Source organism: Oryx dammah, unplaced genomic scaffold, assembly GCF_014754425.2.
Source record: "Oryx dammah isolate SB20612 unplaced genomic scaffold, SCBI_Odam_1.1 HiC_scaffold_11209, whole genome shotgun sequence".
NCBI lineage: Eukaryota > Metazoa > Chordata > Mammalia > Artiodactyla > Bovidae > Oryx > Oryx dammah.
In genome coordinates this window covers 4,638,133-4,780,974 of record NW_024080602.1, presented here as the reverse complement: position 1 = coordinate 4,780,974, position 142,842 = coordinate 4,638,133, and the positions used below count along the sequence as shown (strand labels likewise).

Genomic DNA, 142,842 nt, shown 5'->3' with positions numbered 1-142,842 from the left:
ACACTACAAATAAGATGAATAATCAGAGTAAAAATCATAATCACTATAGAATCCTTTGGTTTAATATGCCTTATATGGAGTAGCGTGGGCTCTCCAGAATAAGAGTGCCTGGCGTTGAGAAAAGGCTTTAGAGTGTCCTGCAACCACTGGTTCTCCAACGCCTCCGTGTGCGTGCGTGCGTGTGTGTGTGAGTGAGAGAGAGAGAGAGAGACATCAGGAGCATGCTGTGGCTGGGAGGAGGGTGTGCTGTCAGCTCTTATCCTTGGAGCAGTAGTTTTTTCACCTTTCTCAGCCTCCATTCCCCATCCCCACCCTGCCCCAGTTTCTTACTAGTAAAATGGGCCCTGATAACTAGCTCAGACTGGGGCCATTGGAGGGTTAAGCATGATAAAGTGTGCAGCAAGAGCCTGGCCTGCTAAGAGTTGGGGCTCTGCTATTGTTCTAGCCTCCTTAGGCTTCCCTGCCCAATTTCAGGAAGTCTTTTTTGGCTGGAAACTTCTTAGGATGAAAGAATGTTGGAGGGAGAAGGCATTAGAGATAAGGCAGAGCCAGCCTCTCACGTGGGAGGGTGACTTTAGGAACTCAGAAGGCTTCGCGTCTCCAGCTCAGATTCCAGTCCTCACTCTGCTTAAACTCCGCCCTTCCAGCTTCACCCTCCAGCCTCAGGATTTGATTAGGTTACAATGCACAGCCCTCCTTCCCCTCCCCATCAGGGTGCTGGAAGCAGAGGCCAGGTCACACTTATCTCTGTTTCTTTCTTTCATGTTTTAAAAACAGCTCTGTTGAGATGTGGCTGACGTACACGAAATTGCACCTACTTACAGTGTACAACGTGATAAGTTTTGACATATGTTTACAGTCATGAAACCATCATCATAATCAAGAAAATGAACATGTCTGTCACTGCCAAAAGTTTCCTCCTGCCACTTTGTAATCCTTCCCTCTCTCACTACCCCCCACCTCAGTCCCCAGGCAACCACTGACCTGCTTCAGGTCACTATACATCAGTTTGCATTTTCAATAATTTTATATAAATGGAGTCAGACAGTATGTATTCTTGTGTGTAAGGCTTCTTTCACTCAGCGCAATTATTTTGAGACTCATCTGTATTGTGGAGGAGGAAATGGCAACCCACTCCAGTATTCTTTCCTGGAGAATCCCATGGACCAAGGAGTCTGGTTGGTGAACTACAGTCTATAGGGTCGCAAAGAGTCGGACATAACTGAGTGACTGAGCACGTCTATATTGTGCATGTATCAATTATTCAATCCTTTTATCGTTGAGTGTCCGTTGAATGGACATCCCACAATTTGTTAATCTATCTGCTGATGAGCATTTGGAATGTTTCTAGGTGTTCAATCTTATAAATAAAACTGCTATGAACATTTGTGTTCAAGTCTTTGTATGAACATAAGCTTTCATTACTCTTGGGTAAATACCCAAGGAATGGAAGGCTAAGTCATATAGTAGATATATGTTTAACTTTTTAAAGTAACTGCTAAACTGTTTTCTACTGAGGCTGTACTATTTTCACTGCAGCCAGCAGTGTAGGAGAATCCATATCCTTGCCAACACTTGGTATGATCGGGTTTTTTTGTTTTAGACCTCATGCGAAGAGTTGACTCATTGGAAAAGACTCTGACGCTGGGAGGGATTGGGGGCAGGAGGAGAAGGGGACGACCGAGGATGAGATGGCTGAATGGTATCACTGACTCGATGGACGTGAGTCTGAGTGAACTCTGGGAGTTAGTGATGGACAGGGAGGCCTGGTGTGCTGAGGTTCATGGGGTCGCAAAGAGTCAGACACAACTGAGTGACTGAACTGAACTGAACTGAATAGCTGTGTAGTGATATCTCACTGTGGTTATAATTTATATTTCTCTAGTGACTAATATATTGAGCATCTTTTCATTTGCTTATTTGCTATCTGTAGGTCTTCTTTGGTGAAGTGTCAGTTCAAATCATTTGTCTAGTTTTATTTATTTTTCCGTTTAAAAAATTTATCTTTGGGTGCACTGGCTCTGCATTGCCGTGCGTGGGCTTCTCATTGCTGTGGCTTCTCTGGTTTTGGAGCATAAGCCGTAGGGCATGAGGGCTTCAGCACCTGCAGCACACAGGCTCAGTAGTCATGGCTCGAGAGCTCTTTAGTTGCTCCTCAGTGTGCAGAATCTTCCCAGACCAGGGGCTGAAACCATGTCCCCTGCACTGGCAGGCGGATTCTAAACTATTGTACCACCAGGGAAGTCTACATTTGCCTGGTTTTAAATTGGGTTGTTTATGTTCTCATTATTGACTTTTGAGAGTTCTATATATGTTCTGGGTATAAGTCCTTTATCAAATATCTGATTTGCAAGTATTTTCTCCCAGGCTGTGGCTTATCTTTTCACTCTCTTACCAGTGCCTTTTCCAGAAGTTCAAAGAGCAGGAGTTCTTATGTTGATGAAGTTCAACTTACCATTTATTCTTGTATCAATTGTGTTTTTGACAAGTATTAAGAAATCTTTGCCTAATCTCAGGTGACAAAGATTTTCTCCTGTGTTTTCTTCTTAAGTTTTATAGTATTAAGTTTTTCATTTAGGTCCATCTTGAGTTTGTTTTTATGTATGATGCAAGGTATGGATTAAAGTTCTGGGTTTTTTTTTTTTTGCAGATAGATAACCAATTATTCAGGTTTAACTGGTGGCTCAGTGGTAAAGAATACATCTGAAGTTCAGGAGACACAGGTTCAGCCCCTGGGTCAGGAAGATCCCCTGGAGAAGGAAATGGCAACCCACTCCAGTATTCTTGCCTGAGAAATCCCATGGACAGAGAAGCCTGCCGGGGGTACAGCTATGGGTGGCAAGAGTCAGACACAACTTAGTGACCACCATCTAATTATTCAAGTAACACTTGTTGAAAAGACTTGTTTCCCCATTGAATTGTCTTGAAACAATTGTCAAAAACCAATTGTTTATGTGTAGGTATATTTCTGGACTCTATTTAATTTCCTCTTAGCAATGTTTGTACTTTTCACTGTACAGATCTTGCACAGCTTTTGTCAGTTATCTATTTTTCATGTTTTAAAATGCGATTTCATATTTAATTAAAATTTTTTATTGAAATAATTGATTGATAATATTGTGCCAATCTCTGTTCTATAGCATGTTGACTCAGTTATACACATATAGACATAATTTTTAAAATATTATTTTCCATTATGGCTTATCATAGGATATTAAATGTAGTTCCCTATGCTATACAGTAGGACCTTGTTTATCCATCCTATTTATAAGAGTTTACATCTGCTAATCCCAAACTCCCAGTCCTCCCCTCCCCGAGCCCCCTGCCCCTTGGCAACTGCCGGTCCGTTCTCCGTGTCAGTTTCTGCTTTGTAGATAGGTTCATTTGTGCCATATTTTAGATTCCACATTCAAGTGATATCATGTGGTATTTGTCTTTGTCTTTCTGACTTCACTTAGCATGATAATCTCCAGTTGTGTCCATGTTGCGGCAAATGGCATCGTTTTGTTCTTTTCTATGGCTGAGTAGTATTCCACTGTATACAGGCACCTCATCTGCTTTATCCATTCATCTGCTGATGGACATTTAGGTTGCTTCCATGTTTTGGCTATTGTGTAGTGCTGCTATGAACTGGGTTATGAGTACCCATGTGGTGCTAGTGGTAGAGAACTCACCTGCCAATGCAGGAGACTTAAGAGACCCGGGTTCAATCCCTGGGTTGGGAAGATCTCCTGGAGAAGGAACTGGCAACACACCCCAGTATTCTTGCCTGGAGAATCCTATGGACGGAGGAATCTGGTGGGCTAAAGTCCATGGGGTTGCAAAGGGATGCACATGACTGAAGTGACTTAGCATGAACATAGGGCTGCATGTATCTTTTTGAATTATGGTTTTGTCTGGATATATGCCAAGGAGTAGAATTGCTGGATTATATGGTAATTCTGTTTTTAATTTTCTGAGGCACCTCCATACTGTTTTCCAAAGTGCCTGCACCAGCTTGTTGTTCAGTTGCTAAGTTGTGTCTGACTCTTTGCGACCCTGTGAACTGCAGCACGCCAGGCTTCCCTGTCCATCACCATCTGCCAGGGCTTGCTCAAACTCATGTCCATTGAGTCAGTGATGCCATCCAACCATCTCATCCTCTGTCATCCCCTTCTCTACCTGCCTTCAGTCTTTCCCAGCAATCAGGGTTTTCCAGTAAGTAGGCTCTTTGCATCACGTGGCCAAAAGATTGGAGCTTCAGCTTTAGCATCAGGCCTTCCAGTGTATATTCAGGGTTGATTTCCTTTAGGATTGACTGGTTAGATATTCTTGCAGTCCAAGGGACTCTCAAGAGCCTTCTCTAGCACCACAGTTCGAAAGCATCAATTCTTCAGTGCTCAGCCTTCTTTATGGTCCAACTCTCACATCTGTACATGGTTACTGGAAAAACCAATAATTTTAACTATACAGATGTTTGTCAGCATAGTAATATCTCTGGTTTTTAGTGCTCTGTCTAGGTTTGTCATAGCTTGCTGCTGCTGCTAAGTCGCTTCAGTCATGTCCAACTCCGTGCAACCCCATAGACGGCAGCCCACCAGGCTCCCCCATCCCTGGGATTCTCCAGGCAAGAACACTGGAGTGGGTTGCCATGTCCTTCTCCAATGTGCGAGAATGAAAAGTGAAAGTGAAGTCGCTCAGTTGCGTCCAACTCTTCACGACCCCATGGACTTGCAGCCTACCAGGCTCCTCCATCCATGGGATTTTCCAGGCAAGAGTACTGGAGTGGGGTGCCATTGCCTTCTCCATGTCATAGCTTACATTCCCACAAACAGTGTAGGAGGATTCCCTTTTCTCCACATCTTCTCCAGCATTTGTTATTTGTAGACTTTTTAATGATGGCCATTCTGCCTAGTATGAGGTGATACCTCATAGTTTTGGTTTGCATTTCTCTAATAATTAGTGATGTTGAGCATCTTTTCATGTGCCTATTGCCATCTGTAGGTCTCCTTTGGAGAAACGTCTATTAATGTCTTGTGCCCATTTTTCAGTTGAGCTGTTTGGTTTTCTGTTGTTAAGTTGTATGACCTGTTTGTATATTTTGGAGATTAAGTGCTTTTCTGTTGCATCATTTGCAAATATTTTCTCCCATTCTGTAGGTTGTCTTTTCATTTTGTTTATGGTTTTCTTTGCTGTGCAAAAGCTTGTAAGTTTGATTAGGTCTCATTTATTTTTGTTTTTATTTCTATTGCTGTGGGACACAAACCTAAGAAAACATTGGTATGATTTATGTCAGGGAATGTTTAAACCCATTTTATTAATTTATTGGCTGCTCTATGCAGCCTGTGGGATTTTAGTTCCCCAACCAAGGATTGAACCTGGGCCCTCAGCACTGAGAGTGCTGAGTCCTAACCACTGGATTGCCAGGGAATTCCGTTAAATGCTATTTTAAATAGTAATATTTTTGTCCTCAACTTCTAATTCCAATTATTGACACTTTCACTTGAAAAAAAAATCCAGGAGCTTAATTTACCCTGCCATCTAAAACAACCAAAGAACCAGACAAAATATCAAAAACAGTGATTCTCAAGATGTTGGCTATAAGGCAGTAGAGGACAGTGATGGAGACCAAATGAGATGAGCTCTAATGGCCTCAGCTTACTTCCGGAGAGCAGTTCCATCCATGGCAAAGGGAGAGTGATTTATGCAGAGCCCAGCAGTCTTCTTGAGAAGATGCAACTGAGAGTCCAGAGAAGCCAAGGTAGCTAGAATTTGCAGGGAAAAATATTAGAGAGGAGAGAGCTTCATAGGGAGAGACAGTCACAGTTTCCTCTAGTATTCAGTGTGAGAAAGCTACCCAAGGCCATCAAAGAACACCCAAGGGTTAGAGAGAAGTACCTGGAGCTCCACAGGGCTCAGGGTAGTGCTTGCTTCCAAAACCCAGAGTGTAAAAGATCATAAAGAAAGGAAAGGAAAGTGAAGTCGCTCAGTTGTGTTCGACTCTCTGCGACCCCATGGACCGTAACCTACCAGGCTCTTCTGTCCATGGGATTCTCCAGGCAAGAGTACTGGAGTGGGTTGCCATTACCTTCTCCAGGGGATCTTCCCGACCCAGCGATTGAACCGGGGTCTCCTGAATTGCAGGCAGACACTTTACCGTCTGAGCCACCGGGGAAGCCAAAAGATCATAAGGGGTCCATAACTGGGCATCCGCTAGAGTGCTATCAAAGTTCTTCTCTCAGTAGTGGGGACAGTTAGCCCTGGACTAAACGCTCCTTTTGTCCTGCCTAATGAAGCTTATAATCAAGACCTAGAAGGATCAAACTCTTTCCAAGTAACAACCATGTTTCAGAACTCACTTCAAGAATAATATTAGGAATACAAAAGGATTTTACCCCAATAGGTAAAAGTCACAATCCTTAACATTTCATCAAAATTACCAGGCATACAAAGAAGGAAAATAAAAAACTCAATGAAGAGAAGGTCATTAATGCATAATTGAGAAAAGGTATCAAAACAGGTATTATACCCATATACCGTAAGTTCAAGAAGCTAAGGATTGAACGTGTTAATTAGAGATATATAAGACATAAAAATCAACTTTCTCAAGATGAAAATCACAAAGTGTGAAATGAGAAAAGTACTCGGTAAGATTAAGGAGAGACTGGAGGTTGCAGAAGAAAAGAATAGTGAGTTTGAAGACATAGTTAAGGAAACTATCCAAACTGAAACACAGCAAGAAAAAGAATTAAGAACAATAAATGGAACATCCATGAACTGTGGGGGCAATTTCAAGAAGCCAAATATATGTGCAACTGAAATTTCTGAAGGAAAAGAGAAAATTAGACTGATAAAAGATTTTTTAAAAATAATGCCTGAAGAATTTCCAAATATGATGAAAACCATAAACCCACAGATCCAAGAAGTTCCAGAAAGTCCAGCAATCGAAACAAAGAAAACTAAACCAAAGCACATCAGAACCAACCTGCTTAAAACTAGTGATTAAGGGAAAAATTTATAAGCAGCCAGAGGAGAAAAAGACATATTACATACAGAGAAACAAAGCTAAGGATAACAGCAAATATTTAATTATAAACAATGAAGATAGAAACCAGTAGAACATCTTCAAAATATCAACAGAATAAAACCTCTACCTAGCAAAAACATCTTTCAGAAACAGTGGTAGAAAGACTTTTCACAAAAGTCTTTATGAGTACTTTTAAAGATATATAAAAATAAAAAGAATTCATCACCAGTATATCTGTCCCACAAGAATTTTTAAAGGAAGTCTTTCAAGAGAAGGAAAATGATGCCTGATGGAAACCTAGATCTTCGTGAAGGATGCATAACACTGGAAATGGTAACTACAATTATTACTACTTAATATATTTAAAACATACTTGAATATTAAGAGGAAAAATAATTATAGTGTATTGTTGAATTTGTAGCAAATTTAAATAAAAAATATCTGGCAATAATAGCACAAAGGCTTAGAGGAGACAGATGTAATTATACTGTTACAAGATTTGTATACTCTAAAGTGGTACAGTATTATCTGAAGGTAGACTGTGATAAATTAAAGAGTTACACACCAAAGAAACCACTAAAACATCACACAAAGAGTTATAGATAATAAGCTAGCAAAGGCAATAAGATGGAATCATAAAAAGCTATTTAATAACAAAAAAACAGAAAAGGGGGAGAAGGGGGAACAAATAAGGGTCAGAACAATTAGAAAGCAAGTACCAAATGATAGATTTAAACCCAACCCTATCAAGAGTCACATTAAATGTGATTAAATGTGAATAAATGTGAACACCCCAAATAAACCCAGAATGTCAGATTGGATAAAAGAGAAAGAACCCCCCAACGTATGTTTGTTATCTAAGTTACTCTTATTATTTAACTTAAACATAAAATATCACTGTTTAAAAAAAAAAAAAAAAAAACAGAAGAAAGACCCAACCATCTGCTGCCTATAAGAAACCCATTTTAAATATGAAGAAAAAAATAGCTTTAAAGTAAAAGGATAGAAAAATATATACTGGGACTTCCCTGGTGGTCCAGTGGTTAATACTCTGAGCTCCCACTGCAGGCGACATGGATTTGATCCCTGGTCAGGGAACTTTCATTTTTCACTTTCCTCCATTGGAGAAGGACATGGCAACCCACTCCAGTGTTCTTGCCTGGAGAATCCCGGGGATGGGGGAGCCTGATGGGCTGCCATCTATGGGATCGCACAGTCAGACACGACTGAAGCGACTTAGCAGCAGGGAACTAAGATCCTACATGTCATGGGTCCCCTGCAAAATAAGAAAGGACATATATATGTATACCCCATATTAATATTAATCAAAAGAATATTGAAGTGGCTATGTTAATATCAAATAAAGTAGAAATCAGAGCAAAACAAATACCAGGGATAAAGAAGTTCAGTTCATAATGATAAAGAGGACAATTCACAGTAATGTAACAGTCTTAACTGTTTATCCATCTAATAACCACATTTCAAAATACACAAAGCAAAGAGCAGAACTGCAAGAAGATAGAGACAATCCACAATTATAGGCAGATGTCAACACTCCTCTTTCAATAATTCGTAGAACAAGTTGACAGAAAATCAGTGATATAGAATGATATAGAAGTTTTTAACAGCCCTACCAACTAACTTGAATGGGCTTCCTAGGTGGCTCCGTGGTAAAGAACCCGCCTGCCAGGGCAGGAGATGCGGGAGACACAGGTTCAATCCCCGGGTTGGGAAGATCCCCTGAAGGAAATGGCAGCCCACTCCAGTGTTTCTGCCAGGAAATCCCATCGATAGAGGAGCTTGGCGGCCACGGCCCATGTGGGCGAAAAGATTCCGACATGACTTAGCCACTGAGCACACATACCAACTAACTTGCCCTAATTGAAATTTCTAAAACAATATATCCAGCAGCTGCAGAATATACATTCCTTTGAAGTACATACAGGACATTTATCCAGACATACTACTCATTTAAACAAGTCTCAATGAATTTAAAATGACTCATCATACCAAGTATGTTCTCTGATTACAGTGGAAGTACAGTTGACCCTTGAAAGACGGGTTTAAATTGTGCGAGTCCACTTATAAGTGGATTTTTTTCAATGGTCAGTGCTAAAGTACTACACAGTCTGTGGTTGGTTGAATCTGCGGATACAGAATTGTGGATATAGAGGGCTGACTATAAAGTAATATGTATATTTTTTATTATGTAGAGGATTGTCACTCCCTAACCCTTGCATTGTTCAAGGGTTAACTGTAATTAGAAATCAACAAAGAAAGATCTCTGGAAAATCCCCAAGTATTGGAAGCTAAGTAACATACTTCTTTGACCCAAGTGAACCATGTGTCAAAGAAGAAAGCAAAGGTAAATTTAAAAGTATTTTGAACTGAATGTAAATGAAAACACAGTGTATCCAGATTTGTGGGATGTATCTAAAACAGTATGTAGAGGAAATTTTATAGCACTAAAATGCCTCTATTAGGAAGAAAATGTCCTCAATCTATTATTTCAGTGTTCGCCTTAAAGAATCAGAAGAGAAGAGCAAATGAAATTCAAAGTAAGTAGAAGGAAAATAATGATTAGAACAAAAACCAATGAAATAAAAACAGAAAAGCAATAGATTAAAAATGACCAATATTAAAAATAAGTATCACAAATTCTACAGATATTACAGGGATAATAGGGAATGTTATTAATGTGTACAATATGTCACAATACACTTGACAACTTAGATGGACAATTTTTTTGAAAGACACAAACTCCAAAACTCACTCAAGAAGAAGTAGACAAACTTAATAACCCAGGATCTATTAAAGACACAATTTATAGTGAAAAACCTTCTTACAAAGAAAATTCTAGGCCCACATGGTTTCACTAAAGAATTCTACCAGACATCTCAGGAAGAAAGCATTTAATTATACACAAATTCTAGAAAACTGAAGAGGAGGGCTTACTTCCTATCCCATTCTATTGCTGCTAAGTCGCTTCAGTCGTGTCCGACTCTGTGTGACCCCATAGATGGCAGCCCACCAGGCTCCCCCATCCCTGGGATCCTCCAGGCAAGAATACTGGAGTGGGTTGCCATTTCCTTCTCCAATGCATGAAAGTGAAAAGTGAAAGTGAAGTCGCTCAGTTGTGTCCAACTCCTAGCGACCCATGGACGGCAGCCCACCAGGCTCCCCCATCCCTGGGATTCTCCAGGCAAGAGGACTGGAGTGGGTGCCACTGCCTTCTCCTATCCCATTCTATTAGGCTAGTATTATTACCCTCTTAAAAAAACCAGTCAAAGACATTACAAGAAAATTACAGACAAATATTCCCCATGAACATAGATGTAAAAATTAATAGCGAAATTTTAGCAATTGAATGTAGCAGTATATGAAAAGGATAATACATTATGTCGTTGGGGGGGGGGCAGGGGATATCCCAGGAATGCAAGGTTAGTGTACTCTTAAGAAATCAATGTAATTCGTCACATTAACAGACTAAAAGTGAAGAATCACATGGTCATTTTAGTAAGTGCAGAAAAATAATTTAACTAAATCTGACATCCATTCCTGATAAAAACTCTAAATAAATTAGGAATAGATGGCAACTTCTTGTCCTGATAAAGGGCATCTATGAAAAATATAGCTAACATCTTAATAGTGAAAGATGGGATGCTTTCTCACTAAGATCCCTAAAACAGGATGAGTTTGTCTGCTCTTACCATTTCTATTTACAATCGTCCTAGAGGTTCTAGCTAGTGTTGTCAGGCAAGAAAAAGAAAGAAAAAGCATCCATATTGGGAAGGAAGAATCCAGCTGACTGCAGGATGACAGGCTTTTCCTGGTCTCTGGGGAGGTGGCAATGTACGCGTGAGTGTGCATATGCATGCGCGTATATGTGCAAACAGTGTTGCCTTGGCACATCTAGCACCTTGCTTCTCTGAAATACCCCTTGAGATAGGGGAGCAGAAAAGATTTCACAGACATGACCCGTGCAAACCCCACAGTTTCTCTTACGTCTGTCTTTAAAAAAAAAAAAAATTCAAACAGTTTTTCCCTTAATTTTATTTATGATTTTACCTAATAATATTTGTGCTATTTTAATAAAGAAGGCATGTGCTAGGTAATTTACGCTCAACAAAGCATCACAATGGGGGAGAAAGGTCTTATTTATGTGAATGCCAGCACCCTGGCCACCAGGATGAGACCGACACCCAACTGTGAGCAGCAAGGTTCCTGGAGAATGAGTGCAGATTCAGAGCGTGAGCTGGGAGGTGTCTGTGAGATGCTGGGCTGGCTGCCTCACTTTCCCCACTTTACAGTGGGGATGTGAGTCACCTCGTGGCCTCCCACTGGGGATTAGCAAGCTGTCGATAACAGGTGGAAATGCTCTGAGGGGCTGCTCTCTCCTTGTCAAGCAGTCGACTGCAAGTCCTCAGCCGACCCCCATGTGTTCTCCTCTTTGTGGGCTGTGAGGGACTTCTCTAGGGTGGGGGGAAGGCTGTTCCACTGCGCAGGCTTTGAGGGCTGCTCCAATAATTTTAGGGATACTTAGGGATGAGGAGTTTTGAGGGACAATCTGAGAAACACCTGTGAGGTAGGCGGACTAATCCCCCACCCCTACAATGTCCACGTTGTGACCCTCAGAACCCGTGAATGTGTTAGGTTACAAGGAAATTGGGAATTAAGGTTGCAGATGGAATTATGGTTACTAGCAGCTGACTCTAGCATGGGAAGATTATTCTCAATTATTTGGATGGGCCCAGTGTAGCCACAGTGGCACCCCACTCCAGCACTCTTGCCTGGAAAATCCCATGGATGGAGGAGCCTGGTAGGCTGCAGTCCATGGGGTCGCTAAGAGTCAGACATGACTGAGCGACTTCCCTTTCACTTTTCACTTTCATGCACTGGAGAAGGAAATGGCAACCCACTCCAGTGTCCTTGCCTGGAGAATCCCAGGGATGGTGGAGCCTGGTGGGCTGCCGTCTATGGGGTCACACAGAGTCGGACCCGACTGAAGCGACTTAGCAGCAGCATCAGGGTAGCCACAAGAGTCCTTATAAGGGGAGGAGGGAAGCAGAAGAGAGTCAGAGGAAGAGAAACAAGGAAGGAAGCAGAGTCAGAGAGGAGCAACACCAGAAGGTCAGGATCTCTGTGGCTGTCTTTGAAGATGAAGAGGCCACCAGCCAAGGAATATAGGAGGCCTCTCGGAACCAGGAAAGGTGAGGAAGTGGATTCTGCCCCAGCATGCTCAGGAGGAACACAGCCTTGATGACACCTTGATTTTACAGACCCATGTCAGACTTCCAACCTGCAGAACTGTAACATAATAACTTGCGTCACTTAAAGCCACTAAGTTTGCAGCAATTTGTGATGGCAGCAACAGGAAACTGCTGCCCTGCCAGCTCTCTCCCCTGTACTGGAAACCCCAGCAGATTCAGAGGTACAGGCTCCATATGCCAGGCTTCACGACCACCAGTGCTCTCTGTGCCAACTCTGAGGCCCTGCAGGCCTGTGGGTAATTGGGAAGAGACCAGTCAGCCCACGGGGAGGCCAGAGTTCTACCCCGGGCCCCAGGGGGGAACAGGCCTGCCAGCTGCTGCATGTGGAAAAGAGCACTTGCTTTGGAGTCTGAAGGGCCTGAATCCAAATCCTGAATTTATACAAAGTGCATAACTGTGGACAAGACACTTAACCTTTTGTTGCCTTAGTTTCCTTCTGTGTAAAACAGGGAGGGTGGTACATGCCTTAGAAGATTGTTGGATTAAATAAGTTCACACAGGTAAAGTGCTTAGAACAGTGCCTGCTGCTACTGCTGCTGCTGCTGCTAAGTCGCTTCAGTCGTGTCCGACTCTGTGCGACCCCATAGACGGCAGCCCACCAGGCTCCCCCATCCCTGGGATTCTCCAGGCAACAACACTGGAGTGGGTTACCATTTCCTTCTCCAATGAGTGAAAGTGAAGTCTCTCAGTTGTGTCCGACTCTTTGTGACCCCATGGACTGCAGCCCACCAGGCTCCTCCACCCATGGGATTTTCCAGGCAAGAGTACTGGAGTGGGGTGCCATTGCCTTCTCCAGAACAGTGCCTGACACCTAATAAATGCTCCAAAAATCGTGAGTTAGTATTATTTTTGTTACAATGACCATGTCATAGTTGATGTCTTTCGGTAGTGAACAATCCAGTGGGAAGGCACACTTGGGATAAGAATAGTATTTATTGGGGCTTCCCTGGTGGTCCAGTGGTTAAGAATCCGCCTTCCAATGCAGGGGGCTCTGGTTCAATCCCTGGAGGGGGAACTAAGATCCCACATGCTATGGGGCAACTAAACCACAACTACTGAGCCAGTGTGCCACAACTAGAGAAGCTGGACCCCTGGGAGGAGGACCCAGAGCAGCAGAAAAAAAAAAGTATCTATTAATATCTGTAGGGTTGTGGAGAGGATTGAATGAGTTAATACATGTCAAGTGCTTAGACAGTGCCTGTAAGGATTTGCTGCTTCTCCTCCTACTTTTCCAGAAAAGGACACGAGGGTAAAAGCTGTGAGGTGGGAAAGGGCATGAAATGTTCCAAGATGAGCAAGTAGGTCAGGAGTAAACACGGGAAGTGTGGCAGCGGACGGTTAAGAAGGCGGGGGTACGGGTCGGCGGAGGCAGCTTCCCGCTGCATGTGCTTCGTCCAGGTTCAGGTCTGCTGACCCCTTTACTGCTCAGAAGCCTACCATGGCTCCCGACTTGGGCCTCCGTTGCCAGGGCACCCGGCGCTCTGCACAGAAAGGTTTCTTGGGTACCTCCTCTTGGTCCACCCGGCCTAGAACTTTGCACAGCCATTTTGGGTTTGAAAACTGGCCCCCCACAAAAGGGGGATCTTTCCGAGGGAGCGAGGGAGGGACCGCGAGGCCCTGCAGAAAGAGCGGGAGGGCAGGCTTGCCCGGTGTTCCGCCTGGCGTCGGCCCTGCCCTAGCCCCGCCCCACCCAGGTCCTGCTCCATCTAGCCTACCCCCCTTGCCGGCCTTGCATCCCTCTCTGCACCCCGCTCTGGCGAGTGTGGCCGCCAGTCTCCGGTGGCCTGGGTTAGGCTCAGGCTACTGTAGGCATAGTAACCCAGGACGGCTGGGCCTGGAGGCAGAATGAGCAGGAGAGGGAGGAAGGTGTGCGGCCAGGTCGCAGCCGGTCCACCGGGCTCCCCACGGGGGCATACTTTTAAAGGGCTAGGCCGTGTTGCCTATGGGAACTTGCTGAGCCTCTCTGGGGTTCATTCATTCAGTGAAAGATTACTATAGAGCTGGTCTGTGCTGGGGACGTGGTAGTGAGCAGGAGCCATGTGGCAGTACAAGCCTTGGTGAAATGTGATCCCTGAAGCCCTGTTTTCTATCCTGCTGACCAGAGGACTTTGCACAAGAGACTCAGCTTCTCTATACTTCTTATCCTGATGTGTAATTTGGGAGTGAAACACTCATAGGGTTGTGACGATTATATGACTGCGTAGTTATAAAGTTCTAGGAATAGTGCCTATTAAGCTTTCTGATTAAGTGCATAACAAGCTTCATTATTAGCTATTGTTATCTGCACCTTCTTGGAGCTTATATTCACTGATTTCGTCTTATTTTTTTAGAATTCAGGACATTTTAAAAAACTAATTAATATTTTATTTTTGGCTGTGCCAAGTCTTGATTGCTGTGCCGGGGCCTTCTTTAGTTGTGGTGAGCAGAGGCTACTCTTGGTTTTGATGCTCAGGCCTCCCATTCCAGTGGCTTCTTTTGTTCCAAAGCACAGGCTCAAGAGCATGCAGGCTTTCAGTAGTTGTGGCATGTGAGCTCAGTAGTGTGGCTCCCAGGCTCTAGAGCACAGCCTAGCAGTTGTGGCACAGGAGCTTAGTTGCTCCATGTCATGTGGAATCTTCCCAGACCAGTTATCAAACCTGTGTCCCTTGCATTGGGAGGCGGGTTATTAAGCACTGGACCACAAGAGACGTCTACGACTTTATCTTTTTTATTTAAAATTTCCTTTTCATTAGGAATTATTTGAGACATATTAAAAAAAAGTAGAAACAGTGTCCCCTTCACCCTATTTAAGAAATAAAGCATCATAAACACATTCTCTCTGCTCAACTAAAGTCAGAACTTCATATCCCATGCCCTGGAGGCCTCCACTCCCTTCTTGATGCTGCTCATGGTCTGTGAGAGATCCAGATAATACACAATCAGATCCTGCCACAACCCTCTTGAAAACCTCCACTTAGTAAGATAAAATCAAACACATCCCCTTGACATCCAGGCCCTTTGCTTCTGACCCCCACTGACCCTTCCTGTTTGATCTCTGCCGCCCAAAGTCAAAATTCCCCTTGGCATTTCTTTTCTTTTTTAAGAAAAAGATTTATTTCTTTTATTTTTTGGCTGTGCTGGGACTTCATTCGTACATGGGCTTTCTCTAGTTGCGACAAACAGGGGCTCCTCTTCGATGCAGTCTGCAGGCTTCTCATTGGGATGGCTTCTCTTGTTGCAGAGCACAGACACCAGGCCCATGAGCTTCAGCGGCCGAGGGGCATGGGCTCAGGAGTATGAGCTTCAATGGCCGAGGGGCACGGGCTCAGTAGTTATAGCTTACAGGCTTAGTTGCTCCGAGGCATGTGGGATCTTCCCAGACGGGATCCAGCTGGTGTCCCTTGCATTGCAAGGCAGATTCTTAATCACTGGACCACCAGGAAAGCCCCCCTTAGCATTACTTGAGTGTCCCTGCTCCTTGCATATGTCGGCTCCTCTGCTGGGGGTTTCTGGGTAATCCTTCTTCTCTTTCCTTCCCTGCCTCCAGGAGAAGCAGCATCCTTTGATCCTTCAAGACACCCCGAGCACTGTCCAACTGGGGTGCATGTGTGTGTCTCCCCTCGGCTGTCGGGTCTTTGCGGCAGGTCCATGACTGACTCATTTTCTTCTGCTCTTGGTAAAGGAGAACCATACACTGGACTCCACAGTTGTAGTTGAGTGTGTTTGGGGCAGCATGCTAAGGTGCAGTATGGATGGTCATCCAGTGACTGCAGCCCCATGCTTTTCACTGGGAGCTCACAGTCCATCAGCTTTGAAAGGTCTGGGGAAGAATCCACAGGTCCTTAAATGGGGGCCTCATTTTAAAGAAACTCCAGCACGGTGTGATTTCCTGCAGTGCCTAGTTTCCCCTACTCCTTCTGTCTTCTTCTTGGTTCCCCATTTCCTCTCTTCAAGCTCCTCATGATGAGTGGATCATCCCTAAGACTGAAGATGTGAGACATTGCGTGACCATGTCATGGATCCAAGAGACTTGTAGGTTTAAGGAAACCAAGTGGATGCCAAGTCTGGCTCCAGACAACCTAGGAGCAAAGGGGTTGCTTCCAGAGCGGGGGCTCCTGGCCTGTTTTCGTAACACCAGGGGTACCTGCAATGCACATTCTCTTCACAGAGAGAGGAGAGCCTGAGTGTCCATTGAAAGTAAGCTGAGAAGTGCACTCTGCCTCTAGGGAGGAAGCTGAGTGCCTCGCGGGAGGGTGGGGAGGGTGGGGAGAAGAGGGACCCTTGCTTCTGTGGACATTTTGTTCTACGTTCACGTCTGATCTATTTTTTTTTTTAATGAAAACATATTGGATGGTAATCAGAAGAGCTGGGTTCCAGTATTGCAAATACCAGTGACCAGCCTGTTCACCTTGGTCTCTCTGAGCCTCACTTTAATAACCACCCAGTTCTGAAGCTCAAAGAGCAGACCTTACAAGGGAGACCTTTGTAAGCTAGACGGGGCTGGGTGCACTTAATTATTATTTACTCTGCACTCAGTTCATCTCAATAGACAATCACTGAGGCCTCTCTATTGACCATAGTGTGTGGATCTCTATATACAAGTTTGGGTGTGTATGTCTGGGCATGAGGGTGTGGGTCTGGGTGTGTGTGTGCCTGGACATGTCAGGGTGGGGTCTGAGGTGACTATGACCTTGACCATTACAGGGTTTCTGCCCCAGGGAGCTCCTGGTGCAGCAGGACAGGTGACCAAGTGAGCAACTCCCTCTGACACTCCTGAACTCTGTTGCTGTGGTTTAGTCTCTGAGTCGTGTCCAGCTCTTTGCGACCCCAAGGACTGCAGTCTGCCAGGCTCCTCTGCCCATGGGATTTTTTTCAGGCAAGAATACTAGAGTGGGTTGCCATTTCCTGCTGCAAGGGATCTTTCTGACCCAGGGATCGAACCCGCATCTCCTGTATTGACAGGTGGAATCTATACCACGGAGCCACCAGGGAAGCCCCTCCTGAATTCTGCTCAGGGCCAAATAAAGAGATGAAAATGCGGGTGCACAGAAAAGGCAACATGGAATCACACAGGGGCCTTTGTCCTGGCTGTTCCTTCTGCTTGGACTGTTCTTCCTCAGAACCCTTAAGTTCCGCCGCCTTGCCTCCTTTGACTCTTTGAGCAAATGTCACCTTCTCAAGGAGGTCTATATGATCATCCCACTAAACAGCAACTCTGCCCTACACTCCCAAAATCCATCCTGGCATTTTTCTTTTTTTCTTTTAAACTTAGGCCCTTACTTTCAATGATAGTAAATTTATCTATAACAAAACTTACTTAAAATAGTCTTATACTTTACTCATTTTTGTTTAATTGTCTGTTTCCATCCTTTGCTTCATTAGAATGAAAGCTCCTGCTGTGTCCCTGCCCAGGGCCTGGAATGGTATGCCTGATGCAGAGAAGACACTCAGTGAGCATTCATGAGTAAAGGTGGTAACAGGGCAGGTGTTCAGGGGTGGGTGGCAGAGAGGCCATAGCCTCTGTGGACTAAAGGGGTGCCTCATGATGTGGGATCTGGGGCCCCTGCGGATGCTGGGGGTAGGACACTCCAGTGGGCACAGGGAGAAGACATGGCCTGGAGAAAACTTAAGACATTTTGGGAGCCATTCTGTATGTCCCAAATTCCAGCTCAGTGTCCATCTTTTCCCTCTGCCACCCTGAGAATCACAGTCTATGTTATGGGGGAGGGGAGATTCAAGGGCCCAGCTGGTGTGTGGGGGAGGTGATGATGGACCCATTCATGAGAATCAAAGGCAAACTGGAGGTCCCTTGGCTACAAGAAGGTACCTATGGGGACATGGGGGGAGGTGCGTTTAGAAGAGAGAAGGCAACAGAAGTCCCTGAGATGGTGATGGTGGTGGTTGCATTGTAGACTCCGTGAAAGTGGAGATGTTTTTGTGAGTGTTGGTAACAGAGAGCAAGGTCCAGGCAGAGGGCACTCCTGGGACCATAAGCTAGACAAGAGCTTGAGCGGGGACTGAGGAGAGGTTGGGAAGGGCCTCAAAGCCAGGCAAAGGAGTCAGGATAGAATCCTGGGAGCCCCAGGGAACACACAAGGATCTGGGGCTGAGAGTAGGAGATGGCAAAAGCAGGAAACAATTTTCAAGAAGATTTGCCTTTCAGGGGTCTTTACCACTGTGAGCTGCCCAAAGAGGAGAAGACATGCTCTCTGAGCCTCATAGACAGAGAAGGGGGACAGAGTGTCCATTTCACTCTGGTAGTCCATTCATTGACTCACTCACTTTATCAAGCACTTAATGTGTGCTGGACTCCATACTAGGATTTGGGGATCCCACAAGAAATCAGTCCCAAACTTTGACCCCATGCGAGGGAGAGAATACCCCAGGGAAGAAGTGACAGCTCCAAGGAGGCTATGGTTGTGCCCAACTGGGAGATCAGAGAGAGGGATTCTAGGAACAGGAGGCATCTGAACTGGGCAGTAAAGGATGGTCAGGGGTTTGAAATTCATCTGATCAGGAAGAGAAAGCATTTTAATCAGAAGCTCCAAACCAGAGGTTTTAGTGCATATTGTTTCATTTAGTTCACCCAGCAACTCTTGGAGGAGGTAGCCAGGGCAGAGGAGGTGATATATTATAGATAAGGAAGTAAAGATCTGGGGACCAAGCCCAGAGAGGGGAGGTACCCAGCCCCACCCAGGTCAGCGCCCTGAAAACCGCAGAGTTGGGACTGGAACCCAGGGTGTTGGGCTCCCATCCAGGCGCCCATCCTGTGGGTCCACAGCCACACTGGTTGTTTTGGAGTTGAATTCACGGCTGCTCGCTAGCACTGTGAGTGCTGTAGAGAAGCTGTCAGTCCGTCCCCACCCCCAGGATCTTGATCTGCCTCTGCCTGACCCCAGAAAGGATCCAGGACAGGGACCCAAGACCCATTGCAGGCTCCTCTGTGGTTGGCTGTGGGCCCTGGTGGCTCAGAAGGTCAAGAATCCGCCTGCAATGCAGCAGACTCAGATTCAGGTAGATTCCTCGGTCAGGAAGATGCCCTGGAGGAGGGCATGGCAACCCACTCCAGTATTCTTGCCTGGAGAATCCCCCATGAAAAAAAAAAAAAAAGAATCCCCCATGAACAGAGGAGCCTGATGGGCTACAGAGTCGGGGAGGCCCACGGCGCCCCACAGAGTCGAATACGACTGAGCAACTGAGAACAGCAGAACAGCCCAGGCAATGGATAGGATGGAAAGGGATTTGTCGGACTTTGAGTCTGAGGGCTGGGTCCCAGCTGCGCCACGTGCTGGCTGTGCAGCTTAGGCAAATCACCTCACCTCTCTGGGCGCTTCAGTTCCTGCCTCAGTCAAATGAGAATGCTGTTCACTCTAGTATTCCCCACGTCCAGTCAGTGGAGGAACCGAGGACATGATAGGTATGACCAGATAAAAGCTAGCTGTTATTATCTTAAGGGACTGGGGGTTGTCTGCACCACGAGAATGATGACAGGAACACTACTACATTATGCCAGGGTGAGTTTTGAGTCCTTACCAAGCCCAGTGCTGAGCACTTGCTGTGTGTTAATTCACTGAATGGAGTGTGGATGGGAAAATATTGTGGGTGAAACGATCATCAATATGTATGGTCTGTAAATATGATGATGATGAGGGAGAAGGAGGATAAAGATATCTTTTAAAGCGATGTAATTATCAGGTTCAGAAATCTTGGCCAGCTCCTGGGGGATTTGCAGACTCTGTGGCCTGGCCCCTTGACAACTCTGGGCCTTTGCTTCTTTCATCTGAGTGGCTAACATCCTCAGAGCTCAGGCATCTAGCCTCCCAGGCCCTAGATGAGGTGTTTAGGCCCCAAGCCAGGCCAGCCCCAAGATTCCTATTCTGGGGCAGCCCAGCTACAGCCCCAGGAGGGCCGCCAACAAGGGGCCCAGCAGCTTATCGCTGCACGGGGACTCTCCAGCGGGCAGACTGTCTCCACTGCTGCTGAGCCAAGCTGATAAAGAGGACAGACCCTTGTGTTTACAGTGGCTGGGAGAGTGGGCCTCCTGGGGGCGGCCCCATCTCCTGTGGGAACAGACTGTCTGTTTGCTGAGATACCATCGCATTCCTGCAGCCCCAGGATGGATGGGGGCGGGCTGGGGTGCGGAGATGGGAGGGGAGGAGGAAATATGACAGCTGCCTGCTCTCTCTCTGTTCCCTGGGGCCCCACGTTGAGAGGGCCGACACTGGCTCTTCTGGTGGGTCTATGGTTTCCCAGCCTGATTGTTAAGCACTTTATTAAGGTCAGTGATACCCAACACGGGCACTTCTCTCTACAATTTATAAAATATTTTCTCAACATGTATCTTTTTTTGGTCTTCCAGAGAACCTTCTATTTAGTTAGTTTGAGGTAATAACGTTTCACAGAAAAAGATGCCTTTCTTTCTAACCAGACTGGAGCAGAGGGCCAGTGACATGACCGGACATTGGGGCAGGGGTCCTGCATGACGCTCCGCTGACTAGGCCACCCCACAATTAAAGCTACACTTACATACTGCTTGCTATGGGACAATGACTGTCAAAAGTACTTGAGATGCATTAAGTCATTTAATCTTCACAACAGCCCTTGTGAGATAGGTGCTATCATTATACATTTTACGGTAGAGGAAATCAAGGCGTAAGTCACACAGGAAGAAAGTGAGCGGGCTGGGATTTGAACCCCAGCAGCACGACTCCAGCATCCCCAATGTAACCATGGGACTACACTGCCAGCTTAAACTCAGTTCATGATAGTTATTGGGTTGGTCGACAAGTTCATTCAGGTTTTTCCGTAAGATGTTGTATCTCTCCCATGCTTACAAAGGCAGCAAGTGTTTACAACCACAGAAGCAGGAACTGGCCTTGGAGTTAGGCTTGTGTTCAACTTCCAGCACTGACACGAATGACCTTGGAGGCTGACCCTCGCCTGTCTGAGTCTCAGTTTCCTTCTCTGGAAAGTGGAAACAAGACCAGCCTTAGCAGCCTTAACTCTAACCAGGGTGTCAGAGTTGTTGTATGCAAAGGGTCTGGGACAGGATAGATTTTCATTAAATAACCACTCATTACTTTGACAGCTGATGTAGGGAGGTGGCCTGCCCAAAATTGAGATTTCAGAAGAGTATCATTTAAACTAGAGAAACCCGCCACTCAGCTAGGGAAGCACAGAGGAGAGGTGACATCTAGTTGAACAGATCTGGTGGCTTCTCAGGATGCAGCATGTGGGTGGGACCCTGGCTTCAGTTGGACAGCCTTGAGTTCAAATTCCAACATCCAGCCCTTACTCTCTGGGTAGACTTGGGGAATTGCTTGACTTCTTTGTAAAATGAGAACACTAGGAGAACTATTGGAGAAGGCAATAGCATCCCACTCCAGTACTCTTGCCTGGAAAATCCCATGGATGGAGGAGCCTGGTGGGCTGCAGTCCATGGGGTCGCTGAGGGTCGGACACGACTGAGCGACTTCACTTTCACTTTTCACTTTCATGCATTGGTGAAGGAAATGGCAACCCACTCCAGTGGGAATCCCAGGGATGGGGGAGCCTGGTGGGCTGCCGTCTATGGGGTCGCAGAGTCGGACATGACTGACGCGACTTAGCAGCAGCAGCAGCAGAACTATCCTCCTAGGGTTGTGAAGAACGGATGAGATTGTTCAGGAAAAGAAGCACTAGGCACACTGGCAGGTGCGTGGTAAGTGCTCAATAAATACTGCTGATACTATTGCTCCTGGGGCGGGAGAGGGGGTGGTAAACAGAATAATGCTCCCCCCTCCAAAGATGTCTGTGTCCTAATCTCTGGAACCCTCAACTGTGTATCCTAGTCACTGGAACCTGTGACTGTGTTAGGTCACGTGGCAGAGGGGAATTCAGATTGTTGGTAGAATTAAGGTTGCTAATCAGATGACCTGGAGATGGGGAATTATCCTGGGTTATCACAGGGCAAATGAGTTAGGATAAACTAGATAATGCTGTGGTAACAAATATCCCCCCAATCCCAGTGGCTTTACTATAACCATGTTTAGGTACTACCTGATGAGTTATCAGGCTGCTCTGTTCTTCAAAGTCACTCAACCGTCCAGCTGTAGGAAGTTCCACATTGATATATTTCCATAATGACAGCGGCAGGGAAAAGAGAACATGGCAAGCCACACACTGGCTCTTAAATCACCTGCCTAGAAGTATTGCACAACACTTCTTCTCATATTTTATTGGCCAAAGCAAGTCACATGGACACATTTGAGTTCAACTGGGTGGAGAAGCACAATCCTACTATCTTCCCAGAAGAGAGAAATGACTATTTATCAAGTCTTAATACCTATCATCGATGGTATAGTCCAGAGTGGGTCTTGGGTTGAATGCAGTTCAGACATAATTTGTTTGGCATGTTCAGTATTTTAAATAATTATATAAAGTTTCCAACATGTATGACATCAAACTATGTCATATACAAGTTCATATAATCTGGCTAAATTTGAAAAGTTGAACTATTGTGATAGTGAGCCCAGCTGTATTAATTAGAATTAGATTGGGCAGATTATAACAGAAAATGTCAAAATAACAGTAGTTTAAATAAGATACATGTTTCTTTCTCATATAAAAGGAGCCAGGAGATAAACTGGCAGCTCAGGCCTGGGTAGGTAGATTCAAAAAGCCATCAGGGGCTTAGGCTTCCCTGTTCTGTTGTCTTCAGTGTACAGCTCCCATTTGCAAAGGCTGCTTCACAGTCTGTGATGGCTTCCAGGGTTCCAGCCATCACATTCACATTCTAGGCCAGAGAAGAAAAGCTGAAGTCAAATAGGGGGACTCCAGATGAGCCAACTCTGTTTATGCAGCCTTCCCAGAATTTCTGCACAACGCGTCTCCTTACAGCTTATTGTCTCGATAGTTGCATGGCTATACCAAGGGCAAGGGAGGATACAGATGGTCATCTGACTGTGCTCAAGCCAAAGTAGTCCTTTTCTCCCAGGATAAAATTTTCCCAGCTGAAAATAAATCATCTTTCTGCTATTAAAAAGAAAGAAAAAGAATTGGGGTTGCCATTGGCACTTAGCAGTCTCTGCTAGGAGCCTGCAGTCCTGATTGTCTGGAGTGAAATAGTAGATTCTCATTCACACTGGGCCTGAGTGCATCAGTTTCCCACAGACCCCACCACTCCCTGATGCCTCTCCAGCACTCTGTCCGTTACTATTTATCACTGGGCTTATGTTGGCTGTTTCAGTCTTTTTTCTTAGCAGAATTAAGAGGAGAAAGAAATATTTCTTTTATTTTGTTAAAAGTCAAGAAAGAGCAAAAAATATACCAAGAGAATCATGGAGTAGAAGTATATTTCTCTGGGGAAGAGAAAAATATTCTTTTTTAAAAAAATTTAAAAATATATTAAAAACATTTTTTATTGGCCACAGTATGCAGTATTGTAGTTTCCTGACCAGGGATTGAATCTGTCCCCCTTGCATTGGGACTGTGGACTCTTAACCACTGGGCCACCAGGGAAGTCCTGCGAAAAATATTCTTAGCTGTGTATCATGCAAACAAAGTGTATTAAAAAGAATGCAGCTTAATACACTGCTCTGAAACAGCTGACTTGCTTTGGTTGCCGCTCTGGCCAGGCGTCTGACTGGTTATGTAGCTCCCTGGGAAGACAGTGGGCCTGCGATCCTCCTGCTTTTGCACAGCTCACCTTCTTTTTGGGAGGAGAACAGCCCCATTTTGTCCAACATCTTTTACCCCTTATTTGGGATGACCCTGCCCTTTTTTGTATTCGGGACTTATTTTGAGCAAGTTCAAAACTGTCTTGTAAAGTTCAAGATCATTATGGCAGGCAAAAATGCAGTGAAATAGCACACCACTGTCAGTTAATTACTAAAAATCCTTTAATAGCTGACATTATTATAAATTATATACCCATTATGACAGGGACAATTGAGCTCTCTGTTTTTTTTGCCCTGCGTTGGAACCCCAAACAATGCTGTCTTGTTGGAGAATGACCTGGATGCTCTTGGAAGCAAGTTGGGAGTTTACATGGGCTACCTATGCTGACCACAGCAGCCTGTGGGCCTCTGAGGACACCCTGTTGCTGGGTGAGGATGAGGCAGTTACCTGAAAAGGCCTCAAAAACAACCATTTTCCTGTTCCTACCTGCCTCCCCCACTGCTATGGCCGCAAGAGTCTCTTCCCCAGTGAACCTCCCAGCTCCCTCTGCTCTGTCCCCTGTTCTTTCCCTGTCCTAGACCTAGCTCAAAGAGCCCCTCTTCCAGACAGCCTCCCTGATTCTCCTTCCTAAAGCTCCAGACACATAGTTAGTTGGTTCTCTTTTGTTTTTGCTTTTAGGTTGAGCACATAAAGTACACATATTAAATGTAAACCTTGAAGGTTTTTTTTTTTTTTTTTTTTTTTTACCTGTGTGTACACTATGTAGCCTCCTCCTGAATCAAGACATGGACTATGGGTCCTCTCTTGATTCAGAAATGTACCTGTGCATGAGAATTCCCTCTGGAGAGTGACAGATGCGGCCTCTGGCCTAATCCAGAAATGCCAATTCAGTAGATCTTGAGTGGCTCAGGAGTGCAGATGAATAGCACTCAGGTCCTCAAGTAGAGGGGACGTCCCTGGTGGCTCAGTGGCAAAGAATCTGCCTGCAATGCAGGAGACCCGGGTTCAATCCCTGGGTTGAGAAGATCCCCTGGAGGAGGGCATGGCTAACCCATCCACTATTCTTGCCTGGAGAATCCCATGGACAGAGGAGCCTTGTGGGCTGCAGTCCATGGGGTTGCACAGAATCGGACACAACTGAACTCAGCAGCAGCAGCCTCAAGTGGAATAGGTCTGCAGCCCACCCTGGAGAAACCTACTTAGTGCTTGCGGGGGTAGGTCCCCGTCTTCTTTATTACCCGCCCTGCCAGATGGGGGCATGTTCTGGTCCCTTGTCTCAGGACCCAGCAAGGTTCTGGGCGAAAGAGGCATCCACAGGGGTGGTTCTAGGCTGGGTGCTGTCTGAATCTATGCAATTTGGGAGGCTGGCCCAGAGAAAAAGAATACTCTGATGGGTGCAGGGCCTTGGAAGGGCCTCCTACAAGTTACTTTCACCCCACTTTCAGTCTACCTCTGGCAGCCACTTAAGAGTTCATGGTCTTAGATGTTGTAGGGGTGAGTTGTCTGCTGGTTAAGACAGCTTACTCCTTCCATCCACAGGAATGGCCACCGGGATGCTCAGCCTTGCTTCAAATTAGAATCACCTGGGGGAGCTTAAAAAGAACCCCACATACTCAGCCCCCCATTAGATATTCTGATTTGATTGGTCTGGGGTAGGGGTAGAGCTTTAGTAATTTTTAAGCTCCTAGGTGATTTCAATGCACAGTGAAGGCCGAGAACCCCTGAGCAGAGGCTGGCTCTGAATTTTAATCTTTATCTGCTCCAGATATATACTGAGTATATAGCTTCATAGATACTGTATATAAGTATATAATGTATATATACTTAGTATATATATTTATATTCTTATATATTTATACTCAGTATATACACCTATATATAATCTTTTATATGTCTAAAAGTCTATGAATATACTTATATAAAAGATTATATCCATATATAAGGGTTTATATACTAAGAGTATAATTAAAACCAGGTAAATGCATGTCCTCCCACCACCTCCCTTCTGCCTCTCCTGAAGGGGCCAGGACTTCTGACTGTGGTTGGTGTCATCCAAGCCAACCACGTCCCTGGGCTACCTTCGGGCACCCACTCCCTCCTGAAGACAAATCAACTAATAATATTGGACATTTATTAAGCATCTTCTGTTATATTTCTAATCCTCATGGCAACATTGTATTTCAGCAGGAAGGAAGCTGAACTCAGGAAACCTTAGTGATTGCCTTCAGAGCCTCAGTAGGTAGGGACTGGAGCTGGGATCACACCCAGGCCTTTAGGGTTCCAAAGGCCATCTGCATTTCCCTGGCCAGGCTGCTCCTGGAAGCAGTGCCTGATTACTGAACACCGGCCATGCCCAGGGCACAGGCCCACTTACCCATTAGGCATGGCAGACATGGTGCCTAGGGCCCATGGTAATTTTAAGGGGCCTAGAAAATGTTTTAGTTTTCATTTTGTTTGAAATCAGAAGAAAAGAAGTAATAACGATAAACATACAATGATGAATCCAGCCTGGATTACATTTGTCAAATGTAATGTCAATTACATAATGCCAAAACACTTGTAAAATAAATAATTTTTTTTATGGAAGAAGGTACCCATGAAGACAAAAGTGTCTAGGGACCGTGGAAGTCACAAGGCAGCCCTGTGCAGGGTCCTGGGTCTTGGAAGTTGCTGACCATTGTGTCCCCCAGCCCTTCCTAGAGCACAGTGAGTGCTAGTGGGGACTGAGGCAAGAAATGTTTATTACACACCCTCTGTACACCAAGCTCTGGGAAGTAAACAAAAGCAACGAGTGTGTCCTGGTCTAGCTGAGAAGAGACGATATGCGGACAGGAAGCCAGACAGGGTGCCCTCTCCCACTGTGGTCAGTTCTTCTATCTCTTCTTATTTTTTTTAAATGTTATTTATTTGGGTCTTTGTTGCTGCGGGGGCTCTTCTCTAGTTACGGCAAGCAGAGGCTACTCTCTAGTTGGATTGCTTCCATGTCTTGGCTATTGTAAATAGTACTGCTAAGAACACTGGGGTGCATGAATTTTTCAAATTAGAGTTTTCATCTTTTCCAAATATATGCCCAGGAATGGGATTGCTGGATTATACAGCAGTTCCACTTTTAGTTTTTTAAGGAACCTCCATACTGTTCTCTGTAGTGTCAGTACCCATTTACATTCCCACCAACAGTGTAGGACAGACTTCCTTTTCTCCACACTCTCTCCAACATTTATTATTCATAGATTTTTTGATGAAAACCATTTGATTGATATTGGTTTTTTGATACAGACTGTGTGGTTTTGATTTGCATTTCTCTAATAACTTAACAACGTTGAGCATTTTTTCCTGTGACGGTTGGCCATCTGGATGATTTCTTCAGTGAAATGTATATTTAGGTCTTCTGACCATTTTTTCATTGAGTTGTTTGTTTTCAGTTACTTAATATCTTGATCTTTTTATACTGAGGGCTGCCTCATTCTTTTTCAATAGCTGGATGATATACAGTAATTGACTTAACTAGATCCTTTATTGATAACCTTGTTTCCAATCTCTTTGTTATAAAGTCACCTTATGGAGCATAACTCCCACTCTTCCAATTGTGCATTAAATAACTGTATGTATACATTATTTCACTATGTGCAAGCACATGTGTATGTCTGCATATAAAATGGAATCACAGCATCAAGAGGTGCGGGCACTGTGAGGGAGGGGTTGTTGTTTAGTTGCTAAGTCATTCTCAACTCATTGCAACCCCATGGACTGTAGCCCGCCAGGCTCCTCTGTCCATGGTGATTTTCCAGGCAAGAATACTGGAGTGGGTTGCCATTTCCTTCTCCAGGGGATTGACCCAAACCAAGGATCAAACCTGTGTCTCCTGCACTGGCAGGCAGATGCTTTACCACTGAGCCACCAAGGAATCCTGTGAGGGAGGGGAAGTTGGGACAGCTTCCATGGCGAGGTGAAAGTGGGCATATTTATCTACATTAAATTCCTTCTCCCCAGTTTTGGGAGCACCTCCTGGGTGCTGTGCTAGGGGTACAGAGGGGAGGAGCATTCACGCTTTGCTCTTGGGGGCCTCTCAGATTGGGACAATCACTTTTGTTCCTGGGAAGGAGGGCTGTACAGATGCCAGGAGAGCGAAAGGGAGGCAGCCACAGGCCTGTCTCTCGGGAGAGAGAGGAAAAAACTGGCGGAAAAGAAGGAAGAGCATTGCAGGCAGGTGAACCAGCCTGTGCAAAGGCTGGGTGTCAGTTGACAGGAAACAGGGGACCTTTAGGGTGTTCTGGGGCGCGGGCCTTCTCTTGTTCAGGGTCCACGTGATGGGAGCGGAGATGAGAGGGGACCTACACCTAATTGGGCTGGGAAGTGACTGTTTGCCCTTCCGGGTCATGGGGCTTGAATGGTTCTCAGTCTGGGAGCCTCATGATGAGAGAGAAATGCTTGAAACCTTTTTCTGGCTGGGGTGTGGAGGAATGATTGAATAACAAGGACTATCCAGTAATCTCCCAGTCCCTGAGGGGCAGGCTCCTTGCACTAAAGGCCTTTGACCCATAGCAAGGGCCCTATAGAAACAAGTCCCTGAATTATAGTCAAGAACTCAAATGAGCCCTGTTCCCAGGCGTTGTCTCTGAGACGAGGGCTCCTGTATTTGGCTGAAGGCTAAGGGGAGTGAGCTTCCTCCACCAGGAGGCCTGGGCTCAGGCTGGGGGTCAGGTCTGGGGTCATAGTCCAGTGCTGCTCACAGTGATTGTGACATTCTTTAGGAATCTCTCATCTCTGTTCGAAGAAAAAAAAAAACCCCTCTATTTTGCATACTATTCCCTGATACATCTAGGTTAGCTTCTTTAATAGTAAAATGGGATACATTGCAAATATAATATAAAAGTAAATTTCTCCAACCTCTTTGAGTCAAATTAGCCCTTCAGAAAAATCCTTTGACTTCGAGGGATTCAACTAGTTTGAGAAGGATGGATGAAAGCAATCCAGTTTCACTGCAGCGAAGCTACAGTCCTCACCCAGGTCTCTGTGTAACTACCTCTGGCCCTCTTAACAACCAGGGGACTGTTGCTGATGAAGGCTTCACTTATACACGCCTCTGTTCATTCATTCACCTGGTATTTCTGAAGCCTGATAATGTTCAGGGCAAAGGGCTTCCCCGGTGGCTCAGAGGTTAAAGCGTCTGCCTGAAATGCGGGAGACCTGGGTTCCATCCCTGGGTAGGGAAGATCCCCTGGAGAAGGAAATGGCAACCCACTCCAGTATTCTTGCCTGGAGAATCCCCTGGACGGAGGAGCTTAGTGGGCTACAGTCCACGGGTCGTAAGGAGTCGGACACGACTGAGCGACCTCACTTTCACATGATACTCACAAGGAGCAAAATAACAGTAGCAGCTCTAAATGCTTTGCGTATATATCAATCAATACAATGATCCTACAGGATAGGTACTATTATTATTAAATCCATATTACAGATGAGGAAACTGAAACTTGGAGAGGATAGGTAAAGTGACCGAGGCCACCCTGTAAGCACCAGAGCCAAGATTAAAACCAGGCAGTCTGACCCCAAGGCTGCCCTTTTATCTCCTGTTCTGTATACACTGCACAGTTAGGGTGAGAAGCCTTAGGCACCGGGATAAGGGGCAAAGAGCCCTGGGAGCTAGAAAACCTCAGGTCAACCTCTGACTCCCTCCAAGCGGCCCTGTGATCTTGGACAAATCACTCTTTTTCTGGTTCTAGAATCTCCTCTGGCTCTCCTCCCTGTCCTGTTCTGAGCTGTTTAGACTATTTAGATAGTGGAGGGTTAAGGGCAGCGCAAGGGGTGTGACCAGCAGCATTGGGAAGGGCAGTTTCTCTAGGTTCCCAGGAGCTGCTGAGTTCCACAGGGTGCCAAGACTTTATTCCTGCCAGTCAAGCAGGCCCATTTTATCGATGAGGAAATTGAGTCTCCCAGAGGTTAAATAAAACAACTAACTCCTTGCTTATTTAGCTAATGTGCATGCTCAGTCGCCGGGTTATGTCTGACTCTTTGAGACCCCATGGACTGCAGCCCACCAGGCTCTGTCCATGGGATTTCCCAGGCAAGAATACTGGAGTGGGATGCTGTTTTCTTCTCCACGGGATACTTCCCACCCAGGGATCAAACCTGCATCTCTTGCACCTTCTGCATTGGCAGGCGATTCTTTACCACTGCGCTACTTGGGAAGACAACATCTCCCAAGTGCTGAGCACCTATTAGGTGCCAGACACTGGACTAAGCCTTTGAATCTTCAAAACAACCTCCCAATATTATTATTACCAGTTAAGTGTCAGGCTCCCCGTGTGTAGTCTCTAATCTGGGAATAATAATAGCACCCAATTGGGGTTTGTTTTAGGAAGTTAAGGAGGTTGCCTATGGTCACACAACTGAGAGGTAACTGAACAGGGTTTGAACCCAGGTCTGTTTGGTTCAACAAAATGATGGTTAAGAACCATTACCCCGTGGTGCCCAAGCATAGGCTGCCTGGAGTGGTAATGGTAAAGTCAGCATTTGATTCATAGAAGCTGTGGTAATAATAGGTTCCATAATTGTAGACAGGACCGGGAAAAGTCCTTCTGAGAGAAAGTAAGATGTGAGCAAACAAAAAAGCCTAAAAGTAGGTGAAATTAGGAATTCATTAAACCAGCGTTCCCAACATTGCATGTATTCAGATGGTTATTAGGATAATTCAGGTGATACACAGATAAACCACCTATTTTTTAATGTGCTATATATATATGTATTTATTTTGTAAGAAATGCTTTATTTTAAAATTTTGTTTGGTCACACCGTGCAGCTTGTGGGATATTAGTTCCCCAACCAGGGAATGAAACTGGGCCCTCAGCAATGAGAGCATGGAGCCCTTACCACTGGACTCCTAGGGATTCCTGATTTTACATATTTGTTTCATTATTATTATTTTTAAAATTTATTTATTTTTGGCTGTGCTCTTTGGGGCTGTGCATGCTTTTCTCTAGTTGTGGTGCGTGGACTTGCAGCGGCTTCTCTTACTGTGAACCACAGGCTCTAGGACACATGGGCTTCAGTGGCTGTGGCATGTGGGCTCAGTAGTTGCACCTCCAGGCTCTGGAGCACAGGCTGAGTAGCTGTAGTACACGGACTTGGCTGCTCTGTGGCGTGTGGAATCTTCCTGGACCAGGAATCGAACCTGTCTCTTGCATTGGCAGGTAGATTCTTTACTACTGAGCCACCAGGGAAGCCCCTATATATATATATATATATATATTTTTTTTTAATTTAAATTTGGCTGACCCAGTTTTTAGCTGTGGCATGTGAACTCTCAGCTGTGGGATGTGGGACTAGTTCCCTGACCAGGGATCAAACCCAGGCCCTCAGCATTGGGAGCGTAGCATCTTAGCCACTGAACCACCAGGGAAGTCCCTTTATGTATTTATCTTAAAGTCATAAATTTAACTGGCACATTTGTGATGCCATGGCTATTACTGCTTGTGACAAGGCTAAATAAAAGTGGTGAACTGATTTTTAAAATTAAATAAGTGTCAGTAAGGTGTCTACACGGTTCAGATGTTCTCTCGCACTCTCAAGTCTGTGTAACAGCAAGTCACACTGGTTCTATCTTCAGATATGTCCAGGATCTGACCTTTCCTCCCCATGCCAGCATGGCCTCTCTTGGGCCTCTGCAACCGTCTCCCACCAGGCCGCAATCTCTGCCCTGCCATCTATTCTCCATGTGGCAACTAGGGGGAGCCAGTCAAACAGCAGGCAGATCATGGCCCTCCTCTCAGAACCTCCAGGGGCTCCCAGCTCACAGGACAAGCCAAAGACCCACCAATGGCCCAGGTACCCTCTGCCCCCTACCCCCCACAGTACTTGTCTCATCTCATGACCTCTTTGATGGTCCTGGGATATGCAAGGCACACTCCCACCTCAGGGCCTTTGCATTTGCTGTTTTCTGAGCAACATTCATCTCCCAGATAGTGTCAGACAGTGTCACCATCAAGACCTTGCTCAAATGCTACCTTCCCAGAGAAGTATCCCCTGACCACTTTCTCTGAACCACATCCACTTTCTCCTGGCATTTGTCTCTTCTTCTTTTTAACATTGGCACATTTATCTTCCAAGATGCTGGATACGATTATTTTGTTTATGGTCTGTCTGTCCTCCCACTGGACTCCTTGAGTTCAGGAATTTTTGTGTTTTGCTTACTGAAGTATCCCCAGCACTGGGAACATGGCCTGGCCCCCAATAGGAACTAGATGAGTATATGTCATGTGGGTGAATACATGCCTGTGTGCATTCTTCAAGACAGAAAGGGTCTGCAGCATTCATGAAAGTCTCCGGAGGGTTATCCATCCCCAAAGGCTACCCAGGCTCTCCCACTTGGGACCACATTGACCAACGAGATTTAACCTTCTAAATGGGCAGATGATACCACTTAGCCAGTTGTTGTTGGGCCTATAGTTGTTTTCCTGAGAATTAATAAGGGAAGCCTTGATTTATCCATTAGTTTTCTGTGCAGTGGGCTGGGATGACTCAGTCTCCCTGCCAGTCCATCTCACCATAGCAAGAGGCAGCCAGACTCTGTCAATGATGCCTCTGTTCATAAGCAGTAGCCCCTAGAGCCTGGCTCTTCCCACCACCAAGTTCTGCCTTGTATTCTTTCTGCTCTTTCATGCCTTGTGAATTCCTAGCTAATGTGGAAACATCCGGGCTTCCCAGGTGGCGCTAGTGGTAAAGAACCCGCTTGCCAATGCACGAGACATAAAAGTTGCAGGTTCGATCCCTGGGTTGGGAAGATCCCCTGGAGGAGGCATGGCAACCCACTCCAGTATTCTTGCCTGGAAAATCCCTTGGACAGAGGAGCCTGGTGGGCTATGGTCTATAGGGTCGCAAAGAGTCACACACAGAGAAGCGACTTAGCATGCAGAGGCATGGAAACATCCCAAAGCCAAAAGACTGTGTTTCCTTTTTTAGGGCCAGATACTAAGAAGGAGAACACTCAACTCAAGCAGCCCTGGGTTCAAGTCCCATCTCTGTCACTTGTTGGTTGTGTGACCAAAGACAAATTACTTAACCTCTTTGTTTGCTTTAAAAATGATTTTGTAAGAACAGGAACAAAATCTGGGGGGATTTGATGAGATAGTGCAAATAAGTGTTTGGTCCAGATGATCATGAGCATGGAGCTTGGTGAAACAAGGGGTTTTAAACGAAGCATGTCACAGATAAATGCCCACTATGTGACAGGTGTTATGCTAAGGACTGGGGAGAAGAAATGGGGTAAGTCTTGTGTGAATTAGCTTCTCTGATGGTACAGACAGAGTGAGAGTGAGAGTGAAGTCATTCAGTTGTGTCTGACTCTTTGGGACCCCATGGACTGCAGCCTACCAGGTTCCTCCATCCATGGAATTTTCCAGGCAAAAGTACTGGAGTGGGTTGCCATTTCCTTCTCCAGGGGATCTTTCCGACCCAGCAATCGAACCCGGGTCTCCCGCATTGCAGGCAGATGCTTTACCGTCTGAGCCACCAGGGAAGCCCGAGGGTAGACAGAGGGGCATCAAATGGCCTGTTTCTGACTCGCTCAGTGGGGCTGTGGGTGGCCTGTGCCTGACAGTTTCCCCATCTCTAACCACATGACACTTACATTCCAGAGACAGAGGAGAACTGTCATCAGGTCATATGGGTTTATTAACTGTGAGAAAACACAGGGTACTTTGGGGGAATATTAGAACAACAGGGAAGGAGCAGATTTGAATCTGAGGGGTCAGAGTTACTTCTTTGTGAGTTACTTTGTGAGTAACCTGACTGTGGAAACCTGGGGAGCAGCAGCTAGGACCCTACATTTCTCCCTTCCCGTACCCCCAGGAAATTTGAGCTTGTTCTCCAGAGGGGTGGTTTAGAAAGGTGTCCTTAGGCTGCTGGAGAAGACTCTTGAGAAAGCAAGATCAAACCAGTCAATCCTAAAGGAAATCAACCCTGAAGATTCATTGGGAGGACTGATGCTGAAGCTCCAGTACTTTGGCCACCTGACGGGAAGAGCCGGCTCATTGAAAAAGACCCTGATGCTGGGAAAGCTTGAAGGCAAAAGGAGAACGGGGTGACAGAGGACGAGATAGTTAGATAGCTTCACCAACTCAATGGACATTAATTTGAGCAAATTCTGGAGACAAGTGGAGGACAGAGGAGCCTGGTGTGCTGCAACAGCCCACGGGGTTGCAGAGTTGGACACAACTTAGCAACTGAACAGCCACCACCTAAGGCTGAAGCTCTGAGGCCCTGCCCTCTGGGCACTGCCACACGCACCCTCTAGTGGTCACAACGCAGGCAGCCACAGGCCAGGCTGGATGGGCTCTGGAAATCCAAGGACAAGGGGGCTGACTGTCACCATCCTTCCCTTCCTGATATTATTGCTATTGAGACGTGGTCTTCCTGGAATGAGGGATGCCTCTGGGACCTCATGTCATTGAACTTTGGTTACCATCTGTTACACGATTCCTGTTCCCACCCCAAGGCTTATAGAGCCGAGGGAGGTTAAGCAGGATCAGTCCTGAACTCAGGCCTACCACACTCTGGTTTCCGTGCTCTTCAGGGGTCATCTAGCTGGCACCTAAAGGCACCCCACCCCCAATGCCTCATCTCTGGGTGAGCAGAAGGCAAACTCTGTCCAAATTACTGCTCAGGAAAGAAGGCAGCCCTCCCCAGGGAGGTTACTGTTTCAGTCTTTCCTTGGTCTGAGGCCCCAGACACAGACCTGACATCCCTCAGGGTGCTCCCCCAGGAACCCTTCAGAAAGGAATGTCCTGGTACCTCAGGGAGGAATTGGGGAATGGAGGGGGAAGGAGACATGGTTTGACTCCAGGGGTAGGTGTTGAGCATTTGTGGAAGCCCTGAGGGGTAATCTGTCTGCTTGCTGTCCTTTCCCTTTAGCTTCCCGTCACATACACCCCTTCCCCCAAACTGGCTGGGTTGAAATCCAGCCTCTGCCACTAAATACGAGCTTGTACAAGTTATTAGGTCTTTGTGCCTCAGTGTCCTTAACTACAAGTTAATGGTTAACAACTATGTCTATCCCAAAAGTGTTAAATGGAGTCTGGGGCCTTACCCCACAATGCTTTGATTCAGCAGGTCCAATGGACCAGTTTGAAAAGCACTGTCCTCAAGGATATGCTCTGGCAACACAGACCCACATCACTTCCTTGCTGTTAGGGTGAGTGCACATACCAGCTGATGCCTCTGTGGTATTAGCATTATTTTAGCACTTTGAAGACTATCTTCATGTCAATGATTAATTCCTCTTCCTCAGTTTACTTACCTGTGAAATGGAGGTAATAGTATCTACCAGGGCTGTTGTGAGAATGACTAAAATCTCTGTAATGCTTGAAAGATGGCCTTGCCCACAGTAAGCGCAAGCTATTATAATCCACAGCCAAACCAGTGGATACCCTGATAAAACACTTTACATTAAATTTCTCCTCCTATTTTTAAGACGCACTAATTTCCCCAGGGGACAGAAGTGACTGAAAAGAGGCCTCAAGGTCCGTTGTCCTCTCCGTATTCCTTACACTGGTGTTTTGTTCACTTGTGAAAATTCACCCTGTTTGCTTGCGATTTGTACACTTTCCATGCACTTATCTCATAGGGGCTTCATGGTCCCGTGAAAACGCAGGACAGGCATCATCATCTCCGTTTTTCAAACGAGAAAATGAGGCCAAGACAGCTATTCTGTCTTGGCTAACGCAGAAGGGGATGCGGGTGAGGAAGCTTCTAAGCCCGACCCTCCATTCGCCAGAGTAACCGCCTCTCCCAGAGGGCGCAGACTTAACAGTACCTGGTCCAGGTAAAGCTCAGCAAAGGGTGAGCCCATCCAGCAAACAATGCCCTTCCCCCAGCGCACACTTAAGTCGGGGCGGCCCCCAGGACTCGCAGTGCGGCTGCCTCACAAGGCCAGCCCCACACGTGGGAACCCACACCAGAACCGCGCCAGCGCCCCCTTCGCCCCCGCGGGGGAATGGCGCCCAGCCTCGGGCCAATGAGAGTAGCGGAATTTATTTCATTCAGTGCTGGGCCGGGCTCTTGCCCGGAAAGGGGCGGGGCGCCACGCCGGGGGCGGTGCCGCCGCGCGCCCGGGAGAGGGCGGCGCCCGCCCCGTGGCCGGGCCAATCGGCGCCGCGCCCGGAGAGGGAGGGGGGACCAAGCCTTTTTTCCCTCCGCGCGGGGCCAATCCCGACTTTACAAGCTTGAACTTTTGCCACCCTCGGACGAGAGAGCGCGCCCGAGGAGGTACCCCGCCGCGCCGGCTCCAGGGGCAAGAGCGGCCTTAACCCTTCCCGCGCCGGGCGGTCCGCTGCTGCCACCGCGCCCCCACCAGCTTGCCCGGGATCAGAAGGGATCTGGCCCCCAACCCACCCCCATTTCCATGGTGAAACGTCGCTGGGGAAATCACGAGCCCTACCCACATCCCTCTTTGTGGTGCAGAGAATAAACTGGAGAAGGAAAGCGGGTGGAGAAGTCACCCAGCCTCGAGGGGGCCCGGACGGCTGGCGGCCCGCCTAGCTCTGAGGGAAAGACTTGGCGACCGAAAGGAGCCCGAGAGAAGACGTTCCCAGCCGCCACCCCACCCTCCGTAACTCCTTACCTCGAGCAAGCCTAGAGTCCCTCTGCGTGAGGTATCCCACGCCACCCGACTGGCCCAGCAGACTACCCCCGACTTTGAGCAGGGGTGTGGAAACCTCGTGCTATCACGTTAGATCCCGCCACCCCAACAAATCAGCCGCCCCCTACTGCCAAAAAACGTAAGCCAGGAAAGCACACACGCACACCCATTTTTATTAGCCTTCCCTGGGATAGGGGTTTGTACCAGTTCTAAAGTGCAACGTGTGGTTAAGTTTGTGCACAAGCCAAGGAGAGGCAAAGCGCCCCGTTTGCGTCCGATTCTCAGTGGGTCCACCAAACTCTCGCGCAGCCAGCCTTCCCGTGGTTTGTGCAACCGTGTGTGTGAGTGTGTGCGCGCGCGCGCGCTCGCATCTGTGCCCGCGGCGCACGCGAGCCAGAGAGCCGGCCGTGGGCGCTGTCAGGCCCTGGGCGGGGGAGGGGGGTGGTGCTGGGGCAAGCGTGGGGCGGGGGCCGGGGCTCGGCCCGCCCCGGGAGCCGGCCCCTTGGAGCCTCGGGCCCTGCAATGGGACGTGTTCTCCTTTAAGAGTTAAGAAACTTGAAACCTTGTTTGCGCAACAATCAGCGCCGCGGAGCCGCCAAAGTGTCTAGACTGGCATATGATGGGAGGCAGCCAATGACTCCGCGGCGCTCCTCCGGGGGCCCTCAGTGTGCGTTTGAGGAGAACAAAAAAGAGAGAGAGAGAGAGCCGAGTGGGGGAGCGAGCGAGGGAGTCGAGCCGAGAGAAAGAGCCGCCGGGCGCTGCCTCGCCAGACCTCGCCGGGACCGCGGGGCCACCGGGAGGCACTTTTTGTGGAGGGGGAGGGGGGCGACCTCTGCAGCCGCAGCGTCCTGGGCGTCCGAATGCGGCGTGGGGCGGGCTATGACCTCTGCCTCGGTGGATTGCATTTTAATTAAGGATTCCCAGCAGCTCTTTGGGATTTTTACAGTTTCCACTCATGTGTTGACACCGCGTTCAGGAGAAATTCGCTCCAAGTGCATCTAGCGCCTGGGACCTGAGACAGAGTTGGCCTTTCGTGCATGCAATTCCAGGGATTTTGGTTTTGTTTGGGGTTCTTTTTCTTTCTTTTCCTTTTTTCCCCCCTTTTCTTTTTGCAGGGAGTAAGAAGGAAGCCGAGGGTATCATCAACAAGCCTGCCTTTCGGATCCTGCAGGAAAAACCCATGTAGTGAAGCGCTTGGGTTTTAAAGGCAGGGCTTTCCAGACACATTTGGGGAGTTCAGCTCGAGTGCTTTGTGCTCATGGACCAGCCGCGCAACTTTTGAAGGCTCGCCGGCCCATGCGGGGTCTTTCTGGCGGCGCGCCGCCTGCAGTCCCTCTAAAGCGCCGGGGCTGGAGTTGCTGAGCCTCCCGGCCGCCGGGGTCCATGTAGCCGCGGGCCGGGCGCGGACTGCGGATCGGCGTGCGCGCGTTCCCCGCCGTCCAGCCCCGGCGAGCTCCCTCATGTTGCAGCCTTGCGGTGCCCCTTCGACGACAGGCTGTGCGCGGTTTGCACGGCGCCCGGCGGCAGAGCTTCATGTGGGGCTGCGGCCCTCGCAGCCGGCGCCTCGCTGAGGAAACGGACCCCCGGTAACCGGAGACCGCCTCCCCCCCCTCCCCCGGCGCCAAAGGATATCGTATGTTCAGGTCTAAACGCTCGGGGCTGGTGCGGCGACTTTGGCGAAGTCGTGTGGTCCCCGACCGGGAGGAAGGCGGCGGCAGCGGCGGCGGCGGTGGCGACGAGGATGGGAGCGTGGGCAGCCAAGCTGAACCGGCCGCGAGGGCACGAGAAGGCGGAGGCTGTGGCCGCCCCGAAGTCCGCCCGGTAGCCCTGCGGCGGCCCCGGGACGCGGTGGGACAGCGAGGCGCCCAAGGCGCTGGGAGACGCCGGCGCTCAGGGGGCCCCCCGAGGCCCATGTCCGAGCCGGGGGCCGGCTCTGGGGGCTCCTCGCTGGACGTGGGGGAGCCGGGAGGCCAGGGCTGGCTGCCCGAAAGCGACTGCGAGACGGTGACCTGCTGTCTCTTCTCGGAGCGGGACGCCGCCGGAGCTCCCCGAGAAGCCGGCGAACCCCTGGTCGGGGCGGCCCAGGAGCCGGAGGGCGGCGGGCGGAGTCGCGAAGCCCGCTCGCGGCTGCTGCTGCTGGAGCAGGAACTCAAGACGGTCACGTACTCGCTGCTGAAGCGGCTCAAGGAGCGCTCGCTGGACACGCTGCTGGAGGCGGTGGAGTCCCGCGGCGGCGTGCCGGGCGGCTGCGTGCTGGTGCCGCGCGCCGACCTCCGCCTGGGCGGCCAGCCCGCGCCGCCGCAGCTGCTGCTCGGACGCCTCTTCCGCTGGCCCGACCTGCAGCACGCCGTGGAGCTCAAGCCCCTGTGCGGCTGCCACAGCTTCGCCGCCGCCGCCGACGGCCCCACCGTATGCTGCAACCCCTACCACTTCAGCCGGCTCTGCGGGCCAGGTGAGCACGACGCGTCCGGCGGGTCCTCGCGGTTCCCCTCCAGCCACCTTCCGTGGCCTTCTGTCTCCCCTTGACTCTCGGGAGGGAGGGCGAAGCTGCGGGTGTTCCCCCGGGTGCCCCGGAGCGTGGGAGTTCCCAGTGGAGGCGCCTCACCCTGGCAGCAAAACCGGGTAGTGGGTATGTGGGCGCACACATCAAACGGCAGCTTCATCTAAGGCTTCAGCAAACTCAGACTGGCGCCCTGCCGTCCATGGGGTCGCGAAGAGTCGGACACGACTTGGCGACTAAACAAACTCAGAAAGGTGCTCATTGCACTTTGCTCTGTGCGGCTTCAGGGACTTAAGGCAGACCCCAACTTTGTAGACAGTAGGAGAGAAGGGCAGGTCCAGGAGAGGCCAAAGACACCCCCCACCCCCCAGTGCATTTACCCCTAGTCCGAGCCGTGGCCTGAGGCATTTGTGTGCATATGCCTATACCTGTGTTATACTTTGTCGGATCCAAGTAGATGCAAGTTGTAAATTCTGGTGTAGACAGTTCATGGCTGGAGTCAAAGGTTTTCGTAAATGTCCCACTTGTTCCTGTCTATACTTTGGAGCAAAGCTTTGGCAGGGTAGCCTTTCTCAGAGTGAAGACCACCGTCTTGTTCTGATTGTTTCCAGAATCCCTTGGGTGTCAAATGCCATGGCCTTCTGTCATCATCATTCTCAATTCTGTGTCCAGCTTTTCTAGAGAATCAAGAGTCCTGGAGGTGTGTAGCTAGGGAAGGAAGCAGGCTATTTTAGTACCTTTGAGAACCGCTCCCCTTCTTTGTTCTGTTCCTGGGATTTTCTGTACACGTGATCTACCCAGTCCTGCTTACCTGAGCAGGCTCTGTACGCTGGAGCAGAGGTGAGGACAGATGGAGACTCCTGCATCCTCACCCCCTTCCCCTTGCACTACAGGGATCACACATTTTAGCCTGTAGCATTGCCTGGGTGTATGCATCGTAGGTGGCATGGCGGGGGGTTCGGGGTAAGGGGGGGAGAGGGGTGTTCTGCAGGGGTGTTGGGTCTGGGCAGGCCCTGAGTTCTTCCAGTCTGGCCCTTCTGGGGAGAGACAACACCCAGCCTGGGGGCATTTAAGAGGGTCAGATCACACAAGTCTCCTGACTCCCAGTGTGGAAGGGAAGGGCGGGGCTAGAAGCATGGATGTGTCCCAGGTGTCTTGTTTATGTCTGGGGTGGTGGCTGGAGGGGAAGGACGATGCTTCAGCAGTGGTTCCTGAAGAGAGAGCACTGAAGGGGGCTGGGGAGAGGCAGCGTTGATCTGACTGCCTGCTCCTCATATGGTCATTCCAGGCCAGATTCTCAGGGGCTTGGTCAGTCCCTTATCTGTGGCCCACTGCGGGCCTTTTGTGTTCCTTGTTCCTCTCTGACAGCTTCCCCTGAAAGTGGATTTTCCCACTTTTCTTCTCTGACTCCTCCCTGCCTCTGAGGAGTGGGACCTAATTGTGGTGGCTCTGTTCCTGGTCCCTTTTTTTTTTTAGTGGGAGAGAATTTGTGGGGTTCCCTCTGCTCTTTCAGAAGGCCCCACTGGGCATTTTCTTTCTCACCACATCAGTCTGCTAGGGGATATTTGTTGAGCACTTGCCCTGTGCCAGGGACCACGCTGGGTGATGTAGTGGGGAGAGTGGAAATATGAGTAGGATCCATGCCCTCAAGAAACAGAATCTTTGGGTAGGGGTCGGAGGGACAGAGATGGGGGAAGTAGGGCCAGGCTGGGCGTCTGGGGTGTGCATGTAACAGGAGCACCTCTAGGAGCCTTGCAGTATGGGTGGTAAAGGGAGATGAGTGTTGAAGGGGAGGAGGAGGGGCCCTGCTGAGAGTTAAGGTGCCAGGCAAGTTCAGGTGCGTGGGTGGGAGGAGATCGGATGAAGAGATTGGAAACAGGCAGGACCCACCCTGCCCATACTTTTTGGGTAAGTCTTGGTTTGAATTTGGTGAACTTGAGCAGTTTTAAGTTAAAGGGCAAACTGCAGTGGACTGGTTCTGACCCACAGACCTGGTCCTAGGCTCTGTCCTGCCAGTATGACAACTTGATCTTGGAGGGGGAGTAATCTCCCCTCTCTGTCTCCCTGTGGGTCAGTGAGATTGGCTCTAGAAAATTCTTGACATCAAGTTCCAGACTCAGCATTGGCACTTGACTCCTCTCCTTGTCCCAGAAGGAGGCGCTGTTGCAGGGGCTGTGCCTGTTCTCCAGCTTCCTCACTAGCTCAGCGCTGCACCGCCCCCGCCCCCCCCACCGCCCGCCCGCCATTCAAGCCATGCCAGGGGGATTTGGGAGGACTGCTGGTCTGGGACGAGTGTCCTATGGGCACCAGATTGACCCTTTTGCTTCATCCTCTGCCTGATGGCTTAGGCCACCAGAACTGAGAACTGGGGTTCTGGCGGGCGGGAGGTTGGGGGTGTGCAGTGCTCTTTGCTGCCCACCCCACCTCCGCCTCCTGGCCGCCAGCTCGACTCCCTGAGCTGGGCGGGTGCATAGCTGGAGCTCAGCCGTGCGCGTCCTGATAAGGAGACTGCTCCTTCCAGGCCCCTGGGGGAGAGGGCTGGGGCACCGGGGCCAGCAGACAGACTGACAGATCCACACACACAGCAGACACACAGAGAATAGGCTGGAATACTCAGCAGGCCAACTGAGGGACACCCCACTTGCACCCCAGTGCCCCCTAGTAGGGATCCCTAGTGACAGGCGGCCCCCCTCTGGGCAGTGTGACTCCCTGCTGCTCAGAGCAAGCGCTGCTCCATCCTTCAGCTTGCTTTGGGGCATTGGGGCCAGTTTGCTTTGGGCCTCTTTTCTCATCTGTAAAGCAAGGGGGCGAACAGCATCCCTAAGGTCCGATGGGTGGATTCCAGGTTACACAGGCCTGCCCTCTCCCTCATGCTTGTCTCAGAAAGTAAGTGGGGTCCCCCATACCTAGCTCTGCCCTGGGCTTCCTGCTCCCGTGGGACTCAAGCCCTGGCTTTCCCTCCTTCTGGTGTATCTTTCTGTCCCAGGAAAAGCCAGTTCGCTGAGCTTGGTGCCTATGTGGACGGAAATGTGGAGAAATACTTTAATCACAGTTCTAACCTGTGTTTATAGAGCTCCTTTCTCCCGAAAGTATCCATTAACTTTGGAATAAATCTCCTGCTCTTTGCTTCACCACTTTTTTTTTTTTTCTGTAATTATATTCAGTAAATTACTATTATCCAAATTGCGCCAGGGAAAGAGACAGAGCTAGGGAGAGAACTTCTGAACGACTGGAGGAGGCCGCCTAGGAAAACACAGGGTTCCCAGGCCAGGACTGTAGGAATTAGAATGGGCTAGAAAGTTTTCCTTTTATTTGGCCTGGCATTATCCCTTTGAAATGAGATCAATTTCAAGTTGGGCTTCCAAGCCCCCGCCCCGCCCCTCTGGCGGCCCCTCGGCCTGCCCGCCCTGCTCCTCGGAGCTCCTCCTTGGAGGTGAGGAAGGGGTGATAATGTGCAGTTTGCCTCTTGCTGGCGCCAGCCGGCTGCGCTGTTTATCTGGCTGCCGGGGGAATCTGGGCAATTAGGCTCCGCCGGCCTTAAAGCGCCAAGAGCTTCTTTTCGGCTTCTCCCACCCCAGAGCTTGGGGTTGATCCCTCAGGTTCTGGGGGTAGAGGGGACAGGCACCTGGGAGGCCACTCCTCCGGAGGGTGAAAACTGGGAGGCCCAGGAAGGCACGTGAACCTTTCCTAAGAAGATGCTAGGCTGCACAGATGGGGTGGAAGGTAACGTCTCCAGTTGAAACCTTACCAGGCAGTGGGAGAGGCTGTGAACTCTTCTGGCTTTGCAGTTAGGGTCTAGATCCCAAAGGCTCAGTACCCCCTGGGGGCTAACCAGAGGCTTGTCTGGGCTGAGCCGAGCTGACCTGAACTGGGCTGAGTGTTAGCCTTCTGATATGCTCGGCCCCTGGCTGACTGTTCTCACTTCTGAAGGAAGTTGGAGGAGATTCCTGAAGTTAATGTCTGAGGCTGGCTGGCTGCAGAGGCTGGAGTTTCTGATCTTTCTCTCTCTCCCCTCCCCCACTTCCTCCCTCCCTCCCTTCCTCCTGGCCATGATCATTTCTTTCCAAGGGGCCTGTCGAGCCCTAAGAGCGCTCCCCTTGAAGTTTAGAGCACAGAAGTTATTATTCGGAAATCAGCACAAGTTTTCTAAGTACTAAGGTAGCTTCTAAGAGGGGAGTGCTGACAGGAGGCACCTACAGGAGGGCCCGGAGGCACCTTACACTTTCTCTTCAGACCTTCTGTCCCACCTGAGTTCTTGACCTGGGGCTCCCTTTTCCCAGATCCATGTGGGGAGGGTCGATGTGTTGGAGGTGCCAGTGAGAGGTTTGTGTATAGCAGCATTTATTCCCTAAGAACCAAAAGGTGGAAACAATCGAATGTCCATTGGCTCATAGATGGATAAACAAATTGTGGTATAGCCATCCAGTGGAATAGTATTCAGCCATAAATAAGAATGAAGTATGAGAGGACAGCATGGTTGAGCCTGGAAACCAGTATGTTAAATGAAGGGAGCCAGATACAAAAGTCCTCATGTTACAGGAAGCCTTTGGTGTGAAATATCCAGAATAGGCAAACTCATGAGAATAGAAAGTAGATTTGTGGTTGCCTGAGGTTTAGGGATTGGGAGGAATGAATGACTGTGAATGGGGCAGGGTTCCTTTTGGGGTGATGAAAATGTTCTGTAATTAGGTGGTGGTGTTGGTCTCACAACTCTGAATGTACTAAGAACCACTGGATTGTATATTTTAAAAGATTGGATCTTGGGGTATGTGAATGATAACTTTTTTTTTTTTTTATGTAACTTGGTATTGGTCCTGAACTGGCCTCCCTCTTTGTTTAGTTGAAGTAGAATAACATCGGCCTTCCTGTGTGGCTTTGGATGGGCCCTTTACCTGCCTCTACCCAACTTGCCCCATTAGTTAAAAGAAGAAGTTGAGTTGGGGGGAACCTCTGATATTCTAAATCCCGGTGTCTTGAGGGTGGAGTCTCTTTTTTACTTCCCTAGGATGGAAGTTCGGAGAAGGCAATGGCAACCCATTCCAGTACTCTTGCCTGGAAAATCCCATGGACGAAGGAGCCTGGTGGGCTGCCGTCTATGGGGTCGCACAGAGTCGGACACGACTGAAGCGCCTTAGCAGGATGGAAGTTAGTGATGTGCTTCCAGTCTCTGTGCAGATGGTTTTGCTAGAATGGAGGAGGGTGGGGGTGCTGGTAAAGTCCCTCCTAAAAGCTTTGCAATTCCCAGGTCTGTGGACTTGCTTTTTGCCTCACTCATGTGTTAGATGCCCCCAGCTCAGGTGTGTCTGTGGGTGATGAGTATCGTAACTCAAGGCCTAAGTGGCTTCCGTGAGGGGGATCTTCTTGAGCCCCTCTTCCCCTTTCCAGGTCCCAGGTTACAGCCACTGGAAGAGATGCTGGGGTTGATTACAGTGGCTTGACTCCAGCCAACACAGCCCATCGCTGCCAGATTTCACTTTTGGGGACAGATCTGGGGGCAGATGTCCAGACTTCCTGACCACGTGTATCCTGGGCCTCAGCCAATCAGATGTTTGCAAGAGGAACCCTGACACAGGAGTCGGAGGCCTTCTGATAAGTGGGTGGGTGGTAGTGGGAAGAGTATGAGGCTGGGGGTCAGGAAACTTGGCCTCTGGTTCTGCCTCTGCACCAGCTCCCTGTCAGACTCTGAGGGAGTCACTTCCACTATTCAGGCCTCAGCCTTCTCCTCTGTACAATGGAGCACTGGCTTCAATTCTCTTTCCCCATGGGTCTCTAGCCCTTCCTGTGTTTTGCCTCTTGTTCTGAGAGTCTAGTCCTTACTTGAGTCTGGTCTTTAGCTCTTCCAAGGTTGGTGGATAAGGGGGCTCCTACTGAAGGAAGCAGTTCCCCTCCTTGAGTCTTGTGTGAGGTCTCTCTTGGGTGACCCTTTTGGCCCTGTATGTCCTCTTTCTCCCTCCAGCTTTACCATTAACCTTATCACTGTTGTCTTTGTCCACATTATACTGAATGCTTTCTGTGCATGGGATGTACCAGACCCAGCTGGGATGAAGGAGTGGAAGACTGAATGCTCCTTTTTTTTTTTTTTTTTAATCTTTTATGAATTTGTTACACTATTGTTTCTCTCTTATGTTTTGGTGTTTTGGCCACGAGGCATGTGGGATCTTAGCTACCCAACCAAGAATTGACCCTACGCCCCTCTGCATCGGAAGGTGAAGTCTTAACCACTGGACTGCCAAGGAAGTCCCAACAGGGTGCTTCTTGATTGCCTGTCTCATTGGCGGGTAGAGTAGAGGCAGGCCTGGGCTCTGATCCCAGCTCCACCGTGATTGGCTGGGGAGGCACTGGAAAAGTCAGTTTTCTCATCTGTGAAATGGGGATGATAATGGTCGTCTTCTTTATTTTTGAGAAAGGATGAAATGAAAGTAGGCGCCCAATGAGCATGATTAATTAACCACTCTGTACCTAAGGTCCAAAGGAATGAAATACAGTGAATGAAATGGAAAGGCCCCAGCGCAGAGAGACACAGGGTAGGCATTCAGCAAATGTTTGCTTCGCTCCCAGTGGCTAATCCATGATTCAGTTTCCTTCTCCCCAATCCAGTCCACAAAAGATTCCCTGTTTCTAGACTTTGTTGAAGTCATTTCTAGCTGGAAAAGCCGGGTTGGAGAAGAGGTGAAGCTGCCTGCTCCTACAACTAATTGTGCCTTATTATAATTGCAAAAAACACTTATTACCCCTTGTGTCATTCCTGATACCTGCCTAATAATAGTTATTACTGCTTTACTACCACTGAGAGTTTGTTTTAGTTTGCGATTTGATGGTGTTTAGTTTCATTTACAGAAAATGAAGGGTCATTTCATGCATGCAAATTGTTACTTAGTTTAGCAAATTGTTACTTCCCAGAAAGCAAGAGGCTAAGGAATTCTTCTGAAGACAAAGTATATGTTTTTAAGGACAAGTATTTTAGGCAAATGAAAGGAAACCCAAAGAAAAATGCCATAGACAATAAGGAATCACACAGGGTCTGAGGTGGGCAGCCACGGAGGTTGCGTTCTGCCCCTTCTCTTTACGGAGGGGGAGACTGAGGCCGAGAACCAGCGGTGACTGGGGTATGGTCTCCCATCTGGGGAGCTGGGTTTGGTTTTTTCGGTCCTAACCAGTCATGCCCGTCTCGCCCTGAAGGACCTTTGCTCTAGTGTAGCTTGTTTGTAAGTGAGTGTCTGTGTCTCTGTGGGCCTCTACCCTCACTCAGTTTTGGTAGAGTTACCACACTTAGCAAAGAAAAACAGAATGCCCAGTTAAATTTGAATTTTAGGTAAACAACATGTAATATTTTAGCATAAGTATGTCCCAGATATTGCAAGGGGCATACTTATACTCAAAGTGTATCCATTGTATATCCAAAATTCAAATGTAACTGCGCATCCTAGCTCTTACTTTACCTGTACCCATGTTTCTCTCATTATAATAATAATAGCTGCTGTTTGTCTAGATATTTTTCTGCAGTTCCAAGAATTGTCTTGAGCATTTTATGTACTTTATTTGCTTTTGTCTTCCTGGCAAACCTAGGGAGTCTCTCTGATTATTTTCCCCATTTTAGAGCTGAGGAAACAGGCTCAGAGAAGTAAGGTAGCTTGCCAGCTGTCACACAGCCAAAGGAGATAGAGCAGGGATTGAGCCCAGGTTTGTGGCCTAAGACTGTGGCTTTCCCTATGCTGTTCCAGGGGATTTGGGCAGCAGAGGTGCTGATTTCCTGGGAGCTGGGTTTATTATTTGAGGAAATCAATCATCAAAAACATGTAGAACCCCTCTGTGTGAACTTTTTCATCCCAGCAGTGACACATTGACTCCTGTCTTCCAGAATCACCGCCACCCCCCTACTCTCGGCTGTCTCCTCGCGACGAGTACAAGCCACTGGGTAAGTGTGTCCTCCTTCTGACCCTTGGGGAGGTGTGTCCATCCCAGGCTCCCCCAGGGCCCCACCTCAGTGCCGAAGAGCCTGAGAGAGCAAGGGGAGGAAGGGATCCCCAGCCTGGTTGCCTTTGAAATGGGGTGGGTGAAGTTTTACAAACACACTCCCAGTTGGGTCAGAGCCGACCCAGCCTCTGCAGTGGGCTATTTACATCTAGAAATTCCTCGCTCATCATTAACCTCTCTGTGACCTTTAAACATGAGCCTGTGGGAGATGAATGGGTTTTGACTTCAGCATGTCATTGGAGGTGGGTTAGGGTTTCTGTCTCTTTTCCTCTCCTTCCCTCCCAGCCTTAGGTGGTTCTCCTTTGATGTGTATTAATTAGCACCATGACAGATAGGCTGAGCATGAAGTCACTGTCGAAAGGAGCTGTATGTGTCATTCCCCACCCCCACCCCCACCTTTATTAAGCCAAGAAATTCACCTGGGCAGAAAGAACAGTTGAAAAGTTTAGAAAGCAAGTGTCTTGGTACCCTCAAGCATGGAGGGTACCCCTCAGTGGTAATGTCATTGTTGACAGGTCCCATTCAGAGGTAGGACGTGTTTTCTGTAAAGCCTTGGGGCTGAATGCTTAGCCCGTATGCTGGGGTAGATGCATATGGTTTTAAAAGTAGAGATGGCTTGTTTTCTGGCCCTCCTGGTTCCTCCAGTGGAGAATCCCTGTGTTGGGGTGAGTGAGTATCGCCTTAATAGCACCAGGAGAGCGACTTGGTGACCCAGGCAGCTCCCATGAGACCTGAGCTTTAAAAGTCAGATGGCGTGGCAGTGATGCTAAAACATTCCACCAGTGACCACAAAAAGTGGGTTTTGTTTTGTTTTTGGTAAAGGCCTCTTCCCGGTAGCGTGTGTCAGCACCATCTGGGAGGTCACTCCTGAGTGTCATAAACTTGCAGGCATCCAGTCCAGTTTTCCTTCCAGGCCCACCACTGCGGAGACAGGAGTGCCCACTGGTTCCCTCTGGGAGTTGGTCCTCCTCCGTCTAGGACGACAGAGGCTGTCCCAGGATGGGGTATGAGTCAGTGCCTTAACGGTGGCAACTTCCTCATTGCCTTTCCTGAAGTATGGTCATCTCGTGGATGGAGGAGCTTGATTTAGTTCTCTGAGGAACTGGAAAGGTCGTCTGGGGGTACCCTGTCACTTGAAGGCTGCCCAGCTGATAAGCAGTGGGGCTGAGGCAGAAACCCATAGTAGCCCCTGTTCAGCTCAGCGGTACCCCACCCTTCCTTCCCAGGCCTGTCTCAGCATTTTCTGAGTTAACATAATTGTATTAGTTGCTTAGACGATCCCTAATTCAAAAAGATGGGGGAAAAGAAAAACCAAAACCCTCAAATGTTCTTAGTAAATGTAGCACCTGAGTTTGAGTGTCGAGGATCATTGCCCTGAGGAATTGTGGGTTAGCTGGTGATAAAGCCACAAAAAATCAGGACCCTGTCCCACGAGGTAGAGTGACCATTTGAAGATGAACAAGTGTCCCTGTTATTTTACAAATGGGACCACTGAGATGGAGAAAGAGGAAGTGACGTTTGCTGGTACTCAGGAGTTAGAAGACGACAGCCCACCATTTGTTTTTGTTTGTGGCTCATGAGCCGAGAATGGTTTTTGCTTTTTAAAATGGTTTTTAAAAAAAATACAAAAAAACCCAAACAAACCCACCCAAAGCAGAAGACTCTTGTGGCATGTGAAAGCCATGTGAAATTCACATTTCAGCATCCCTGACGGTGTTCTGCTGGAAGCCGGCTGTGTTGCCTGTGGCTGCTGCCGCAGGACCACAGCAGAGGTGGAGAGTTTCAGTAGAGAGTTTCACAAAGCTGAAAATACTCACTTTGGGCCCCTGGCAGGCAAAGCTGATGACCCCTGATTTTACTAAGAGTGGAGGGTGGGACTCGAACCCTGGGCTCCAGCTTCCAAATGGGGTTCCTCCCTGGGACTTGAGCAGTGACCGAGGTGGGGAGTGTTCTTTTCCTACAACGGCCTTGGAGGGCCTCACTAGAAGCACCAGATGCGAGGGGTTGGAGAGTGCATGGCAGGGACTTGTAGCTGCAAGGGATGGAAAACACCCATCACCCAACCCCTGGGAAGTTCACAAAGCTGGCTGTGTTGGCTCCACAGCATTTGATGAAGAAACAGGGTTCAGCCTGGGATGTTACTGCTTCAGACAAGAAGTGGCAACAAGACTTGGGGCTTGAACACTTTGGGAAGATTAGGTATGAAAAGCAAAATTCTTTTACGAGGTTCCTACTTAGGCATTGAGGTTATTGTCTTTTTTTAAAAGAGATTTTCCATCTGTCCCTATTTTCCTCCAAACCTGTTTGACCAGCAGATAACTTTCTCAGGCCCTGGTAAATAGTCTGAGTTATTTTTTGTATTATTTTCTTTTCCTTGCATTGTTAGTTTTTCATAAACAAAAAGTCAGTTCACTTCTAAGCTGCTGTGATCACATGAAACCGAAAAACAAAATAAAACCCAGAACACCCAGTCAGCATCTGGCAAGTGGGAAAAGAAAAAGGAAAAAAAAAATAGAGAAAGGCCAAATTGGTTAATGTTTCATCTTCCCGCTCCCCAAGCCATGTGGTAAAAGGAAAAAAATTCCTACAGGATCGAATGGAATTCTAGCTCGCAAGGGCCTAGGCTAACGGTTTTTGTCTCAGGGTTTCCCCAGCTTGGAGTGGCTCTCCTGAGCCAGTGGGACCAGCTGAGCCATACTGTGCTGGGTGGGAAGATGAAAGATGCTACAGGCCTTCCAGGAAGAGCACGTCTTCTGACTCCTGGACAGACCTGTCCCTTAACAGGGACAACACCCCGTTGCTGGTGGCAGAGGCACAGGCCCAGGAAAAACTTCCCAAGTCAGCCTGTCCCGAAAGGCACCGGCTTGTCCCACTAGCAGCTCAGTGTTCAGGAGAAAACTTGTGCAAAAGAATTTCCCATCTCCCCTCTAAGTTGCACTGCAGATAGAGGAAACAAATAGTGTGTGCCGTATGAGGTACTTAAAACTACTTAAACAACAAATGAATGCCGTGAAAAAAGGAAAAAAACAGTCCAGACGTTGAAAGTTCCTCTGGGAGCAGGTTTGGATGTGAGAGAGTGGGGGAAGGGAGAGAGAAAACAGTTAATCTGGGAGCAAACGCTTGAGCCCTTAATTAGAGGGGTGTAAGCGGGACAGAGTGAGGATGGCTGGTAACTTGTTAAAACAGAGTTTCCCCAGCTCCAGCAGGAGGAAGGAAGGAAGGAAGGAAGGAAGGAAGCAAGAAGGAACAGCTTCAAGAATTTTAATGGTTGTAATTAAGTACAGCAGCTATGAATTGTTTAGGGGCTTAATTTAACCTTACCCAAGGAGGCTCCAAGTTACTACTTGCTTGGTCCCCTGAACTTGGGTTATTTCTGTGGTCAGAGCAATTGAAACTTTTTCAGGTGCCAGAGCTGCAGCAGTCAGCATTTTCCAGAAGAGTTCCAGGGTTGGCCGGCCTGGTCTCGTGCGATCGTGGGACGGGGAGTGGCAGCAGAAAGTTGTGAGGCACAGGCTGCCCTTTGCAAGCATCCGCATGCCCACATGTGCACGCGCATGCGTGCGTGCACACACGCACACACACACACTCGCATGCATGCTTGAGAAATAAGAGAGGAAACCCCGACAGCCAACTAAGTTCTCTTTCTCTTCCCTCCTGCAGATCTATCTGATTCCACATTGTCTTACACTGAAACAGAGGCCACCAACTCCCTCATCACAGCTCCGGGTGAATTCTCAGGTTGGCATTTCTTTTTTCCTTGCATGTTACTGTTGTGTTGAATTTACAGAAGGGGGTCCGGTGGCAGGGGCCCGATGGAGGTCTTGTTGTTGTCCCTCTGCCTTTTCTTTTCCCTGGGCCTCCTACCCCTCAAGGAGAAGACTACCAATGTCTTCATCACTGGTGTTCTTGGGGTGAAGAACAGTCTGTATGAATGGGGCCTACGGGTGAGAACCTGTCCAGTGTCTGGCAATCCATGCTTTAACTAGTTGTCTGTTGTGGAAATGATGAAAACCCAGCCCAACTCTCCATCCCAGTTTTAAAGGGATCCTTTCCCCCAGCTGCCGAGAGGCAGCAAAATGGATGTGTTTGTTTTCATTGTCTTTATAGGTTTCTCTTATCCCCGCCTCTAGGGAAGGACTGATGTGAAGGATCAGAAGAGGGGGAAATGGAGTGGGTAGAACATTCATGAAGTCTGACCAGTGAGGAGTTTTCCAGAGGTTGTGGTTTCCATGTCTCTCTCTGGGCAGTGGATGCTGGGCTAGGAAGCAGAGAGAACTCTGGTGTAGAGCCTCCTCCCACCCCCAGCATTTAGGTGTTGGCCATAGGGCCTTTCCCATTCTGGGAAAGACGTAGATCAAGCTTTCCTTGAGAGATGACAGGTTAGTGGTGAGCCAGGGGTTTCAAGGGCCAGGAGGGACTCAGGTGTCGAGGTCTGTGGGGCCCTTTGGGAGCAGGGTGTGTAGGGGGCACTGTGAGGACAGCTAGGGCTCATGGCCTGGCTCTGCGGCATTGAGTGACAGCTTATTGGGCTGGAGATGCTTCCAGAGCGGGCATGGCTGGATCTCTGCAAGAAGGCCTCTGTCTGCATCTGAACCATCCTTCCCTGACCCCACCCCCATGTCATAATGGCAACAACAGTCATCGTAGCTATTTATTGAGTGTTTACTTTGGGCCACATCCTGTACTCAGGCCCTTTTATGATCATCGACTCATAACAGTAGGAAAGTGACTTGCCCAGGTCACATAGGAGCAGAGCCATCTGCCACCATGCCTCTGTGCTCCTGACCACGGCTCTGTGCCCCACTTCTCCGTAAAGACTGGATGTACCTCCAATGAACGCATTTCACGGACTTCTGTCATTTCTTAAGTACTCTCTCCTTGACTTAAGGGTGTCTTGATGTTGGCTGCTCAGGGCTGCCTGCTCAGTGCCTATGTCCAGAGCCCTTCCCCGTCCATTCCATGTTCTGTCACAACCTCAGGCGAGCACAAGAGTGTGTCTATTTGGAAGACAGGGAAACTAGAAGCCAGAGCAGGAGGTGACTTGCCCATGGGCACGGTGGGGCCCATGACACAGCTGGTACTGCGGCCCAGGTCTTCTGGGCCCCACTTGCCTTCTGGTCTCTGGTGGCCCCTCTGACTGGGCCGCTTTGTTTTCCCCCTGCCTTTTGACCCTACTTCTTAAAATGTCTTGCCCTGAAAAACCTAACTAGAGCAGCACAAGACGTTGTTGTTTTAATCTCTTCTTTTCCCTCTCTGCCTATGTGGAGGGAAGCCACATGTGAATATAAGGCAAGAGGCTTTACTCCTGAATACATGATTCCATGTCTGTGCCAACCATCAGAGTGTATTTAATTTGGATGGATTGCACTGGCGTCAGTTGCACGGTCGGATGGATAGTTTTTCAGCATCCCTTCCCCTTGTTAATGGTGGAAGCTGCTGTGTGTGGAGGTGCCTTACGGGTTCATGGCATGTTCGCAGACGTCGTCTCTCTTGATCGCTGTCATCCCAGAGCTGGCCTGGTGTGCGGCTCAGGCTGGAAGGGAGCAGAGCCCAGAGAACCTGCTGGAGGCCCCTTCTTTACCTGGTTCCCAGGAGGGAGCACCCTCTGGAGGCTGGGAGGTCTCTGGAGACCCTGCGGCCGTTAGATCTGGCTACCTTGGGGCCCAGTGGGCCCGTGTTTGGGATTCCCAGTCAGTTATCCCAGAGTGGTCTTTCGTTCTGACTGGTGGGATAGCACCGATGCCCTTTACTGTGGATGAGGATCACGTGGCTCTCATGAGCAAATCTGGCACCCAGCGCCTTGGGATTCTTAGGGGCTGAAGGAACTGGGGAGGATGTTTGGGATTTCCTGTTGAGGGGTGATTGGTCTGAGTCGCGGGTGGTCTCAGTAGGCGAGTAGAGCGTCCCCTCCAGTGCAACCATCCAAGCCCGCCTCAGGGATGGCACAGGTCTCCTCCCACTTGGGGGACTCCCGGTTCAGCTTTCCCAGCTTACTCGTGCCGTGGGGATCCCAGGACCAATGGGGTTGGCACTGCCCCTGCATGCTAGGAGCACTCAGAGTTGGGGCTGTGGGTGGCTGTCACCCTGGAGGACAGGCTCAGGCAGGGAGGCCCTGCAGGATGAGGAGAAGGCCCAGAGAGGTCTCAGTGGATGGTAAAACAAGACTCATCCTGTAAAGATGGATGGTGCATGAGGGCAGGGCAGGAGGGGAGGTGGGAAAGGTGAGGGCTCCGAGTGGGTAGAATGTGTTGGGCCAGGCCCGTGACACTCAAGGACAGGTGATAAGGATGCTGATGCTGACCTTTATTTATTTAACATTTGACGTTCGCAGTTAGCACTTTGCTAACTGCTGGTTGTTCTCCATCTCATTGACTCATTACCACAACCCAGTGACACAGATGTGATTCCCCCCGTTTCCTAGGTGAGGACACTGAGGCTCATTGCCAGGCCACTGCCCCAAATTCCCAAATGAAGGTGGCAGGCTTGGGATGGGAGGCTGAGCCATGTGACTGCCCAGCTCACGCATCGTGTAGGGCCCACCCAGCTTCCCCCGGCAGCGATCCCCATCCTCCTCCCCCAGCCACACCTGGCCAGGTAGAGTGAGCCATCTGGGGTCAGCCTGTCCTGATTGAAGCACCAGGGACAGGGCTGGGGCCTGGTAAGAGGCACCTCCCTACCGGGTGAATCTTGCCAACCACCCAGAGACCAGCTCAGCCACCACTCCACTCCCCTCTGTCTCCCTGCATCCCAGGGGGCGCCGCTGTCCCTGAGAGCCTGGCCTCTCTCGGCATCCTGGGACCATGGTCGCTGGAGCAGGGTGTCTGCAGCCCGGGCCGGAGACCGCCCTTGTTTGCACAATGACAATGCCAGCACCCGGCCCGAGGCTGGCTATTTTTATCCAGCTCCAAGGTCTCTCTGCTTCACTTTCCTGTCCTGTTGTTGAGGCCGCATTAGGGGGAACAGGGTGGGGGTTTTGAGGCGCAGTCATAGCTGGGGCAGTTGAGGACACATCGGTGGGCGTTGTGGAGGCAGCAGGACACACGTCTGTGTTGGCTCAGCCTTCTGCTGAATGCTTGACACTCTCTCATCTGATCTGTACGTCACTTCCCCATGTTGATACATGATCCACACCATCGACAACTGAAGCTCATGGGGGCAGGTGACTTCATCAAGATCACCCTAAGGGGCCAGAATGTGGAGCTGCCACTGAGTAAAGGACCGCTACACCTGGAGTCTTCAGTGGGATTTAGGAAAACCTGAAAGCCTAGAAGTCCCTCCTGGCATGCCTTCTGGTCCTTGACACTCTGGCTTCCTTGCCTGACTGCTGCCCCTTGACTGCCTGAAGCCCCCTCAGGTCATCCTCCTCCTTTCTACAACATCTCCACCCCTCTCCCATTCCCTTGATTTTGATTTAGTTTGGGGAGGAAAGCAAGATTCGCTTTAGTTAAATTCAGACTAAAGTGTGAGTGGCTGGTAGGCAACTCTTTTTGGCAACTGAAAGGCAAGATATGCGATAATTCAAAGAAATTGTAGGATGAAGGGCCGCATGGGAATGACCATTCTGAGGGCTGGGTTCTCTGGGCTCTAGGTTAGAAGCACAGAATGAGCAAGACATAAGGAGCTTTTTTGCCCTTGATGAGGAGGGGCAGCCAGGCCAGACTCAGTGTTGGGTGCTGAGTGAGCTCTGGGCATTGACCAAGGCTCGAGGTGATGCGCTGCTTTAGAAGCCAGGCCTGCCTGACTCCAGTGCTTGGGGGCTGGGGTGTGGAGCACTGGCTCTGCAGGAACCAGTGACTCCCCTCTAGAACAGAATATCCCATTCTAGTGCCTACTGGATAACTGTTCAGGTGCTCTATTAAGCACCCACTATATGTGAGTCATAGTGTGAGCTGCCTGTCATGGGCACCAGGCAGACCTTTGTCTGGTACCTGACTCTGTGTACCAGCATCTCATCCTGTGGAGTGTGCTGGTTTCTTTAGAGCTGCATCAGTGAGGATGAGCCTCTCATTTGGAAGAGAAGGCCCGGGAAGGAAGAGAGCTATGTAGGACAGTGTGGAGAGCTGGAGGTTTAGCTGGATGTGGATGTCTTTCCTCCACCAGTCAGACTGAAAGCGCCTCAGGGGCACAGATCATTCTCTAGGACGTGTGCATTCTGCAGATTGGCAGAACAGAGGCTGCATGTTCTGGACACAAAGGCTCAGAAAGGTCAGGAGAGTGGCTGAGGGCCACAAGGCAAGCATACAGCAGGTGGAGCCAGGTCACAACTCAGACAGGTCCATGCTGCCCGCCTACCTGCCTCCTTTCCTGTCGTCGGTCCCCGAGGAGGTTCCCCTCTGCGGTTGGTGCTGTATGATATGGGTCAGTGCCTACAGAGGTCAGGAGGGGAGTGAGTGAACGCAGTGTTGAGTCCTGCTGCTGTTTCTGGGCTCAAGCATGCTCGCCTCAGAGGTCCTGGTCCAGCACAGACCCTAGACCTCCTCGTTCTCCAAGGTCCTCAGCTCAGCTCCGTTAGTGTGTGCTAAGCCTCTACAGCAAGGTGGGCTGAAGAGCATGGAGTGCACACCAGCAGGCCCTGGGTTCAAGTCCCGGCTCTGCCATTTCCTAGCTGTAGGACTGGGGGCAGCCATGAGCCACTCTGACCCTCGATTTTCTCACCTATAAAATCAGGGTGGAGATGACAACGTATCATCTATAGTGAGGGTGAAATGAGGTGATGCCAACTGAGTCAGCCAAGGCTTGGCATACATGTGGTAGGTATGGCTGTTACAATGTGCCAGGCACTGTGCTTGGGCTGGAGACACAGACATAAAAATTACATCATCTCTGCTCTCAAGGTGCTCACAAACAGGTGAAGACACAAATAGTAGTCATGAAAAGTGGTATAAGAGGCAGTAAAGAGGAAGAAGAGCTTAGTGATTAACTCTTGGTGTCGGAAGTGGCCCAGGAAGACTCTCTGGAGGAGTGATATCTAAGCTGGGTTTTGCAGGATAAATAGGAGTTTACCAAAGAAACAAGGTTTAGGATTGAGGGATACAGTCCAAGTAGAAGAAATATCAAGTGCAAGGGCCTGGGGGTGTGAAAAACAGTCTGATATTGAGAAACCTAAGGAGGGTAGAGGGGTTGGAAAGGAAAGTACCTGATGTTAGTGGGAGATGAGGTGTGAAGAGGTCAGGGTCTGGGTAATATATATATTTTTAAAGACTTTCCTCTATAATATACTGAGTATACAAATCAGTGTCCAATTTGGTGAATTTTTACCAACCAATGGCACCTGGGTGACAGGCAGGGCCTGGATAGCATTGTTGCCCATGACTGTGCTCAGCCTTGACATGTGACAGCGCTCAGGGCCTGTCAGGGTCTGGGGGGCCATGTGTTGAGTGAGTGGTTTAGAAGAGAGAGCAGGAGGGCAAGGGGATTGACTTTAAGTTGAAAAGAGGGTTTCATTTGGCTTTGGAGAGCAGGAAGGATGTGTTACTAGAGTTTGGGGCAGATGGTGACCTGACTAGTTTGCCTTGAACCTAGATTGGAGGTGCCCTTGGGTGTGGCCCACTCCTGCTCTGCCTACCCCCCAGGTCAGGCACCAGCTTGGACATTTGTGGATGGGGACTGGCGCTGAGCTCCTGGGCCAGGACCAGCTTGCCGTTTCCAGTTCCAAAATGGCCCCAGACTCCTTGCTTCCTCTTGGGGCAGGGGTCGGGGGTCGGGGAAAAGATGTACTCCCCTCTGGTTCCAAAACAGCAGCTTTTGGATCTTCACATCATATCTCTGCCATGGGTTCTTTTGTTTGTTTTTATAATTTTATTTTTTTTAAAGGTTCTAAAACTTTTTATTTATGGCTGTGCTAAGCTTTCTCTGGTTGTGATGAACGGGGCTACTTCCTAGTTGTGGGGAGCAGGCTTCCTTGCAGGGGCTTCTTTCGTTGTGGTGCACAGGCTCTGGGGCAGACAAGCTTCAGTAGCTGTGATGCATGGGCTTATGTGCCCCACAGCACGTGGAATCTTCTGGACCAGGGATCGAAGCTGTGTCCCCGGTACTGGAAGGTGGACTCTTAACCCCTGGACCACCAGGGAAGTCTGTCTGCCATGTGTTTTCTTTCTGTTATAGCTTTCATCTGCAAAAGAAAAAAAAAAAAGGCCTTGTTTCCTCCCTAAAGCCTCCCAGGTATCTCATAGAGGAACCCATTCTTCCTGGGCTGGTGGTTTGGGGTTAGAAGAGAAGCAGTGAGGGGGTTGAGGGCTGGAGCAACAGAGATGATGCCAGCAGTCCTGGGAGGACCAGGCCGTGTGAGGAGGCCTGGCAGGCATAGTTTGCCAAGAAGTACGTGGGGGTGGTGAGCAGTGCACCTCTGTGGGTTCCAGGCTTGGCCTTGCCCTTTACCCTATGGTATGAGTTTTGGTAAGCTCCTCACTGCCTAGTCTCAGTTTGCTCCCTATACATTGGGCCCGTTGGACCACTGATCTCATGGGCTCCCTGGTACCAGCTCCTGGACCTTGAGGGGTTGTGCAGAGCTGGGACTTCTGGCCTGCAGCATCTTAACTTCTCATCATTGTCTCATCAAAGTAAAACTATGGCCTGGAACAAGGCCATGCAGAAGGAGATGGTTGGTGTCCTGGACTCCCCACCACTCACCACCCCGGCAATCCTAGTCCCAGAGTATGAAAACGTGGGAACTAGAGTTGGGGGTACACTTAACCCGTGATGAATCCAAAGCCCAGAGAAGGCGACTGGTTCACCAGAAATCACACAGCTTTTACACCTTCCAGGGCCCCTGACAAAGGACCCTGGGGCTGGCGTGTTTCCTAACTGTAGGCTTTGGGATGACAAGTCAGTGTATTGAACGCATGTTAAGAGCCTGCTGCATGCTGTGCAGGTGCTCAAAGTGAAGAAAGCCAGGACTTTTCCCTTAGGAGCCGATGGTCTAGAAGGAGAGGCAGATAGCAAGCAGAGAATGGTGAGTGGTTGTGCTAAGAGCTGTGGAGTTGTGGACAAGCCTTCGTACCAGCACAGAAACAAGTATGGGGGACTTTTGGGGTGGGAATGAGGTGTTCAGGGAAAGCTTCAAGGAGAGAGTGATTCTGAGCTGAGCTTTGTAGGATGACGTGGTGTTCGCCAGGAGGATGATAGGATGGAGACAGCCTGTCAGGAGGAAGGAAGAGCTTGTGCAGAAGCAGAGGGATATGCAAATAGCATTGTGTGTTCTGAGTTTATTTGTGGCAGAAGGTTAATACTTGAGAGATGGGGAATAGGATAAGTTGAATCCAGAGATGTCCTGAATTTGGAAGAATGGCTGGAACAGAGGGGTAGTAGTTACTAAGGCCGGGGGATCTCTGGTGTATACTTGGAACTGAAGGGGCTCTGGACCTTGCCTTAGCATCCAGCACAGGTCCTAGCCAATAGCCGGAGCTCATTGGCTTAATGACACAAATGAATTGACATGAATGGTCATGGCATAAATGAATGAATGAATGGATGGATTTTTGCCTGGGACCAAGAGACCTAGAAAAGAGAGAGAACACATAAAAATAAAGACAGATCATAACACATTTAATAATCACATTTATGAATCCCCCCAGCAGGTCTATGAAGTAGCTACTTATGAGCCAAGTTAAAGGACAAGTAACTGGCCCAGAGAGGTTAACCAACTTCCTAAGGTTACCCAGCTAGAAAGCAGTGGACCTGGGATCAGACCCAGGCAGTCCGGCCCCTTTTGGGTTCCTTGGAGTCTGGCATGGTGCCCTCTTTCCCTTGAAAGATACAGGACTCCTCTGGTTCTTGCTCTTCTGGGGCTTCTGTATTCCTGGGTCTCCAAGGTTCAACGTGAACAGCTGTCATCGGGTTTTAGAGAGCCTCTGCTCATCAATGGTTGCTGGATGAGTACATGAGTACATCAGTGAGATGGCGAGCTTGTGAGTGGAGGCTGCTGGGCTGAGGGGGAGCCCTGTGCCCGTCCGTCCAGGGCTGTGTGCCTCTGAGCTGGAGGCAGATGGCCCCTGCCCCTCACTCCGCCTCAGGTGGCCTGTGTCACCGGGGGAACCGGCAGGTTTTCTGAGGAGACCTGAAATTCCAGAAAATGCACTTGGTTGCATCCAGCCTAATCACAACCATCTGTCTGCCGGGCCGCACAGCTCGCCCTCCTGTCCCCGCTGGCACGCTTTCCTCCGGTGTCTGTAACAATTGGGAGCCGCGCTCGAAAGTTTCCTTGTCAGGGTAGACCTCCTGTTGCCAAGAGCTCCTTCTTTGATGCAGAAAATATATCCTGAAGGTACTTTGTCAGATGTTTTTATATTAAACATTCTCTGTCCGTGGCCCTTGGCCGCCAAGGGAAGCAGAGGTGCGTCGCTTTTCCAGTTGTCTTTTGTGGAAAGAATTCCTGGTGTTCACGGGCCCTTTCCCTGTGCCTTGCCCCCATCCCCCAGTCAAGGCCTGGCACCCCCAGCTTGAGAAGGTAAAGCCCGGGGTGGGGGGGCTGGCATCTCTGCAAAGCCGTGGCCACCCTAGCCTGAGGGAGGGACGCTACCTTCACCCCATGGTAGAAGTCTCTGGAAAAACAGAGGTCTCAGGTCTGGAACAGACATCAAAGGCACTGTCCCAGACTGCAAGGTGAATCATTGCCAAGGCTTTAATTGATCTTTAAAAGGCAAGGGGTAGGCTCAGAGATAGGAGCCTGGAAGCTGTTTCCATCTCAGAGTTGTCCAGCGTAGTGCGGGCTCTGGACAGAGCAGGGAGGGCCGGCCTTCTGAGCCAGGCTGGGGGAGATTGGGCTCGGTCACACAGTCACACAGCGTGACATCCAGAGGAGAAGGGGCGGGTGGGTGAGGCCGAGCCAGGAGTGCAGCCCTGGGAAGCAGCTGAATGGGGAGGAGGCTTTGCTGGGGGCAGGTACGGTGAGTGGGTGTGATGGGAAAGGGATGGGAGCAGAGTGTGGCCGGTCTGGCTCCAGCTCCAGTCTGCAACCTCTTGGGGGTGAAATGGGGCACCCGACAAGTCCTGGGCGGGGTCTACCCCCTCCACCCATTTCTGCCCACCTTCCCCAGCCCTCTGTCCACTGCCTCTTGTCTGGCACTGAGGGAACAGGCTCCCCAGCCCTGTGTTAGATCCCAGCCTTCTTTCCACTCAGCCACTGTGTGGTCTTCCACAAACTGTTCGTCTGCTCTGGGCCTCAGGTTCTGCCCTGCTGAGCCAAGGGGTGTGCAGGGTCCCTCTCAGGACCATCTGCAGCATCACAGGAAAAGAGGGGACAGTGTTTGCAAAACAAGGCTGCTCTCAGAGGGCAGAGGTTGGGAATGGGGTTTGGGGGGCTTGGCTGTGAGGGCCGCACCTGGGTCACCCCCACCTGGCACCCAGCTCAGGGCCTGGCACGCAAAAGGTATTGGGATTGTTTTGTGATTTACAGGAGCACCCCCTCTCCCCTCACCCCCTTGTCCCCTGAGATGGAACAGATTCCACAGAGAGGCTCTGGCTCTGGTCCTGGGACCCTCAGCTCATGTTGTCTGTCTCAGGTCCAAGGAGGCCCTATTTGGGTTGAAGGGAGCCTTGTTTCTGGGACTTCTGCTGCTGTTTGACCTGGGAGAGGGGCCAAGGAGGGCAGAGAGAATCCAGGTACTTGCGGAGACAGACCTATCTCCTCTGACCTGGCTGCCCAGCTGTGTCTTAGCTCCTTGCCCTCTTCTTCGCAGGGCAAAGGTCAGGCAGAGCCCCCAGGGCTTTCTTTGAGTCGAAAGTTAATGTCACATTTCACCTGAGGGCCAGGAGATCCGGGTCCCAGTCCTGACTCTGTCCAACATCTCCTGGTGGTCTCAACCTGCTTCTACTTGACTTCTCTATCTGTAAGATGGGTCAGTTGGTCTCCCACATTGGTTCTCAACCTTCTTTTGCGCATTAGAGTCTCCTGAAGAGTTTTTGAAAAGCTCAGAGCTCACTCTAGAAATGACTGGGGAGGGACAGGGTTTTAGAAATTCCCCAGGTGATTCTAATATGCAACCAGGGCTAAGATCCCAGAGCTCGACAGACCTAGAAGGGAGCTGGAGTGCCTGGGCCATCAGTCAGGAGCCTCGATCACTTGATCACTTCTGGGATGGGCGTGCCTGGCGGTTTAGAGCAGCTGGATCCATTCATTGGCTGCTCGGCTCTCATCCCTTCAGCTGCCACATGTGATCTGGGGGCTGGCAGTGGGAGAGCACCAGTGCGTCACGTCTGACCCTCCCTCTGAAAGTCACCAGGTGCCTGCACGTTGGAATCTCCACACAGCCTGGTGAAGTGGGCATTGTGACCTCCAGTTTTCAGGGGAGATAAACAAGTCTGGGAGATGGTTAATTCGACGCTTAAAGACACTCAGCTAACGGCTAGTGTCTGAGCAGCACCTCCATGAGAAGGCTGCCTTTTGCATCTTCTGCAGGAAAGTGGGCTCTGTGTGGTTGCTCAGGAAAGCTGAAGGCAGCCCCACCTGAGCCCTGAGTCCCTTTCCTTGTTACCCTGATGTCTTCCTTGGGTCTGAACAGCTTCACTAAAAAATAAAATCAGCCACTTAGTCCTGCCCTGTCCTGCTTCTAGACAGGAGTAGGGATGTGGGGTGGGGTGGGGTATGACTGACAGGATGCTTGTAGACCCAGGAGGGCAGAGGTGAAAAGCCCAGGCCTTGGAGCCAGAACAGACTTGCGATTTAAATCACTCAGCCTCCCTTTTACAGGCTCACTTTACTCCACTTGACAAGTAGGCTTTGCAGCCCCTCATGGATGCCAGTGGAGACCCCACCTATACCATAGGTAATGAGGCAGCTGGAGCACATTTAGCTTTCTGTAAAGGGTAATTAAATGAATTGGTAACCACATATTAGCATGAGGGATAGGACTGTGTGAAGTACATACCCAAGGTAGGACCTTCCCAAGAAACCTAGAATCCAATTAGAAAGATTGGGGGGGAATCTTCCTAGAGAGGCGGGGAAAATGCTGTTTCCCAAGTGCACAGTGTGGGCTGAGAGACAGCCGCTGCCCAGGGTGGCTGCTGGGGGCGTGTCGCCGGGCTGGGGGCGGGGAGGGGCAGCCCGGGCCCAGGGGCGTGCTGCACAACCCCACGGCCATGGGAAGATGCTTGTTTTGGGAAGGGAGCAGTCCTGGAGTGGCAGTAAGAAGTGAGGCCCACGGGGAGGGCCTTGAATGCCAATCAGGGAAGTCCACAGTTGTCTCTATGGTGGGCCGTGGTGCCAACCCCAGAAGTACTTTTGATTGATAGGTGGATTGACCATTGCTTTAGAGGAAAGGTTTGTATGGCTCTGTCTTGACTTGGAACATCGTTGACTAGTTTTCCTATTTTTGAAATTGTTGCAAATGGAAGCAAACACTGAAGGATCTTCCTTTTTCTTTTTTAATCGGGATATAATTGGCCTATAACACTGTGAAACTTCCCTGCTGGTCCAGTGGTTAAGACTCCAGGCTTCCACTGCATGGGGACATGGGCTCAATCCCTGGTCGGGGAGCTCAGATCCTGCATGCCGCATGGCAGGGCCAAACCCACGAAACATTGCATTAGATTTAGGTGTGCAAGGTAGCAATTTGATATGTATATGTATATATTATGAAATGACTGCCACATAAATTCAGTTAACATCTATCACCTCATAGTGACAGATGATTTTTACTTTTTCTCATGATGAGAACTTTTACGATTACTCTTAGGAACTTTAAATATATAATACTGGATTATTAACTGTAGTCACCATGCTGTATATTACACCTCCAGGACTTACTTATCTAATAGCTGTGAGTTTGGACCTTTTGACCTCCTTTATCCACACTCCCCCACCCACGCCTTTGGTAGCCTCCAGACCTGTGGGCTTTTCCTCATTCCAAAAATGGAATGTTTATGAGGCTCACCCATACTGTTGGGAACGTCGATGGTCACTCATTCGCTTTGGGTAATAAATACTCTGGGCACAGCCAGAGTTCTCCCAGGCTAGTGTATCCATTTTACTCCTGATGGGCACTACGGCAGTTCCCAGTTTCTGGCTCTTACCTGTGATGTTACGAATAAATATTCTTGGACAGGCCTTTCTGGGAACATAAGGACATGCCTCTCTTGGGTATATACCTGGGAGTAGCCTTGCTGAACTCTCCATCAAATATACTGTCAGCTTTAGTCCACACTCTGCCCGCCTGCTGTCCAAGACCAGGACACTCAGTCAGACACTTCTAAGGGGGTTTTGGTTTGTCCCATCCACTTTACAGATGAGACCAGAGAGAGGGCCAGTGCCCGTCCTGGGCCCCACAGCTCCCAGGTGACAGAGCCCGCTCCAGACCTGGTGTCTCCCCACTCTGTGTCCAGGGCTCTGCCCACATGGAGAGAGAGGGTGCTCAGCCCACTACTCAGATAATCTGACTTCAGGTTCCCTTCCCCACCTCCCTGCTTCCCCCCAGGCAGGATTCTGGCTCCATATCCTTTCTGAAGGTCCTGGGCAGTGCACTCTGGGAAAAACAAAAAGGAGAAAAGAGTGAAAGGAAACCAAACATTGGAAAAGAAGTGTGTTTCCAATAAACTGGGCCTTTCACCGGTAGCCAAAACATTACATTCCTGTACCCCGGGAGCAGCCGGTCGGCTCTGCCTCTCCGGGCTGTAAATTTTGCAGGCGCTGGGCTGGGACTCATGCCTTGTCCGGGGACACAGATGGACAGTGTCCTTGGGGGCTTTGGATCCCTGGGCTTGGTGGGGGGACATGTCACATTTTCATTGGGTTGGCTTGGCCCCCACGGCCTGGGCAGCCGGTCCCTTCTGAGGGAGCAGTGTGAGAGTTACCGTAAGAGACTTTCCTCGCCTGCCCGCCCCCTCTCTTGCTTGGGTGCTTTGATGGGTTGGAGGTGTTTATAGGCTTGATTCACGACCGAGTTACCAGGGTTTTCCACGGAAATAACTTATTAAAGGGGAGGTGCACACAGCGACATTGAAGTCTGGAGAGGGGCATGCGCATCAAAGGCGCCCGTGGCCCCACCAGGCAGCCCTCCCTGGCCAGGAGCTCCAGACGAGGGCCAGGAGGGGCAGGGAAGGGGCTGGCCTGGGCTGCGGGAAAAACACTTGGACTTAAGCAAATACTCCCCAGACAAACCCAAATTCAAGTCCCTGGAAAAAAAGGTGGGGGATGGAGTGAAAGCGTAGCATCTGTGGGCAACCCTCCGTGGGACCCTCCTGCTCATATGTGGGGACACATGTGAGTGCCCAGATGACGCATGGTACCCGGACTGACTGCTGTCATGCCTGCACCTCCTGTTGGCCCAGGGCTGGTCCTTGGTAGGATGTGCTGAGGCTGTGGGCTTCCTGTTGCCTTTTACCAGGAGAAGGGGTGAGAGGAGTAGAGAGTTTTCTCATTCTCCCCCTTCCCGACAGTGCCTCTCCTTTGCTTTGAGTGCATCTGATTTGTCCTTTGTGGCTCAGTGAAAGCCTGCCTTTTCCAGGAAGACTTCAGGGATTGTGTAGTTCTGAGTGGTTTCTCTCTTTTCTGAACTTCCTGTAGCTTTCGTCCCTACACCACCCTGTTGCTGTGGGTTGATTTTGCACTGATTTCGTCTGCTGTTTCCAGCCACACTGTGAATGCCTTCTGGGTAGGGCCTAGGCCTGCCTCTCAGGGAAACTGGTGGTGCTGGTGCTTGTCATTGCCCACCTCATGCAGGAAGATATGGATCGAAGTCATTTCCTGCAACTCAGTTCTAGCTCTTTGGCAGTAATAATGACAGTAGCCATACGGGAAGTAATACTAATGGCTAAACTTTGAGTATAGCAAAACATGTTTGTTCTTCCTTAAGCTCATTTGGTCCCAAAAAGGTAGCTTCTGTTATTACTTTGCCCTCATTGTTCAGATGAGAAAACTGAGGCTCAGATGGGAGAAGCAGTTTGCCCAGGGGTGGCAAACAAGCTAATAAGTGGCAGCATTGAGGTCTGAACACAAATCCACCTGACTTCAGAGCTTGTGTTCTTGGGCAAGTCACTTTACCTCTCTGGGTCAGAGTAACCCCCACATTTATCAGACCGGTTGGAGAAACAAGACAAGCCCTCATGAGGCTGAATAGGGTTTGTTTGGTTTGATTTATTAAGATGCAATCTACGTAGTAAAACTGTTTGAAAGTGTACTGTCCTGTGAAATTTGACAGTGATGTAACATTATCATAATCAAGAGACCGAACATTTCCATCACCCCCAGAGGTTACTTGGTATTTCTTGTGGTCACCTCTTACTCCTCTCCCCAGCTGCTGGCAACAACTCATGTCTTCTGTCTTTCTCGTTTTGCCTTTTCCAGAACACCTACAGATGTAATCACATTGCAAATGGCCTTTTGTAACTTTTTCTTTAACTCAGAATAATGCTTTGAGATTCATTTGTGGTGTTGCATGGATAGATATTTGGATTATTTCCAGTGTTTTTGGCTATAAACATTTTGTACTCAGGTTTTTGTATGAACCTAAGTTTTCACTTTGATAAATACCTAGGAGTAAGATTATTGGGTATATGGCAAGGTATGTTTAACTTTATAAAGAATCGCCAAATTGTTTTACAAAGTCTGTACCATTTTACCATCTCACTAGCAGCGTAAGAGAGTTCCAGTTGCTCTTCATCCTTACCAGCTTTTAGTATGGGCAGTTTATCTTTGAGTTATTCTAATAGATATGTACTGGTATCTCGTTGTGGTTTTAATTCACATTTTTCCTGTTGATGAGTGATGTTAAACTTCTTTTCATGTGCTTATTTGCCATCTGTGTCTGTGATATAGCGTCTCTTCAGGTCTTTGGACTTTTTTTTTATATTGGGTTGATCACTTTTTTATTGAGTTTTGAGAGTTCTTTTATATATTGATTATCAGTCCTTTAAAAGAAAAGTATTTTGTAAATGTTTTCTCCCAGTCTGTGGCTTATCGTTTCCTTTTCATAATGGAGTCAGAAGGTTTTAATTTTTGCTGAAGTCCAGTTGATTAATTGTTTCTTTTCATGTTTTTGTGCTGTCTGAAGAACTCTGCCAGACCTAAGGTCACAAAGATTTTCTCCTATGTAGTCTTCTAAAAGTTTTTTACTTTTCGGTTTTACATTTAGGTTTGTAATCAATGTTGGGTTAACTTTTGTACAAATTGTGAGATAAGGGTCTAGTTTCTTCTTCTTCTTTTTTTTTTTTTTTTTTTTGCCTATGGAGGTGCAATTATTCTAGTACCATTTGTTGAAAAGACTAACCCTTTCTCTTTTGAATTACGTCGGCCCTTTTGTTAAAAATCAGTCGATCATTTATGTCTGTCCTCTTTCTGGACTCCGTTCTGTTTCACTGTCTATGTGTCTATCCTTTTATCAGTGCCATCCTGTCCGGATTATTGTAGCTTCAGAGTGAGTTTTTAAAAATGTTTGTTTGTTTATTTTTGGCTGTGCTGGCTCTTTGTTGTTGCATGCGGGCTTTCTCTAGTTGCAGAGAGCAGGGGCTTACTCTCCAGCGTGGTGTCTGGGCCTCTTGTTGCACTGGCTGCTCTTGTGAAGCATGTGCTCTGGGGCACGTGGGTTTAGGTAGTTGCAGCTCCCTGGCTCCAGGGCACAAGCTCAGTAGTTGTGGCACACGGGATCTTCCCGGGTCAGGGCTCGAACCCATGTCTCCTGCATTGGCAGGCAGACTCTTTACTACTGAGCCACCAAGGAAGCCCCATAGTAGGTTCTGAAATTGTGTAGCAAGAGTCCTCCAACTTTGTTCTTTTTCAGTGTTGTTTTGGCTATAACAAGCGTTTGCGTTTCTATATTAATTTTAGAATCAGTTGTTGATTTTCTACAACTGCTGGGATTTTGGTTAGAATTGCATCAAATCTATACATCAGTTTGGGCAGAATTGACGGCTTGATATTATTGAGTCTTCCATTCAATGAGTAGGGTATATCTCTCCATATATTTGGGTCTTTGATTTGTCTCATTTGTGTTTTGTAGCTTTCAAAATATGGATCATACACTTTATTATTAAATTTATTCCAACTTTGTTCACCTTTCTCATTACTATTATAAATTGTAAAGCATTTTCCTATTGTTTATTACTAGTATTGAGTTTATGCATTGACCTGGTATGCGGAGAATTTTAATGGCTTTGGTGCTTGGTGCCATGTTTCAGAGGAAGTGTTGCAAAGTGGAGAATTATTTTCTCCTGGACCCTTCGGAGCATCACCTATGCCCCATGATTGCCCCTGAGATAGTTGAGTGTGAATTTATCCTACCAAGACGCATGTGACGCTGGACGAGTTGCCTCAAACTTTGGGTGTCAGCGTTCTGTCTATGAAATGGAAGGCAGCGGAGAGGACTCAATCAGGTGACCTGGAGAGATCCCTTGCAGTTCTGAGCCTGCTGCTCACAGAAGCCACAGGCTGGGAGCTTTGGAAGAGGACTGAGTCCTTGCTTCAGGGAATCCTCCCCTGATTTCACAGAACGGAGAGGGCAGGGGACTTGCCTGGGGTTGCACAGGAGTTGATGAGAGGACAGGGCCCCTCTTCTCAGACTTGGATGGGGAAAGACAGCCCAGCACAGTAATGGGAAGGGAGGGAGAGGCTGGCGAGGCGGCCTTCGCTGCCAGCAGCCAAGAGGCCGCCAGGAGCTGTGACCCTCAGAAGTAGCCAGTTCACGTTTGGCTGTTTTCAAAGTATAAAAGCGCCGTGCTTGGAAATGCGGGTTTTGGCTGACCTCGCCTCGAGTGTGGAGTTTAAAGGCCTTTGTAACTCTTTGGTTTGGAACCGGGTCTGGGCACGGAAAAGGGAAAACGCTGGAACCCGTGAGTGCTCGTTCCAGTCGCTCTGCCTGTGGGAGACGGAAGCAGCCTCCTCTCGCCTTCATCACTGCAGGCAGCCCCAGATCCTAAAGGGTACCAGTGGGGAGGGATGGGCAGTGGAGGGAATGGACATACTCTGCCACAGAGGCCCCTGCCTGGCCTGAGTCTAACAGCCCTAGGAGCAGTTCAGCACTTTATCCCCAACAGCTTTGATTTTCATGGCACCTCTCTGAGTTCTCATCCCATTGTACAGATGAGGAAACTGAGGCTCAGAGAGGTTTCACTTACCTGCCAGCATCACAGAGTAAAGAAGTTGTGACTCAAACCCAAGTTTTCTCTGAACTCAGAAGCTGGCATGAGGGGAAAGGCTGCTAATGGGCCTGAGGTTTCTGCGGGGGTGATGAAGAAGTCCTGGAACCAAATAGCGGTGATGGCTGCCTAACGTTGTGAATGTTCTTAATGGCACTGAATTGTATGTTTAAAAATGGTTATAATGGTTGACGTTTATTATGTGTATTTGTGGTCTTTCCCCCATCCGTGCTGCCTCCAGCATAGCAGACTCCTGGTGTGTCAGAGCGTGTGGACCTTTGCTGCTGTGCCTCCTGGCTGGTAGGACTGCCCAGGGTCCAGGCAGGAGGCCAGGTGGGGGCTTTGGCCAGTGGCTCGCCATGACTGGGCTGGCCTTTCCATGCCATCCCCTTCTTTAAGAATAGAGAGACACTTAAACCCTGGCGGCATCCCCGAGAAGATGCTGGGACACTGTCCCGGAGCTCTTGATCCACACAAAAGAGGTGGACCTGGGTGAACATGGCCTGCCGGCCACCAAAGCCACGCCATAGTCCAGGGCTGGGCTGGAGCCAGAGCAGATGGCCTGGTGCCTGCCTGGTTGGCCTCTGATCTCTGTCCCTTGGCACTGCTGAAAGTTATGACTCTTTCCCCCACAAGAGCCTTCCTCTTTGGGAGGAAAATTAGGGAAGGAAGTCAAAACCTTAGAGGCTGACATTTTTTTTAGACACACATAATGAAGGATGTAGGGGGAAATGATGGGAGGTACTTTAGCCAAAACAAACACGCGAATAAATAAAAGGGGCTAAATGAAGCAATCTTAATCATTGTTGCACGAGTGAGAGTTAGCTCAGGTTGGCTTCTGAGAAGCAGAGGCTGAGATGGGGATTTGGACACACTCAGCTTACTAGGGGGCGTGTTCTTGGGAGAAGTGAGTGAAGGAAGTGGGATGGGGCAGCAAGGGTGTGGGCTCAACTGGTCCTGTTCCACAGGGAGCTCTGGGACGGGCACTGCACCTCAGAGTTGGGCACACCTTGAGGCAAGGGGTCAGCTTTTTGTTCCCATCTCATTGGCTGTGGGTAGGTATGCACACAGATGCACATTCACACACTCTGGGAGGGACTATTATTGCCTGACCAGGACAGTTCTTCCAGCAAGGGGCATCTGTGAGCCATTAACAGCCCAAACCTCCTAGTAGCTGGGGACAAAGGGAATCTGGGCGGGGCGTGTAACAGCATCCACTCCATAGGTGTAGAGGAGTTTATTGTTACTATTCTTGCTACTTTAGCTGTGTGCTTGAAATTTTTCATAGTGAAAATTAAAAAAAAAAAAAAATCTGGGACAAGGTTCTGAGAAGAAAGGAAGAAAAGGGTAACATTCACCCAGTGAGTACTGGCTTTATGCCAAGCATATCACTGCCTTCTTTCACCTGGGTTATTTCCCTGATGCACTTGGAGAAGTTGACTTGGGACATACTTACACTAAAAGTTATTCGTAATTCAAATTTTAAGCAGGCATCTTGTATTTTACCTGACAACCCTACCTAGAGCACATATCTTATAAGTGGTGGAGCTAAGATTCATACTCATATGGGACAGACATCAAAGCTTATGTGTTTCAACCTGGATGGGTACAGTACTAACAAAAGGTTTTTGGAGGCATTATCTTGCTAGGGCGTCAAAAAGATCTTCCCTGGGAACTCCCTGGTGGTCTAGTGGTTCAGACTCTGCAGGAGGCTTGGGTTCGATCCTGGGTTGGGGAACTAAGATTCCAAATGCCACGAAGCACGGCCAAGAGATTTTTTAAAAAGAAAGGTCTTGCCCGACAGCAGAGCCAAGTTAGAATCAATCTGGGCAGCTTTGAATAATCTTGATGATGCCTAGGCTGCTTTCATTATTCATGACTGTGGAAAGGAATACACAAGACCGAGAGGGAACCTTGGTCTGGTACCTGGAAAGTACCCAGGGTCCCTGCCCTGGCTTGGGCCCAGGAATGTGCTGGGGTGAGGCAGGGAATCTGGGCCCCCGTTCATCACCTCCCCAGTTCAGCATCCTCCCACGGCTCCCTGCCACCAGCAGGCGGAAGTTCAGCCTGGCACACAGACCCTGTCCCAGACTGCCAGCATGCCAGGCTCTTTCTCGGCCCCCGAGCCTTTGCTGCGCCCTTCACTTGGACTGCACTACCAGGCCGTTTCTATCCATCTGGCCAGCTCCTCCTATTCCTTCCAAAGGTCCAACTCATGTCACTTCCTCTCCGGCGCTTGCCCTGGCCCTCATCCTATCCTTCACTGACTCATGGCACAGAGTGATAGCAGTTCACGTCTTAGCAGGAATGAGCGAGGGGTCTTCTAGCCCCTCCACTGCTAGCTCAGTACTTCTCCACGTCTGCAGGTCGTGCCTGGCCTGGGGAGGAACTTGGTAAGTGGGTGCTGAATTGAAGGCAGAAGGAAGCGTTTTGATGAGGGAATGGGGTTCCATCTTTCCTCCCCTTCCCGCTGTCCTCTGGAAGGCCCCCCTCTCCTGACTCTCCTCCTCTTGGCTGGTACCGGAGTTCATGTGCCTGGAGCCTAGGCCCTTTGTAGCCTAAAGGTAAATAGGTTTAAATGACTAGAGGGAGGTTTAAAAAAAAAATGTAAGTGAGCCAGGAAGTTGTGTAGTGCCAGCTCTGGACCTGGGTAGGTGGAAAAAGGCCCCAGTGGCAAACCTGGAGCCTTGGAGCCAGGCCCCAGCCAGCCTGGGCTGAGCCTCCGCTGCCCAGAACTCCACTCTGGATAAACACGGAAGTGAGGCGCATGGCCTCCCCGCTTTTGAGAAGGGCTATGGCCCAGAATGGGGCGGAGGAGCTGGGGAGGAGGATGGGGAGCCAGGACCCCACTTAGAAGAGGGAGCCCTAAGGCACTTGCTCTTTGAGCATGAGAAGAATGGCTTTGAAAAAAATTGTTGCAAAATACACAATATAAAATTTACCATTTTAACCATCTTTAGGTGTCTTCTTCAGTGGCATCAGATACATTCACATTGTTACGCTATGTATCTCCATCCATCCATAGACTGTCTCACAAAAGGAGAACGGCTGTTTTAAAGGCTTGTGTTAAATTTTGTTGAAAATACACACCTACATGCTGTTTTCGCATCACTGACTGGGGACATAAATAAAACAGCTGCTGGCACTTAGGGAGCTCTCTTTTCTTTTGGGACAGCTAGGACCAAGGAGCCAAGGGAGGTGGGCACCGATGCGTGGTGAGGGCACAACTGAATGTCTGTGGTGGGGTGGACGTTGCTGGTCTTGGACTCTGAACTGGACCCTGGGTGATGGTGCACGTGGGCTACTTGTGGATACGCCTGTTCATGTCTTCCCATGAAAACAGCAGGTGGTGGTGCATGAAATGAGTGTCTTGATAACCCAGGAAGCTCAGAAATAAGGAGAAAAATGACTCTTACCTACAATTGCCGTGCCTGTTTCCCCCCTGGCCTTCAGAAGCTTGTCTCATGGGTGTATTTTCACACTGTTGCAGTGCCGTGGCAAAGAGAACATTTTCTGCCCTCCTCACCTACTGTCATCTTAGAACCGCTTTTCCAATGTTGCACCCCCTCCCACCCCAGGCTTTGGAATGTTTATGAATAACCCTGCTTTCTCCAGGGAGCAGTTCTACTGTTCCCCCTCCGAGGGGTGGGGTGGGAGTGGGGTGCTGCTCTGTTTGGGGCCAGAGGACAAGCTCGAATGGAGGGGCTGAACTGTAGTAAGTGCAGCCCAGGTGCTTTGGCAGCTTGTGGGGCTCTTCTTTTCTGAGCAAGCTTATGGACGGTGGATGCTGGGACTATGGATGCAGCGTCTTTGAGCCCTTGCATTGCACTCTCAGGCACCCCTCTCTCGGTCCTGTATCACCTATGGGGAGCTACGGCCCCTGCCTAGCTGCACACAGAACCCAGGTGTAGATTGCTCAACCCAGCAGCCTTCCGGGACATTAGAGATGGCTGAGAAATGTGCAGCTTCATCTGTCCATCTTTCTGGGGCTTCGGATTGTCACTCCCAGGGCCTCCAGGAGAAGAGCGCCTCAGCCAGGCTGGCTGTCTCCCATTGCAGCTCCTTCATCCTCTGCACAGAGGGACGTGGGTCGGGGGTTAGGGGTCTGCAGTGGCATCTTTTGGGTTCACTTAAAACACACCCATTTGCTTTTGTTTTTCAAAGAAGCATATAGCTCATTAATGGAAAATGTGGAAAGCATAGAAAAGCTCAGAGGTAATCCTCCCCCTCTTAGAGATAACTACTGGGAAAAGTTTTGGCTTGTTCTGTTTAAATTGTTTTTCTGTTAAAAAATGCAACTTTATGTCCTGCCTCCCCCCACCCCGCCTCAGCATTTGGTAAATATTTCCTTGAGTCCTTAACACTTTTTGTAAACATTGTTTTTGATGGCTGCTTCTATTCCAGCCTATGGATCTCCCCAGGCTGATTCATTCGCTCCTCAGCAGGACACCTGGCCTCTCAGGTGGGAAGATGAACCCGGGTTGTGCGGAGGGCTCTGCCCACAGGGCAGGCAGTGGTTCTTGCTTCTTCCTCTACTGCTCCTCTGGGCTGTGTTGCTCCCTAACTGGGCCTGGCCCAGGGAGGTGGTCACCCCGAGTGGGTGGTGCTATCCACTCCCTCCTTTGTGCTTGGGCAGCCCCAGATACAGATGGCATGCCTGTCTCAGTTCAGTTGAGTTAAGTTCAGTCGCTCAGTCGTGTCTGACTCTGCGACCCATGAATCGCAGCATGCCAGGCCTTCCTGTCCATCACCAACTCCCGGAGTTTACCCAGACTCATGTCCATCGAGTCAGTGATGCCATCCAGCCATCTCATCCTCTGTCGTCTCCTTCTCCTCTTGTCCCCAGTCCCTCCCAGCATCAGAGTCTTTTCCAGTGAGTCAACTCTTCGCATCATGTGACCAAAGTACTGGAGTTTCAGCTTCAGCATCAGTCCTTCCAATGAACACCCGGGACTGATCTCCTTTAGAGTGGACTGGTTGGATCTCCTTGCAGTCCAAGAGACTCTCAAGAGTCTTCTCCAACACCACAGTTCAAAAGCATCAATTCTTCGGCTCACAGTCCAACTCTCACATCCATACATGACCACTGGAAAAACCATAGCCTTGACTAGACGAACCTTTGTTGGCAAAGTAGTGTCTCTGCTTTTTAATATGCTGTCTAGGTTGGTCATAACTTTCCTTCTAAGGAGTAAGCGTCTTTTAATTTCATGGCTGCAGTCACCATCTGCAGTGATTTTGGAGCCCCCCAAAATAAAGTCTGACACTGTTTCCACTATTTCCCCATCTATTTGCCATGAAGTGATGGGGCCAGATGCCATGATCTTAGTTTTCTGAATGTTGAGCTTTAAGCCAACTTTTTCACTCTCCTCTTTGACTTTCATCAAGAGGCTCTTTAGTTCCTCTTCACTTTCTGCCATAAGGCTGGTGTCATCTGCATAGCTGAGGTTATTGATATTTCTCCCAGCAATCTTGATTCCAGCTTGTGCTTCCTCCAGCCCAGTGTTTCTCATGATGTACTCTGCATATAAGTTAAATAAGCAGGGCGACAGTATACAGCTTTGACGTACTCCTTTTCAGTGCCTGTCTCAGGTCACCTTATTGGAAGTTTTCTCACGTAACCCCACCTTGGGGTGGCCAATGGGTGCTTGCCCTCCTCTGTCAACTCCCAGGAAGGAGGAGCCTTTGCACACCCTGCCTAGATTGTGTGTGTCTCCAGAGTGGGCATTGACCCTGCCACGTTTAGCCGCTTTTCTTCCTGACTTTAGGGGAAGGCCTTAGTATTCCCGAGCTGTGTACTTCGGGGCGGGTTCCTGAACGTTTCTGAGTCTTGGTTTCTTTGTAAACGAGAGTGGTTACTAAGGTCCTGTTTGCCAGGTTGTGGTGCAAATGAAAAGAGATAATATATGCCAGGTGCCTAGTATCGTCCGGGGGCCTGCTGGGTGTTTGGTAAGTGGAGGGGGTTGTTCTGAGTGACCCCGAGAAATTGTGCTGTTCTGCCATCTCCCCATTTGCCCGCAGGAATGAGCAGCCCTGGCGGGATGGTTGGCCTCGCCTGCGGTTGACTCAGCCGCAGTTGGATGAACTACACCTCTGTTCCCTTTTCTCCTGCCCACACTCTGGTTGGGGAAACTGAGGCCACCCTGAAGTTCCGCCTACACTTGGAGTCTCTTGGCAGATCCCATGAGGGTGGCTTCGGAAACGGCTTTGGAGATTCAGGAACACACTGGATGCATCAGTTGGTGAGCCAGGGAAATTAGCAGTAACGAGCTCATTTCGATAGCAATGAGCTGAGTCTCCCTCCAGCTGCCAGACATTTATGAGGCTGGCTGGGTGCCGGCGGCCGGAGGCCTCCAATGGCCCTCACCCCTCTGCCTTCCGGCTGGAAATAATTCGTATTTAAAAAATAACAATAATAAAAAAAAGGATCTCCATCTCCTCTGGCCTTCTGGTTCTTTTGGGTCCAGGTGGGGAGACAGTAGATGCCTTTTCCCTGTGAACTCTGTGTGGGGCAGTCAAGACAGGAAAGGGTCCTCTGCAGCCCCAATGCCTGGAGTCTCAGGGGCCTACAGCATGTCTAGCCAGGCCCCTGGGCAGTAACTTTAGTCCCAAGGATGGGACTCAGCCATGGTGCTGTCACTGGTTGCCCCTTCCCTAGGGGAAGACTCTGTGGCACCCCTCCTCCATCCCCGCCATGCACCTGGTGGGTCTCAGGTCATGCCTGGCATTTCTGACCCTGTCACAGTCGGTGCCCCCTCTGGAGCCCCAGCCTTACTTAGGGAAGCCCAGTGGGTCATTGGGCATGGCCTTTCCTCCGAGCTGCCCACTCAGCCCTCTGTCCCGAGACCTGCCTCTACTTCTTGCCTTGGGGTGGGGGTGCATTTACTGAGTTCTTGCCTGAATCCTCACCCCTGAGATTGGTTTTCTTGGAGCCCCCCCACCTGGAGATCCTGCGTTCCAGAGCTGCTGCCCCTTGATGGTCAGCACGCGGGAGGCTGTGCCCTGGTGGCGTGATTTTTCCCTCTGTGGGCCTCAGTTTCCACCTCGGGACATAACCATGCTCTGCTCTTCTGTGAGTCACCCTGGCTGTGGCAGCTGCCCAGGGAAGGCTGAGTGAATGGGTGGAAGCATCCACCAGCCAGAGACCCTGCAGGGCCTACTCCCATGGGATTCTGAGCGTTCCCTGCGGTGAGAATGTAGCAGCTGAGGGTGCCCTTTCTTAGAAGGGTTGGTGGCTCTGCAGTGGGGCAGGTTTTCCCAGCTTCCCACCCCACCCCCTATTCCCAGCCAGTGCTGCAGGGTTGACATGGGCTGTGTTCTCTTGGGGTGGCTGGTGGTGGGACTTAGATGGTGAGCAGGGGGGTCTAGCATGGAGTCGGTTTTTGTATATGCAAAGTGGGTGTCTACCTGGAAGGGCTTTGTGTGGCTGTGCAGGTATTGTCCTTCCAGCTATCAGTGTCACTGACGTCCTCCTTAGGCGAAGGTGCCTACAGACATTAGCTGGCTTGTTAGTGAAGGAGCTGGCCCAAGCCCCGCCCCAGTAGCATTTCCTCTTTCTTCCTTTTTTAAAGTAATACATGATGAATGCAGAGCATTTAGAAAACAAGAGAAGCACAGAGGAAAAATAGATTACCTTAGCTCTACCACCCTGAAAGGAAATTATTATCATCTAACTAGCTTGCAATAGTATTTTTCTTGTCCTCCTGTTTCTTAGCAAAAAATGGGAAGTATTATAGAAATCTGCTATATAGGTATATGTACATACTGCCAAATGAAAAGAAGGGAGGTATTATTAGCAACTGAACTGAACTGAATTAAAAGTATATATAGCCATTTGTAGCGCTCCGTTTTGCTCTTAGCAATATTGAGAATATTTGCTTAATTCAACATATATTCTGTGGGCTTTCTAATGTCTGCTTAGCGTTCCGTGTCATGGATGTGCCATATTTCCTTACTAGTATCCCAGGCCTGGTTGTTGCAGTGATTTTTTTTTTTTTTTTTAACTCAGAAGCATGGCTTCCTGGTAAGCGCCCTTGTGCACATGTGCAGCACATCACTGGCTATTTCCTTAGAATAAATTCCTAGAAGTGGGACTGCTAGGTCAAAGGCCATGCACTTTTAAGGTCAGAGTGCTGTCCGGAAAGGCTGTACCCATTTTCTCTCCCAGCAGCCGTGAATGAGAGGGCCCGGATCTTGTAACTCACAACCCTTTGCTCTTTCCAAACCACGAGCCCAGAAAGATTTGAGGGGGGGTGGGGAAAAAACCACCGTGCTGGGAGCGACTTCCTGCCAGAGGAAGGGAGGCACTTGGTAAATAGTCCACTCCCAGTGTTTGAGTGGATGCTCTGCGGCCTGCCTTGGGAGCAGAGGAAAGAACTGAGACCTGTCCATGTCTCAGGTGGCTTCTCATCCCCCTGGATGGGGAGGATGCTGACCACCTGAAAGGCCACAGGAGCATGAGTGCAGGACGTGTGCCTTGGCCAACCCTGGTGTCTGATGCAGGCACGTGGACCAGACCTATGGTGAATGTTTGCTGAATAACATAAAGCAGCTTGTTACCAGTGGAAGCTGGTGTGAGCTCTTTGAAGTAGGGTTTGAGTCTTGTTCACCGCTGGCTACGCCCCGAGCCTAGAACCACATCCCTTCTCCATAAATACTGGCTGGGTGAACGAAGGTTCCCAGGGACAAATGCATCCAAGAATGTGGCAGAGGAATGGTCCAGATTTCCGCAAGGAAACCGATGACCCATTGTGTGCCCCATACATCCCCTGCCCCACTCCTAGGTGCTGGAAAGGGCCAGACAGGGAGTCAGGATGCCAGTTTCATGCCCCACCCCATGAGCAGGGGCAGTTGCCTCACTGCCTGAGCCTCAGGACCCGCACCCACCAGCACCAGCACTTAGTGGCATATGGGATCTTAGCTCCCTAACCCGGTATCGAACCTGTGCCCCCTGCAGGGGAAGCTCAGAGTCTTAACCATGGGACCACCAGGGAAGTCCCTTAGCCTGTTTCTTAAGGGACTAGACTTTGTTCTCAGGGGCTCCCTTCTGTGGTCAGGATGTGGCTGAAGAGGCTGTCAGTCGGCAAGATTCTGGCCCCACATATCCAGCCAGACGGGGTCCCCCAGTGACCTCAGGATGGAGGGTACCTAACTGTCCCAGCCTGGTCCCCGCCACTGCTTCCTACCCACTGGTCCTCAGGCCCCTTGAGGTAGCTGCTGGCACTCCCCTGGGGAGGGGATATGGAAATGAGATGATCAGGCCCTTCCCCAGCATGCCCCTCCATTTTGAATAAGGTTGTGGATTGTTTATTTGAGAGAAGAGAGGCCCCAGCCAAACATCCTGCTTTTAAAGTCCAGAGCTCCAGCCCCAGGCCATCCAGCCCCACCCTCCCACCCAAGAGGCCCTGCTTTTGCAGCACCCACCCTAGTGGCATGCCTTCCGCCCCTCAGCTTGACTCCCCCATCCCCTCCCCACCTCTCATCTCCCTGCCTGGGGCCCACAGTAAAACAGCTTTTGAGGGGCTCTCTTTTCCCTCCTGCTCTGTTCCCCTCCGCTCCTTGCCCTAAACTTCCCCTTTGCTCAGGCTAAAAGAAGGGCTTCCTACTCTAGGAGGGACTGTTATTTTAGCAAAAGACTGTCCCATCTTAGATTTGTGTCTTCACATTCTGAGTACAAGATCATTTTGTTGGTGACTCTGCCTCCAGCTTCCTGTGTGACCTTGGACAAGTCTCATTCCCTCTCTGGGCCTCAGCTTGCTCCTACACAGTGTGAATGGATGGTCTCTTGAGTTCCTTTCCACCCCTGCTTCTCTTAAGTGAGGATCACGTGACATCAGGTGGGAAGGCCCCTTAGAGTGCCTCCAGAGCCTGTGGCACCCCGACCCCTCCCTTGCGCCCCACTTCCCGCAGCCAGTTTGGAGCCAGAGACAAAAGCATACTCTGGGCGGAAGGTGCGGCCAGTGGGGATGTGTGCTGCTGCCTGGCTGGCGGGCTCTGATAAGAGGCCGAGGCTCCCCATGAGTCAGCTGGAGGTGCTGGGGGTAGGGGAGATAGGGCAGGCTGGCACCGGTCTCGCCAGTCTCTGCCCGCACCCTCTGGGCCCTCATACAGGTGAGAGGTTTCAGGGCACAGGCAGACAGGGACCCCAGCAGCTCTGTCACTGTGGTGACTCTTGTCCTTTTTGTGTTTGCAAGCCTGGGATTTTCTGGCCCCAACAAACCTGGGAGCTTCAAACGGCCACGTGACCCTGAGGCTCTCTCCTGCTCGTGGGACAATGTGTGGGATGGGACGTGTGTGGTTTCTGGAAGTTAAAGGTCTCCCTTCCCGGCGAGCCAGCTCTTTGTTCCACATCCTCAAGGACCCTGACTTCAGCCTATTGTTCCTGCTGCTGACACAGAGGCTCCAAGTTCCTCTCTGGACTTGGGCTGGGGTGGGGGGTTCCTGGTGTTGGCAGTGGGGGCCTGGGGGTTGGGATCTGTGCATACCTGCTTATGAAAAGGCATCCTCTCGTTCAGGGAAAAGCTCATTTGGGGACACCCTCTTGCTGTGTGGGAGGCTGAGACAGCAACTGCCAGGCTTTTGTGTCTTTTCAGTTTTGTCAAACTGAGGCTTGGTGACTTGTGGCTGCTGCTGATTCCGTGCCCTCGGTGGGCATGATAATTAAACTGCTCGGGTGGCCAGTCAAGGACAAGGTTCATTGTGACAGTAGCTGATGGCGGCATTGCAGAGAGGACTCACTTCTGGATGTGAACAGTTATGACGGCCCACTAGCAAACCCAGCGTGTCCCCCCAGTGTGGCTTCATTTGAGTCAGAGTTCATTATGAAGAACTGGGTTCTCCAGAGTTGGGAGGAGGATCTCAAAATGCAGAGACCTTGGTTCTGTAGGTTTAGCTTTGTTTTAACACATAAGGAAGGGAAAGGCGTCTTTAAGTCACTTTCAGTGAACACTATGCAATTGGGCATTTATTACGTCAGTTATTGGTACGACAGTACGAATACAAAATTCCTTCTGGCCTGATTTTCAATTTACAAAGAACAACCCAGTTGATCCAGTTGATCTTCCATGAGAAAATCCAGCCAGGAAAACAGAAATTCTTAGCTCCACTTGGCAGGTAGGGATACTGAGGCTTGGCAGGAGTTGCAATTTGCTGAGGGCATGTATCCAGCCAGTGGGGTGTGGACGGGCCTTGGGCCCCTGGCTGCCGAGGCTGGCCCTTGTTGCCACACCTTCCCTTCACTTGAGAGCTTCTTTTGCCCCTTAAGCCAGCTCGTCCTTGATTAGGGTCCCTTTGGTCAGTGGAAAGTTCTGGCCAGATGCCTCAGCTCCCCTGTGGGGAAGCCAGCTGCTTGTGGCAGCTGCTCTTTGAGGAACCCTGTCCTCATCTTCTTGTTCTTGGGAGCAGAAGAGTTTCGTAGTCGGGACTGGGGATGCTGTTGACAGAGCCCAGTGGGCGCACGATACCGCCTCATCTGCCCACGATACCGCCTCATCTGCCCACATTGCTTCTTCACCTGAAGAGTGTTCATAGATGGTTAAGTCCAGATTACTTTCCCTTGGCACTGGGGTTCCCCCCTAGTCATAGATACTTAGTAAAAGTTGAAAAGTGAGCAGCGTAAACTGGATAGAGGTCAAATGAAACACCCAACCTTAGGATGCAAGGCGAACGCAGGTGGCTTGGGGGTCATCAGACATCCAGGTTATCTGTGGAGGCTCCAGCCACCTTTTCCTCAGGGGGCTGAGTGCAGCCACCTGTTCTGTGTAGGAACCACTAACTCACCCTTCTCACCCCTGCAGAGATGGCCTAGAGTTTCCCCTGAGAGTCCTTTGGGTTCCGCAGTATCACACAGCTGCCCCCGTCTCCTAAGTTGTCCCACTGCAGCCAGCCCCCTCCCCGAATCCTGACTGAGCTACATAAATCACCCTAAGAGCACATTCCTTGGGGGATTTGTAAAATAATCAAAATATTTGGGGGAAAGACCTTAAGATTACTTATGGCTATTAGTGCGATCCATATATTTTGGCACCAAGCATGGCTTAATTGAAAAAATATGTGCGCTTGGTGATTTCTTTCTTTCCATCTTTTTTTTTTCCTTTTTTCATAAGAAGTAGGCCCAGAGAAAAAGAGTGGTTAAGAAAAAAAAAAAAAAAAACAGGGAGGAATTGAATATCAAAAGGGTTTGTGTAGAGGAGCTGTTTACAGAATTTTGGAAAATATAATGCTAAATGGAAAGTAAGCCCTGCCTATATAGTCCGGAATTATTAATAGAACGGAGTTACCAGGCACATAATGAACCTTTTAAGAGACCTGGGACAACTTTCCCCGTTGCAAAACAAGTTTCCTTCGAATAGCACCATTCACGCAGCTAAGGGCATTGGGTTACAACAATAAATAAAAATGAACAGTGCCCCGAGAAATTCAAGGAATGCACCAACGATTCAGTGATTTAGTATGAGAAAACACTACTTAAACGTTTAATTGAATCGCGTACTTTCATCTTTAAAACGCCAGCGTTTGAACCGCCACCTGAATCTTTCTCTTTGCTTCATTAGATGGCAAGGCTCCTGGGGGAGGGGGTCGCGCTCCAGCCCCTTCACAGGTTTTTCCCTTCCCTGCTGCGCCCTAACTCGCTTTTGCCCGAGATCATCAGGAAAAGGCGACTGGATGGGAGTTTCCTCGTAAAGCTATAGAGAGAGGCCTGTGTGTGGGATGTACTTTTTCACAAGCTTTATTTGCCAGGACTTGGTCTTAGCTTTGAGCTCCCCAGATGGCTCAGTGGTATAGAATCTGCCTGCAATACAGGAGATGAGGGTTCAATCCCTGGGTCTGGAAGATCCCCTGAGGACGGCATGGCAACCCACTCCAGTGTTCTTGCCTGGAAAATCCCGTGGGCAGAAGAGCCTGGCGGGCTACAGTCCATAGTGTCACAAAGAGTCGGATACAACTGAGCAGCTGGAACAACGACAGCAAGAACGAGGTCTTAGCCTTGGAGCCCTGTCCGTCACTGCCCCTCCCCAGGGGCTGCTGCCCCCTCTGTTTAATGAGGGGCTTGGATCCGAGCCTCTGATTCGAGGCTTTGCCATGATACACATGGTACGTGGTACCCAGTACTGTGCCTGGTGCCCAGTCTGACTCAGCAGCTTCCCCACCTTCCTGATTAAGATTTCCTGGAGTAGGTGCACCTGAGAGCCCTTTCAGGTGTAGGAAGCCTGAGGGCAGGGATGCAGTGACAGCAGGGCTCCTCTTGGGGCCAGGCCTGCTGCACGCGGCCTCCCTGGATCCTCGGGTCTGGAGACTTCGTGGTTTGAATTTCGGGGTGGGCTGGGCTGATGCTGGGATGCCTGGACCCAGGTGACGTCCTGGAGTCAAGTCTGTGTGTGTGGACAGTGGTTCTGAGGTGCCGGGTCCGCAGAGCCAGCCGGGGCCTGTTGACAGGCTGGGTTTGGCGTCTGGGAGAGCGAGGGGAGACCCTGGGTCTGCACACATTTTTCAGACCTGGCGGGGGCTGAAAACCTTGTCACTCAAGGTTTTAGTGTGTACACACCATGCACACTCACCGTGCACGCTGGCAACCACTGCCTCAAACGTTCAGCATGGCGGGGCTCCCGGGCTCTCCTTAAAGATTCACCGGTGGCTCCTTACTGATTGGTTGCTGTGTTCAGACCATGCTTTGGGCCGCTGTGCGGGACACAGGGTCGGAGGAGGCTGGCTTTGCTCACCCCTGCCCTTGATGAGCTCGTAGTCTTTTTCACGCTGAGACCAAGAGCCGTGTGACCTTAGGTAAGTCAGCTCACAGCAAGACTTGTGACCTTTATCTTGACACCTAGGAAACCCCCCAGTACCAAATACTTGTTTCTGTGTGAGCATCTTCACGGACTGTTTTATATCTTATCTCCCACCTAGACTGGGGCCTGGTCAGGACAAGGATGAGTGTTCCATCCAGTGAACAAGCCATCTCTCATGTTCATTCTGGTCCATTTAGGGGCACCTCCCTGCAGCCCGGCCTGTGCCTGATGCTGGGACACAGAGCATAGGAGACCCAACCCTGGTTCCCGTAGCACTTCTTGTCTCTCTAGGAACTTGGGCCTGGGAACAGCTACTGTAGCTGTGATTTGTTTGGTGCTAAGGCAAGGTTTTCTTCTTTTGAGGGGTCGCAGAAGCAGACCGTGAGATAGGAATTTGAGTGCACGGTTTATTGGAGCAGGAGGTTGACCCAGGAAATAGCAGTGGAGAGTGGAGAAGGGATGGGGTGGGAGAAGCCGGGGCAGGGAGCATTATATGAAGCCGGTTACCTCTGTGGACACTCGGAGTGGAATCCTCCTGGGGACTTTGGGAAACAACATGTAGTTCACCTCAGAGTTATCCCAACTGAGCAGGGGAACCAGTCCATCACTCCTGGGGTGTTCATTCCTGCTATTTCCAGCTCTCAAGCAGAGGAAGCCCACAGCAACCTCTCAGGAGTGTCGTCCTGGCATTTAGAAGTTGAGCTGTGCATTGAACTGGTGCAGGCTGAGGGGGACATGGACAGAACACCAGCAGTGTTTGTGGGCAGCCTCCAGGTATGAGGCCACTGGTGGCCCCGGGACCCTGCCCTGGGCCGAAGTTTGTTCTCAGCAAAGGAGAGCCTGACAAGCCCCTACCCTTTGCAGGGCCAACACTGAGACAGGCCCTGGGTTTCAGGTTCTCTGGGTGAAAGTGCTTTGCACATTGTTGAGTTCTGTTCTGTGGGGGAAGGTGGGAGGCTGGGGGAGCAGGGGTTGGAGGATGATGGTGGAGCAGGTGATCATAGCTCTGCATAGAGGGCTCAGACCAACTTACTCCAAAATCAGAAGACAGGGCCAGTCAGTACCCTATGGCCTTGGGGAAGCTACTGAACCCACCTTGCCCGCTTACCATGAGCCTGAAATGGGAGCCAGTACAGCACTCAGCCTGTTGCCCAGGATAAAGATGCTCAAGAAAAGGCCACTCCCACTCCCATCCCTCGTAGACTGAGAGCTTGTGCAGCCGTTCCTGCGTGCTGGACCATGGCCAGTGGGAAGGGTTCTGTCACTGCCTCTTTCACAATAGGAAACAGGTTTGTAAGAACTAAGACTGAACCTGGGTCACTGAGCCCCCTGGGTCACAGTGTTTTCCTGATGTGACAGGTGTGCGTTGAGGTCAAAGCAAACCACACAGCCAACCTGGGAGCGGGGAGGAGATGGGCTGGCCACGTGCTCTGGCCGTGGCACTCACCTGTCTCAGGCAGGTCCTGGCATCAACATATTGCATTGGCCAAAAAGTTCATTTGGGTTTTTTGTAACATCATATGGAAAACCGCAAATGAACTTTTTGATCAACCCAACATTTAGGCTCCCTGGGACTTGAGCCCCTGATCTGTGCACGCTGCCTTCTCAGTGCCTTGACCGTGCTGGGCATGGAGCAGGGTTTTAGTGCCAGAGGGGCTTTGGCGGTCAGCCAACCAAACCTTTGTTTTGTTGGGAAGAGGAAACGGTCCCAGAGACACCAGTGACTTCCCTGAGACACAGTGACTTATTGACGACCAGAACTGCAGCCAGGCCCCGGATGGCTGGCGTGATTTCTTCCTACGCCTTCCGTAGGAAGCTGCTGTGTAAAGTCCGTTTTATTATAGTTGCTTATAAACATAATAGAAATCCTTTACATTTAATGGTGCCTTTTTTTTAAAAAAGCAGTTTACATCCCAGCTTTTCACTTGCTTCTTAGGAAACCCATTGAGGGACAAACAGCTATCGCCCGTTTTCAGGCTGTAATAACTGGGGCTCAGCAAGCCTGCCAGGGTCTTGAGTCCCCCAGGGCAGTGATCTTTCAGCCATACATGGATTTTAGTGGGTCAGTGTTGGAAGTCTTGGCTGGGAGGTGCTCTCCCCACTTTCTGACAGACTATAGACATTTTGGGGTGGAGGGATTTGGGGAGGGAACCCCGGGCTGATGTCCAGAAGGGGTTCAAGGCCACCTCTGGCCTGGCTTGCTGTGTCACTATAGGGAGTCCCCTCACCTCTGTGGTTGGAATTCTTTACACTTGGCTAGGTGGTCACATCACCCTCAGTACTTACAATTTGATGGTAGCAGGCATGTAATTTAAAAGCCACATACAGAACTCTTTATTATAAAGATCTGAATAGATTGCTCTGGGATCCCAGTGGGGGTTGCCTAGGCGAGTGCAGGAGGGCTTCATGGCGGAGGTGACCTTTCGCCCGGGCTGGGATAGTGAGGGACACTCCAGGGAGAACTACAGGGGATGGCAGTAGCCTTTGCCAAAGGCATATCACATGCACTGTGTTTTCATGTATTGTCTTGTTGAATTCTTACAACACATCGCCCTGGGAAGGTTGTTTAATCATTGCCATTTGGCATATGAGGTCATGGAGCCCCAGAGAGGGCGGGAAGCTAGTTGGGGGCCACGTGAAGCAGGTTGTAAAGCCCCTTTGTCTTCTTTCTACCTCTTTGAAGCCTCCCACACCACTGCCACAAAGGCCCTGAGGCCCCGATCAGACTTTCTCAGCACTTTCAGGATCTGAGGTCTGCAGAAGGTGCTGAGGTTCAGATGGTATGCCTAGGTGGGGAGTGGCAATCCAGTGTCCACCGCAGTGCCAGCAGCCTTGCTCCCCAGCCCGCCCGTGTGTCATCCCAGCTGTGGGATCTGGGCAGAGTTGAACCTTCTGTGAGTCAGGCATCCATCTACAAGGAGCCCCCGGTGCTCCTCCCGACCCCCAAGCCCTTCAGCACTGCCCCTCCGCTGCCTTCTCGCCACCTCTGCCGTCCTGCTGCCTTGGCTCCCTCGAGATGCCTGCAGCATACACCAGGGGTGAGCATGTTGCCTCTGCATGCCTGCTCCCCGCTCAGCTCTCTGGGCGGCCTTTTTTAAAGGGTCCTGCCTTATGGGCGTGAAACATCGGGGTCAGTCAGCTCAAGATTTCTTTGCACAGATGGGGTAGCCCTGGCTCTCAGAAGGGAAGTGACTTGCTCAAAGTCTCATTGCATTAGGGGCTGGGCCAGAACTCCTGGCGAGGCCTGGCCGGGAGTGACTGTTGGGGACTCTGCAGCCCTCCGCCACAATGGGATGGCTCACGGGGTTCAGTACATACCGCCCACCTTTTATGACTCTGGTGCCTCACCCTAAACAGCCTCGTGAACTTGAGAAGGAAACTTAGAACATTTTCCTCCTCTTGCTGCAAGGGCTTCATTGGTCTTTTGGAGATTTGTGAGGACAGGGTGGTGTTGCTGAGGGAAAAAGCCCCAGCCAGGTGATGCTTCCTGGCACTGCCTGCCTTCACTATCAGAGGGCCCGAAAGGCAGCATGCGGGGTGCTTGGGGATTCAAGCTCTGGGGTCAAATGGCACAGTCACCGTGGGTGGTCACAGGCTCATTTGTCCTCCTCTATAAGAGTGGGGATAATGGGAGCCCTACCTCAGGGGCCCGATTTAATAACAGGCCTGTAGGAAGAGCTCCATGAATGGGTCATATTGTTATCTGGTCTTGGAGACAAGGGGGGTACTTCTCATCCCTCTTCTGTCTCCATCTGACTCTCTTGTGTTCTCTGAACTTGCTCACTCTTACTGACTGGCCTCTTGCTTGTGCTCTCTTTAAATCAAGGCAGGGGTCAAGTTCAGAGTCGTACTTGCAAAAGGTCAGAGTTTGCCGGGCTCCAGGTGACCCTGCCTGGGGCGTTGTCTCATTGCACTAATCAAAGAGTTGGCTGCAGTTTGCAGTATGCCGGGGTTCACACCCACTTCTTCCCTGGCTGTCCTCCCCTAGCACAGGAACACACACACACGGTTCATGCAAATCCTCATGAAAGTACCACTGGTGGTACTTGGTAGGAGCTCAGTAAATGCATGTGCCCATTTTATTTTCTGTCCTTTGGTGGTGGTGTTACCAGGCGGGCACTCTGTGCTAAGCATTAGAGGGTTGAGCAGAATAAGTGCCTACTAGCTGTCGCACAGAGTCGGTCATGACTGAAGTGACTTAGCCTGCATGCATGCATTGGAGAAGGAAATGGCAATCCACTCCAGCATTCTTGCCTGGAAAATCACAGGGATGGAGGAGCCTGGTGGGCTGCCGTCTATGGGGTCACACAGAGTTGGACACACCTGAAGCAACTTAGCAGCAGCAGCAGCTGTTCAGCACAGAGTTGGGCATTTTTAGTAAAGTGTTTCCCATGCTTCTTGTAAGCACTGGGAGTAGGGGCAGTATAGTTCATTAATCCCCGTTTTACAGGTGGGTTCACTAAGGCTCAGAGAAAAGACACATTGCACTTCAGGCAACAGTGCAGGGGTTAAAAGTCCATTTAATGATACAGACGCACTTATTTACAAAATAGCAACAGTCTCACAGATATACAAAGCAAACTTATGGTTACCAAAGGAGAAAGAGGGGGGAGGATAAATTATGAATTGGGGATAAACAGATACATGCTACTGTATGTAAAAACAAGGATCTAATATATAGCACAGGGATCCTATAATAACCTATAATGGAAGAGGATCTGAAAACGTGTGTGTGTGTATGAATCACTTTGCTGTATGCCTGAAACATTGTAAATCAACTGTACTTCAATTAAAAAAAAAAGAAACTTGTGTTAAAAAGATGATCTCATAAAATAAAAAAAAGTCCATTTAAGACAAGAGGGCACAAAGGACAGGATGAGCCTTGTGGCTGCCTTCAGAGGCAGCAGTAGGAGCTGGGGGAGGGGAGGGGGAGCCCTGTGGTCTTGGGGCGCTGTGTGTCTCCCCTCGCCAGAAAGAGAAGGCTTCCATTGGAGCTCATGGTAGACTGCATTGTCCTTGTGCCTGGGCCCTCCTCTGCTGTGTGCTTGGTGTGTGACCTTAGGCAAGTGTCTTTCCCTCTCTGGGTCTATAAGGACTTCTCACTCATTCACTCTCTTTTTGAATTTTCTGGAAACTCAGGCAGCTAATCAAATGTGTTGGTTCTAGTGCTGTCCTTACTTTTCAAAAACGCCTTGGGACTGTGGGGGGTCATGGCCCAGCTCTCAGGGTGACCTTCATGTTGAGGAGTCATCACCAGGCTGGGAAGCTGTCAGAAAGTTCCTGTTTGCTCATAGGATGGTCCCAAACATGCCCGCACGGAGTCCCAGGCCTCTTCAGTGTGCATGCAGGACCGCACTTCCCAGAGTCCCCGCCTGCCCTGAAGTTAACAAACCATGGTCCATGACCGTTACTGGTCCTGTTTCTCCCTTTTGTACCAGGATAGGGGACAGCTTGGATCTTTACTTTGCAAACTTTTTCAGGTGCTGCTCTAAAGCATGAGGGAAGGAGTAGCTGTCCTTGTACCTATTTTAGATCCTGAGATTAACAGTAAGATTCTGTCTGGGAGACAAAGGGCAGTGAATGTTCCATTGCTAAAGAAGGGAACAAGCATTAAGAACCAAGTAGATGACACCTTCTGGCTCAAGTCCATTGTGATGAGAACATTGTTATGCTAAGGTCATCCTTGGATGACCCCAGGGCCCTGTGATCGATCCGCCACTGCAGCCTTCTGCTCACCTGCAGTAATGGCCCTACCTGGGCTCCAGGTGGAAGAACCTGCAACATGTCCCTGGACTTTGTGGGTACTCCGTGGCTGACAGGGTGCTCACCGCTGACCTCTTAGCACTAGCTTGGGTAAGGCAGCTGCTGTTGCCACCCCATTTTAGGAATCAGAAACTGAGGCTTGGGGCAGGAAGAGCCTGCCCAAAGTGAGAGGCTGGGCCATCACTGTGGGGGCCGGGTGGTAATATCCCGCTCAAGGGCCAGGCTGGGCTTGGCCCCCACCTCTGCGTGGGGCTTCTAGCCAGCGGAACCCACAGTGGGGTTAAACAGAAAGGACTCCTGGAGGAAGGAAAAGATTCCCAGAGTTCTGTGCTTCAGGCCATTTTGGTTAAAAAAAACCTAATTAGAGGTGACAATGGTGACTTTGTCTGTGTGCTCACGTTTTCCTCCCTCTTCCCCACACCTCCCCCTTCTCTGTCCCTCATTTGTTATATCCATGGGAAAACTAGGTAACGTTATAATTACTGAAAATATTGTGGGTCCGTGGAAGCTAGGGGGAGGGGCCCTGTGCCTGGGAGTGCAGGAGGCCCTTTTTAAAAAAAAAAAAAAAAATTTTTTTTTTTTTAGGCTTTATTTTTTTCCTTTCGTTTGGAAATGGAGCCCTTTGCAGTCATGCTGTCACAGTTAAAATAAGGTTTAAATTACAGGCCAGCCCGTGGCTTTTCCCCTTTCTTTCAGAATTTTTGCCAACTTGCAATTTACTTAATGAAATCCTGCTATTCCGTTTAACGGGGATATTTTTTGCAGATGTTGATTTAACTTAGCTTTGCAAAATATGTGAACTGTACCGTTTCTTTTCCTATTTTTAACGGTTTCAGGATTCTAGTTCAGCAACTCCGCCGGCTCTGCCATGCCAACCGTGGTGTTTACTCCCAGCCCTTGAAAATATTTGTTTTCCATTGCGCTGGCTGCCCTCCCCTCCATCCCACATGCCCACAGAGGGGAGGGGTCCCATACACAGCAAATTCTTCCAGAGGCGACTCAGTCAGTTTCAGTCATGGGTGGAACTGGACTGAAGAGACACCAGCGTTTCTTACAGTCCAACCCCCTTGTTTTGAGGGAATGGATGCTCAGAGTGGAGCAGTGACTTGCCTAAAGTCACACAGCAAATTAGGAGCATGGAGGCTTGAGGCATAAGCTGGGTCCTCTGGAGAGAGGTCAGAGTCGGGGAGTCAGGGTGTTTTTGCCTTGTGGCTATTTTGGCTGGTTCTCTAAAGAGATCTGCCTCTCCCCTCCCCGCCCCGCCACTGCTGGGCCGGGGGTGGTTTGGGCTTGACTCTCATGTGCCAGGGGAAGTTCTGCTTCATATTTACCTGAGGTGGCCATAGCTAGTGTAGAAATACCCCGAGAGCGCTGAGACTCGGAGCTGTGGGGAACGGCTCCGGCTGCTTGGCTGTCTTCCGTGACCTGGTAAATTGTTTCCTCTCCCTAAGCCTCAGTTTCCCCACGTGTACAGTGTAGGTGAGAGTCCTCATCTCCTCTGTCAGGATCTAATGGAGGAGGCCAGTATGAGAAGCTCTGGCCGGAAGCCCAGCAGGTGTTCAGGGAATGCTTTTGTAACATCCTCACACACTGCCACTCCCCTCGGGAGGACGCAGGAAGAGAGGTGTGACACGCGAGTGAACCTGGGGTCTGTGGGTACCAGGATCTGGGTCAATATAGTAGGACACGCCCCTTCTCTTCAGTGTGGGAACCCCCGCCACCCTTTCTTTAATGAGGACTCACCCAGAATGACAACGGCTCCCGTGGTGTCAGGAGAGAGTGGGCAGATTGTTTTACTGAGTAGAGGCAGAGGCCCAGACTAGCAGGGGACTTGCCAGGGGCCGAGCTCAAACCCGGGGCATCACTCTTGCTGGCTCCTGTGGTGATGGGGTTGGGGGGTCAGGCCCTGAGGGTGGGTCTCTCTCTGAGTCCCCGGCTTGGGGGCTGGTACATCTTGACCCTGGCCCCTTTCAGGGCCTCGCTCCCAGTCTCTTGGAGGGCTCGCCTGGCTCCAGCCTTCTGGAGCGGGCTAAAGGAGATTCTGGAGGTGGGGCCAGCCGGGAGCGTGGGGGCAGCGATTCAGTGCTGGAAGGCGTCTGGCTGGGCCTGCCCCGATCACCGCATTCCGCACACACGCCCTAGATGCTGGAATGTCCACTGAGCTGCGAAGGAAGTGCTGGCAGGACAACAGAGCCGCGGGCGGGCGGAACGCAATCGGCCCGGGCACTGGGGATCGGGCCCGCTGCAGACGTGGAGATGGCCGGGCTAGGGTCAGGGATGGAGGGACGGCCTCCTTGGCATGCTAGGTGACCTCAGGGAGCAGTTTCCCGTGGCCTCTAGGGCCTGGTTTCTGGTGAGGCTGACGGAGAGGACCAGGGACCCTCCTTGAAGCCAAGTCCACATTATACAAACCCCATTTATATAAAGTGGTTGTTGTCTTTGTGTATGTCTGCGGGTGGAGGTGGTGGGAAGGGAAGGGTGACTGGAACTTTTGTTGCCTGAAGAATTCATCACATGGATCCTTGTATATTCATGACCCTTGGTTCCTTAACACTCTCCTTTTTATTACTAAATATAAAGTAGCATGTCATCACACAAGCAATGTAGTTATAGTCTCTTTTTATAACACTGAAAATATACTGGCAAAGCAAAAGTCTCCCTCTCTTTCCTTGCGACTTTCCTTCTGGGGGTTAAGCAAAATAGCAATGAAACAAGGTAGATTAAAAAATAACAACACGGCAAATCCCGACACTAGTGACAGTAACGAAAACATCACGAAAGCTCTCAGACTATTTTCATAAATCTAGCTACATGCTCAATTTCCAGGAGAGACATAGCTAAACAAAATCATATAGGAAGGTTGAAACTGAAGAGAATTGGTGGAGGTGGGTGGGATAGGGAAGATAATCTAGGTCAATGCTAAACAGAGAGAAAGCAAGTGCAGCAGTATTAACACAAGGTAATATAATTCCAGGCAAAAGAGCATTAGAAGGAACAAAGAGGCAAACTTTACAAAGATCAAGGGTTGGCAGACTTTGCCGCAAAGGGCTAGATAAACATTGTCGGCTTTGCAGGCTGTTCCGTCTCTGTCCCACTGCCGAGCTCTGCTGTGTGGCATATGCACACACACAGAGACACAGACACACAGAGACACACACACATACAGACACACAGACACACACACACACACAGACACACACACCCCCCACACACACAATGCTCGTGATTATGTTCCAGTAAAACTTCAGTACCCCAAACAAGTGGCAGGCCACATTTGGTATTTGCTGACCCCTGACATAGGTCAAAGCTAAATGGCCAGAGAGATATAATAATCAAGAATCTTAAGACACTTAGCAATATAGTTTTGAAATCTCTAATAAATCAGAAGATGGATAGAGCTTCCCTGATGGCTCAATGGTAAAGAATCCACCTGTCAAACAGAAGATGAGGGTTCGATCCCTGGGTTCGATCCCTGGGTTCGATCCCCTGGAGAAGGAAATGGCAACCCGCTCCAGTATTCTTGCCTGGAGAATTCCATGGACAGAGGAGCCTGGGGGGCTAAAATCTGTGGGGTCACAAAGAGCTGGACATGACTTAGTGATTAAACAAGAACAGCAACACAAAAGATAGAAATAAAAAGGGAATTTGACAAACCTCCAGAAGAATGGGAGTTTGTAACAGTGCTTTCCGAAGCTGACAGATCCAGGAGACGAGAGAAAGAGGATTTTATGAAGACCACGGCAAACATTTTGCATTATGTGTATTTGTATATTTCCTGGTGCCTGTCCCATTGTCCTATGCCAGGACCCTGTTCCTCCTTCAGGTTTTTTAGGGTGGTCCATCTCGTCTCTAAATGGACTTGATGGATCAAGATAAGGTTGAAAAAGCTCTTCCTTTTCAGCATTCTGTGCTTCCTACAGTTGTGGAAGCCCCACCTACAAAATCCACCTGTCTCCCAGTGTTAAACACACCCAGTTGCCACCCTGAACGAGCTAATAGTGAAGTGGGATGGAGGGATGTATGCCCTGACTCTCCTTGCCCACCACCTTCCTGTGGCTCCTTGTGCCCCCAACACCCAAGGGCGCAGCCCTCACCAACGCCTGCAGACTCTGTTTTCTCCATGAGCCCTTCCGTATTCTGTGATCTGGCCTCAGAAGGCTGCTTTGCCTTGACTTTTGCCCATGTACCTTTGCCCAACCCAGCCCTCAGCCCCGAAGCACCACTCCCCACCCCTCTCACCCCTCCGTGGTACCCCTCAGCATCCTCTTCCCCTGGGTGAATTTGGTGGCCCAGCCTTCTTCGCCTTGCTGCCCCTCACTTATGTTCTTGGTGGTCATGTCCTCTCTTCCCCAGGCTTGGAGTTCTGAGGGCCGAGGTGCAACTGGTCCCCTGACCCCTGGGAGACCAGCCTTGTGCCCTGTGGGGGCTCTGAGCAGTGACTGCATATGGAAAGGGGCGTCCGTGGAGAGAGAGCCTCCCTGCCTCTCGCACGCACCCTGGGGGCGGAGGTTAGAGTGCATGTTTGTGAGTCCCACCACCACCCCTTCACCAGTGGGTGACCTTGGATGAGTCAGGAGGCCTCAATTTCCTCGATGTCCAGTGAACAGGCGATTAATAATATTCCCCCCTACCCCACCCCCACCCACCCAGAATTGTTGTGGGAACTAGATGCCTGCCATGGGGTGAGCTAGCAGGACACGTCGGCTCCTGGCACAGTCGTTCCCTCTCCCATGATTCTTTGTCCTGCATGCTCTCGATCCCATTTCACAGATAGGGAGCCTGAGGCCCAGAGAGGCTAAGGCCATTCATCCCTGACACACAGCTAGTAAGTGGCAGAACTGGGATTCGAGCTGAGGCCCCTGACACAGGATCCCACAAGGAGGTGCATGCTGTCCCCAGGGCCTTTGCTCAAACACGCCCAGAAGCACTGAGTCAGGCCCATCCGCGGTGGCTCCGGAGTGTCGCCTTCCCGGCTGGTCTCCCAGCCTGGCGCTGGGACCGCCACGTCTGTCTAATGCTAGGAAGTCGATTCGGTTTGGTCTCCTTCCTGCCCCTGTCATCCGTCCCCTGGGGAAGCCAGCTCTGTCACTACTATGCCAGGCTGCTGAACCCTCTCCTCATGGGATCGTGACACATCAGCCAGAAAGGGGCCTCTTAAATCTTGTGAAAAACATAGATTCCTGGGCTCCACCCAGGACCCATGAATCAGAATCTCCAGGGGCGGGGCCTGGGAATCTGGACAGAAGGGCCCAAAGCAGGGGAAACACTAGTTCTTTTAACCCTTTTATTTTTCAGTTAAAGAAGCTGGGCTTCAGAGAGGAGTCTGTGTTGCAGGGAGGCTCAGAGAGCCTGGGGGCCTGAAAAGCCTTCTCTGGACCCTTACCTGGGCCACAGCTGCTGCCCCTTCCCAGCGCTAGTGCCCTCTGCAGCCCTCCCCTGCCCTGGCCCCAGCCCCAGCCCTTAGCCTCGGACCTCTAGGAACCCTGTGCAATGGAAGTGGTTGCGAATGGGTGTGCAGAGACCTTCTGGAAACTCAGGCTCTGCTTGGAGACTTCCTGTGTCTTACAATGTTATCTTCAGAATAGGAAACTTTGCCCCATTTTTGCAACGCACATCCTTTGCCTGAGAGTCTGCGGTGGTGCCGGCCAGCCGGGGCGGGTCACTTCTCAGGCAGAGGCGGGGAGTCGTTCTGACAGCCATGTGAGGAAGACCTCTTTGCCTGCTACCCACAAGAACAAACAAACAGACTCTTTTGCAAAAATAATTCCTGTTGGCCAGACTCATCAGGAGCATTTGTTCCTTGAGCTCAGTGATACTGAGGAGCAAGTTGTTCCTTAGAGACAGGCTCCCTAGCCACGAGGCCCAACTCTGCTGCCTAACCTCTGGCAAGTGATTTCTGCTCTCTGAGCCTCGGTTTCCTCTTCTGTAAAGGGAGGAGGCTGGGCTGGATAAGTTCTGGAGCTAACAGTGAATAGCTCCCCAAGTATCCTTTTGATTCCTCTGCATCCTCCAAGTTTCTCTTTGAAATCAGCATGCTTTTGCTGTTAGACAGTGTGTTCCGGAGTACCCTATAATTTTCCGAGATTCCACCAATCCAAGACAGGCATGCCCCTCCTCACCCTCAACTCTGAGACATTCACATGACCCATTGGGGTGGTGGGTGGATTTCCCAAGTGACAGGTTCCATTTTGAACTGGGAGCAGGGAAATGCCCCTTGGAACTCAAAGGGAGCAGACTTTCTGCGGGCTTGCAGTTAGTTACACGCCCGGTCCAGAACTCACTTCCTATGGGCCAGCTGCAGAGAATGTTTATGCAGTTTCTTTTATTCCCCTCAGACTGGAAGTCTTAAGGAAGACTCTTGGTTTGAGAGGAAAAAAATGTGTGTGTGTAGGCTACTAAATAACTTGGAACTGACCAGAAGGACTGATGTTTACAGAAACGAGAGCCTCTCTGATTTCCTTTGACACACACTCCTTGCCACAGGACTGATGATTCCTGCTTCCAGGGAGTCTGGGTTGTTGCACCCTTGCACACAGTAGGCATGAAGTGAGCGTGAGAGAGGAGCCCCACCTCCTGGGCAAATGCTGTTCTTGCCTCTCCGTGGCACTTCTGTTGGCTGGACCCCAAACCCACAATGAGTGGTTCTTGAAAACATCCTTCCCACTCTTTCCCCTCAGGGAATTGCTTTCAGGGTTTCAGGGTGGGGCCCTACATATTCCAGGCCTGGGCAGGGCAGCTCTCGTGGCTGGGTGGGAGCAGTCAGGAGGGGGGTTGCCTTGGGAAGGTAGAGATGGTCAGACTGTGGCATGAGTGACCTTCTAGGATGCAGTTCTTGGTGGGTCTTTGTAAGTAAGTGAGTCGGTCTGCCTGTTTGATGGTAAAGACCACGAGGAGGGAGAGGGTCAAACCTAGAGGATGCCCAGATTCCAAACATATGGGTGAAGATCCTTCTGGCCAAACTGTGGGTCAACTACAGAACCCATGGTAACCATGGTAGGACGTCCATCTGGGGGCAGATGCAGGCATATGGCAAGCCCCAGCCGCCATTGTTTTGTTGGTCTTACCTGACAGCAATATGTGAAGCCCAGGGAAGGGGTCCAGGAGTGCAAAGGCATTGGTAGGGAGAGGGAGAAAAAGCATCCCCAGCGCACCTGGCTTCCCCACCCTGCAAGACACAGGATGCATCTTCCCCATGGGACACGGCGAGAGGCCCCTGCTAGCCTAAGGGGCACCTCTAAGGCTGGCTTCATCACCCAGTGGGTGCTCCAGAGTCTTGGTGATCCAAAAGATGTCAGGAATGCGCAGAGGACCGGAGCCGCGGGGTGGTGGTCTCAGGATGGGGGGTGGCGGCTCTGCCAGGCAACTCTGGATCTAGGACATGGTGGGTGGAGGGAGAACAATCTTTCAGCCTCAAAGCTGAGCCTGAGGTCAGTGCCCCTTGCAGGGCGGGCTGGGGGGAGGCTCTGCCTTCCTCTGGGGTCCCTAGGTGGGCAGGCTGCGGGGTAGCGCCAGGACAGGGGCACCCCGGGGAGGCTGGCGGCTCCAGGTCTCCCTGGCACAGCTCCAGCCCCCACGTGCCCAGAGACACAGGCGGTTGCTCCTGACTCGGTGGCCTTGGGGACCCGCCCGGCCGGAACCTGCCATTCCCCCATCAGTGCCGCCTCCCTGACTTGGCAGGGCCATCTCCTTGCGCTGGAGCTGCCCTCGGTATTTCCAGCTTGGCCCTCTGCCCGCCTCGCTGGGGCCTCGCAGTCTGTCCTCCCGGGCCAGGACCAACACACCCTCTCAGCTTGACGGCTTCCCAGCCGTGCCCGGGCCTCTTCCTGCCACCCCCGACTCCCTGAGCCGAATCTTCGGTCCCCTCACCTAGCCTGCCTCTCAGAAACCATCAGTGGCCACCCCTCTACCCCCATCCCCCGGAGGTGAAATATACTTCCTCCCAGGGAGAAATGTGGGGCCTGGCTCATTTAGAAATCACCGAGGAAGCCATAAACATCCTGGGTTCCCCTGCTGCAGTTGATGCCCGAGGGGTTTCCACATGGGGTGGGGCCCCTGCCCACCCGCTCTCACGTGGAAACGCCCCAGTTGGCCGCGTCCCCTGGCCACACGCCCTAGGAGAAGCTGCTTCTTTCAGATGGGCATGGAGAGAATTGGGTGGCACGTTGGCTTGCGGGAGCCAAGGGCTCCCTCTCCTTCCTGGGCGGCCGCTGAGGGACCTGGGGGTGCTAAAAGTGTAGCCCCCCCCCAAGTGGCTCCTTTGCAGATGCTCAGAAAGGGAGCACTGAAAACCCAGAAGCTTACCAGTTCAGGCCATTGGCGGGTGGCTGATTGGAAAGGTTAGCATCTGGGAACCAAATTTTGTGACGTTCAAGTACCAGAGACGGTGATGCTAACCGGATAATGTTTCCCGTTAGAGGTCATTTGGAGATGTGCTTTAGTGCACAGATAAGAGTGATTTGTACTTGGTTTGCCCGTTGTTTATACAGTGCTAGTAGAATAAACAGTTCTCCTGAACCTTATTTATATTTTGCATTTGTTTATCAAAACTTTTTTTTTAAACTTCAACCCAGCTGCTTTCGGAATTATTACAAACTCTGGATTTATGGGTCCTGATTAGTGATACTTTATGTATGTGTATGATAATTTATTTTGGCAGCATGCATGTTTTATCCAAGAGCCTCAGTGCATAGGGTAAGGGAAGCCAAAAAGTGTCCCTTCCTCCCCAGAATGTCAATGCTCTAGGAAGGCTTGGGAGACAAATGTTTGTCTTACCTGATCAAAATCATGGAGTAGATAAAGCAGGGATTTCAAAGTGCCTTCCTAGACTAAACCCTGAGGGCTTGAGTTTGCAGAGCTTAACTGGGACACTGTAGTGAGGCTGACTCCTGGGGGATATGTATGTGGCCAGTGGAGGATGGAGGAGCAGAGATGACCAAAGGATACTTGGCAGCAGTTTCCAGCAACAACAGATATTTCTCCTTTATTTATGACCTGATATGTTGTCATTGTTCAGTTGCTGTCACGTCCAACTCTTTGTGACCCAGTGGCCTGCCGCACACCAGGCTTCCCTGTCCTTCACTATCTCCTGGGGTTTGCTCAGACTCACGTCTGTGGAGTCAGTGATGCTATCTAGCCATCTCATCCTCTGCCACACTCTTTACCTTTTGCCTTCAATCTTTCCCAGCATCAGGGTCTTTTCCAATGAGTCAGCTCTTCGCATCAGGTGACCAAAGTATTGGAGCTTCAGCTTCAGCATCAGTCCTTCCAATGACTATTCAGGACTGATTACCTTTACGGTGGACTGGTTGGATCTCCTTGCAGTCCAAGGGACTCTCACACGTCTTCTCCAACACCACAGTTCAAAAGCATCAATTCTTAAGCGCTCAGCTTTCTTTATAGTCCAACTCTCACATCCATACATGATCATTGGAAAAACCATAGCTTTGACTAGACGAACTTTTGTCAGCAAGGTAATGTCCTTGCTTTTTTAATACGCTGTCTAGGTTTGTCATAGCTTTCCTTTCAAGGAGAAAGCATCTTTTAATGTCATGGCTAACCTCTCTATTGTTTTTGTCCTTCACTGGTCTTACAGCTTACTTTTGACATTCACCCACTAGCATTGGCATCAACCCTTCAGCGTGACTTCTAATCAGGAATTAATGGTGCCACTTAGCCCAAGGCTTTGGCACTGATCTCAGGAGAGCTTTACTCTGATTTCACAATTGAACCTCACTGTTACAGGGGACTACATTTCACACTGAGGTTGGTCACCTTGTTCTGTTGATCCCCACTTTTCTTGGGGTGTTTGTATAAAGACCTCCCAAAGACTTGACCCAAAGAGAGGCTCACAGTCCTCTTCCTCACGCCCGAACTCACCTGAATCACTTGAATAAAACTGAACACAGCTGTAGCCTCTCCTGCCCTCTGCTCACCCAGCTCCCATCATTTTTATTCATCATTTAACCTTTTCCTGAGGCTAAAGTGAACAGGTGAAGTAAGAAGCACCACCTTCCCCCTACCTACACACACACACACACATGCACGGACACACGCACGCACGCACACACGTTGAAGGGGATGTAGCCCCCTTTTACAGATGGGAAACAGGCATGCTATGCTTTTGCACACAGGTAGGGTAGACACTCTGGGATGGAGTTGGAAAAGAAGACTTGTGGGTGTTTTGGGTTTTCTGCTGTTATTTTTACCTCTGGTATGAAGCATCCTTTCTTGCAGTATGGCCACGAGATAGGGCTGGGGTGTTGTGAGACTCTGGATGTAACTGAAAGGGCCTGGCCTGTGAGTTCCTGACCAGGGAGGAAGTGGTTAGGTGGCCAAGAATGCAGCCTGTGCCTCCCAGATTAATTAATAATTGAGCGCCGGCTCCTGGCCAGAAGGGGCCGGGAGAGATACAGTGAATGGAGAGTGGTTAACTGCAGCGGGGGGAAGGAAAAGTTTGACTTTGCCTGTGGCTAAAAGGGAAATTCACAATGGCCCTGATTTATGAGCTGAATTACTTCGGATCCTCCTTAGTGGGCCTGCACTCCAGGAATGCAGAGCCAATTGTGCCCACGGGGAAGGGAGGTGGGAGGAGTGGGGGGACAGGCGCCAGCCTCGGTGGAGGAGGTGTTGGTCAAACCCCTAGGAGAGGACCAGGAGAGAGGCTGGCTAACTGCCTGTTGGAAATTGTGTAGGCTGGAAGCTGAGTGCCCATCAGGTCACCCTCTGCAAGAAGGATGGGAGGAAGAGTGGGTATGGAGTCTGGTTCTCCTGGGTTCAAATTCTGGCTGATTGACTTTGTGACCTTGAGCCCGGGGCTTAACTTCAGTGACCCTCCATTGCCTCCACTGTAAGATTCTGCCCATCTCCTAGGGTTGTTCTCAGGGTTAAATGAGATGGCGTGTGGGGACAGATGGTGACTAAGAGCCCCTGAATTCCTATGGGATGAATGGAGGCCTCAGTATTGACCCAGCAATGGCAGGATCATTACTTAGCAAAGTTCTGCTAATGTTTGCTGGGTCCATGCATGTTAGGTGTGTGCCACTTGGTAAAGTCGACACGATTATCCAACCTCCTTCCCCCACTAGAGTTGCTTCAGACTTCAGATTCAGGAAAGGCACTCCTTCCCCGCCCTTGTCATGCAGGTCCCTGTGGCTGCAAACAGCCCTATGGAGGAGGGGGAAGTAGTTCTAGAAGGCACTTGGGTGTTGCCATCTGTTGGGTTCAGCCCAGGTATCTACCTGGGCTCTTTGTCTTTCATAGAAGACATTAAGAATTACAAATTGGGAACTTTCCCGGTGGTTCAGTGGCTAAGACTTCAAGCTCCCAATGTTGGGCCCCAGGTTCGATCCCTGGTCAGGGAACTAGATCCCACATCCTGAAACCAAGAGTTCACATGCTGCAACTAAAGATCCACATGTCAACAAATATTGAAGATCCTGTGTACTGCAGCTAAGAGCAGGCATAGGCAAATAAATAAAGATAAGTATGTTAAAAAGAATTAGGAATTGGATCATGGCAAACAAGCCTTGTACCCCTCTCTACTGAAAAGTTAGCCTTGGGAATAGGAGACCAAACAGAAGCACAGTTGACAGTTGTGACATTGTTCCCACATTTTGCTGCATTGATGTGAGTCGCGCAGCTTGTGTGCCCATGTGTATCTGGACACAGACTAAAGAATTACTCTTAGGGACTTACTGAGCCGATGGCTCACCTTCCCAAGATGCTTGGCTGACAGTGGAACCAACAGTCGGGGGAGCATCTTTGGCCTCCAGAGACAGGGATGAACCCTGATCCTCCTTCCTCATTAACCCTGTGGGCAGTCACCCAGCCTCTCTGAACTTTATAGGCCATAACCTAAAAAGGGGTCCTTTATGAATGGACTTGGAGAATTGGAAAACCCTCCAGTTAGACGGAGAAGGCAATGGCAACCCACTCCAGTACTCTTGCCTGGAAAATCCCATGGACGGAGGAGCCTGGTAGGCTGCAGTCCATGGGGTCTCGAAGAGTCGGACACGACTGAGCAACTTTACTTTCACTTTTCACTTTCATGCATTGGAGAAGGAAATGGCAACCCACTCCAGTGTTCTTGCCTGGAGAATCCCAGGGACGGGGGAGCCTGGTGGGCTGCTGTCTCTGGGGTCGCACAGAGTCGGACACGACTGAAGCGACTTAGCAGCAGCAGCAGCCACAGTTAGAAACAGCATCCTACCATCACCACTGATTGGGGGAGAACCAACTTCTTGACTTGGCCTATAGGGGCTGCGAGAACCAAGCTTGGCTGCCTTCTTCTGCTTTGGAAACTGACCCTGGACTTGGGGTTGCGGCATGGGGTGCAAGTCTATGAGTCTGTGTCCACCTGCAGGCCTGCTGTGATGGACGGTTGCCTGACTTGCTCCTCCTCAGCACCTCTAGCCCCATATCAAACAAACCATCCCTTTCCAGGCAGCTTGGAGCTTGGGCAGGGACGGGGCCCAGCAGCTCCAGCTGCGCACAGTAGCGCAACTGCAAACAGGAGGCCGACTAGCAGGGATGAGCTTCTGCCAAGTCCTAGGTCATTTTGCAACATTTTTGTTAGGAACCTTTAAATCTCATGCTACTGTGTTCTTTACAGCAAATATTAATATTTAATTGTGGCTTAATGATCTCTCCAGTCAATATGAGCTTTTTGCTTATTATAAAGCATCCTTGTTTGCTCCAGAAATGTGTAAGAATGATCCAGGCAAGCTTCACTTGAAAAAATCCAGTATGTAGGACCCTGCCTTCACTAAAGAGATATGGATTAGGTACCTTTGTGTTTAAAGAGAAGGTTTCAGTGCAAGGATTATTTGTAAATTGAATGCCTCTGCCCCTGGGACTTTAATTTGGGGTTGTTTATCCCGAAGTGTCAGTTGCTCAGTCATGTCCAACTCCTTTCAACCCCATGACTGTAGGCTGCCAGTCTTCTCTGTCCATGGAATTCTCCAGGCAAGAATACTGGAGTGGGTAGCCATTCCCTTCTCCAGGGGATCTTTCTAACCCAGGAATCTAACCTGGGTCTCCTGCATTGCAGGCAGATTCTTTACCATCTGAGCCACCCAAAACGCATCCCAAAGCGCATCTTTAATGTAAATAAGGCATATTTGACTTGCAGAGGTCACATGATACTGGTTCATTGGTAAATAACAACAAGCTGGTGTTAGATGAGGCATATCTTTGAGAGCTTTGCAAATAAGAAAATCAGCTCCCATCCTGTTCTTTGGCATTTCCATGGAGAGCCATGCTCCCTGTTCCATTCACCCTCACAGACCTAGCAAGCCTGAGAAATTAAGTCCACCCCCATTGCCAAACAAGGTGACTGTAGGCTTCAGGTGATTTTATTTTATTGAAACAAGCGTGGCACATAGCGAGCTCATCTGGCGTTCCACTGGCTGGGTTGCATTGTGAAGATCAGCAAATAGGGATGTTGCTTCTCCCTCCCCGGCTCCATGCCCTGGCTTCTAGGCCACCTTGGTGTCTGTCATCTGTTCAATGGGAATGGCATGGCTGCTGCGTTTTTTCCAACCTGGGGAAAATCCGATGCTTTCCCAAGTGCCTGCCCAGCCCTCAGATGCGAAATTTTAGTCATCTCCTTTTATTGACAGCGTCTTGGTCAGGAGGCAGGGTGCCTGGTCTCAGGGTGGGAAGGGCAGAGGCAAATGAAGCCGCATCCCCTGCCAGCCTGCTTGCAGGTGGGTGAGGTGGAGACACACGCCCTCCTGATGCCGGCATCAAAGAGCATCATGGAGGAGGGGCTGAGTGGTTCAGACCCAGGGACTCAGGAACGCTTTTCAAAGGTGACACTGGGGCCTTGGTAGTTGAGTAAGAGTCTGATATACTTTGGGGAATGGAGGAAGAATCTCGTGCTCATCAAGTGCCAGTTACTGTCGTTAGGGCTGTCATGAACCCGCTCCCCAACCTTGACCCCTTGGAGTGAGTTGCATTAGCTTCATGGGTGTTCAATGATGTGTGCCCCGCTCAGGGCCTTGTGCAGAGAAGGGGCCTCTGCTCAGTTTAAGGCTCCGCTTTCACTACTGAAATTCTGGATACATTTTGAATGAGGAACCCTGCCTTTGCATTTTGAACTGGGCCCCCCACTTCTGTAGCTGGTCTCAACACTCAGGTGTAGTCCCCTGGTCACAGTAATCCAGTTGTTAGGATCTGCACTAGTTCACCTCTCTGCTGCCTGTGGTCTCACGGAATTTTCCAGATCAAGAGAGAGTGGGATGGACAAAGTACACCTAGGGGTGGGGCGGGGAGGTGTTCAAGGCCCAGGGAGCTAAAGGATCCCCCTCACAGGGGACGGTGGAGCCCGGGGTTTGAGGGGCCTGGGTTGTCGGGGCCTCCCCTGATTACCCCCTGGGGTGTTTCTGCAGCAGTGCAAGTTCCTGCCTCAGAGACAAGTTGATTGAGGGCAGTTTTAAGGTTCTTTGCTTGTATGGCTTTCCATTAGGTCCAGGTAGAAGTCTGAGGCAGGAGGTTTGCCAATAAAACTCATATATTTGTATTTGGGAAATAAAAGAGAAATGGAGGTGCCCTGAATTCCCCCGACAGGGCAGGAGCGTGTCCCCGAAGCCCATCGCCAATTACCAGAGACCGCTTCCCCCCACTTCTGACGCCTGCGCAGGGTGTCCCCGTCTGAACCCCCAAAGGGCCGACTTGGTTCTCTGTGTTCTCGGATTCAACAGGGAAGTCAAGGTGGGGTTGAGTCAGTGAACTTTGGCACCTGAAGGCTCAGATGAAAACCCACTCTTCCCCAAGACAGGAACCCCAAAGAGCAGCCTGGCTCCTGTGAGAATTCAGGAGTTCAGCCATCAGCAGGGCTGAGGCGCAGGCAGGGGGGGGGGGGGGGGGGGGGGGGCCCCTTCCCTTCTCACAACTGCTGCCTCTCCTGGGGACCCAGGTACCCAGCTTCGTCACTGTGCTCACACAGTGCTCTTTTAGAATCTCTCCAGGGTTAATATGAAGAGCCAGGCTTTCCCACCCCAGGGGGTCTCTGGCTAAGGAAACAAACAGACTCACTCAGAGTCCTGACTTTGTGATAAAACAAAAGACAACCGGGAATGAGAGCAAAGTTCAGAGCCTTTTGTTGCAGAAACTGGTTCCTTCTGGAAAACGTGGGGTTGATTTTATAAGCTGCTTATCGCTGGCTCTCCCCTCCCCTCCCCTTGGAGACTGACGCTTTTCACCGTCCTTCCCTCCAGGACACAGGGAACCAGAATTCCACCTAGACTCGAATTTCTGCCTGAAGTCTGAGAGGTTCTCCCGCTCAGCCTCCTTGCGGTTGTTTTTCAGTCACTAAGTCGTACCCAACTCTTTGCCACCCCGTGGACTGCAGCCCACCAGACTTCCCTGTCTTTCACTATCTCCTGGAGTTTACTCAAATTCATGTCCATTTAGTCAGTGATGACATCCAACCATCTCATCCTCTGTTGCCCCCTTCTCGTCTTGCCCTCAATCTTTCTCAGCATCAGGGTCTTTTCCAATGAGTCTGCTTTTTGCATCAGGTGGTGAAGAGTATTGGAGCTTCAGCTTCAGCATCAGTCCTCCCAGTGAATATTCAGGGTTGATTTCCTTTAGGGTTGACTGGTTTGATCTCCTTGCTGCCTCTTTGGCGTCTTGTCTTTTCCGGCATAGGGTGTTGGGGCTTCCTTTAGGACTGTTGGACCGGGCCAGGTAGGCCTGCTGGTGTTTCTGGGGTACAGTCTGTTGCTCAGCTCTGATGGAGAGTGATCTGATGGCAGCCTCAGTGTGGCTCTCAGAGCTGGGCCTGCTTGCAGAATGTTTTTAAGAAGGAAGCTTGGACCACAAAGCACCAAGGCCTGGGGAGAAAAGCCACAGCCCCCAGGCCCAGAGAACCTCAGAAAAGCTTACAGGGGCAGCAGGGCGAGAAGGATGCTGATGGAAGTGGTAGGTCCTGGTGGGCTCTGGGGATACTACGTGTGGAGGACACCCTGAGCAGGCCTGTGTAGTAGGGCCCAGATGAGAGCTTGTTTTATGCCAGGGTTGCAAGAGGAGCTCATCTTTTCAGGATCCATTCGCCTACTGCAGGAGATTAAATAACGGAAACCTTACCCACCTCAGCCCAGGCCGCCACCTGGTTCTGCAGGAGACATGGGACTGAGCAGGCAGGGGTCAAGGTGCCAAGGGTGAAAGAATCCCGCTGGGTCCAGCAGAACTGTTCTTAGAGAAGACCAGCGACGACTCAGCAGGCTGGCCACTGACAGCGCTTACTCCCTCTAAACTCCTCAGGGCGGCAGCTCCCTGGGCCTCCCAGCAGAGCAGAGGCAGCACGCAGGGCCCAGCAGAGAGAAGCGGGCTCGGAGTCAGGCCATCCGGTCAGGATTCCCATGCAGCCTTGCTCTGTGGCCTCTGTGACTTGGGGTCTGTCCTCAGAGAATGGGGGTGATCCTGCCTCCTGAACTGGGTGCGGTGCAGAGCAGAGAGCACCCGGCACTCCCCACACCCTCCAATTACTCAGCCAGGGTCAGCAGCCCTGGTCACCCACCATTACTGCAGTACATGTAGAACACGCTCCTTGTGTCGAGGAGGGGAGATGGGAGTCCATGGGAGAAACTGTACTGAAACACTGAAAAAATATGTTCGCAGGGCTGCATAGGGGTCCATAGATAGTTGTTAGAAGGCATGGTTTTTGAAAACCCCCCAAAGGTGGGCAGTGTCTGTTGGGGCCTCCATATTGCCACATCTAAAGACCACTTTGAACATCCAGTCTTTATAAAGCTGCCAAGTGCCGCCTTGGAGTGGACATGGATGGGCTGTTACAACACAGATTCTGTGCCATTACCCTGCAGGCCTCTGGGGTTTTGCAGCTCATAGGTTGTAACCATGAGAGAGTAATGCAAAGTCCCCCGTCTCCAGATAGACGTGAGCTTGGATCCCAGATTTATCTGCAGCTTCTTAGGTGAGGACTCGGGACTCACTACCTGACTTTCAGGACTCAGCTGCATCTAAAAATGGGAATTACTAAGAGAATGAACAGTATGATGAGACAGTGCATTTAAAGTGCTTCATACTCTGCCTAGCATTTGGTAAAAGTTCATTAGATGCTGGCTGGTATATCATCATCATTATTACTACTATTACTACTGGCTGGTTTATTTTATTGTTATTACTACTAGCGCTCCTCTTCTTAGCATTTCCCCTTGATTCTCAATTCCACTGGCACATTACCTAACCTAATATGAATACCCTTATGAACTATTCAGACTGAATCAATCTGTTAAATAATTTATACAATTAGAGATAAGATATACAGTGGTAATAATACTAGTGAAAAGGAATAGCTGTTACTTACCGAGTGCTTATTTTGAACCAGGCATTACTTTATGCACTTGAAATTAATCCCAGCAGCTCGAGGCAGTAAGCGCTGATTGCATCCCCATTTTACAGATTAGGAAACTGAGGCCCAGGGAGTGAAATCACTTACCCAAGATTTCACTGCTGGTGAGTGGCAGGGCTGAGATTCACACACATAGGCAGCTTTGCTTCTGGACCCTATGCGGGAGACACCCAACTGGTCCTAGCTTCCAGTCTATTGTGAATTTCTCCTGTAGCCCTGGCCAGTTCCTTTCCCTCTTGGGGCCTCAGTTTTGCATCTGCAGAATCCTGAATTTTGGCCACATGGACCACGAATTTCCTGGACTCCCTCCTCCTGTTGTCATTTTCCCTTTGCCTGCTTCACTGCTGTCTAGGGGGTAACTCCCCACCCTCCTGCCCCCAGCAGAGCGGCTAGTCAACTGTCTGGAAAGTGGTGGCCAAACAGTCCTTGGCCCAGAGACCAGAGGCTGAATGAGCCCCCAAGGTGGACCCCGTGAAGGCAGTGGTGGTGGCCAGACCGCCCGTGATGTAATGACCGATTAGGAACTTCCTCTTGGAAGCCTGGCTTCCTCCAGGGGCCAAAGGTGCTGGAGTTGAGGTGGGGGTGGGGAGGGGCGGGTGGGAGCGAATAAGAGGAAACTCCTGTCAGCTGGGCCCTGCTTTTGGAAAGCTTTCAGCAGAGAGGCTCGTTCTAAGCTGTTGACCATTAACATGGCCCTGTGCACATTCCTTCTCTGCTTTTACTGCCGGATCTCAGTGAATAAAGGACGGGTCTCCCCCTCCCTTAACGAAGAAAAAAAAAAAAAGAGCCTCTAATTAATGCTGCATCTTTAGACTTGCTGCAAAACCTGAAGCCATTTCTGCAGCTTAAAATGACAAAGGAAGGTTAAGTGGAAACTTCTTTTCCCCTCTTTAGTTTGATAACAAAAACTACTTATCTAATGGGCAAACAAGGCTTTTAAAGGGGTGTGAGGTTAACCAGATGCAGGGCCACGTAATTACTCCCAGGCCTGAGAGCCTCAGATGAAAAAGCTCCTGGTTGGATGGGAACTTAAAAGCCGCGGGCATGACATGGGCCAGAAGAAAGGAGTTTCCCAGGAGGGCAGGCGGCCCCAGCAGGGCTCTGTGCAAAGGGGGTTGGAAAAGCCAGCCCTAGGCTCCTCCCTGGCTCTGCCACCAACTTGCTGGGTGACCCTGGGCAAGTCACTTAGCTTCTCTGAGCCTCCCTTCCCAGCTCTCGGTGGGGTCTGCCCTTGTTTCATTGTTCATTTAAGGTGTGGCTGGGCCAGCCCCCGGAAAGGCAGTGAGGCTGCTGTGGCCCAAGGGGGTGTGAAGCAGCAGCCAAAGCTTTGAACGTTGAGCCTGAGCAGCCCAGCTAGGCCCTGGAAACTGGGGGACTCAGGGCCAGCTTCCTGCGAATGCTCTGAGCCTTCACACATTTCCCTTCCTTGGAGTCTAAGAGATCCGGAGACTTTACTCTGGGCACTTCTCTGGTTCGCCTCCCAGGGTGGGCAAGTCCAAGGCAGTCTGGCGCGGCGGAAAGGGGAAGTCACGAGGGAAACAGGCTGCATTGCGTGTGTTCAGGCTTTTGGAGTGTGCGGCCCACGGGGGAGCACACAGGAACGTTCCTGCCTTTGTTTTGACAGAAAGCTGCTGATTCAAAGAAGCTAAAGGCTTTCCTTGGTATTTCAGTTTTCCCCACCTTCCCCAGACTACAGTTGGCCCCATAGGTGCCCCAGCACCCCCACAAAATTACACACTGTGCTCACAGGACCCTCACTTGGTCAAGAGGCCCAGAGGAAGGAAGGAGAGGACCTACTGCTGGGCCAGTCTCCTCCTGCCCCCGACAGGCATCCACCACCCTCTGGTGGCAGGAATGTGGGGCCACCCAGAGGCCAGGCCACCCTTGTCCGGCCTGTCCCCTGGGCCCCCTGGGAGCCCTGCTGAGACCACTTTTAGGACAAGCCACAGAGGGCTGGCCTTGCAGCACATTTCTGCTATCTTTGTTGTCATCCTTTCAAGGCGTCATACCTACGATGAATTGCACAGCTCTTTAGTGCACAGGTCATGATTTTTGACAGTGTGTATACCCAAGTTCCTGCTGTTGAAGATAGCAAACGTTTCCAGCACCCCAGAAAGTTTCCTCATCCCCAGGGATTACTCCCCAGAGGTAATCCCTGTTCTGATTTCTGTCACTTTAGCTTCGTTTTGTCTACTTAAGAATTTCATATCAGTGGAAACAGCACATCTTTTGGGTCTGGCTTCTTTCAGCCAGATGCATCTGAGATTCACCCACGTTGGGGTGTGTTTCAGTAGTTTATTACTTTTACTGGTGAATCGTGTTCCACTATATTGCATGCATGCTCAGTTGTATCTGACTCTTTGAAACCCTATGGATTGCAGCCCGCCAGGCTCCTCTGTCCACAGGATTTTCTCAGCGAGAATACTGGAGTGGGTTGCTATTTCCTCCTCCCGGGGATCTTCCTAACCCATGGATCCAACCTGAGTCTCTTGCGTTTCCTGCATTGGCAGGTGGGAATTTACCACTGCACCACCTGGGAAGCCCTCTTGTACTGAATGGATGTGCCTTATTTTTGTTTATCCGTTATCATAGTCTGTTTGGGCTGTGATCACAATGATACCCTAAATTGGGTGGCCTAAATAATACATATTTATTTCTCAGAGTTCTGGAGTCTGGGAAATCCAAGATCAAGATGCTTGCTGGTAAATCTGCTATCTATTGAGAGCCATTTCCTGGTTCATAAATGGCCGTATTCTTGCTATAGTCTCACACAGTGGAGTGAGGGGGCTTTCTGCGGTCTCTTAAAGGGCACTGATCTGTTCATGAGCTCCTCATTTCCCAAGGACCCTACCTTCTAATACTGTCACGTCAGGGATTAGCATTTTCAGCCTGAACTTGGGGAGGGACACACATGAGCATTTGGTCCAGTAACATCCATCCTCCTGCTCATGGACATCTGAGCTGCTTTCTAGGTTTGGGTGTTTATAGGTAGAGCTGCTGTGAACATTCATGAAGTCATAGACGCGTAGAGCTCACTGTTCAGAGGGGAAGACTGAGGCCGGGAGAAGAGAGAGCGCCTGCAGATCGGGGCCGGGAGACAGGACACCTGGCTGCAGCACTCCTGACCCCCCGGTCTGGGGCTGCTCCTCCAGATCCACCCCAGACATCACACCAGACCACGCCTCTCCTCCCCGCCCGCCCCCGGAACCCTTCCAGCCGGGACCCAGAGTCTGGCTGGGAACTAGGCCAGGCCCTGAGCAGGGGGTAGCGAGCAGGAGTTTCGGTCAGAGAGCGGTCATCTTTGATGTTGTTCACTCGGGTCTGACTCCCCGGTATTTATTTGCAATTAAGGAGCTGGTTCCTAATTAGGCTGATGGCGGGACCACAGCCTTGGAACCATGAGAAGAAAAGGATCTGCTGCAAGAGGCTGTCCCCTCGCATCCCGAGAGGCAGCCCAGGCTGCAGATGAGCGACCTGGTGGGTGGAGTGGGGCTCTCCGTCTCAGGGGAGTGGAGAGGGGACCCTGGGTTTGGGGGTGCCTGCCTGCTCACTCGCAGAGAGCGTTGTCAGCTTGTGAATATGCAGCATTAGATGTGAATACACGTGTGTGTGTAAACAGAGCCACAGGAGCACTCATCTGTGTCCCTCATTTCAGCTATTCATCGCTTCACTTTGATTTCTTCACTTAATGAACACCTCTTTGCACTTCAGGTACCAGGCTGGGAGCTAAACCTTAACATTGGTAAAGTGCTTTACAATTTGCAAAGGCCACTGCTATCCATTGTCCTATTGTAACCTCCCATGGTGGTGATCCTGGGTCATGACCCCCAACATCTAAGGAGCCCTGGCCTTTGAAGGGTTAGGCCAGCATGGGGACAGATAAACAGCTGCTTCTTTCTGCTCCAAACTGATCTGCTGCTGGAGTTGCCAGAAAGTTCAAAGAGGGACTGTGTAATTGAGGTACTCAATTATGAACAAGTCCATTTTACAGATGGGGAGATTGAGGCTTGGGGACATTCAGTGACTTGTTCATGGCCACATATCTAGTCAGTGGCGAGAGTTAGGTCTGTCTCACTCAGAAACCTTTTGGATCATGGGACAAGCATTAGGTTAGAATTCTGAGGTCTCTAGTTCTGGTCCCACTTCTGCCACCATATGTCCTTGGGCAAGTCACCTGGTACCCCTCCCCCTGGGCACCATCTTTGGGGCACAAGGACACTGGACTCAGTTGATGGTTCCCACAGGCCACTCTCAGGACTGAGTTTTCACTGGTCTATGGTGAAAGAAACAAGAAAATTTCTTACAATGTAAATGTGTTTAAAAATTTTCTGATTTGATTTTTAAAATACTCTATTTTTTGAGAATCAAATTATACTTTCTTTTGTGCTAGTGACAGTAGACGGTCTTGGGGTTTTTAATCAGTCTGTATGTGACAAAATAAAATGGTAGTAACCTTGTAATATTCCCACCCCACACCCATTAAATAGTGTATTGGTTTGTGAAATTCCAGAGTATTGGGGCTCCCTGGATGAAATAGTGCTGGGGGACCCTCAAGCACTGGAGCCCAGAGACCCTGAGAGCTAGGTGGAGACAAGGAGGCCTCAGGCACAGTGACAGGCTCACCTGCTGGGCTGCTGTCTCAGGATGAGACCTGAGACCCTAGACCTTGCCCAGCACCTTTCAGGCCTGAGGCCATCAGCCCCACCTACTGGGAAGGATTCCAGTAAGGGGTAGGGTGACGGCAGTATGCCCACACTTGGCGTATATTCTATTTCCTTCCTCCTTCCCTTGCAGGGTGTTCCAAGAGCACCCTGGACGATACACGCAGACTTGGGACAGATGCAGAGAGGACTAAGACCCACCCATTCCTCCTTGAGAGTCAAGGCCAGCCAGGGACACTGACCAACAGCACAGACTCCTGCTCAGGCCAAGAGCGAGGCTGCATTTGAGGCTCTAGGCACACAGGAGGGAGAGGTCAGAGAGGGCTTCCCAGAGGTGGCAGTCCATCCCTTGGAATTTGGAAGACTTGGCCCAGAGCCCAGGCTTGATGAGGTGTTACTGCTCATCCAGAGGTCACAGGAGGTGAGGCCTGGATTAGGCGGTGTCCCGGAGCACCACAGCTGGGGCAGGCTGGGCCCCAGGGCAACTCGGGGTGGGTGGTTTATCCCTATGCATAGGGTTCCATCCCCCGTGAGGAGCACTGACTGGGACAAGACCCGGGACACAGGTGTTGATCGGGGTTTGGGGGGGGGTGGTTAGATGATGAGGGCACAGTTGGTTTGGCTTGGCTGGGGTTGGAGGTGCTGAGGACCCTGACAGGAAGGCCCACTTGGCCTTGAATTAAAAGCCTTTTAGGAGCTGGGAGGGAGGAAGTGCCCCACCCCTAGGGTCCCATTACTCTTCTCTCCGTTAAAGTGCTTCTTAAGCTTTTACGAGTGGCTACACCCTGGGGCAGAGCTGCCCCTTTATGACTAGGGTGGCCCCTCTGTGCTTATCAGTGGGACTGTGTGAGTCTTCAGGGGATGAAGGTCTTTCGTTTGTGACTCACCAGCTTGTGGGTAAGCACTTCTAGGGATTCACAGCCCACGAGAGCTGTCTTGGTTACAGATAGGGAGACTGAGGCTCCGAGAAGGTGGGGCGCCTGTCTGGAGTATGGAGAAGAGCTCCCCTCGAGAGTGTAGCCTGGCACTGATGCCAGCCCCAGCACTCTTGAGCGTGTGCCCTTGGCCGGTTATGGCACCTCCCGGGGCCTCAGTTTCCACACCTGTGAACAAGGCTGGTAGCAGGTGCACCAAGGCCGTTGTGAAGAAGTCACCTGGCTTACAGAGGGCACTCAGAGGTGCCTGCTGCCTGTGTTGTCGCCCAGCATTGTCCAGGCACACTTCTTTGCCTCCACACCTCTGTGCCTGGTGCACTGACGGGATTCTCATCTAACAAGAAGGTTGGTTTCGGAGTTTCACAGCCAGGCTGGGACGGTGCTGCCCCTCTGCATCTTGAGAACTCTCAGACCAGTGCCAGATGGATGGATGGAGAAAGGGACAAGGGCGTGGGGTACTCCTGGCTGCCCGCCTGCTGGGACTGGCCTAGTGCCCACTGGCTGAGGGGCAGGTCAGCTGAGAGCAGGGAGCAGGGCCTATTTCCCCTACTCTGACCACAGCTAGAACCATGAGGGATCTGTGTAGGGACCATGAGACAAAGTATACATCCTCAGGGGCTAGCCTGGGGCCCTGTGGCTGGGACCTTCATGCCACCCTTTGAGACTGTGCCCAGCCCCAGGCCACAGCAGAGCAAGCAGCCTCTCAGGTGCACAGATCCCTGCTGGGGGAGGCCTCCCGGAACATGAGGAGCTCTGTCACCCTGCTGCTCTGGGACGTCTAGGCGGGACTGGACTGAAGGCAGACAGCTGACCTCACCCAGGCTCCTGAATGAAGTTGTTGGCAGTGCTTTCTCCCTCAGGTGTGACTGGACTTTGCTCTGTTTCTCTGGGAGAAGCTGAGCCATAAAGGGGCTCACTGTGTCCTCATCAGTCCTCCAGCAGACCTTCTCCCTCTGCCAAAGCCCCAGCCAAGGGCCTGAGTGGGAACACATCACCCCACCGGGCAGTCTGCTTCTCAGAGCCGTGAGCTCAAAGGAGAGCCCAGGCGTCAAAATGCTTCAGAATCTGAGGCCGGCCATGCCTGAGGGCAGTGAGGAGGGGGCTGCCCTTCAAGACAGGGCCCTTGCTATACCTGGTTTCAGGAAATTGTTAAATTCACGCAGATGCATAGAGGTGCTCCCAGCTGGAGTGAAAAGGGATTCCAGTCTTCATCCAGGCCACATCTTTGCTGTCACTGGGGAAAGTGGGGTCTGGAGAGGAGCAGCTCGGAAACTGGAGCCCTTGAGGAGCGATCTCCTTTCCCACTTAGAGACCCTTCGTTTCTCTGTCTCACAGAAGTGGCTGCAGTTCTGGTGAAGACCTCCACTTCCTGCCAAGAGAGCCAACCTGCGGGGCTGGGGGTGGGGGTTGCTGGGAGACTCTGCATCACGCTCAAGGCTGAGGTTGGGAGCTGTCAGCATTGAGCAGCTGTGATTCCCAGCTGCAAGAGATACTGGGGGCCACGTCCCCCACCCCACCCTATCCTGCCTTCTGATTCCTGAGTCCCCTCCAAGGGGTGATTTACATCCCTCCATTGCCTCACCCTGGTGGCTCACCCAGTAAAGAATCCACCTACAGTGCAGGAGACCTGGGTTCAAGTCCTGGGTCAGGAAGATCCCTTGGAGAAGGGAATAGCAGCCTACTCCAGTATTCTTGCCTGGAGATCACATGGACTCAGAAGCCTGGCGGGCTCTAGTCCACAGGGTCGCGAGGAGTTGGAAACGACTGAGCGACTAACTTGCACCTCACCCCACTCTGTTCAAGTTGAGGCTTGGACTGAGTGGGTTCAAATCCTGGAGGTGCCACCCGCCAGCTGGGTGGCCCTGGGCTGCCAAGTCTCAGATCCTCATCTGTAAAATGAGAAGGTGGCCTCCTCGCCATTTCAGGAGGCCCCAGAGAGTCAAGTGTGGAGTGACGAGTGCAGAGCACAGCACCCAGAACAATGTAGGTGCTCACCGTTCAGCCCCTCCCTTGGGTGTGTGGGTGTGTGTCCCTCTTCCGCTGGCTTGTAAAACTCTATGGGCCAGAGCCGGGTGTGGCTCGTGTTTGGGTGCCCGTGGCACCTGGCACAGAGGTGCCCTGCCTTTGTGTGTGTTTGTGGGTGGGGCTGGGCGAGGGGGCCTGCGGGTTAAGTTTGAGGACAGCCTGGCCCGCAGCGGATGCTCCCCATGTCTGTGGGGGTGCTAGAAACTCCACGCACCTCCCCCTTCTCCCCGGGCCAGGCAGCCATACCACCTCCGCTGCCCGGGAATAACAGCTGCGTGCCCTGTGCTTGCCCCGCAGACGCCAGCATGTCTCCGGACGCCACCAAGCCGAGCCACTGGTGCAGCGTGGCCTACTGGGAGCACCGGACGCGGGTGGGCCGCCTCTACGCGGTGTACGACCAGGCCGTCAGCATCTTCTACGACCTACCTCAGGGCAGCGGCTTCTGCCTGGGCCAGCTCAACCTGGAGCAGCGCAGCGAGTCGGTGCGGCGCACGCGCAGCAAGATCGGCTTCGGCATCCTGCTCAGCAAGGAGCCTGACGGCGTGTGGGCCTACAACCGCGGCGAGCACCCCATCTTCGTCAACTCCCCGACGCTGGACGCGCCCGGCGGCCGCGCCCTGGTGGTCCGCAAGGTGCCTCCCGGCTACTCCATCAAGGTGTTCGACTTCGAGCGCTCCGGCCTGCTCCAGCACGGCCCCGAGCCCGACGCCGCCGACGGCCCCTACGACCCCAACAGCGTCCGCATCAGCTTCGCCAAGGGCTGGGGGCCCTGCTACTCCCGGCAGTTCATCACCTCCTGCCCCTGCTGGCTCGAGATCCTTCTCAACAACCACAGATAGCGCCCCCGCCACCTGCCCCGCCGCCGGGGGGGCCCCGGTGCCCAGAGACACAGCCCCCACGGACGAACCCCCCCCAGATATCATCTACCTAGATTTAATATAAAGTTTTATATATTATATGGAAATATATATTATACTTGTAATTATGGAGTCATTTTTACAATGTAATTATTTATGTATGGTGCAATGTGTGTATATGGACAAAACAAGAAAGACGCACTTTGGCTTATAATACAGATATATTTTCTTTCTCTTCCTCCTTCCTCTTTATGTTTTTTTTTTCTTTAAAGAAAATGATAAACAGCAGAGCCAGGTGGAAAAGCCTGGGTTTGGTGTCTGGTTTCTGAAATATTAATGCCCAGACAAAAAGCTAATACCAGTCACTCGTTGATAATAAAGTATTCGCATTATAGTTTTTTTTTTTTTTTAACTGTCTTCTTTTTAACAAAGAGGGATATGCAGGGTTTCCGTGGGTTTCTGACCAGTCAGGCATTTGAAACTTGATTTCAATCTTTTAATGGTTAAAGAATAGAGGGAATTACATTGAAAAGGAAGGAAAGACCTATGTTTGTTCTTAAGACCAGAGAAGGTACTGTTGATACTTCCTTCCCATGGCTGTGGGGTGTCCACAGGATTCAGGAGGAGGAGGGGGAGTTTGTGGCCCATCCATCCTGGGTAAGTGCTTCCAATCTGATGGGGGAGGCTCATGCTGTGGCCTACGCCAGCTCTCAGTCTGATGGGGAAGATGTGGGTCCATACCTCCCATCTCTGAGCTGTCTGCAAACTAGAGGACTAATTCTCACTTTGGGGAAATGATCTGTGGAAGAAAGACTGAGATGGTGGGTGTTGGACCCACTTAATGGCCTTGTGGAAGCTCTCTGAGCCCCAGGGTGAAACTCCCTTTTAGGACCTAAATAAGCTACCCTCCGACCCCTCACCAAGTAGGTCAGAACCTGCCCATCTGGGGCTGTCGTCATGATTGATGCAAAGGCAGGTGGTTTCTTTCTACTCTATAAAAGGGAAAAAGTTAAAGGTTCTGGAAGGGTAAATGACTAGCTCATGAAACAGACCAAGGTTAGAACTTACATCTAATTGTAGGACCAGAGCCATATTAAATCAGTTTCCTCTCTTGAGAAAACTCAAAAAGAGAAGGCCTTCTTGGCCAAATAACTAAGGGGAATGTTACATTGTATATCTTCTTTCTTGGAGATTTACATTAGCCTATTAAATGCTCTGAGAAGTCCTGTGTATTATCTATTGCTGCGTAATAAATTATCCCAAAACTTGGCAGCTTGAAACAACTACCATTTATTATCACAGTTTCTGTGCTCAGGAATGCGGGAGCAGCTTAGCTGGGTGGTTCTGATTCAGGGTCTCTTGAGGCTGCAATCAAGCTGTCGGCCAGGGCTGCAGTCATCTGAGGCTTAACTGGGCCTGGAGGACCCACTTCCAAGCCTGCTCACGTGGCTGTTGGCTGGAGGCTTCAGTTCCTCACCACGTAGGCCTCTCCATTGGGCTACTCATAACGTGGCTTGCCCAACTGATCCAAAAGAGAGAGACCAAGTGTGAGGCTGCTGCCTTTCCTAACCTTTTCTCGGAAGCATCATTCCATCACTTCTGCCATGTTCTATTGGTCACGCAAACCATTCTTTCTACAGTATGTGTGTGTGTTGGTGGCAGATGTGTGTGTGGGGGAGGGGGGGTGGTGTTTCTACACAAAAGTGTGAATGCCTGGAGGTGGGAATCATGGCCATCACATCCTCCAAGAACTACACTATTTTTACTTCATTTCCCAAAGTTCTATGCCAGCGGACTCCTTTCCACCCCTCTAATTCTGTCTCAGACCCAGGTCAGCCAGCCCAGTCCCTTTCACTCCACTCTGCCACCCCAGACCCGAGCTTCCCAGGAGCCCCCCGTTCCTCTGCTGTCCCCACTGTCCAGGCCTTGGTCCTCCTGGGGCACAGTGAGCACAGCCGTACTGTGTTGGGAGGATGGGCCTGGAGTCACTGTATCTGTCTCCTTTTCAAGTCAGTGATTACTGACATGAACTGTTTTTGAGTCCTTAATACCCGGGGAGCGAGAACCTCTGCGAGGGTGTTCTTGGCCAGTCCCTCTTTCCAGATGGAGAAATGGATGCTTATGGGAATACTGTCCTGTGCCCAAGCTCCCTGGGGAACAGGACACGTCTCTGTCTCAGATGTGGGCTGGGCGTCCTGTCCGACATCCTCTCTTGTGCGGGTTGTGACTGGCTTTGCTGGAGTGGGCCTGCCCCCTGGGGACCGTCCTTGAGTCTGGAGGGCTGAACTCTGGGGACCCAGGGGCCTCAACCTTGGAGCAGTCTTGCTCCCAGTCCTGCCCTCTGCCCAGGCTGAGAACCTCCCTGAGCTCCTTGGATGGCCTCAAGTGTTGCGGAGAGGCCTCATGGCTGCCTTTCTTCACGGGGGTCTGAGGCTCCAGTTCTGGTCCTTCAGTTCACAGGGGGAAACCGAGTCCCAGACAGGACAGGCTGAGTTGCTGAGGTCACAAGTGGCAGGAGGACCTCCATCCTCCCCCTTTCCCATTCGTGGTGCCTGCAGAAACTTTGTGGTTTCCCCCAGACCACCCAGGGATTGGTGACTCAGGCTCCAGAAGACACTTTCTAAACAAGGCCCTGTCTCTGGAGACCGTGGTGGGAGCCGGGTCGCTGCAGGCTCTGGGAAGTGCAGTGGGTGGGGTTTACTGCCCCCAGGCCCAGACCTAGGATAGGAACGGAGGGGGAATGGATTTCCTGCTATTGGCTAGATTTGGGGAGAGGAGTTCTCTGCTGCACAGCCCACCCCCATGTTCTGTCCCTTCCCTGCCTTAGTCTCTGAAAGTGTCTGGGGGTGAGGGTGTGCAAGGATGGATCTATGAGCCAGAGAAGTACAGCTGGGGGGGTGAGGAGTCCTGGAGATCTTGTGTTCAGGTTTCAGGTGAGAAAACGCAAGGCTCAGCGAGGGCTATGAAGAGCCCAAGGTCACACAGCAAGTTTGGGGCAGAGCTGAGCCTGAATCCCAGGTCTCAGAATGCCTGATCTGGCTGCTTCCTCAATGTCTGGACACAGATTCCCTCATTACTCCAGAGGGTGTGCACACACCTCTGTTCACTTCTGGGAACTCCCCATCCCTTCCCACTACCTGTTCCGGAAGCTTCCATCCCACACATTTCAGAGGGCTTCATTGTTCTGGCTATCTTTGGCTGTAACTGCCTTGTTCTAACCCAGACTCTGCCACTTACCACATAAAGTGATCTGAGGCATGTTACTTAACCTCTCTGTGCCCGAGTTTCCTCATCAGAATTACAAGAGTATTTCCATCCTACCATCCTAGGGTTGTCAGGAGGATTACATGAATTAATACCTGTTAGGCAATGGCAGCCCACTCCAGTACTCTTGCCTGGCAAATCCCATGGGTGGAGGAGCCTGGTATGCTGCAGTCCATGGGGTCGCTACGAGTCAGACATGACTGAGTGACTTCACTTTCACTTTTCGCTTTCATGCATTGGAGAAGGAAATGGCAACCCACTCCAGTGTTCTTGCCTGGAGAATTCCAGGGACAGGGGTGCCTAGTGGGCTGCCGTCTATGGGATCACACAGAGTTGGACATGGCTGAAGTGACTTAGCAGCAGCAGCAGCAGCAGGCACTCACAACTGGCATGTATTTAGCTATCAGCAAATGCCTTGAGGCCTAGAAAGTAGCTCAGGTTGCTGAGGAAAGCTGGGGTTAGGGTCTCAGCATGTATGAGATCTCAAATTCAAATCTCCTAACTCACTCCTGGCTTGGGGCAGTCAGCTGACCTGGGAGAACCTCACTTTCCGCAGCAGGAATAGTCAGTGACCCACTTGGACGTCCATAGTCCAGGATCCCAGGGCCTCCACCAACAGCTGTTGTGGCCTCTTGAATAGGCCTCCTTCCCTCTCCCGCCCCTTTCAATCCACTCCTCACCCAGAGTCACGGTCTGCACCCAAATCTTTTTTTAACAAATAATTAATTTATGTGTTTTTGGCTGTGCTGGGTCTTCGTTGCTGCTCAGGCTTTCCTCTAGTTGCGGGGAGCAGGGGCTGCTCTCTAGTTGCCGTGCACAGCCTTTTCGTTTCAGTAGCTTCTCTTGTAGCAGAGCGTGGGCTCTAGGGCGAGTGGGCTTCCGTGGTTGCAGCTCCCGGCTCCAGAGCACAGGCTCAGTAGCTGTGGTGCATGGGCGTCGTTGTTTTGCGGCATGTGGGTTTTCCATGATCAGGGGTCGAATCCGTGTCTTCTGCATTGGCAGGCAGATTCTTTACCACTGAGACACCAGGGAAGCCCCTGCACCCAAGTCTGACAGCGAACCTCTTCCATGTGACGGTGACCTCTCCGATGGCTGCCTGTGTTTTTAGGATATAGCACTGCCTCTGAGAGGACCTAGCCCTGCCCTGAGTCGTCTTGGCCAAGTACCTTCAAATGCCACACTCCAGACCTCTCTCTCCCCTCTAGGCCTTTGCCCAAACTGGCCTGCCCAGTGCAAGATCTGACCATGCTGCTGTCCCCTCTCTCCTCCCTAGGAGTCTCCTGGAAGCCAGAGATGTCTTATGACCCTGGTCTAGCCCAGTGCCGGATACAGAGGATGGGCTTTCTGGATGTTTGTGGGGTGAAAGGGTCATGGGAGTACTAGATGTGGGCATGTTTTATAAACTCTGCAGGAATGAGCAGGCATCCAGAGGGGGGTGTGTTTATTAGTACCATGCGTCTCCATGACAACCCCAGCTGACTTCTCCTTCTAGGCCTCTAAGAACCTTCACGCCCTCCACTAGCCTCAAGCCCCCGTCCTATAGTCTTATTTTATACCCTCTTGGGGCTGTGATAGCAAGAATTCCTGATTTGGGATGGGGGGGCATCCTTTAATGATTTAGAACACAGAATCAGAAAATGTCCAGAGTGGGAGGGATCTAGTTGCATTACTGTCATAGAACTGAAGCTCAGAGAGTCAGGCTGCTGACCAGGGCCACACAGCAAGGCAATGGCCAGTGGAGGCCAAACCCTTGACCTGGGGCTCCTTTCAGAGCTGCCCTCCCAGAGATGCTGTAAAGGCTTCTGAGAAACCTGCATTAGTCTGACCAAAGCAGAGGAGAGGCAAGAAGGTTAGTGGTAGAGATCATTTTTTGGTTGTGTTTGTTTTTAATTGTGGTTAAAAAAAAGAACATATATAGTGTAAATTTGACCAGTTGAACCATTTTGAAGTGTACAATGCAGTGGCATTAAGTGCATTTGCACTGTTGCACAATCATCACCACCAACCCTCCCTAGAACTTTTTCATCTTTTCTATGTTTTTGTGGTTAGTGTTATTATTGTGGTAAAATACACATAGCAGAAACTTTGCAATTTTAACCATTTTTCAGTGTGTGGTTCTGTGGGATTAAGAATATTCTCCTTGTTGTGTTCCCTATGCTTTTTAATAAAAGGCAAATGAAGACAAAGTTTTACAATTCTTCACCCTGAGACTGAGGGTTTTGCTGACTTCCAACAGCCTGGATAACCCAGAGGAAGATGTATGTCACCTTGGCCTGGTTGGGGGCTTGGTGGAGGATACTGGAAAAAGGGGAGTCCAGTGAAGGCTGATTGTCACTGGGAGTATGAGTTGAAACAGCCTCGCAGCCTTGCTCTTTTCAATGCAGGTCATAGCGAGGCTAGTGGAGTGTAGATGAAATGCCTAGAATTTCTGAGTGTGAGACCAGGAGCTCATAGGCTGAGCAGAGGATACAGATCATTTTTAATGTGACCTCCTTGACTCCCTGGGGGCACTGTGGGAGACCTGGCTGAATGGTGCTAGGAAAGGCCCTTCCCTGGGCTTTAATTTCCCTTCAAAAATGAAAGGTCTAAACCAGATGTCTTGATGATGCCTTCTGGAGGAGCCCAGGGGTTCTAGAGATCCCTTGCTGCCCACCCCCAAATCTAAGGTGGACTTTCTTTTTTAAAAATTTTATGTATTTATTTATCTTTGGCTGTGTCGGGACTTTTTGCTGTGCCAGCTTTTCTCTAGTTGCAGTGGGCAGGGGCTACTCTTCTTTGTGGTGTGCCAGCTTCCTGTTGCAGTGGCTTCTCTTCTTGCGGAGCACAGGCTCAGTAGTAATACACAGGCTCGGTTGCTCCAAAGCATGTGGGGTCTTCCTGGACCAGGGATCGAACCTGTGTCTCCTGCATTGGCAGGTGGATTCTTTACCACTGAGCCACCCAGAGAAGCCCTAGGGTGGGCTTTCATATTGGATCTGCTGAGAGGAGCTGGGGCGCTTGCTAGTAATAGAACCCTTACTTTGTTTAGCAATAACCATAACAGTTTTCATTTATTAAGGGACTTGTTATTAATATATACTAAAGTGTTAGTCACTCAGTCATATCTGACTCTTTGTGACACCATGATCTATAGCCTTCCAGGCTCCTCTGTCCATGGAATGCTCCAGGCAAGAATACTGGACTGGGTTGCCATTCCCTTCTTCGGGGGATCTTCCCCACCCAGGGGTCAAACCTGCGTTGCAGGCAAATTCTTTACCATCTGAGTGCTATATACTAGGCACTTTGTATTATCTCATTTAATCCTTATCCCTGATTTATAGGTGAGGCTCAGGAAAGTTAAGCAAGGTCATACAGCTAGTAAGTATCGGATGGAAGATTCCCACCAAGATCCCTGGTTCCAGAGCTGGTGTTCCTGCCTACCCACTCCCATCCCCCTCATCCTGCAAATAAATGGTGCACTGCTCAACTTGACTGAGCACACAAGCTTTGGAGGCAACTTCCGGGGCTCCAGGCCCAGCTCTGCCTCCAGCTAAGTGACTTTGGATAAGTTATTTAAGGACTCTGCGCCTCAGTTTCCTCATTTGTTAGAATGGACACCTTCTAGGATGGTTAGGAAGATGAAATTAAATGGGTTTCTATTTGTGAAGCGGTTAGAATAGGACCTGCTTATAGTTCCATTTAGCATTTGTTGAATTTTTGAAATACTGTATTTATTGCCAGCTTTGGGGGGTCAGTTTTGCTTGCACCAGCACATTAATTGGGAATGTTTATTTATCATAGTTTCACTTTCTAGCTCTCATCTTTGAGCAATGATCTTTGAGCTTTAGGAATGCCTAGGAAAACATGCATATAAACAGCACTGCGTACATGCATGCAGTCCAAGCTGTGCTTTCCTTAACACTGCAGATGAAACACATCTACACATGAATTTTTGTAGAGAAGGAGGGAATAAAGATCTCCTCCGTTGGCCATAGAATATTGGCTAGGCTCCTTAAATTGTCTAAAATGGGCAGCAGTTTGGTGCTTTCTGAGCATGTGTACTGGAAGCAGATCCTTCGAAGTGGCAACCCCACCCCCACCCTATTCCCGCTTCGCTCTCCTCCACCCGTGGAGCGACGATGCTTGCCGTTCCTGGCCCTCATGACAGCTCTTTTGACTCTTTAAGAATCCCCAGCTTTGTGCTGCCCAACATATAATGTCAACACACGTCAAAAACCACATCGGATCCCCAGAAAGCCGAGTGGCGCCTTGGTGACAGGCCTCGGCTGGCTCCCAAGCTCTCCGCACTCTGGGGCTCTGGGGCTGAGGTCTGACCCTTGGGCTCCTTGGCCCCATCTGGGCTCACAGCCCGGGTCTCTGCCAGGCCCTGGCTGTGCTGAGGGGTGTCCCTGCCACAACTTGCAGGGGGGAAGAACCAGCTCTAGCCACACAAGGATTTTGAAACTGAGGAATTAGTTTGCATATTTGGGATCCCATTCTATCCGAGTCTGAGGCTGGAGATTCCGGTTGTCTTCCACTCAGGGAGGGCTCTGGCCGGCCTGGCCCTAGCTTAAGCAGGCGATGTCATCAAACATCCCCTGGAACAGTTTCTAAGCCTCAGGGGTGGGCTCCCAAGTGACCAGGATAAGCCAAAGGCCTTTGAGGTGAGTCTGTTCTGGAATTTGTCATGGTTAGGGTGAGAAGAGCCACGAAAACCATCTCTGAATTAGAGATTTTGCCACCTTCTCTGTCAAGCCTTCTGTCTGAACTGCAGTTGCTGAGGAATTTGGGCCAATTTTGGAGAGAAGTGGAAAGCTTTGATGTTTGAATCCTAGCTCCACCATTTTCCACTCTCTCTGAACTTTTCATGTGTTTCCTCTGGGCTGTGGTTTTCTCATACATAAAATGAGAATGATATCCTCTATCACGTAGGGACCAAATGAGAAAGCTTGTAGTGTGGGGAGATAGTTCTCCATGGGACTTTCTAAGAATCTTGGCAGCAAAGGCACAGACTGCTTGTATTCCAGACTCTTTCTTCAAGAATATACGATAACCAAGAGCCTTAGAGATAGTGTCTCCCTCTGGTGCAAAGGACAGGCATTTTACTACCCCTTATAAAAGATTTGGGTTCCCAAGCTTAGGATTCTGCTCCTATAAAGCACCCTACTGGATGTGAAGTTGTCACTTATCCCTCTTTGCATCACAAGAAAACCAGTGCGGACATGCTGCCAGCAGTGACCTGAGTGCTGGAAATCTGTCGTCTCTGAACCAGGCTCTCTGAACCAGGCGTCTTGTGTCTTCCATCAGCATCCAGGAAACAGGGCAAGCTAACTTATTGTCTTACAAATTGGGGAAAGTCTCAGATCCTTCATAGACTTTGACAGTGATGCAGGAGGGATTTTGAGAGAGACATGGCTTTCTGGATGAGGAAAGAGGAGGGTCTTACAAGCCAGTTAATGGAATTTTGAGGAAGTCATGGAACTCAGTAGCAAATATATTGATCAAGATGTATGGCCAATTGGGCAATAAAGTAAAGTGAAGTGAAGTTGCTCAGTCGTGTCCAACTCTGTGACCCCATGGACTGTAGCCTACCAGGCTTCTCTGTCCATGGGATTTTCCAGGCAAGAATACTGGAGTGGGTTGCCATTTCCTTCTCCAGGGGATCTTCCTGACCCAGGGATCGAACCCAGGTCTCTCGCAATACAAGCAGATGCTTTACCCTCTGAGCAATAGATGTCCCTATATTTTATTCCCTTTTATTGAGGAGGATTGGAGAGGTGGTTTCAGGCTGAGTGCTAAGAAGGAGGTTCAAAGACAGCTGCCAAAATGTTTCCCTGACCATGGTTAACTCTCTTCCAGGTGGTGGGACTTCCTTGTCAAGGTAATGCCCAATGTCAGTTTCCCCCATCAAATCGAGCCACCACTAGAGTTTCTCCTGGGGGATTGAGGTTGCTCTTGCCTTTTAGATAGCAGTTATGGAGATGGGTACTTACACTGAGAAAGGAGAGAAATTCACCACTGACATGGACAGGAACCAGAGGAATCCTTAGAACTTCAGCTGGTTCGCTTGGGACAAGAGAGTGGCCCAGGTCTCGCTCCTTAGGGAAGAATGATAACTCAGCTCCTCATACAGTGTGTCCTACCGACTTTAGATCCAGGCAGAGATGACAGTCAGAAGTCTATAAGTGGGTCCTGGCTGCTCTAAGGTAATTTTGACTTTCTTGGGGAAATTTCCCTGAGACAAAATCCAGGAGGAAACCATAGGTGGAGAATGGACTGGTATCAGGGCTCTTTCTACTGCAGGTTGGGTTTGTCCCAATGGTGTCCACTGGGCAGCAGCAGCTACTCCGCATCAGTGTGCCAGCTCTGCGAATGGGCACAGCCACTATGCTCAGTGGGCAGAACTCAAGACTGTTCTCATAGCTCCAGCCAACAGTCCTCTTGATGGAGCTTGTTATAGTTTTGCTGTCTCTTGGATCTAACCAATGACCTGGCTGTTTCATTTGTAACTAGGAGAACTAACTACAAATTGGCAAATTAAAGACACCTCTCTATAGGGACACAAACTGTTGCCACTAATTGAGCCTGCTGATTGAACTTTGTGGGTCATTCCTGCAGACGCCTGTTGGAAACGGTCTGTTCTCTGATGAGACTGACTGGCATGCCTGCCCTAGCCAGCCTGCCCCCTGTAGCTGCCTGAACCTATCCGCTACCAGATATGACTACCCTCAGAGACCTGAGCAAGGAAAGGATGGCATGTTTCTACAGTCCACCAGGCCTGAGACTGCTGCCCAAAGTTGACCTGTAAGCATGAACCTTGGCTGCTTATGGGAGATTGACTGCTTCAGACCTCTGACCCCGTCTTGGGGCTGTGGGTGTATGCTTCCATGCTGTTGACACATTTTTAAGTTATGTTGTCACTGGCAGTCAGATCAGCCAATTCCAGCCACAACATTTTGGGCTCGAAGCTGATCTAGGTCATGTTTTCGCATTCAGGGCCATTTACAGTTTAACAACGGTGCAAAGTTACTGCAGAAGACAATGGACAATGGGCTAATGGTCAAAATGTTCATGACCATCCCTGTTCCCTGCCGTTCACAGGGATGGTCTTGGTTGGGTCAATATCCCCAACTTTCTCTCCCTCCTCTCTTCTTGGTCTACACACCTGAATAAGGCAGCTTGGTCATTGATTGTGACTGTCCCCAGAAAGGGATCACCCAACTCTGGGTCACCTCCTGGGTAATAACCAGGATGGAAAGGGTTGGGGACTGGATTTAAGGAGATTCTGCCCTAATAATTCCTGGGCCAATGACTTCTTAGTTTCCCTGAATGGCCAGCCTAGTTAATGCACCCTATGCTTGGTAGTCTGACCCAAAGGGGATTCAGATGGAATTCTCGTTAGTTTTTATTAAAGTGCCTTGCCACTCAGTGTACCTGGCCCTTCTGGGTGAAAGATTTGGGTACAAGTAGAGGGTGAGTGTGGAAAAGATAGATACTGGGAAAGAACACATAGCTTTTGTGGCGGTGGAGGGAAGAGCAGCAACCCAGCACCCGGGAAGGGAACACCTTGCAATCCAGGACCTTCTTCACAATGGGCAGCACCCCATGCAGGCTGCCACGTTGGTGTGCATGCCTTAAATGCACCGCTGGATTAGCTATCTACCACCAAATAGCACTGACCGTGATTTGATCACTATTTCTCTTAACTTTCCCAAACCAAGAAGTTATGGGAAACAGCATGAGATATCCCCTATTCCTGCACCTCCCATGCAGAACACCTGTCAGCACCTTGGAATGTCTGCCTCACCCAGCTTCCATCACTCAGGCATCTGGTGGAACTGATGGTGTTGACAAATAGGACAGGTTGGACTGACTAGTTTGGGGAGATAGTCTTTCTAAAAACAATGTAGTTTGTTACACAGCAGTAAATAACTGGTACACCATCAGTTCTCTCGTTTCACGCTCCCAGGAATGCTTTAGCATCTGTGGGATGATGCCTGTTTTATAGATGAGAAGCAAAAACTCTGAGAGGTCAAGTGATTGCCTGAAGGTCACACAGCCACGTGGTGGTGCTGGGTTGTAACTGGGTCTGCCTGACTCTTGTTCCAGTGCTCATCAGCTTTCCCTCGCCTAAGGTGCTGGGATTCTTTCATGTGCCTCGAAGACCCTGGCTTATAGAATTTCATGCCTCTCAGCCAGTGCCCCGACTCTGAACACCATGGTTGGGAGGCTGAGAAGGCTGGGGAAGCACAAAGCAGCCAAAGGGCTTCCTACCACCTTCTCCCTGCAAGGGAGTGGTCTCAGTTTCTTTATCTATGAAATGGGTCTAATACTTGTTTTGACAGAGTGGTTGCAAGGAATAAATGAACTTGGAAGCAGGAAAGTGCTTTGGAAAACAAGATGGGAACTGATGCAAGCACTGATGTGGTCTGAGACACGACCTAGAAGAGAATAAGGGCTTGATAGAGGGCTGGGAGCCTTCCCTGGTGGCTCAGTGGTAAAGAATCTGCTGCAGTGCAGGAGACCTGGGTTCAATCCCTAGATCAGGAAGATCTCCTGGAGGAGGAAATGGCTACCCCTCCAGTGTTCTTGCCTGGAGAATTCCATGGACAGAGGAGCCTGGTGGGCCACAGTTCATGGGGTCGCACAGAGTCAAACTTGACTGAAGGGATTAAACAGCAGCAGCAGCAGCACCAGCAACAGAGGGCTGGGAGGGAAAGAAAGCAGAGTAGAAAGGGCTAGTCAGACACACACACTGGCCCAGTGTTCTTTTATAAACTGTTGTTTATCCGCTCTGATACCACCTGCCTTCCTGGGCCTTAAACCTGGCCATTCCTTTGGGTTAAGCAGGAGACTTAACCTTTAGGGCAATGGTATGGTACTGACATAAACTGAGTCCCCCTCCCACTAATGGAATATTCACGCTGGACCCTCATGCTAGCACTTTCTACAGATATGGCTGTGCCCTTTTATAGATATGGAAGAATGAGGCTAGCAAGAGCTCAGGACTTTGCCTGAGGTCTCACAGGAAAAAAGGCATATAGCTAGGGTTCGACTGAGATCACTCCTGCTTCAAAATCTGGTGGCCTTTGGACTCCGAGGTTTTTGTATCCTAGACTTTCACCCCAGAGCAGCCAAGCACACCGAGACTGGGACCAGGGCAAAGGGGCTCAGAATGCTCCCTGGTGGGTGGTGTCTCACAGGGACTGGAGGCCAGTGCTCGCTTGTTTGAGGACAGACTTCCAGGCTTGGAAGGGTCAGCCCCAGACCACCTTGGCTCCGTCACACGATCTTTCTGTGGCATCGCCATCACCCCCTCGTAGCGGATCCCTCCACAGGCCTCTAGGAGCTCCCTTTGTTCCCCTCTCTATGCTGCGGCCAGATGGATCTTCCTAAAACGCAGCTTAGTAAGTCGTTCCTCTGCAAAAAGCTATCCTTTGGCTGCCCGTCAAAGTCCAAGCCCCTTATGGGATGTATCAGACCCTTCTCAGTCCCCTCACCCTCCCAAGTCTGAACCAACCATGTTCCTTAAATAGGCCAAACTGATTTGTGACTCCAAACCTTTGCTAATTTTTGAAAAAATATTTATTATTTATTTATTTGGCTGCACTGGGTCTTAGTTGTGGCACACAGGATCTTTAGTTGCGGCATGTGTGGGATCTAGTTCCCTGACCCGACCTTGAACCCCCCAGTCCCCTGCATTGGAAGTGTGGAGACTTAGCCACTGGGTCACCAGAGAGGTCCCTCCAAGCCCCTGCTTATGCCGTTCCCTTTTCTAGAGGCCTTTCACCCACTCTGGCGCTTCATTGTGAGACTCCTTCCCTTTAAAGTTTGGAATATCTTATGAGTATTTAACACAATAGGAGATAAGCACATGTGTTATAAATGGCATGATGAAGATTGTCTTCTCCCACCCCGGCATCCTTGTGTCACCTATTTGTTGAGTGCCTTTGTGTACAGAAGGTATTACTGGAGGGCTGGGGGAGTCTTCAGGTGGCGATGGCACAGTGTCTGGAGCTGCTACACTTTGCGGAATCTCCTAGAAAGGACTTCCCTGGTGACTCAGACAGTAAACAATCTGCCTGCAATGCAGGAGACATGCGTTCGATCCTTGGGTCAGGAAGATCCCCTGGAGAAGGGAAAGGCTATTCCAGTGTTCTTGCCTGGAGATTTCCATGGACAGAGGAACCTGGTGGGCTACAGTCCATAGGATCACAGAGTCAGACATGACTGAGCGACTCACACTTTCACTTCTAGAAAGGAAGTTTTGCTTTATGAGTGGTGCCTAGGAAACCAAGGAGATGGACGAGTGTAGTGGGGAGGAGGGAGATGGCAATGGCACGCCACTCCAGTCCTCTTGCCTGGAAAATCCTATGGGCGGAGGAGCCTGGTAGGCTGCAGTCCATGGGGTCGCTAAGAGTCGGATACGACTGAGCGACTCCACTTTCACTTTTCACTTTCATGCATTGGAGAAGGAAATGGCAACCCACTCCAGTGTTCTTGCCTGGAGAATCCCAGAGATGGGGGAGCTTGGTAGGCTGCCGTCTATGGGGTCGCACAGAGTCGGGCACGACTGAAGGGACTTAGCAGCAGCAATGAGGAGGAGAGAGAATAGCTCCACCTTCACCTCACACTATAGAGCAGAACAAATTCCAGATGGCTGAGACTGCAAAATGTGAAAACAAACCATGAAATAACTAGAACAAAATGTTCATGATTTTGATCTCTGGATGGGAAGGGTCTCTAAGCACCAGCAGTCACGGAAGAAATTATACAGAAAAAGATGTATGTGTATGTTTGTGTGCGTGAGATTGGAAATTTCTGTATATCAAAACATCCCATAAATAGAATTGAAATAACAACACATATGTAAAGAGCCCTGGCAAATCAAAAAGAAAAAAATTTAAGAAACTCAATAGGAAAAAAAAAAATTAAGAACCTCAATAGGAAAAAAAAAATGCACAGTGGACATGAAAAGAAAATTAATGAAGGGGAAAAAATGTGACTAAGTTTATGTTTATATTTGAAAGTAAGTATCTAAAAATATGTTTAACTTCTTTAGAAAACAAAACCTCAGTTAAAACTGCAAGATGTTATTTTTCACTTATCACCTTGGCCAGACTATAAAAAAATAGCCCTCAATGGGGCTGAGATGGAGTGAGGTAAATAAGATGAATGTACTTCTGTGCTGATGGGCCAACAAACTGGGGTGGGGGGGGCAGTTTTCAGGAAATCAGTTTCTCAATATGGATCAAAAGCTTTAAAAATGTTATGCCCTCTGTGCCAGCAGTTCTGCCTCTGGGGATTTTTCCTGAGAAATATTCATTTGGTATGGCAGCAAAAGTTTTAAAAGTCTAACTGTCCAATATAAGGAATTACAGAAATGATGGCACATCTATGTGACAAAATTTTATGCAGCTTTTTAAAATCATGTTTAATTTTTTTTTATGTTTAATTGCTAATGGCAATTGTGCCTGAGAAAATGGGAGGGAAGATCAAAGTGAGCTGGGGGAGTATTTTCTTTCCAATTTCTATTTTTCTGAACTATTTATCCTACCATCAGCATGTGTTATAAAGAAAAATATCATGTTTTAGAATCTTTTCAATTATCTGGAAAATTTATGATATAATGACAAATGGGAAAAAAAAACCTAGTGATAAATCTATACATATGTAAAGTACTTCATTTCCATATGTACATAGATAATACAGTAAGCACTGAAATTCCACCCCTGACACATATATATCAATATTGTGATATTAATGCATAAACATGTATATTAAATATATCCAGTGAATATTTCTGGGTTGTGGAGTTAGGGGTAGTTTTAGCATTCTTTTTTTAAAAATACTTTCCCATGTTTTTTTAAAATTTTCTACAATGAGCATGCATTATCTTTATTATATTATATTAAACTTTATTATAAATATAAAACCAGACTCTCCACTATAAACATTGAACCACAGGGATTTGGTGTTAAGTCTTAATTAAACATTTCTATCTGCCAGTATTCTTCTTAGTTGAAGTTTGACTGTATTAAATGACAGTAAATGAAACTTACATTTTTTTTCCCCATCTTTTTTGGCGGTGCCCCATGGCATGTGGGATCTTAGTTCCCAGACCAGGGCTGGAACCCGCGCCCCCTACATTGGAAGGGCAGAGTCTTAACCACTCACTGGACTGCCAGGGAAGTCTGAACCTTACGTTTGTGTAGTGTACTTCCACCTCTCAACTATCTCCCTTGACCTCTATAGCACCTCTGCAAAGTCCTGGGAAAACCTCACAAGGCATAATGGGAAAAGTGTACACACACACACAGCTAAGCCACAGTCTCGATGGCTCCAGTCTCGTATAAGCCCCACACTGTGGCTTTAGGTGGCCAGGCCACAGCATGGCTCTCTAACGGGGCTCCCTGGCCTTGCTGCCATCTGTCAGGCCCAGGTGGGAGTTAGCAGCGTAGGAGGGGAAGAGAGGCACACGCCCGCAGTTCCCAGAAGGGTGATGGGGCGCAGCTCCTCTCTCACTTGGCTTTCAGAGAAGACTTTTCGGCCGCTCTCCCTGGAAGACCCCACCCTGATCAATGAGGCTGCTGTCCCTCTGGATGCCGCACAGACCCGCCCTTCTCAGCTCAACAGTGGAGTTGGCAAAAAAAGGACATTTTCTTGGAAGAACAGAAGACCATGCTTCCAGGGTAACTGCTTTCCATTCTCTCAGTCACTACATTCATGTGTGATGGGTTTCTGGGGTACTCAGGATACAGACGGTTCTGTGAGCCTCAGCACCGAAACCCTAGTTCACAGATAGACTGAGAAACCTTTGAGGGAGAGGGGACACAGGTCAAGCAGGATTATGGGGCAACATTGCATTAGCCATGTTGTTGTTACACACTAGAGACCATGCCATAAAAGAGTTTAGAAAGAGAATAATAATGTGGATGAGGAGGAGGAAGTAACTATTGTTTATTGAGCACTATCTATTATGTGCCATCTGTAATCTCATTTAATTATCCCATCATCCCTGTGAAATAGGTAATGTTATGTCCAATTTACAGATGGTGAAACTGAGGGAGGTAAAGTAACCTCCAGATACTCAGCAAGTAAATAGCAGAGCTGGAATTCAAATCTAGGTGTTTCTTCCCCCTAAACTAATGTCCAGAACTTACCTGGCATATAGTATTCTCAATGGGAGTTGTTTGAAATAGATGGACTTAAGGAATATCTTCTGAAGGCCAAATCATGGCTCAGGTGCTTTTTACATGATATCTCATTTAGTCTCCACAACAGCCTTTGTGGGGTATGTGTAATTATTACCATTTTATAAATGAGAAAACTGAGGCTCAGAGGTTTGTTGAAGGTCAAACTGAGCCAAATAAAGGCCTTTTTTAGGGAAGCACTCCCGGGGAGAATGAGTCAGGAACATATTGGACCCAGGGGCCAGAAAGGACTAGGGAATCGTGGGGGGCAGGGGGAGCTGGTAACTGGATGCTGTCTTCACCCACAGGAGGCAGTAGAGGGTCCATGGGTAACTATGATTTTGGACAAGCCACCCTGGCCTCAATTTCTTCATCTGAAAAATGGAACCACCAATATCTACTATATCTGGGCTTCCTAGATGGCACTAGTAGTAAAGAACTTGCCTGCCAACACAGGAGACTCAAGAGATGTGAGTTCGATCTCTGGGTCGGGAAGATTTCCTGGAGGAGAGCCTGGCAACCCACTCCATATTCCTGCCTGGAGAATCTCATAGACAGAGGAGCCTGGTGGGCTACAGTCCTTGGGGTCACAAAGAGTTGGACACGACTGAGCAACTGAGCACACGTATTACCTACTATATGGGGCTGTCAAGAGGATTAGGTGAGATAATGCACATGACTTGCTTAGAGCAGTGCCGAGCTCACAGAGAATGGCAGGCAAATGTGAGACCCCGCTCCTTCCACCCACGTCCCTTCCCCTTCTCTGTTGGTCTCTGTCAGCTGGCCAGTATTCCTGGTATCTGGAAGACCACTTTGGCATCCCGTCCACTGGTCCCCGTCCCAGACCCAGCACCAGTGTGTCATCAGGGTTTATGGACTGAGACCCGGCTGAGCTGCTCCCTGGCTATTTGACCCAGTGTGGCTTATTTACTACTCCCCAGGCGGCTCAGAGGTCAAGAACCTGCTTGCCAGTGCGGGAGATGCAGGCGAGGCGGTTTTGATCCCTGGGTTGGGAAGATCCCCTGGAGGAGGAAATGGCAACCCACTCCAGTATTCTTGCCTGGAAAGTTCCATGGACAGAGGAGCCTTGTGGGCTGAAGTCCACGGGGCTGCAAAGAGCCAGACACAACTGAGTGCCTGAGCGCCTGAGTGCCCCCCACCCAGCTTATTTACTGTCTCTGACCCTCAGTCTGGGCTTTCAGGTCAGGATTGGCGGGGGCAGGGAATGCTGCCTGGACCATCTCCGGGGCCCCGCCATACCCACGTGAGCCACTCAGCGCCCCCACACTAGCCCTCTCTCCCCCAGCCTGTACCTCCTCTGCCCTGACCCTGCGCACGAAGCCTCTGGAGACCGAACCAGCTACCTACTCCCCAGGGACCGTCCTAGAGGCTCCCTTCCCTAGCCGTGCCAGCTGACAGACCAATCCTTCTTTCTCCCACAGCCCCTGGTAGGGGCCCTCCCACTCCAGCAGGGGACAGGAAAGTGACTCAGTCCCTACAGCCCCCTCCTCAGACTCACACTTACAGTCTTGCTTTGGAAAAAGGGTGGTTTTCATCTCTTCCTTTTTTTTTCTTTTCCTTCAAGTGCTCTCACTCTTCTGTCCCTGGGCTGTCTCTCCCACGGGCCTCTGTGGTCTGGGCCAGCCCTTCTCCATCGGCTCCCGCTGGAGGGTCTCGCCATCAGGGCGGGCTGTGCAGCCCTACTGTGCGTGGTGGGAAAGAGGCTGGCCTCTGGAGGCCCCAGCTGGCCCCCTATTATATTGGCTTCTATTAAACCGAAACACATAGCACATCTATTACACAATAAACCACAGCTATTTCATGGATCAAATTAAGTTTTATTTGGGCAAATTACAACCTTTCCTACAGTCGTGCCTTTGTGAGGCCATTCCTTTTTAATAAAAGCAAGCATTTCTGGGGCTAGCCCTCCTGGACCAGAGCTCCATGGTGGGTTGGGGGCTCCGGCCAGGGCTGGCAAGGGGGTATATATGTGTGTGTGATGGGAATTCTTACGGCCCCTCTTGGGAATGGATTTGTCCACCTTCTCCCGCTGCCTCTCCATCCTGAGGTTGCCATGGAAGTCTGCAGAGAACTTCTCATTAAACGAGAAAAAAAGCAGCAGCAGCAACAGGAGGAAAGCATTTCCCGGAATCCGGGAGGAAGCGTGAGTCACCAGGCCTGCTAAGTGAGCCCTGCGTGGCCACTGCAGCGCCTGCCCAGGAGGCCTGGGGAGCAGGGCCAGCCGCCAGGACTGCGCCAGGCCTGCCCGCATAGACATGCCCACTGCCCAAGCTGACGCAGGCTCCAGGAATGCAAACAAAGCTGGGTGGAGGGGCCTTCTGAGGGCCAGGGCGCTGGGCCAGGCAGGAGGGAACCGGCCTGGAGGAGAGGCCTGCGGAGGGGCCTCAGGCCCCTGACGAGCCCCTCTCTGGTGTCCTTGGAGCCCAGGCTGCTGGAAAGGTACCCTCTCCTAGTGTGACTGCCCTGGCACCGCCAGCTCTGGCCTGACCCCCAAACTCCTCCTTTTGGGGTAGGGACAGGAGTTCCCCTAGGTCAGAAGGTTTCCAAATTGGTCCCTGGATCAGTGGCATTGTATCACCTGGGGGGACTGGTCAGAAATGCAGAGTCTCGGACCCCCACCCCAGCCCTGCTAGATCAGAAATGCTGGGGGTGGAGGCCAGAGAACTGAGGTTTAACAAGCCCTCCCAGGTGACTTCAATGTGCGCTCAGGTTTGAGGACCGCTGTACTTCATTTTCTCCAAGTCAGCTTCAAACCCACATCTGCTGGTTATTTATTGACCAAATTAAGAGGTAATGCTTAAGGAGCGCCTTCTGTGTGCCAGACCCCAGGCTAACCGCTTGACGCATGCTTGCTCATTCACTCCCCACGTCAACCCCGTGACATCATCTTCTGTGATCATTTCTCCATCTTACAGGTGCCATAAGCACTGCTTTTTAGCCAGAAGCCAGTGCTCTGGGACCTTGTAGGTGATGGGAGTTGCCGGGCTCAACTCAGATTTGGCCCATGTTGATTAACTGGTTTACAGAGTCCTATCCAACTCTTTGTGACCCCATGGACTATAGCCCCCAGGCTCCTCTGTCCATGGGATTTTCCAGGCAAGAATACTGGAGTGGGTTTACGAGGCTGACCTTTCCCTGTGCAACTTTTCTTAAATGCCCTTCAGAGACTATGCTGCCTCCTGAGAGGTGGTGGTGGAGAGAGCTCTCATTCCAGAACTGGGAGGGATCAGGCAGGTGGAGCCTGAGACGCAGGGTCCTGTAGTGTCTTGTTTCTCCAAATGTGGTCCCTGGGCCAGCAGGGATCAACATTACCCAGGAGACTGTTAGAAATTCGAAATCTAGGGCCTTGCCCCAGACCTGCTGAATCCAAATCTGCATTTTAATAAGATCCTTCTGGTTTGTGTGCACATTCAGGTTGGAAAAGCGGGGTGAGGCACGCAGACGTGTCCCCCAACCTTGTCCTGCCACATAGAGGGGCAGGATAACAGGATCTGGGATCTGCACCAGCCTCAGCCCAGCTCCCAGAGAAGGCAATGGCACCCCACTCCAGTGCTCTTGCCTGGCAAATCCCATGGACGGGGGAGCCTGGTGGGCTGCAATCCACGGGGTCGCACAGAGTTGGACACGACTGAGCAACTTCACTTTCACTTTTCCCTTTCATGCATTGGAGAAGGAAATGGCGACCCACTCCAGTGTTCTTGCCTGGAGAATCCCAGGGACCGGGGAGCCTGGTGGGCTGCCGTCTGTGGGGTTGCACAGAGTCAGACATGACTGAAGCGACTTAGCAGCAGCAGCAGCAGCAGCAGCCCAGCTCCCATGGTCTTGGCTCCCCTGTTAGCACCAGCATCCCCTGAAGACCTGGAGGGAGCCTCCAGCCCTTAACACCCACTGGCAAACTAATACAGTGGGAGGGACTCTCCCTCTGATGAGCCTGCTTCCCAGAGCTGAGGATCTTAACTCCTTCACCCTTTCTTCCTAGAATGTGCATGTGTGTGTGTGCTCAGGTGTGTCTGACTCTTTGTGACCCCAAGGACTGTAGCCCTCCAAGCTCCTCTGTCCATGGAATTTTCCAGGCAAGAATACTAAAGCGGGTTGCCATTTCCTCTTCTGGGGGATCTTCCTGACCCAGGAATCAAACCCATGTCTCCTATATTGGCTGGTGGATTCTTTACCACTGAGCCACCCAGGAAGAATATGCACTCTGCGTTCAAACCCAGACTTCACCACTTACTATGATTACTGTTGCAAACTTCTAGTTCCTTGGTTTTCCTTTCCATAAAATAAAGTGAAAGAAAGTGAAAGTGAAGTCACTCAGTCATGTCCGACTCTTTGCGACCCCATGGACTGTAGCCTACGAGGTTCCTCCATCCATGGAATTGTCCAGACAAGAGTACTGGAGTGGGTTGCCATTTCCTCCTCCAGGGGTTCTTCCCAACCCAGGGATCGAACCTGGGTCTCCTGCATTGCAAACAAGTGCTTTTACCGTATGAGTCACCAGGGAATAGGGTAACAATATTTCCTGGATCATACATTTTTGTTGTGCAGGTTAAATCTATGAATACACATCAAGTACTAGGAACGATGCCTGGCACATAACTACACGAACATTAGCTACTTGCTTCTAGCCTGCCTTCTCTCCCTCCTTTAGCTGCCCCTTGGGCTGGAGTGGGATGTAGAGAAGGCAGGACTGACTTGTGAGACCCCAGAAGTGCCGTGACCAACCCAAGGCCACAGTTAGTGAAGGATGGAGCTAGAGCTGGATGGAGTGTTCTTGGCCAGCCTGCCCTCATGACCCCATGCTTCTGCCTCTATTACAGCTCAAGCCAGTCCCCCGAGGAGACACAGGGATCCAGAGGGTCAGAACTGGCAGAGGATTGGGAAGCAGATAGGTCCTAGGGATGTGGTTCTAGGCTCTTTCATCAGAACCTCAGTTTCCCCTGATGGTACCTCACTCTTGCAAGGAGCAGGGAGAGTCTTTTTTTTTTCTTAAGTTAATTGATTTTTGACTGCTCTGGGACTTTGTTGCTGTATGCCAGCTTTCTCTAGTTGTGGCAAGCCAAGGCTACTTTCTACCTGCAGTGCGCAGGCTTCCCACTGCAGTGGCCTCTCTCGTTGCAGAGCACAGGCTCTAGAGCGAAGATCAGTAGTTGTGGCACATGGGCCCAGTTGCCCTGTGGCATGTGGAATCTTCTCAGTCCAGGGATGGAACTTGTGTCCCCTGCATTGGCAGGCGGATTCTTAAACACTAGACCACCAGGGAAGTCCCAGAGTGGGTCTTCTGAGTGGCCCTGCACTGAGCTTAGCTGCTCCTGGCTTTGCATCTCATTCCAACACAGTTGTCCGTCCCTGTGTGCCTTGACTGGAAGGCAGACCTTTGGCAGATGTGTTAAGACCCCAATAGGGGGACTTCTGGTTTCAACACCCATGTATAAAAGGAGTTGGAAGATGTCCCTCTCATCCTTACAGCAGGAAAAAGCTGAACAAACTGAAAGTCAACAACTTTTAGATCCATCAGAGAATTAAGGTCCCAGGGCAGACTGCGGCTCTAAAATCTGGAGAGACAGGTGAATATAGAGGATCACAGCTAAGATCAGCTTACTTAAGCAGAAGCCGCCAAAGCTAGTAACTATTATGAACACTTGAATGGTAATTTTTTTTTAATTAAAAAAAATTTTAATTGAAGTATAGTTGATTTACAGTGTTGTGTTAGTTGGTAGTGTATAGCAAAGTGATTCAGTTACATATATACATATAAATGTATATTCTTTTTCATATTCCTTTTTCAAGATTTTTTTATTTTTAAAATTTTATTGAAATATAGCTAATTTACAAGTTTAAGTTCTGCTGTACAGCAAAGTGATTCAGTTATACATACATATACATATGTATATCCTTTTTAATACCCTTTTCTTTTATGGTTTATCACAGGATATTGAATATATTGTAGTTCCCTGTGCTTACAGTAGGACCTTGCTGTTTACCCATTCTATGTATAATGGTTTGCATCTGCCGGCTCCAACCTTCCACTCCACCCCTCCCCAAGCTCCTCCCCCCAGCAGCCATACGTTGTTTTCTGTTTGTGAGTCTATTTCTTTGTAGATAAGTGCATTTGTACATATTTTATATTCTGCCTTAAGTGATCGTATACGGTATTTGTCTTTCTCCAACTCACTTCACTTAGTATGGTATCTCTGGATTCATCCATGTTGCTGCAAGTGGCATTGTTTCATTCTTTTTTGTGGCTGAATAGTATTCCATTTCTGTATATGTGCCACATCTTCTCTATCCCTTCATTGGCTGGTGGGGATTTTAGGTCGTTTCCATATCTTGGCTATTGTGAATAGTGCTGCTCTGAGCGTTGGGGTGCATCTATCTTTCTGAATTATCAATGCATCTGGCTATATGCCCAGGTGTGGGGTTGCTGGGTCATATCCCACACATCCCGCATATCCCACATTGCTGGGTGATTCTTTTTTTAGTTTCTGAGGACCCTGCATACTGTTTTCCATAGTGGCTGCACCCACTTACATTCCCACCAACAGTGTACGAGGGTTCCCTTTTTCTCCATTTGTAGACTTTTTAATGATGGCCTTTCTCACCTATGTGAAGAGGTATCTCATTGCAGTTTTCTTTTGCATTTCCCTGAAGCAGTTAAGAATCTCTGTGCTGAAATTTCCCTGGTGGTCCAGTGGCTAAGACTCCATGGTCCCAGTGCGGGGGGTCTGCGTTCAATTCCTGGTTGGAGAACTAGATCCCACCTGCTGCAACTGAGGTTTGAATTTTGGAACTAAAGATCGCACATGCTACAACAGAAAGATCCTGCATGCAAGATTGAAGACCTGAGTACCACAGCTAAGATCCACATATGTATAATATGTAGTATTATATAGGTATTATATATCTATAATATAAATAAATATGAAAAATCTCTGTGCTAAATATAAAAACACACTATATGTACACACACATATGGGCTTCCCAGGTGGGAGTATATATATAGTGTGTATATATATATATATGGCTGGGAGGAGCAACCTGGGGAGCGGTGGCTGCGCAGGCGCAGGAAGGCCTAGAGGAGCTATCCCACGTTGAAGGTCAGGAAGGGCGACGGGAGGAGATACCCCTCTTCCAAGGTAAGGAGCAGCGGGTGTGCTTTGCTGGACCAGCCGTGAAGAGATACCCCACGCCCAAGGTAAGAGAAACCCAAGTAAGATGGTAGGTGTTGCAAGAGGGCATCAGAGGGCAGACACACTGAAATCATACTCACAGAAAACTAGTCAATCTAATCACACTAGGACCACAGCCTTGTCTAACTGAGCGAAACCAAGCCATGCCTGCAGGGCAACCCAAGACGGGCGGGTCATGGTGGAGAGGTCTGACAGAACGTGGTCCACTGGAGAAAGGAATGGCAAACCACTTCAGTATTCTTGCCTTGAGAACCCCATGAACATTATGAAAAGGCAAAATGATAGGATACCAAAAGAGGAACTCCCCAGGTCAGTAGGTGCCCAATATGCTACTGGAGGTCAGTGGAGAAGTAACTCCAGAAAGAATGAAGGGATGGAGCCAAAATAAAAACAATACCCAGGTGTGGATGTGACTGGTGATAGAAGCAAGGTCTGATGCTGTAAAGAGCAATATTGCATAGGAACCTGGAATGTCAGGTCCATGAATCAAGGCAGATTGAAAGTGGTCAAACAGGAGATGGCAAGGGTGAACGTCGACATTCTAGGAATCAGCGAACTAAAATGGACTGGAATGGGTGAATTTAACTCAGATGACCATTATATCTACTACTGTGGTCAGGAATCCCTCAGAAGAAATGGAGTAGCCATCATGGTCAACAAGAGAGTCCGAAATACAGTACTTGGATGCAATCTCAAAAACAACAGAATGATCTCTGTTCGTCTCCAAGGCAAACCATTCAATATCACAGTAATCCAAGTCTATGCCCCAACCAGTAATGCTGAAGAAGCTGAAGTTGAACGGTTTTATGAAGACCTACAAGACCTTTTAGAACTAACACCCAAAAAAGATGTCCTTTTCATTATAGGGGACTGGAATGCAAAAGTAGGAAGTCAAGAAATACCTGGAGTAACAGGCAAATTTGGCCTTGGAATGCAGAATGAAGCAGGGCAAAAGACTAATAGAGTTTTGCCAAGAAAACGCACTGGTCATAGCAAACACCCTCTTCCAACAACACAAGAGAAGACTCTACACATGGACATCACCAGATGGTCAACACCAAAATGAGATTTGCAGCCAAAGATGGAGAAGCTGTATACAGTCAACAAAAACAAGACCAGGAGCTGACTGTGGCTCAGATCATGAACTCCTTATTACCAAATTCAGACTCAAATTGAAGAAAGTAGGGAAAACCACTAGACCATTCAGGTATGACCTAAATCAAATCCCTTATGATTATACAGTGGAAGTGAGAAATAGATTTAAGGGCCTAGATCTGATAGATAGAGTGCCTGATGAACTATGGAATGAGGTTCGTGACATTGTACAGGAGACAGGGATCAAGACCATCCCCATGGAAAAGAAATGCAAAAAAGCAAAATGGCTGTCTGGGGAGGCCTTACAAATAGCTGTGAAAAGGAGAGAGGCAAAAAGCAAAGGAGAAAAGGAAAGATATAAGCATCTGAATGCAGGGTTCCAAAGAATAGCAAGAAGAGATAAGAAAGCCTTCCTCAGTGATCAATGCAAAGAAATTGAGGAAAAGAACAGAATGGGAAAGACTAGAGATCTCTTCAAGAAAATTAGAGATACCAAGGGAACATTTCATGCAAAGATGGGCTCGATAAAGGACAGAAATGGTCTGGACCTAACAGAAGCAGAAGATATTAAAAAGAGGTGGCAAGATTACACAGAAGAACTATACAAAAAAGATCTTCATGACCCAGATAATCATGATGATGTGATCACTCATCTAGAGCCAGACATCTTGGAATGTGAAGTCAAGTGGGCCTTAGAAAGCATCACTACAAACAAAGCTAGTGGAGGTGATGGAATTCCAGTTGAGCTGTTTCAAATCCTGATAGATGATGCTGTGAAAGTGCTGCACTCAATATGCCAGCAAATTTGGAAAACTCAGCAGTGGCCACAGGACTGGAAAAGGTCAGTTTTCCTTCCAATCCCAAAGAAAGGCAATGCCAAAGAAGGCTCAAACTACCGCACAATTGCACTCATCTCACATGCTAGTAAAGTAATGCTCAAAATTCTCCAAGCCCGGCTTCAGCAATATGTGAACCATGAACTCCCTGATGTTCAAGCTGGTTTTAGAAAAGGCAGAGGAACCAGAGATCAAATTGCCAACATCCGCTGGATCATGGAAAAAGCAAGAGAGTTCCAGAAAAACATCTGTTTCTGCTTTATTGACTATGCCAAAGCCTTTGACTGTGTGGATCACAATAAACTGTGGAAAATTCTGAAAGAGACGGGAATACCAGACCACCTAACCTGCCTCTTGAGAAATCTGTATGCAGGTCAGGAAGCAACAGTTAGAACTGGACAGGGAACAACAGACTGGTTCCAAACAGGAAAAGGAGTATGTCAAGGCTGTATATTGTCACCCTGCTTATTTAACTTCTATGCAGAGTACATCATGAGAAACGCTGGACTGGAAGAAACACAAGCTGGAATCAAGATTGCCGGGAGAAATATCAATAACCTCAGATATGCAGATGACACCACCTTTATGGCAGAAAGTGAAGAGGAGCTAAAAAGCCTCTTGATGAAAGTGAAAGAGGAGAGTGAAAAAGTTGGCTTAAAGCTCAACATTCAGAAAACGAAGATCATGGCATCCGGTCCCATCACTTCATGGGAAATAGATGGGGAAACAGTGGAAACAGTGTCAGACTTTATTTTGGGGGGCTCCAAAATCACTACAGATGGTGACTGCAGCCATGAAATTAAAAGACACTTACTCCTTGGAAGAAAAGTTATGACCAACCTAGATAGCATATTCAAAAGCAGAGACATTACTTTGCCGACTGAGGTCCATCTAGTTAAGGCTATGGTTTTTCCAGTGGTCATGTATGGGTGTGAGAGTTGGACTGTGAAGAGGGCTGAGCACCAAAGAATTGATGCTTTTGAACTGTGGTGTTGGAGAAGACTCTTGAGAGTCCCTTGGACTGCAAGGAGATCCAACCAGTCCATTCTGAAGGAGATCAGCCCTGGGATTTCTTTGGAAGGAATGATGCTAAAGCTGAAACTCCAGTACTTTGGCTACCTCATGTGAAGAGTTGACTCATTGGAAAAGACTCTGATGCTGGGAGGGATTGGGGGCAGGAGGAGAAGGGGACGACAGATGATGAGATGGCTGGATGGCATCACTGACTCGATGGACGTGAGTCTGAGTGAACTCCGGGAGTTGGTAATGGACAGGGAAGCCTGGCGTCCTGCGATTCATGGGGTCACAGAGAGTTGGACATGACTGAGCGACTGAACTGAACTGAACTGAATAATTACCAACGTTGAGTATCTTTTCATGATTGTTTGACCATCTATACATCTTCTTTAGAGAAATGTCTATTTAGATCATCTGTCCATATTTCTTTCCTTTTTTTAAATTAATTTTTATTGGAATATAGTTGCTTTACAATGTTGTGTTAGTTTCTGCTATACAGCAAAGTGAATCAGTTATACATATACTTATCTCCACTCTTTTTCAGATTTCCTTCCCATTTAGGTTAGCACAGATCATTGAGCAGGGTTCCCTGTGCTAACCAGTACGTTCTCATTAGTTATCTGTTTTACACATAGTAGTGTATATGTATTGGAGAAGGCGATGGCACCCCACTCCAGTACTCTTGTCTGGAAAATCCCATGGATGGAGGAGCCTGGTAGGCTGCAGTCCATGGGATTGCGAAGAGTCGGGCACAACTGAGAGACTTCACTTTGACTTTTCCCTTTCATGCATTGGAGAAGGAAATGGCAACCCACTCCAGTGTTCTTGCCTGGAGAATCCTAGGGACGGGGGAGCCTGGTGGGCTGCTGTCTGTGGGGTCGCACAGAGTCGGACACGACTGAAGCGACTTAGCAGCAGCAGCAGCAGCAATGTATACGTATAGTGCCAATCCTAGTTTCCCAGTTTGTCCCACTCCACACCCTTCCAGGTTCATGTGGTAAAGATCAGAGAAAAATATCCTCTTTCGGGCAGGAGAAATAAACACTTTAAAATATGCCGAAACAAAGGCCTGCCCCTCAGGAGAAACATACATTATCAGAGCCTTGTCTGATCTAGAGGAAGAGCAGTTAAATAACTGCAGCCCTCTTTAGCCTTACTGTCTCATTTAGGAGGAGAAATAAAGGCTAAGATATACTTTAAAACGTCACAGCCCAGGGACTCAGATCAACTGGAAATCAGAGATTTAGTGATAAGAATATAGTCTGTTTCCCAACATCTTACTGCTAATATAACAGATCGTCAGTATTATAATTGATTACAGCTGAAAGAGCTGCAAGACACAGCCTCTTTTTAAGAAGGAGTTCTTAGGGAAGCTCAAAGATAACAGGGGAGGAAAACACAAGCAAGGAAATTTAGGGAACTGAAGCCTCTGGCACCTACAGCGATAGCAAGGCTTACACACAGGATTAACATAAAGCCTCATTACCTAAGTTCCTATAACCTGATATATCATATCCGGTTTTCAACAAAAATTTAAATGGCATGCAAGAAGACAAGAGAAAACAGTCTGAAGAGACAAGGCAAGTGTTAGAACCAGACTCAGATATCACAAAGATTTATGGAATTAATCAGATAGAGGTTTTAAAATATTGATAACTTTGGTTAGTATTTCAATGGAAAAAAGTAAATAACATACAAGACTACATGGAGAATGTAAACAAAGAGGTGGAAATTCTAAGAAAATATCCAAAGGATATCTGAGAAATCAAAACCATTGTACCAAAATGAAGAAAGTCTTTAATGGGCTCATCAGTAGACTGGACATGGCCAAGGCAAGAATCACTGAACCTGAAGATATGTCCTTATAAACTTCCCAAGCTGAAGTGCAAACAGAAAAAAGAATGGGAAAGAGAAGAACTGTGGGACAATTACAAAAGATATAATGTATGCACAAAGGGAATACCAGAAGGAGAAGAAAGAAAAGAAGAGAAATTTTTGAAGTAGTAACGGTTGGGAATTTTCCAAAATTAATGACAGACACCAAACCATAGATCTAGGAAGCTTGGGGAATACCGAGTAAGCAAAATATAAAAGTATCTATACCTAAGTAAATCTTGTTCAAACTGCAGAAAACCAAAGACAAAGATAAAATCCCAGAAGAAACCAGAGGGAAAATACACTTTGTCCAGAGGTGGGTAAAGGTAAGAATTACATTAGGAAACCATGCAAACAAGAAGGGAATGGAGTGGGAATTTTAAAGTATTAAAAGAAAAAAATGCATCAACTTGGAATTCAGTGTTCAGCAAAATTATACTTCAAAAGAGGACAGTAAAATTGCTCAGAGAAACAAAACCTGAGGGAATTTGTCACCAGTAGGCCCGCCCTCCAAGCTATGTTAAAGGAAGTTCTTCAGAGAGGAGGAAAGTAGGTAAGAAACTCAGATCTGCATAAGCAAAGGAAGAATATCAGAGAAGGAATAATGAAGGTAAAAATCTTTTATTTTCTTATTCTCAATTGATCTAATAGACAACTGTTCAAAGTGAAAATAGCAAAGATAATAACAAAACCCCAGCAATGTAAGTATTGGGTGTTTATAGTATATGGATAAATGAAATAAATACCATCAATGTTATAAGGGATGGGAAGAAAAATTGGAAATACTCTACTATAAGAGACCATGAAGCAAGATAGTTATTGAAAGTAGACTATGAATTATAATCTATAGATTATATAGACTATAGATTATAACTATAGTTGTAAATGTATATTG

General features: G+C 49.6%; 1 protein-coding gene across 1 annotated transcript; it reads left to right on the top strand.

Annotated features, from left to right (window-relative positions):
* Nucleotides 1–37,062: 37,062 nt before the first annotated feature.
* On the top strand, nucleotides 37,063–114,748 carry LOC120860901 (mothers against decapentaplegic homolog 6). The gene is made up of 4 exons (XM_040236615.1): nucleotides 37,063–38,999; nucleotides 46,906–46,962; nucleotides 50,682–50,759; nucleotides 112,921–114,748. Exons 1-4 carry the CDS (start codon nucleotides 38,183–38,185, stop codon nucleotides 113,460–113,462), a joined length of 1,494 nt encoding a protein of 497 aa, XP_040092549.1. The 5' UTR covers nucleotides 37,063–38,182; the 3' UTR covers nucleotides 113,463–114,748.
* Nucleotides 114,749–142,842: the final 28,094 nt, after the last annotated feature.

What these genes read in the sequence shown, in the direction of transcription:
- LOC120860901 (XM_040236615.1), top strand. Translation starts at nt 38,183, where the DNA reads ATGTTCAGGTCTAAACGCTCGGGGCTGGTGCGGCGACTTTGGCGAAGT. An exon ending in CGACGAGTACAAGCCACTGG is followed by an intron (nt 46,963 to 50,681) that starts GTAAGTGTGTCC and finishes TCCCTCCTGCAG; the next exon opens with ATCTATCTGATTCCACATTG. An exon ending in AGCTCCGGGTGAATTCTCAG is followed by an intron (nt 50,760 to 112,920) that starts GTTGGCATTTCT and finishes CTTGCCCCGCAG; the next exon opens with ACGCCAGCATGTCTCCGGAC.